This window comes from Camellia sinensis, chromosome 1 (genome assembly GCF_055761805.1).
Source record: "Camellia sinensis isolate YWXY chromosome 1, ASM5576180v1, whole genome shotgun sequence".
Classification (NCBI taxonomy): Eukaryota; Viridiplantae; Streptophyta; class Magnoliopsida; order Ericales; family Theaceae; genus Camellia; species Camellia sinensis.
This window is the reverse complement of record NC_138961.1, coordinates 178891427-179035605: the sequence shown is the minus strand read 5'-3', so window position 1 is coordinate 179035605 and position 144179 is coordinate 178891427. Positions and strand designations below refer to the sequence as shown.

Below are 144179 nucleotides of genomic sequence, written 5' to 3'. Positions count from 1 at the left end.
GTGAGATTTAATTGAGTAGTAAATCAAGTCAAATGAAGTGATATTTTAAAAAGTACCGAGTTAAGTCTAATAAATTATTGAAAATCCATACAAAAATAGGTTCTGCGACTCCCTCGAATAACGTGGGATAGTTTTTTTGTATAGTAAGTCAAGTCAAATGAAGTGGTATTTTTTTCAATACTAAATGAAATCGGATAAACTTTTACATTTTGTTTAGTAATTTAAAATTCATATTTCTAATTTATTATTTGTTAGTCACTGTGACTTTACCTACAATTTGTTTTCATTCTACTTACCAGTCAATAGTAATTGGATCTTATTGAGTAATAATTATGTTTGATTGAATCAAGTTAGATGGAATAGTAAGTAGAGTATGAACGAGTAGTAAGTAGAATCTGATTGAGGAGTAACTAAGGTCTAATTGAGTAATAAGTAAAATATCATTTAGTATTTACCATTTATAAGCACAATACTTACCATTCGTATAACGATCCCAGTTTTGACCGACACTTGTGGTAGTTCAGACTCGGGCTTATGATTTCTGAGTGTCGTTCATTGTCTTATACTCTTTATTCCTCCTAAAATTTGCTTATCTGGACGTGTTGAGTGTGTCAGGAATAGGTTGGTTGCTTAGTTTTCAAACCTTGTGCTGCCCAAAATTTTGGTCCTTCGCTCGAGCGGGGTTTGCAAACCCTCAGTACTTTGCACGTCTGCAAAAAATACTGGAGGGGTGTTTTCCACGTTTGAGCGGCGTTTCCTATGCTCGAGCTGGTGGGCGCTCGAGCATCTCTTCTTGCGCTCAAGCAATTTGTCTGTTGCTGCAAAAGTACTAGAGGTGTGTATTCTATGCTCGAGCGAGCCTCTTCTTGCGCTCGAACGGAACAACTTATTGTGTTTGACACTCGAGCGTCAACTCTTCCGCTCGAGTGGACTGTGCATATATCAGTTCGCGAAAATGACTTTTTACATCATTTTTTCAGATCTTTTCTTCTAAAAACCCTAAAGTGAGACATTCTCTCTCTAAAATACTCTATGTTTCTACTTTTCTCTTTGATCCGTTGATCTCTCCGCTCTAGTGCCTTTGGAAAAAGGGTAGAGCATCTTGGGAGCTTCACTTTGAACTAATTAAAATTTGGTTTCAGCGTCGTTGGAGTTTCGTGCTTGCTCTATAAGTCTTCTAAACTTGAGGTAGGGACTCTCTACACCTTAATATGAGTTTTAACTTGGTTATAGGTTGTTGTATGAAAATAGTGAGATTTTGGGGATGTTTTAAGCAAACCTAGGGTTTGGGTCAAAGTTTGAAAGATGGGTTTCTATGTGAGTGTTGTATAAATGGTTATGGGGTTTGGATATGAGGTTATCCAGTGTCAAAATAATTGATTTTGGCCTTGGGATTAATATTTGAAAAAATTAAAAGCTTTACTCTAAAATATCTTGAATAATTATTTTGTACAATTAATGAAATTGGGATAGGAAATGTGAAATTCAGAGGATGTATACATGAACGGTGTTGTTGAATTTGTTTAATCACTCACCTACTGAAATTTGATGAATTATCTGTTATAAAGATTGTATATTTGTTTAGAGATAACTGTTTTGGGCAATTGGTGGAGGATAGTTATGATTGTTGTAGACATTGTATGTGGATTAGGCGAATTGAAACTAATCTTTTAACCATTATCATTGAATATGATTATGAATGATATACATTGTTTATGTATGATATTTAGGAGAAGAAATGAGATGTACTCCATGTTTAGAGGAGAAGAAAGGAGATGTACTCCATTGAATTAAGTTGGCCCGTGTGTCCAGGGTGAAAGTCTCGAAAACCATTTGTGTACATGGGTGCTGGTTTCCGCAGACGAAATTTTCGTAAAATGGCAAAGAGAAGTGAATGTATTGTGTGATGATTTTAATTTGTTGGAGGCTTGTAAGGTGTATCCTTTGTTGAGCAGATTAAAAGTAGTGGATATATATATATATATATATATCGGACTAAAATGAATAGAATGAAATATAAGTTTAGCACACTATGGTTTTGGATAAAGTTATAAAGATTTTGTTGTAGGACAATGAAAATGTGCATCATGCTTACATCTCGTTAATTCTCATGTATTATGTTAGATTGTTTCTACTAGGTTTTGGCTCACCCTACTTTGGGAAAACATTTTCAGGTACCGGTGATATGCTTCCTCCAAGGACGTAGCTTGGAGGACCTAGGAGCTGAATGCTCTATTTTGTTGTTTTGTACTTAATGTTTATTCAAGCCAAATGCTTTATATGTATAGAGTTTATGGCACTCTCTTTTGTTGTAACCAAGCAATGTCTTGGAAAGGTGTAAGCCCATAGGGCACTTATTTTTGTTGATAATTAACTGGTATTACATGCTATAGATTTAGAATGTACATTTATGAATGTATATGGCATGTGTCATCTTTTGTAATGTAAACTCTAATGAATGAAAGCATAATTATTTCATTAACATTCTGTTATAATAATGGGATTTATTGTAATAATTTGGGGGCGTGACAACTTGGTATCAGAGCGTACCGGGTTTGAATACTTTAGGTACGTGGGGAATGGTTAGTATCATAATAGGTTTGTCTCGCTTGGTTAAGACGTTAGTATGTATTGTATGCTTATATGGTAACATACTTATATGATTATATGGGTATAAGATTTAGTTCCTAAGATATTGATTAGGTCTACGGGTTTCTAGAAGTCTTATTAGTAGAGCACTTGATCACTGCTGTTTCTAATTGAAACTCTAGTAACGTCGTGGGACGGTCATTATCTAGGAAGGAAATTCATAGGTGTTTATGTGATTACGTGCTTATATCGAGTGATTTATTGTTGTCCATTACATTAGGATGCGAGTGAGTTACCTTCGGCACATTTGTAAATGTTCTAATCTCCTTCGTTACCTTTATTATAATGTCAGGATGTGGACGTGGTAGTGGTAGGCGTGATAGGCCAAGACGGCAGGAGATGCCAGTATCGGATGATATTCTGGCACAAGAGGAGGGTGTTGGTCTGGCCAACGTGGCCGAACCAGTTGGTCAGCAGGCCATGGATGCCTTAGCCCGCGAAATTACAAGAGCATTGCAAGAGTCCATGGACATTCTCGGGGTTGAAAATCAAGTCCAGGCCCAAGTAGCTGAGGTAGGGCCATCTTTCTTGAAGAGAGAGTTCTTCCGATCAAATCCGGACAAGTTTTTGGGTAATCCTAATGAGCCGCTAAAGGCAGATGAGTGGCTAGAGCAGATAGTGAAAACGTTCGAGATGCTTGACATTGAGGACGACCAGTTGAGAGTGACCTTGGCGTCTTTCCAGTTGAAGGGAGATGCGAGTCAGTGATGGAAGTATGGGCATGGGTGAATTGAGGTGACTTGGGAGGCTTTTGTCAGTGCCTTCCAAGAGAAATTTATGCCTCACAGTTAGGGAGAAATTGAGAATTTTACTTTTTGAGCAACTTGTGGAAATTGCCTTCCAATCATCCAAAATCCCATCTGTTTGGCTGGGTGATTTTAATGCCATAAGATTCCCTTCTGAAAAAATTGGGGGTTCCAAATCTTGGTCTAGTGCTAAAGATTTGTGTAACTTTTCTTGTCTCCAGGCCTCTTTAGATGATATATCATACAGTGGCTGCCAGTTGACCTGGGCTAACAAACAGTCTGATGGCCACTATATTGCTTCTAAGATTGATAGAGTTTTGAGGAATGACTAATGGTTCAAAACTTTACCTTTTTCTCATGTCAAATTTTCCCCTGTTGGTATTTCTGACCGTTCCCTTGCTATCTTGTTTGTTGTTCCTAAAGGTGTTAGTTATAGGAAGCCGTTTAAATATTTTAAATTATGGGCTGACCACAAGAAGTTCATTCCTATTGTTAGGAGTGTCTGGTGGAAGTATGTGCAAGGTTCTCCCATGTTTAGAACCTGTTGTAAGCTGAGATCCCTAAAACCTCTGTTGAAGGGTTTGAATAAGAGGGACTTTAGTGTGTCCTCTAGGGTTCAGTGTGCCAGATCTAAGCTTGAAAATGCTCAAATCAAGCTTGATCTGAACTTAGAGTTCCAAGTTAATGAGAGAAATTTGTGCAAAAAGTATGTTGATTTGTGCAATGCTGAGGAAAGCCTTGCTCACCAAAAGTCTAGAGTCCAATGGCTTAGTCTAGGTGACAGGAACAATGCTTTCTTCTTCAGGTCCATTGAAAATAACCAGAATAGGAGCAGCATTAGTGGGGTTACCCTAGATAATGGGGTTAGGCTCACTAACCGTCCTGATTTTCACAATGCTTTTGTTGCTAATTTCTCTAACCTGTTTGGGTCTCCTCATGCTGATGATTATAATGGTTTTGAGAGAGTTAACTCCTTAGTTAATAAGAGGTTGACTCATGCCCAAATGGTCTCTATGGCTAAAGATGTGACTGTTGATGAGATCAAAGATGTCTTTAAATCCCTTAATCCCAACAAGGCTCGTGGCCCTGATGGGTTCTCTGCTAGTTTCTTCCATAGTGCTTGAGAGGTTGTGGGCCCTGAAGTCACTCTTGCCATTAAGTCGTTATTTGACTCCGGTGAGTTACTGAAGGGGATTAATAGCATTACTATTGCTTTGGTTCCTAAAGTTCCCAATCCTACTAAGGTAGGAGATTATAGACCTATATCCTACTGTAACACCATTTACAAGTGTATTGCTAAAATTATTGCTAACAGGATTAAGGGTGTGCTCCCTGACATTATTGATCCTGTCCAGTCGGCTTTTGTCCAAGGCAGAAATTGCTGATAACATTTTCCTCTCCCAGGAACTTATAAGAGGGTATCACAAAAAGTCACCCTCTCCTAAGTGTGCTATGAAAGTTGATTTAATGAAAGCCTATGATAATGTCAGGTGGGACTTCTTGTTTGATGTGCTCAAGGCTATGTCTTTTCCCACTAGAATGATACACTGGATCAAAGCTTGTGTCATTTTGGCTACTTTTTCCATTTGTATTAATGGAAGCCTTCATGGGCATTTCCAAGGGGCTAGGGGTTTGAGACAAGGTGATCCTATGTCTCTCTATCTTTTTGTCATTGTCATGGAAATTCTGGCTAGGATCTTTAATAAGATATCCCAAAACCCTCAGTTTAAGTTTCATTGGAGATGTGGGAAAAATAGAATTGTTAACCTCTGTTTTGCTGATGACCTTATGGTCTTTTGCAAACGGCACATCCCCTCTGTTCAACTTATCAAGACTGGCCTTATGGAATTTCAATCCCTCTCTGGCCTTGCTCTTAATCCTCAAAAGAGCCGTGTCTTTTTCTCTAGGTGTGATGACTCCCTTAGAAATGATATCTTAAGGATTACCCAATTTCAGGAGGGTCATCTCCCTGTGAAATATTTAGGGGTTCCTCTCATTCCTACTAGACTTAAAGCTATTGATTGCCAGAGTCTTGTGACTAGGATTACTGTTAGGATCAAGTCTTGGACAAATAACACCTTGTCTTATGCTGGGAGGGCCCAATTAATTAGCACTATCCTTTTCTCCATGCAAGTCTACTGGTCCTCTCTTTTCATTCTTCCTAAGAGAGTTATTAAGGAGGTGGAAGCTTTGTGTAGGTCTTTCCTTTGGTCTGGTCTCAACCTTAAAAATACTGGTACTAAGGTTGCCGGGGATAGAGTTTGTGCCCCTAAAAAGGAAGGTGGTCTAGGTTTTAGGAAGTTAAGGTTCCTTGTGACCCTTCTTGGGTATGGAGGAAACTCTTATCTATGAGGAGTCCCTGTTCCCTTTAATCAAATGCAAGATTGGCAATAGGGTAGATACCTTTCTGTGGCATGATAATTGGCATCCTTTGGGCTAGGTATCGTAATAGATTGGTGTACGACACTGCCTTAAATATTCAGTCTAAAGTGGCTTCTGTTGTGAGAGACGGTGGTTGGTGCTGGCCTAATGCTTCCTCTTAGGTTGTGAAGGAAATCATTGCTCACACTCCTCCTAACCTTACTCCTTCCATGGAAAGCAATGATATATTATTTGGCTCCCTCAAAAGGATGGTAAGTTTAGCATTGGGTCTGCTTGGCATACTTGGAGATCTAATTGGCCTACTATTTACTGGGCCAATCTTGTGTGGAATCCCTATTCTATTTCTAGAGTGGGTTTTATCATTTGGCTAACTGTTCTGAGAAGGTTAAATACGGGTGATAGACTTGTTAATTTTGGCATTAACCCTAGTCATAGTTGCCATCTTTGTGGGTCATTTGAGGAGGACCATGACCACTTGTTTTTCAAATGTATCTATTCATCCAAAGTGTGGTTGGCTGTGCAAGCTAAATGCAACTCTAACCGGCATAGCACTACCTGGCTAGGTCTTGTTGAGGTTGTGGCCAGGGATTGCAAGGGTAAATCCCTTGCCACAATTATCAAAAGACTAGCTTTTTGTAGCACTATGTATCAAATTGGTTAGAAAGAAATAACAAAATTTTCAACAATGAAAGGAAACCTGAGGAGATCATTTTGAAGGCCATTCTCTACATGGTCAGATATAGAGCTCTCTCTCTCTCTCTCAACCATATCAAGCAGTCTCAATCTGATAACTGGTTTTTGCAAGGGTGGAGGTTGCCTCCAACCATCCTTAAAATTGAGGGGAGTGTTATCAATTGAGGGTTGAGTGTTTGAGAGATTCATATTGTGGGTTGAGTTTGGTGAGTTCCTACAGTGAGGCTCATGTTTAATCTATTTTCTAATGTGGTTTTCTGTTTGTAGGTGTAATATGTGGAAGCTTTTCATTGAGGGATGTGAGGTCACTATAAAAGGGTTGAGTGATGTTAGCCATATACAGAGTGCTAACTTATTTATTTACCTGCAAGTTTTGACAACTAGCTGGTACTTGGTAGGGGATGTTATTGTAGGGGGTTGAGATTTGTGAGCTATAAATTGTTGTAGTTTTTTATTTCTCTCTCATAGAGTCCATGGTTATTCCTGAATACTTATCATTGTTATTAGTCTTTGTTAAGTTGTGTGTACAGTGTGAGTTGAGTGACTTAGCCCATATATATTGTGAGCTTTGTGCAATACAGTGTAATAGGTGTTGCTGTTTTCTTTGTTTTATATATGTGCTATTGGTTTTCCTAGGTTACTCTAATCAGTGGTGGAGTAAGCACCGTGTTGTCCCCATTAAGGCTGCAGCTTGTCAGAGGATCACCAAGACCAGGGTACATTGCTGCGCCAGTCTAAGTGGAGTTCCTTCACATGGAAAATACTTTGTCTTTCCTTTTACTTTTTGTAATGGTTGTAACTTTTTATGGGTTTTTTTTTTCTTTTAGTTCTTACAACTGGGATGTTTTATATAAGTGTAATATTTGGGTTTGTAATAGTTTTCCTATGAATTTGTGCGACTGGCACTGAGAAACTGGTTGCTTGATTTTCATTGTTTTGTTGCAGAGTTCGTGTTCCTTAAGTTGGTCTAACGCTTGTGCCAATGGTTACATAGGTGTTTGATATCTAGATTATGTTTCTGTTCATGTTTCTTATCTTTTGATTGGAATATGGATCTTGAACAGTTTTGTCTTCTTGGTTGGTTTTGTATTTAGCTGCTTTAGGTCCTGGGGTATGCCTCTTGTAATCTTGTAAATCTTTTGTTTTTTATTTATGACTTATTTACCAAAAAAAAACTGGTGCAATTGAACACACCTGTTGCAGAGTTCAAAGCCACCTTTACTAGCTTGTCTAGGTTTACACCCGAGCTTGTAACGACTGAGGAACACCATTGCTTAGAGTTTGAGAAGAGGTTGAGGACTAGGCTAATGTTTAAGGTGGCCGGTTCGATGATTAGAGATTACGGACGCCTCGTGGTGGCAATGACTCATCTTGAGACTGTAATGTAGATGAAGGAGGAGAGGATGAGGGGCTTTAAGAAGAGTCATGATGCCCAAGGGGACAGTAAGAGGCAGAGAGGTCCTAATCTTCAGCAGTCCTAGGGAGCACAGTCAAGGTTTACTTTTCCAATACCGAGTTCGGTTTCTGGGAGAGGCGGTCAGGGGGATTTCACTTGTTTCAAGTGTGGCCAGTTGGGCCACAAGTCTCCGACTTGCCCGCAAAAAGGAGGAGGGCAGTGAGCAGCTTTGTCTTCGGCTCGTTCTTAGAGCTAGAGTCAGAGGAGAGGGCAGTCGCTGACTTGTTATCAATGTAGGCAGGTGGGTCACTTGAAGAGATTTTGCCCACAGTTGGGTGGCACACCTGGCGCGTTTGGTTCAAAACAGACACAGAGCCACCAGCCAGCATAGTCAGCGTAGGTCTCGAGGGCTAATTAAGGAGCCTCTTTAGCTCAATTAGTGCATCAGTCCTATGCTCCGAGGGGTGAGCAGGTAGATCAGAGACCTACAGGGTGTGCGTATGCTATTACCGCGCCAGATCTAGTGCCAGCGCCTTTTGTTGTGAGAGGTACTTTCTTGTTTTGCAATTCAGTTACTAATGTGTTGATTGATATGGGTGCATCCCATTCATTTATCTCGTCTGCATTTGCATCGATTTTGGGATTAGAATTGGCCCAGTTAGCATCTCCTATTTGTGTGGTGTCACCTATTGAGGGTGAGATGGTTCTGAAACAAGGGTTTCAAGGTTGTGATATAAAGGTTGCCGATCGTCGCATTCTCTTTTTATTTGTATTGATGGATATGTCTTGTTTTGATGTTATATTGGGTATGGACTGGTTGTCTTCATACCGGGCTGTTATAGATTGCTACCGTCAGAGGGTTACTATACGTACCTTGAACGGGGATTGTTTCCATTTCTTAGGGGACCGGGTTGGTAGAGTCTTATCACCGGTGTATGATCCGCGTGGGCAGAGTGAACTTAGTTGTCTACTTGCTAGTTTCTTGAGTAGTGAGTGTGATGAGGCCCGGGTTGAGTTACCAAGAGTGGTTTGTGAATACTCGGATATCTTTCCCGAGGATCTTACTAATTTACCACCTCACCGGGAGATCGAGTTATCTATTGATTTAGTGTTTGGCACAACACCAATCTCTATGGCTCCGTATAGATTTACACTTGCCAAATTGAGTGAATTGAAGATTCAACTCCAGGAATTGTTAGATAAGGGCTTCATCCGTCCTAGTACTTTGCCTTGGGGAGCACTAGCCTTGTTTACAAAAAAAAAAAGATGGTGCATTGCCGCTTTGTATAGATTGCTGAAAGTTGAACTGGGTAATTGTCAAAAACAAGTACCTAATGCCAGATAATCTGTTTGATCAATTGAAGAGGTCTTGTTACTTCTCAAAGATAGACTTGAGATCGGGTTATCACCAGTTGAGAGTGCGGGAGGAGGACATCCCAAAGACGGTATTCTGTACGCGGTATGGCCATTATGAGTTCCTAGTGATGCCTTTTGGGCTGACTAATGCACCGGCCGTGTTCACGGATTTGATGAATCAGATTTTCTGTGAGTTTCTAGACCATTTTGTAGTCATCTTTGTGGATGACATCCTGATTTATTCACCCTCTGAGAAGCAACAAGAGGAAAACTTGCAAGTAGTACTTGAGTTATTTAGAGCCCACAAGCTGTATACTAAGTTTGGGAAATGTGAGTTCTGGCTAAAATAGGTTAAGTTCTTGGGCTATATGGTATCTGGGAAAGGGGTGACTGTACACTCATCCAAGATAAAGGTAGTTCAAGATTGGGAACAACTTAAGAATGCTTTCGAGATTCGTAGTTTCTTGGGGTTGGTCGGGTATTACCGCTGATTTGTGAAAGATTTTTCTAGACTAGCCTCGCCATTGACAAAGCTGACGAGGAAATGGATCAAATTTGTGTGGAGTGAGACCTGTGAGAAATCATTCCAAGAACTTAAAGTTAGGCTGACCACTCCTCCAATTTTGATAATTTCGGAGAGGGGTTTGGGTTATTCAGTATATTGTGATGCCTCGTGGGAAGGCTTGGGTTGTGTTTTGATGCAAGAGGGAAATATAGTAGCATATGACTCATGGCAGTTGAAGACACATGAGAAGAACTACCCTACTCACAACTTAGAGTTAGCGGCGGTGATCTTTACCTTAAAGATTTGGAGACACTCTCTGTATGGTGAGAGATTTGAGGTATTTTCAGATCACAAGAGTCTAAAATATCTATTTACACAGAAAGACTTGAATTTGAGGCAGATGAGGTGGATGAAGTTCATAGAGGATTATGATTTCGAGCTACATTATCATCTTGGGAAGGCCAATGTTATGGCCGACGCATTGAGTAGAAAATCTATTAGCAACGTAGCTTGTATTGCCATCTGGGAATGGGAGATGTTGGGTACTATTGGGGAGTTTGACTTGTATCTTGGCAAGTCTGTTGAGTCTGCCGCGTTGTTTTCAATAGATGCATAACCTACACTTGCGAATCGAGTGATAAAGCACAGAATGGTAACCTTGAGACGAAATCCCTCTGAGAGAAAATCTCTAATGGGAAGGTAGAGAAGGGCTTGAACATGTATCCCGACCAAAGTGTGAGATACCGTGATCATTTGTTTGTGCCGGAGTCTTGCCGAGAGGAAGTACTCTGAGAGTTTCACCATTCACGCCTTGTGGTGCATCCAGGAGGCACAAAGATGTATCATGACTTTAGTTGCCAGTTTTGGTGGAAGGGTATGAAGAAGGATGTGGTTGCGTTTGTATCGAAATGCCTTACTTGTCAACAAGTGAAGGCCGAACATCAGAGGCCGACAGATTTGTTGCAACCCTTACCTATAGCTGAGTGGAAGTAGGAGCATGTCATGATGGATTTCGTCGTCGGTCTTCCTAGAACTCCACGGGGTAGTCATGCCATTTGGGTAGTAGTTGACCGGTTAACCAAATCAGCGCACTTTATACCTATGCGTATGAGTGACTCAGTAGATTTCCTTGCAGACTTGTATATTTAGGACGTAGTGAGGTTGCACGGGGTCCTAGTAACGATTGTATCATATAGAGATCCGTGTTTTAAGGCCCGGTTGTGGTAGAGTTTGCAGAGTGCTTTGGGCACTAGACTAACCTTTAGTACTGCGTATCACCCTCAGACTGACGGACAGTCAAAGCGTACCATTCAAATTTTGGAGGATATGCTTCGAGATTGTGTCCTCGATTTTAAGGGTTTGTGGGAGAAGCATTTGCCCTTAGTGGAATTCTCCTACAATAATAGTTTCCAATCGAGTATTGGCATAGTACCATTTGAAGCCTTGTATGGCCGACCGTGTAGGTCCCCTGTGTATTGGACTGAGGTGGGTGATACACCTATGTTGGGCCCGGAATTGGTCCGGGAAACGACAGAGAAGGTTACGCTTATTCGTAAGAGGTTGATTACGGCCTAGAGTCGTTAAAAAAGTTACGTCGACCATAGGAGGAGACCCTTGTCTTTTGAGGTAGGAGATTATGTGTTTTTGAAAATATCACCTAGGAGGGGTTTGATAAGGTTTAGAAGGAGTGAGGAGTTGTCCTGTCGATTCATTGGACCTCTTGAGATCCGTGAGTGGGTTGGAGAGGTTGCTTATCTTTTGGCATTACCGCCACAACTTTCCGGAGTCCATGATGTGTTTCATATTAGCATGTTTCGAAAATATGAGCCGGATCTATCGTATGCATTGGATTGGACTGACTTAGAGGTAGACGAAGACGTCTCGTATGAGAAAAGACTGGTGAGAGTCTTGGATACCTGGGATCAAGTCTTGAGATGCAAGACAATTCCCTTAGTAAAAGTATTGTGGAAACATCACGGGGTTGAAGAAGTGACTTGGAAGCGTGAATTAGAAGTCCAAGAGAAATATCCGGATTTGTTTGTGGGTGCCTGAACATGTATTGAGATTTTGATTATGTTAATGGAATGTAATAACATTGTATATGTCTTAAATTATGAGAACATTGTATGTGTTATGGGAGTTTGGAATCATGAGTTCAACATAAACATTGTATATGTTTTAATAATATGAAATATTGTGTATGTGGTATCACTTTTGGGAGCATTGTATATGCGGTATAAATTTTAGAAAAAGAACTTGGATTTTAATTAATCATTGCACATGATTTGGGAAAGTGTGAATTGTATATTCAGTATTGAGATATTGTCTAATTTGTTGTTGAGAATGAATGACCAGTGAATAGGAAATGGTGATGGAATTGAATGATTATCGTGGTCGTAATTAGTTTTAACTGTGTTTTAAAACTTAATTTGAAATTTTGGGGACGAAATTCTTTAAGGGGGAAAGGTTATAATGATCCTAGTTTTGACCCAACACTTGTGGTAGTTTGGACTCGAGCTTATTGTTTTTGAGTGTCGTTCATTGTCTTTTACTCTTTATTCCTCCTAAAATTTGGTTATTTGGACGTGTTGAGTGTGTTGGGAATAGGTTGGTTGCTTAGTTTTCAAACCTTGTGCTGCCTAGAATTTTTATCCTCCGCTTGAGCGGGCCTTCTTGTGCTCGAGCGAGGTTTGCAAACCCTCAGTACTTTGCACGTCTGCAAAAAATACTGGAGGGGTGTTTTCCACGCTCAAGCGGCGTTTCCTACACTCGAGCAGATGGGTGCTCGAGCGTCCCTTCTTACGCTTTAACGGTTTGTCTGTTGTCTGCAAAAGTACTGGAGGTGTGTATTCTGTGCTCGAGTGGGCCTCTTCTTACACTCGAGCGGAATAACTTATTGTGTCTTACGTTCGAGCGTTAACTCTTCCACTTTAGCGGACTGTGCGTATATCAAATCACGAAAATGACTTTTTACATCACTTTTTCAGATCTTTGCTTCTAAAAACCCTAAAGTGAGACCGTCTCTCTCTAATATACTCTCTCTTTACTTTTCTCCTTGATCCGTTGATCTCTTTGCCCTAGTGCCTTTGGAAAAAGGGTAGAGCATCTTGGGAGCTTCACTTTGAATCGATTAAAATTTGGTTTCGGCGTCGTTGGAGTTTCGTGCTTGCTCTATTAGTCTTCTAAACTTGAGGTAGATACTCTCTACACCTTAATATGGGTTTTAACTTGGTTATAGGTTGTTGGATGAAACTGGTGAGATTTTGAGGATGTTTTGAGCAAACCTAAGATTTGGGTCAAAGTTTGAAAGAGGGGTTTGAAAATGGTGAGTGTTGTATAAATGGTTATAGGGTTTGGATATGAGGTTATCCTGTGTCAAAATAATTGATTTTAGTCTTGGGGTTAATATTTGGAAAAATGAGGAGCTTTGTCCTAAAATATCTTGAATAATTATTTTGTACAAATAATGAAATTGGGATAAGAAATGTGAAATTGAGAGGATGTATACATGAATGATGTTGTTGGATTTGTTTAATCACTCACCTATGGAAATTTTGATGAATTATCTGTTATAAAGATTGTATATCTGTTTAGAGATAACTGTTTTGGGCTATCGGTGGAAGATAGTTATGATTGTTGTAGACATTATATGTGGATTAGGCGAATTGAAACTAATCCTTTAACCATTATCATTGAATATGATTATAAATGATATACATTGTTTACGTATGATATTTGGAAGGAGAAATGGGATGTACTCCATATTTAGAAGTGAAAAAAAAGGATGGACTCCATTGAATTAAGTTGGCCCATGTACATGGGTGTCGATTCTCGCGAACAAAATTTTCGTAAAATGGCAAAGAAAAGTGAATGTATTGTGTGATGATTTTAATTTGTTGGAAGCTTGTAAGGTGTATCCTCTATTGAGCAGATTAAAAGTAGTGGATATATATATATATATATATATATATATCAAACTAAAATGAATGGAATGAAATGTAAGTTTGGCACACTATGGTTTTGGAGAAAGTTATAAAGATTTTATTATAGAACAATGAAAATGTACATCATGTTTATATCTCGTTAATTCTCATATATTGTGTTAAATTGTTTTTGCTGGGTTTTGGCTCACCCTATTTTGGGAAAACATTTTCAGGTACCGGTGATATGCTTCCTCCAATGATGTAGCTTGGGAGCAGGGGCAGAGGCACTCAAGGCCCAGGGGGGTCACGTGCCTCCCCTGGGATTTTGGATTTTTTTTTTTTTAACATAAAGAAAATATTTTAAATAAAAAAATTTATAAAAATATTATTTAAAGTGAAATATCAATGATATTTTTAAAATTATGAGAACAATAATGGTTATTTTGATTGAAAGTAAAGAGACTATGATAAGTTATATTATTATTTATAAAAATTTCAATATAATGGTGATGTCTATAATTATTGACATGCAAATATAATTAACCTCAATAAAGATATATGAAATTTATTGGATTGTTACGTACATTTGACATGTAGAGTTTGTCCTCCATATGTTTTTTTCCATTCATAACTAAAATGACCACTATATAAATTATAATCAAGTAACACATCTTCAATTATAAAAAAAGTAAAAAATTACAATAGGTCATAACTAATATCAAAATAACTAACTATTACTTGATATATAGTAATAGCCAAAATAACAACCACAAGAAGTTATAACTAAATTATATATAACACTATAATGTGTCATAACTAAAGCCCACGAAAATCATAATTACGACATATGATAGACAATTTTTTTTATGGTGTGTTTTATAGAATTTCTCTACTAAAATATATTATTTCTATCTCAACTTATCTTTTTTTTTAATTTTTCAATCTACCTATAAATAGTTACTTCCCAATATTTATATAAAATTTAATCTCAAATCCTATAATTTAAAATTCACATTTATCCAAATGGACTCTTAATATTTAAGTTTAGTAATATCTCATTGTTGTTTATTATAAAAATAAAAAATAAAAATTTGCTTGGTTAAAGTTTTCCAAAAATACTTTTCAGAAAATTCTACTTTCTTGTTTTTCGGGTTTTTTTTTTTTACTGATTTTTTTTAATTTTTAGACATATCTAATATAAATATACCTAAAAAATAAAAAATTTGTGAAAAAATCTTTTAAAAATTCACTAAATACCAAAAATACAAAAAAAATATATATGAAAATTTTGTACATTATTTGTATTTTTATGTATTTATTAATTTTTTAAAATATTTTTTCATAAATTTTTTAAATAAATCTAAGTAAAATTCATCTAAAAAAGTAAAAGAAATATTTTTAAAATTTTAAAAATATTCACTAAAAACAAAAAAACACAAAAATCAAAAAACTCAATTTTTAAAAAACTTAATTCAAAAAACTCAAACCAAATACACTGATGTTATCATTAATTTGTGCCCCCTCTCCATCAAATTCTTGGCTACGCCACTGCTTGGAAGGCCCTAGGATTTGGATGCTCTATTTTGTTGTTTTATACTTAATGTTTATTCAAGCCAAGAGCTTTATATGTACAAAGTTTATGGCACTCTCTTTTGTTGTAACCAAGCAATGTCTTGAAAATGTGTAAGCCCGTAGAGTACTTATTTTTGTTGATCACTAACTTGTATTACATGCTATAGATTCAAAATGTACATTTATGAATGTATATGGCATGTGTCATCTTTTGTAATGTAAACTCTAATGAATGAAAGCATAATATTTCCATTAACATTCTGTTATAAAAATGGGATTTATTGTAATAATTTGGGAGTGTGACAATTGGTTTTGATTCTACTTATCGCGCATTGTGACTTTACATACCACTTAATATTTCATTATATTTACAATTTTTGTATATATACTATTTGTTACTAATCTACTTGTCACTTCTTGTAATAAGACACAACTTTATCAGTAAAATAACTTAGTATTGTATAACTTAAAATTAATTTTAAATTTGATTACACAACTTTAAAGTTTGTTTAGTGAATAATAAGTAACGTTCAATCGTAAACTAAACCGCATGGTTTGATTTGTTTTTTTAATACATGATTTGGTCTTAATTTTTAAAATTGGCAAATCATAGTTCACGATTTGGTCCGTAATTTTATAGTTACAACTATGATTTGGAACCGAATTGATCTGTTTATATATGTATGTATATATATATATATATAAGTCATTATTTACTGTAGACACCCACTTGATTAATATTACATTTTTGTACATAAGTTGTTAATCCTATATGTTTAGAAGTGTGATTTTGAATAACAGTTGAATTAGTTCTAAACAATCATCTAAAATACTTTTGTTTGCCATACATAGACATATGTATTCAAATAAATTGTGAGTAATATTTTGTGATTATATTGTGAAAAATGTGATTCCAAACAGGATTGAACTTCATTTTACTGGTTCAGCCTGATTTGTTTATAAGATTTTTATGATTTGATTTCAAAATTTAATGAATCCGTAGGTAGTTTGGTCGTTTGGTCATTGGTTTACTCTTAAATTAACCAAATCGAACTATGCTCACCTTTAATAGGACAACTTAAAACTTAATGTGACTATATTTATCATTTGTTGTGAGTTTATTTACTACTAAATATAATAAATCTCATAAGTTTAATATAATTACACCAATCTCTCATTTAGGAAAGTTAAAACAATTGTAATTAATGCAGATTGTATGAAAACAAAAATGATAAAATAATATTTCAATATTAAAGAAATATCATCAATTTTTTTATTCATACAACTATCAAAATATTATAAATAAATGAACTAAATATTATGTAAATTAAATTTTGAAAGAAGTCTAATACAATTACGTCAAATTTTATAAAACTCAATCTATTTTTCAAATCTAATCAAAAAAAAAAATTCTATTTTTTAAATCCTTAAAAAAATTAGTGTAACTTTTTTTTTTTTTTCTTTCCCATGTTTTGAAACAATTTGATATAAAACCCATTGCTTAAAAGGTGACTCCTTATTTTAGTTTTTTTCAAAAAAAAAAGAAGAAAAAAAAAAAGAAGAAAAGACTTACCCCTGCAAAACCGGTGTTTTCCGGTGGATAAAGTGCGTTGAGAGTGATATTTCACTTTTATGTATTATATAAGAAAACCATTTTTTTTGAACTGTAGTTGGACCCAACTTAAAAAACAAAAAAGAAAGAGAGAGATATACTTGCATCCATGTACTTTTCATGCAGACAATAATGCAGGAGCGATAGATATATACGTCTACCCCCTTCGCCCTCCACGTGGGTTACCAAATGTTCAGAGAGTTGTATACATATCTACCACCCATAGTGGGAAGATTGAATTTGCTTATAATTGGTTTAAATTATAAATTTTGGCCTTGTTTAATTTGTGTTTTAAAATATTATTTTAAAAATAATTTTTTAGAGAGAGTTTAAAAAATTTAAAATTTTATTTAATTGTATATTTTGAAAATAATTTTGGAGTATATGATGATTTGATATTTTTTTTGCAGGTGAATACCTTTTCAAAAATAATGTGTTATAGAGAGAAAAGTAATTTAAAAATTATTTTTTAAAAAAATTTCAATCAAACATGTTTTTAGAATTTTTTTCTAAAAATATAATATTTTGAGAGACAAACTAAACATGCCCTTTATATTTAAAAAGAAAAATGTTTGAAACTCCTAAAAGAGCTTTTTTAATTTGCTACATAATGATGCCATATGATAGGTATCAATTTTTGATTTGTTATATACTCAATATAGGATTTCACTTCCTTACCACATTATTGTAGTTGAATTTAAGGTCTAAATTGTGGGTCTCTAACATTTCTTATACTCGTCCATACGTCCGCATTTGAATTGTATATTTCGTAAGATTCGTAATAAAAGTTGTAAAAAATTAGTTTTATCAAATAATTATAAACATGAGAACATATTGTATTTTATTTTATAAAATTGGTGATTTAAGTTTATAATTATATTTGTCATTCATTTTTTAAAAGTAAAATGTGATTGGTTTTTGTGATTATATATGTCCGATGAAATTAATGACTTTTATTGCGAGATTTATGAGATAGACGGTTCAGATCATTTATGTGAATTTGAATTAGGATCCACAAAAAGAGTATAATGAATATGACGAGATGAATGTATGAAGAGGAGTTCATCATGTTTAACAATGGGCTGACACAAGTATGATTTAATAAAATGGTTATCGATATTTAATTGACTTAATTTTTTATACAAATAATATATTGTACGTATTCTATATATTGAATAGTTTGAATTATCAAATTAGGACTAGAATAGAGTCCCCCACATACTAACAATACTCTCCAAATCTAATTGGAGATGGGACATAAACTTCTTCCATAAAAAAGTCACTTCCCTTTGAACTTTTAAATAATATATATATATATATATATATATATTTTCATCCATGCTATGAGAAATGTAAGAAATCTCTAGAATATTGTGAGGATATATTTTCTGAGTCCCAACACGTGGCCAAGGTGACGCTGACGTGTCAGCCGAGGTGCCACGTGTCCAGGTTATGACGCCGAGGTGATCTCGGTTAGGCCGAGGTTATCTCTGAAAACATCGGAATCCGAGATAAAAGGATAAGGCACAAGAGTCCTAGAATGAGGAAGGACTTTAGCATGGATAAGTATAACACTCTTAGGGAGTTTATCTTTATCTCTTGGAGAGTCCAGGATAAGCACTGAACAGAAGTCTATTGAAGCTAGGCTTCTATTGAGACTAGGTTTGTGTTGGCTATAAAAGAGAGGTACCCTCATGGGTGTAAAGTATGCTTTTTATGCTCTGAATAGTGAGTTAAGTACTTTTGCTATCTTTGAGAGATAACTGACTTGATCGTCGAGTGCCCCCGGGTGGACGAACCACCGCCGGAATCTTCTCTTTCTGTTACAGGTCAACCAGGTGTCATCTATTCTGCCAGTACTCTCCGGCTGAATACTGAGTTTGGCAGTGTGGTCAGAAATTCACTCACACAATTTGGCGCCGTCTGTGGGAAAGAAAAGAGAATAGATGGCCAGTGATAGACAAAATAATAAGGTTAGGGATGAAATCCCTGCTGGGAGTGGTAAACACGTTGACCCAAACGTGGAGGAAGATGGTCGCAATAAGGAGACTCAGAACCAGAATCACGGCAAGAAAGACATCGGTTAGGATGGCGACGTACCAAAAAAACCAGATCGAAGCGGATACTACAACGAGGACGACCTCCAAGTATGGAAGGATAGATGCTTGCGGAGGGACAATGAAGTGAAAGAGATGGCAAACAAGTTGATAGACCTGCAATCAGTCGTCAATTTTATGATGCAAAATAACGTCATCCAGCCACCATTCCCGCTGCAGGACACGCCGATTCCAGCGGCCAATACCCAGAAGGGAGGGCAGAAACCAATCCCAATAGCCCCTCAGCACACCAGAAGCAAAAAACACTCTCACCGGCCTTCCAAGGAGGTCGGGCGAGAAGAATCAAGGAGAGAAGGGTCACGAAGAACACATCGCACTAAAGAAGCAAACCCCCGAGAACATCGGCATGTTCAAAGGCAGGAGCTGTGCTTCGACACAACTCATGGAGAAAGGTCGAAAATGGCCCACAACGAAGTTGAGAGTAGTATGCCGAAAAGACTGAAGTCGGGAGATAGCCGAGCTCTTAGGCGGAGCAAGGAAGACTTGAGAGATTACCTCAAGAGGAAACAACATAATGTCAATGCCGAAGTAACTTCAACTGTTAAGCTGAGAACACCATTCTCGGTGGAATTGGACAAATTTGAGGCTCCAAAGAGATTCAGCATGCCGAGGTTCCAAATATACGATGGTAAGTCAGACCCCAACTTTCACGTTGGGTTATACCTGAACTCAATGGTATTGTACAGTGGGAATGAGCCATTGCTCTGCAAAGTGTTCCCCTCATCCTTCGGGGAGATTGCATCAGATTGGTTCCATAAACTGTCGAAGGGAAATGTGAAGACCTGGGAAGGCCTGGCCGAGATGTTCGTGGCTAGGTTCGTGACAAACAAGCTACAACCATTGAGGGTGGACGCATTGATAGCTCTGAGAATCAGTAAGGATGAAGGCCTTAGGGCCTACGCAAAAAGGTACTACGAGGTGTTCAACCGAATACCCGAGTGTAATCAAGAGGTGACAGTCGTATCTTTCAAGAATGACTTAAAAGACGACTGTCCACTACGAAAATCTTTGGCAAAGACATTGCCAAAAAGCATGGAAGAGCTCATGGCTAGAATCAAGAAGTATGCCAGAGCTGAGGAAGATGCACCGGAGACTAAGAAGACGAAGCAAGAGAAAGGAAATGGCTCACCGAAGCGAGGCCGAGGTAACAACGGATCCAGCAAGCAAGAGGTAGGACTGAGGGCTGCACAAGCAGTCACAACTGTGTTCCGAATTCCAATCCATAAAGTCCTGGAAAAAATCCGAACTCAACCCTACTTCAGAGCACCAGCGAGGGTACCAGGAGAATTTATGGGAAGAAACCTTGGTAAGCATTGTGCTTACCATAACGAAGATGGGCATATAACTCAGGGTTGCCGAGCCCTGAAGGCATACCTAGAAGACCTAGTAAGGCAAGGCCATTTGAGGGACCTTGTAGATGAAGTAGGACAACGGAAGAGCAGGCAAGATTGCCTTAGGCACCAGCAGCTCCGCCTCCTCCAGCACAGCAACCTCAGGCAGGAGGACCTCGGGTAATTAATGTAATTCACTTGAAGGTCAACGAAAATGAAATACGGGAGGAGACCCAGAAGGTAAAGCACTTGCAGCACGTGTACTAGGTCGGAGAGAAACGACATCGGGCCGAGGAGTGTCAGGGACCAGTAGTGTCCTTTACTGAAGCCGACCTTGAGATGGTACAGTATCCACATAACGATGCCTTGGTAGTATCCCTCCAGGTTGGGGAGTGCCAAATGAAGCGCATCCTGATTGACCAAGGTAGCTCTTGTGACATCATGTATGTCAGGTGTTACAAGGTGCTAGGCCTTCACCCAGACGACATGGAGCAATCCAACGGCCCAATGGTCGGGTTCAATGAAACGTCGACGTGGCCATTGGGAACAACGAACTTGGAGGTGCAGGCTAGCACCAGGAGGATACGGACAGAATTCACCATAATCGACACACCCTCCTCATATAATGTACTCCTGGGAAGGCCATGGCTGCACGCCATGAGCGCTGTTCCCTCAACATTACATCAACTGCTGCTGTTCCTAATAGAACATAGGATTGAGGAGGTCAGAGAAAATCAGCTGCAGGTAAAGAATTGCTCTATGGCAGCAATGAAATCCACCTACAGCATATGAGAACCAGAGAAAATAGAGATCGAAGACGAAGACGTGGAGGTCTTAGAGGATGTTGGCAAGGAGCCAGCCGAGAAGAGTGAAGAAGCACTGAAGAAAATCCTCGTCCAGGAGGGGGATGAAGAACGCTTCTTTCTTTTCGGCTCGGGCTTAGCCGAAGAAGAAGAAAAAGAGTTGGAAACTTTCTTGAGAGCAAATATTGAGGTATTTGCTTGGACGCCTTACGAGATGCCTGGCATTGACCCCGAAGTCACTTGCCATAGACTGAACGTTGACAGGTCGGCCAAACCTGTAATCCAACGAGCAAGAAGACCGACGTTGATGCACGTTGAGGCAGTGGAGGAGGAAGTAGACAGACTTCTGGAGGCCAGGGCCATTCGAGAGGTAAACTACCCGACATGGCTGTCAAACACAGTGGTGGTGAAGAAAAAGAATGGTAAATGGAGGTCTGCGTGGACTTTACCAGCCTAACAAGGCTTGTCCCAAAGATAGTTTTCCTCTACCCAAGATTGACCAGCTGGTGGATGCCACTTCAGGGCATGAAAGAATGAGCTTCCTGGATGCCTACAGGGGGTACCACTAGATAGCCATATACCCCCTAAATGAAGAGAAGACTGCGTTTATCATCCCAAAAGGGTTGTATTGCTACAAAGTGATGCCTTTTGGGTTGAAAAACGCTGGAGCAACTTACCAAAGATTGGTAACCAAGATGTTCAGACATCTGATCGGCCGAACGGTGGAAGTTTACATTGACGATATGGTCGTGAAGACCAAGGAACCTGAAGGTCATCTGGCCGACCTAAAAACAGTATTTGAAATCCTTAAAACATATCGGCTCCGACTCAATGCATCGAAGTGTGCATTTGGAGTTAGATCTGGTAAGTTCTTAGGGTACTTGGTGACCAGAAGGGGCATTGAGGCCAGCCCAGATCAGATCAAGGCCATCCTGGAATTGAAGAGCCCGACATCGGCAAAACAGGTGCAAATGCTGACTGGAAGGGCCGCAGCCTTGAACAGGTTCATAAGCAGAAGCTCAAACAAGTGCACACCTTTCTTCAACTTAGTAAAGAAAGCCACATATTTTTTATGGACCGAAGAATACGAAGTTGCCCTGGCCGACTTAAAGAAATATTTGACCACAACTCCAGTTCTTTCAAATCCAGAACCTGGGGAGGAGCTGTTCCTGTACTTGGTAGTTTCAGAACATGCGGTAAGTGCAGTAGTAATCCGAGAAGAAAAAGGGGAACAAAGGGCTGTTTATTATGTAAGCAAAACCCTGGCTGATGCAGAAACCAGGTATTTGCCCCTAGAGAATTTGGCGCTGGCACTAATAATGGCTTCAAAAAAGTTGAACCATTACTTTCAAGCCCACAAGATTGTGGTATTAACTGAACATCCATTGAAGTCCCTATTACAGCAGGGAGACCTAACAGGAAGAATAGCCAGATGGGCAGTGGCCTTGGGACAGTATGACTTGGAGTACAGACGCAGAACAGCAATCAAAGGCCAAGTTTTGGCCGACTTCGTGGCTGAGTTCACACCAGAATCCATCGTACATCGGGCTCCGTTGAGCCGAGGTGAACGATGTCCAAGCAAGCAAGGAGAAGCCCAGCCAAATAAAACAGAACAAAGGAAGAAGAAAAAACTCAGACCCTGCAACATTTACATTAGCGACTCCTTTCGACTGTTTGTCAATGGGAGCTCAAACCGACAAGGAGCGGGGGCAGGAGTAGTTCTGGTATCTCCAGATGGACAGATATTAGAACAATTCATTTGTTTGGGGTTTAAGGCCTCAAACAATGAAGCAGAGTATGAAGCATTGATTGTAGGACTGAAGCTGGCAATAGCAACAAAAGCAGATGAGGTAATAGTCTTCTGTGATTCGCAGCTCATAGTCAACCAGACAACGGGCGAGTTTGCAACCCGAGATGAAAGGATGTCGGCCTACGCAAAGGAAGTCAATAGGTTGGTAGCCCTATTTTAGAATTGCCGACTACATCAGGTAAGCCGAGATGATAACAGTCACGCCGATACACTGGCCAACTTGGCTAGTGCATTACAACCTGGGAAAGCAAGAACAATTATAGTTGACTACTTGTCGGGCCCCAACATCGAGCCACTGACCACAAAGCGTGAAGCAATGTGTGTGGATATGGGACCAAGCTAGATGGATGCATTTGTAGCATTCTTAAAGGAAGGGAAGCTGCCAGATGACCACAAAAAAGCACACAAGATCAGATTGAAGTCAACAAGATTCAGTTTGACAGCGGAAGGACATCTCTACAGAAGATCCTTTACTGGACCCCTTTTGAGGTGTGTACATCCTTCACAAGTTGAATATTTTTTATATGAAATACATAAAGGAATTTATGGAAGCCATGCTGGGGGCAGATCACTAGCTCATAGGGCCATCACCCAGGGATATTGGTGGCCCTACATGCAGAAGGATGCAGAGGCCTACGTCAAGAAGTGTGAAAAGTGCCAAAGGTTTGCGCCACTGATACACCAACCAGCAGTAGACCTGAACCCAGTATCCAGTCCTTGGCCGTTTGCCCAATGGGTCATGGATCTCGTTTGACAACTGCCCCAAGCAACTAGACAAAGGAAGTACCTGCTGGTAACAACAGATTACTTCACCAAGTGGATAGAAGCTGAGCCCCTAGCCAAGATCCGAGATGTGGACGTGAAGAACTTCATATGGAGGAATATCATCACCAGATTTGGAATTCCAAGAGCAATAGTTGCCGATAATGGAACACAATTTGACAGTAAGCTAATCAAGAGCTTCTGTGCAAAATTCAAGATCAAAAATTATTTTTCAATCCTAAGCTTTCCTCAAAGAAATGGACAAGCAGAAGCATCCAACAAAGTTATCCTGGATAGGATAAAAAAGAGGCTGCAGACAACAAAAGAAAAGTGGGTGGATGAACTGCCAAGTGTACTCTGGGCATATCGGACTACGCCAAGAAGATCAACTGGGGAATCCCCATTTGCCATGGCTTATGGAACAGAAGCAGCCATTCCTCTAGAGGTCGGCATCCCAGGGATTAGAACCCAGGGAGTAGAAAACGGGACCAATGATGTACTATTAGCCCGAGATCTGGATCTACTAGAAGAAAGAAGGGAGAGAGCTGTAATTCAACTAGCAGCATACCAGCAGCAGCTTGCCAGGGCTTACAATAACAAGGTTAACCCAAGGGAGTTCCAAGTCAGCGACCTAGTCTTGAGAAAAGTCGTTGGCAACAAGAAGGATCCCAGGAAGGGCAAGCTTGGCCCAAATTGGGAAGGACCCTACAGAATCACTTCGGTATTAGGCAATGGGGCATATCGGCTTGAAGATAACGAGGGCAAAGAGTTGCCAAGACCCTGGAATACTTGTAATCTGAAATTTTTCTATCATTAGATTTTCCTTGTTTTTTTGCCGACGTAACGAATAAAATTTTAGCAGAATTCTTCTACATTTATGACTGATAAGATACTTATCGATGTTTCTAGAATACATGCGTAATGAGAACCCAAGTGGAACTTAAGTTCACATTAGGAGGCAAAGAGTTGGAAAATGGTTCTAACACTTGTTGAAATTTGTGAAAAATTTACAAGTTAAAGTTAGCCGAGATAATGTTTAACACTTGTTGAAATTTGTGAAAAATTTACAAGTTGAAGTTAAACTATGGATACGTCTAACACTTGTTGAAATTTGTGAAATATTTACAAGTTGAAGTTAGCCGAGATAATGTTTAACACTTGTTGAAATTTATGAAAAAATTTACAAGTTGAAGTTAAACTATGGATGCGTCTAACACTTGTTGAAATTTGTGAAAAATTTACAAGTTGAAGTTAGCCGAGATAATATTTAACACTTGTTGAAATTTGAGAAAAATTTACAAGTTGAAGTTAAACTATGGATACGTCTAACACTTATTGAAATTTGTGAAAAATTTATAAGTTGAAGTTAGCCGAGATAATGTTTAACACTTGTTGAAATTTGTGAAAAATTTACAAGTTGAAGTTAAACTATGGATACGTCTAACACTTGTTGAAATTTGTGAAAAATTTACAAGTTGAAGTTAGTCGAGATAATGTTTAACACTTGTTGAAATTTATGAAAACTTTACAAGTTGAAGTTAAACTATGGATACGTCTAACACTTGTTGAAATTTGTGAAAAATTTACAAGTTGAAGTTAATCGAGATAATGTTTAACACTTGTTGAAATTTATGAAAAAATTTACAAGTTGAAATTAAACTATGGATACGTTTAACACTTGTTGAAACTTGAGAAAAGTTTACGAGTTGAAGTTAAACCAAGATCATGTTTAATACTTGTTGAAACTTGAGAAAAGTTTACAAGTTGAAGTTAAACTGAGATTATGTTTAACACTTGTTGAAACTTAAAAAGTTTATAAAGTTGAAGTTAAACCAAGGTTAAACACTTATTGAAATTTTATGAAAAAATTTACAAGTTGAAACCAAGGTTGTGCCAAGAAAGGTACTTGGGTACTTGCTGAGGTAAATCATCAGTTTGTATAACCGAGATGTGTCACTTCGAGAAGGTTGCGCAAGATTAAAGTGTATATTAAAGATATGCAAAATATTCTAAGTATGGAATTATACAAAAGTAGTAAAGAAAAGGCAAACATACAAACGTTCAAAACAAAGAAGTTGTATTTATAAGAAGGCACTTCGGCCATATAAGAGCTTACACTGTTTCAAAAGAAAAACAAAATTACAGAGTACAGAAGAAAGAGAAAAACTCAGAATTAAGATTCTTTAGCATCATTAGCAGGTTGAGTTTGGACTTCGAAGGACTGCTGAAAAGACATCTTGGCGGCCTTCTCAGCCGCAAGCTCGGCGTCAATTTCTTGAAGGGTTAGATCAAGGCTCTTGTCAGCAAGAAGCACATCCGATGACACCTTCTCAAGAGTAGCATCCTTGGGGACTTCCTCACCCTCCTCATCTTGAGTCAAGTCCAGGACTTGCTCATTCAGAGAAGGGGACTTGGTCCCAGCAGCCTCCTTTGATTTCCTCACCAAGGTCTCCTCCTCAGACTCAGATTCGTTATGGGATTGACTTGGAGTTGGAAGGAATGAAAGAGGAATGACGTCGGCGTTTCTGTGGGGCGAGTCCTCGGGGACTTCAATCTTTTTTAGAAGAGACATCCAACCAAGGGTGAAACCCTTGTTACATGCCTGCTTCACTTGCTTTTCGTAATCTGCCGTGACATCGGCCACCCCCTCGTTATAGCCCTTCTCATCGGCGGCCTTGACTTCGGCCTCTTTCGTGGCCAGGGCATCTTGAAGTTCTTTCTATGCCTGGGACATCTTTTCCTCGGCCTCTCTTTTCTGGGCCTCGAGAACCTTCCTGATGGCCTCGGCAGATTCCGCCTTTTCTTCAGTGTCATTTTAAGCTTTGATAGCAGCCCCAGCTTGATCCTCCAAGGTCTTCATCTTTGATTGCAAATTTTTATTAGTCTTTTGCAAACTGGAGACCTCCCTTTTCTTGTCGGCCAGCTCCTTCCGGTTCTCAAAAGATTGTACTGAGAAGGAATGAGCATGTTGGATTGCCTAAGAACAAAGAAAATAGAAAAAGTTATTACAAAATTTTCTAAAGTATAAAAGAGAGAAAGAAAGAAAAATTGCCAAATAAAAACACTTACTTGAACAGAGCGTTGGAGCATCAAAGCATAGTTTTCATATTCGCTCAACTCGGCGTTTCGGTCGAGATCGCCGGGAAGAAGCAGAGCAGTACTAAAGGCAACGCCAACATTAATTTTATTAGCGCTATCGCCAGCCCTAGCTGGTTTATCCTCCAGTACGATTTTGGGGGCCCAAGGGGCACATCATATTTTAGGGACCCCAAGGTGGTTGCAGAGGATGACCTTGGCCTTTTTGATCTGGTGGATTCAGATGGTTGTGTTTCAGCAGACCTCTTCTCGGGGACAGAGGTAGCCTTCTCACTCTCAGCCAATTTGGAAATTGGCAAGGTGTCCTCAGAATCAATCTGAGTCACCGTTGCCTTTAGCTGAGTCTTCTTTATCCTTTTTTACTTTGGCTTTGGAGGCTGGGTTGGAGTTGGTTGAGCATCAATAGAGGATGGAATATTGGCCAAAAGATCCTTAGCAATTGCTTTCTGGCGGCCCATTTCGGCAGAAAAAACAGTTCGTCACCGACGTTGGCGTTGAGATGGTGGGATTAGATATGGAACCGAGGTTGACGGCTACTCTGCTGGATCAGAAGTTGATCCTTGATCTGGCCGAGATGTGGAGGCAGCTTGAGGAGTTGTGGCAGAAGGGAGAGATAGACTCTTTTTCTTCCTTTTTGGAACGTCGGGGAGTACTGATTTGTAGGTTGGAATGAAATTGAGCACCAGAGGAGCTCTACGCTTGTGGACTGGTAGGTCCAGTAGCTTCTTTAGACCCTTGCTGGGGTAAAAAGACTTGCAGAAGCCTTTTTCTGGTTTTGGAAGAGCTGCAAGAAAAACCAGACATTAGAACAAACAAAGTATTGAAGACATTAAAAACAAGTAAGTATGAACACAGGGTTCTTACCATTACCCTCTACAAAACTATTCAAGGAAGAGGATAGAGGTGGAGGTCCTCATCTGGAGCGAACTCTCAGTTCCCCGAGGTAATGAAATAGTCATCCCTAGCTCCCTTGTTGGAGTTAGGGAGGTCGGCGACAATTTTGTACTCTGTGGACCTCGGCTTGAGGTAGTAAACGTAGCTCGTAGCTTTTTTGAGGCCACACATGGTGTAGCAGTATTGGATATCGGATAAGGTAACCCTAGCGTTTTCTTGTTTGGCTAAGACTATTATGCCATTGATGACTCGGTAGGAGTTGATGGCAAGCTGCATCAGGTTTAGCTTATAATAATGAAGTATCTCACAGAAAACGGTATTTAGTGGGAGCCGAAGTCCGCACTCGATAAAAGCTACCACAGGGAAGGGCATAGAATCAGTTGTAGGCATAATGGAGTCATCTTCCCCAGCCAACCTCAGATGAACGTTGACCGGGATGTCAAACTCACACCTAAAGTGATCTAACCTGGTCGGGGTGTCTACCCTATGTTTCCACATACCCATGATATCGGCTTAACTAGGAGGAACTAGGTTTCAGAAAGAAGGTGTTTTGAAAGGGTTATTGGGACCTCGGCAAAAACCTAAAAATTTGTGGGGTAAGAAATTGTGGGGATTGTTTCAGTTTTTCCTAAGAATTTATGGGTTCTACAAACAAATCCCAAACCTAGATCTATGGAAACGAAAATTGAAGGCACGAATCTGGAAAACAGAAAAGCAAGAATGCGCTTCAGAGTCAAGAACAATGATGAACTATCAAGAACATTGTGCCAAAGTAAGTGCAAAGGGTATAAGGCCAAGAACAGTGGCAAGAGTGCAGGAAAATTGTGAGCAGTATGTGTATTCAGGACATGAGCAAGAGCAAAGTCATGAAATGAACACATTCAGATGCATGATTCATAAATCAAATACTTGAGTAAAACAGCAATGGCAAATAATGAAGCAAACCTTCTTGAAGAACAATAAGAACTAAAATTAGGAAGAAACAGTAATTCACCGAAGGAAAAAAGCCGGTGTTGAGTTCGCCGAAGTTAGACGAACGACAGCTGCGGAAAAGATTAGCAAGAACCTCGCCGGAGGAGGTGGACGGAGCAAGTTGTAGAGCTTTGGAAGCTTGGAACAATGGAGGATTTGAAAAAAACTAGAGAGAGAGAGAGAGAGCCTCAGAAACAATGGAGAAAAGTGAAAAGATGGAAGAGGGGGAAAAGTTTTATTAAAACTTGAAACGACGGCAAAATAAAATTAATGAGCCTAGAACGTCGGATTCGTCAGACGGCGCACGCAGGCGCGAGACGGCTTACAGGCGCGTCACAAGCACGATCCAATAAGGAAAAGGTACGTGGCTAAAACGGTTGAATTATTGTGTTTGACAGCTCATACACTTAAGAAGAGCTCTTGGGATCCTTTAAGCCGACGTACTGGAAGGAAGTACTGATATAGGTTCCATCACCTCAGAATGCCGAGGTAATAGAACCTAGGGGGCAGTTGTGGGGATATATTTTCTGAGTCCCAACACGTGGCCAAGGTGACGTCGACGTGTCAGCCGAGGTACCACGTGTCCAGGTTATGACGCCGAGATGATCTCGGTTAGGCAGAGGTTATCTCCGAAGATATCGGAATCCGAGATAAGAGGATAAGACACAAGAGTCCTAGAATGAGGAAGGACTTTAGCATGGATAAGGATAACACTCTTAGGGAGTTTATCTTTATCTCTTGGAGAGTCCAGGATAAGCATTGAACAGAAGTCCATTGAAGCTAGGCTTCTATTGAAACTAGGTTTGTGTTGGCTATAAAAGAGAGACACCATCATGGGTCTAAGGTATGCTTTTTATGCTCTGAATAGTGAGTTAAGCACCTTTGCTATCTTTGAGAGATAACTGACTTGATCGTCGGAGTGCCCCCGGGTGGACGAACCACCACCAGAATCTTCTCTTTCTGTTACAGGTCAACCAGGTGTCATTGATTCTGCCAATGCTCTCCAGCTGAATACTGAGTTTGACAGTGTGGTCGGAATCGATTCTACCAATGCTCTCCAGCTGAATACTGAGTTTGACAGTGTGGTCGGAAATTCACTCACGCAAATATGACTTCTAAACTTTCATCTCTAATGTAGGAGGGATTTAGATAGTAAATGGTTGATTTTGAAACCAATTAATAATTGACACAGAATAGTCTATATTATTATGGGTAAATTTTAGGTTTTAAATATTTTTCTTAAACTATTTTTTCCTCACAAATTATAAACGGAAGACCAAACATTCTGCACAAACAAATTCAATATATATATATATATATATAAACAATTTCAATAAACTGCATCAAACAAATTTGTTACTTCTGGGCATTCGGTAATTAAGGAATTAATGTGAGAGCTCAATTATAGAGTAATTTATAGAGATATCATGATCTTTGTCATATGACACAAAAATATTTTAACTTAATTAATACATGTGATTTGTATATAATAATGTGTAATTAAAATTGATTAATGTATTTATAATATTTTAAATTGTATGACAGAGTAGACCGATAAGGAGTTCTCTATCATAAAAAATAGGGTAAATTATAACTTAACCTCCTGTGGTTTACCCAAAAAACACGGAGTCACCTTATAGTTTCATTTGTAACACTTAAACCTCCTATACTTCATACCAAAGTGCAATTTTGGACGGACGTAACAGAAATTGTAAAAAGTCTAAATTACCCTTATTTATTTCTCTAATTTTCTTTTTAATGCCATTATAAACCACCATTATAAACCACCAGTCAACAAACTGAATCTATCATTGATAAGTTAACATGTAGACACATGAAGAGAAGGATAAATGGTGAACCCAAGCTTTGACTTCTCTTTCTTTCTCTTTCTCTCTCTATATATATATATATATATATATATATCTTCTCTTTCACCGTGACCACCATCATCACCACCATTGCCTAGCTCGGTCAAAACCAAGAACCACCCTTTACAAAATGCTATAGATGAAGCAACAGAAGAGAATGGATGATGAAAAAGAAAGAAATAGATTTGGAGATGTTTCTTTGAAATGTGTGACGTTAGTTTTCGGACAACTTTTGGTATGCTGAAACCACCCATTTCAGGAAGAAGTGAGAAAATGAGATAGCGTAGGATGAAGTATAAAGCAAGGTGAGGAGATTGGTAAAAGAACGGGATAAAACCGTTAAGAATCACGAAAGTTATGGAGTCCGAAAGATGGGCCGAAGAAATGTCGGAAACGGGAAGAAGTATAGGGAGTTTAAGTGTTACAAATGAAACTATATGGGGGCTCCGTGTTTTTTAGGCAAACCACAAGGGGTTAAATTATAATTTATCCTAAAAAATAAAAGGAGAAATTTAACCAAAATCTCTCTGTTGGACTCTTGTTTGGTGAAAATAATAGCTCATAAATTTATTTCGCTTCATAAATCCCTTAAGTAAGAGACGCATAATTGAGTAAGGACAACGTAAATTTTTTTTTTCTTAGACAATATTGCCGGTGAACCTGTTACTGCGAGACAGAGTAATATGTTACTATCAAATAAAGTAACATGTTATTGTGCCTGTTTAGTGCAGCTTAAAAGCTGCTTATTTCAGCTTTCAGCTTAATTTAATCTATTTTGATGTGTTTAGTTTAGCTTAACAATGCAGCTTATAGCTTTTTGTAAGTCAGAAATCAGTTTATTCTTTAAGTGGGGCAGGAGATGTTTAATTTATAAGTCAGAAATCAGTTTATGTTCATAGTTATAAGCTATAAGCTGTTAAGGCATAAGTTATAAGTACTTTCCCACAGCTCTACCAAACAAGGCCATTGTTTACATTAATTTTGACGATAATAATAATAATAATAATTTCATAGTCAATATAAATTTTATTTGATAGATCTTGATGAGAGGATTTTAAAAATAATAATTTTATTAAAAACTGACATGTAAATCAAAAGTTATATTATTTTAAAATTTAATATTTTAATAATAGTGATAGTTATTAGATTTTTCAATTTTTTTTATTTTGTGTTTGTTCTTAATATATTAAAATTTTATTACAAAAAGGTTTTGACTAAATTCCCAAATAAAAGTTCCGGAATCATTTGTTAGAGTTCTCAGTTCCTTATTTTTTGTAATAGCAAACAAGTTTTTTTTGTTTTTTTGGTAAAAAAGAAGAGCAAAAATAGAAAGGTTGTTTGGTGTATAAAAATGTTTTGAAAAGAAAAAAATTAAACATATTAGTGAGTTGCCAAGGCCGACTGTGGAAGATAGCTGGATGCGGTGATCGACAGTGAGAGGTCACTGAAGGTAGTTCTCAAAGTTGATAATCGAAGTATCGCCAAAAGGCGGTGTCCGCAGTTTAGATTTAGACGGTTTGCGAATTGGTTTAGATCTGTCTGTATTTATACGATTTGAAGAAAAGTTAACCCGTAACCGTTAACAGTGCGATTTGTAATTTGTGCGAATAGGATTTATGGGTGTGCAAGCGGTTGCAGGCAGTTTGCGGATTAAACTTTTTTTTCAAAAATTTATTTTTGAACCTTTATTTTCTTTCCCCATTTTGTAAATATTTATTCTGGGCCATTTTTTCTTCATTTTCTAAAATGCTCCAACATTAATAATTAATGAATTAAAACTTATAAAATTAAAAACACAACAAAATCAATTCGTAATACAAATAAATCATTCAAAATCCTAAATCAAATCATAAATTAACACAAGTACATATTTCAAAATCTTAAACTAAATTATCAATCTCATTCACTATCTACTACCAAACAATACAATTAACGTAAAATCATTCAAAATCTTAAGTATTTTGTTTTGGGCAAAAATATCTAGATAGGATATAGGAATGAAATTAATGGTTAAAATTAAAATATTTTTTAAAATAAAAAAAAAGTGCGGGTGATTTTCTACGAGTACGGGTTAAAGCCGCAATTCGCCCACAATCCGCAAACATGTCATATTCCAAACCGCATTCGCCCACATTGTATCTGCAAAATCGCCTATTTATATGTAGGTTGGGCGGGTTTCGCAGGTCGGATAAACCGTTGTCCACCCTTATCAATTGCCAACGAGTCATCGGAAAGTGGTGGGAGATAGAGTAGAGGGTGAAATTTATTTCGAAATAAGTAAAAATCTTTTTCATTTTCAAAAATTTTAATTATTTTAAAAATTAATTCTCTTTTTTTTTAAAAAAAAAAATGAAACAATATACAAAATTCTCATTTTCTTAAAAAATAAGTAAAATGAAAACAAGATCTGAGCCTCCGTTTGGGAAGTGGGTTGGCTTTTTAGCTTTTTGGTTTTTTTGGCTATTTTAGCCTGGGCTTAAAAGCTTGGTTTGGGAAGGGCTTTTTGGCTTTTTGGCTTTTTTGAGTTTTTTTGTGAGAGAAGAATGTAATGATTATGGGTTGGATGTGATGTTTTGTTTGTTATGGCTAAAATAGCCTATTTTGTTTTTTGTGGCTAAAATAGCCAAAAAAGCCTGCAAACCCACTTGCCAAACACAGAAAGCGTTAACATTTCTATTAATTTTTAAATAAAAAATTAGATATGAACATCTCTTATTTATTTAGGTGTCCTTTAATTATCTACCTAATCTGCTTATTTGTCTATATCACATGTCATCTCTAACAAATTTTTAGTGACTTTTTGATTATTTTGTTTAACGACTTTTTTAACGATCGACTGGCGGTATTACGTCGACAATAGGGCAAAAAAAAAATAATAATTCAAATTAATAATTTATCATTCTTATTAAATAATTTTATTAATTATCTTTTTTATTATAAAAACAGATCAATTATTAGACCTAATGTCATATCCCTACAAAAATTAACCTATCACCAATAAATTTTTTTCCCCCTAAGATCCGAACTAACTATTCTAATTAGAGCATGGTTTCGTTCGAGAACTTAAAAGGATCGTGAGCAAGGGCGACAATATATGACAACAGATGGAGTCGCATTCCCTCCATCAACTTGCCAAAGGCATTTGAATTTTTTTTTTTTTTTTTTTTTTAATGGTAAAAGTTTTACTAGTTATTAACCAATTAATCCCCAAAATATATATAAGAATCCACCCATATCAAGGTTTTTTGGGCGGCTTCGTTTGGGAATATATAAGAATCCACCCATATCAAGGATTAAAAGTTAAAAAATTATTAAAAAAAGTAAAAAATATAACATATTATACAAAAGAAAATCAAAGATTCTTTTTCTTTTTATTTTTTACAAATTTTTTCATAAAAAATTAAAAAATCATCATAAATATACTACTTTTTTTACCTCATATTTTAGTCAAAAAATCAAAAAGTTATTAAAATAATCGCTTCTCAAACAAAACCGAATGAAATATCAATAGTTGAATGATTACTTGATCACATATATAGAAAAAATATATATTTAATACTATTGATAATGAGGTTATTATGCAAGGATTCTAAAAAATGGCACCTCGTCAAATGTAATTGTAGAAATTTATATATTTTATTTTATTAAGATAATATTATTTTATTAAAAATTTATCTATTTAAAGTTGGAGAAATTCAAATGTTAATTAGTTTAATATTTTTTTCCTCATAATTTTTTTTGGAACTTAAGTTTATGCAGTGACTCTATCCATATAAATCCCTGAGGTTGCCATTGTCCGTAGCTCATTACGAGTCTCGTTTTGATAATTTAAATAATTTATTTTGTAATATTTTTTGTGTATGTTATCCATGACAAAAATTATATCAATTCAATAATCATAATATTTTCACTTTATTACGTTTGTCTCAAAAAAATAGATGGTGTATTTTTAAAAGCATATCTGTTCTCCATATTTACGGAAAAAATGTGATAAAATGATAATGTTACAATTATCAATCAATCTAATTTTTTTTTTTATGAATTATATGTACTAATAATCTAACAAAATCAATAATTCAAATCATTAAAACCAAATTCATTGAGATACATACTCAAATTGAAATCACATAGAATAACCAATAAAAATTTATTTGATTGTTTATTTTAGAGTCACAAGATCTGAATACCCCCATTATCAAATAATAATTAAAAAAATTGTCCATAACCGACAGTAGAATGTCCTAAAATGCCTTTAGGTATACCATTTCTTTCTCCCAGCCCCACAAATTGCCAAGGCTTGTCATTCAGTAGTTTAGGAATCTAATTGCGTGAGACAATGTGTTGGTGATATTTACAAATAAAATATTAAAAAATACAAATAATAGAAATCACAATAATTATTGAAAGGGCTGAGGCGCAGGAAATTCGCTCTCTTTAAGGAGATTTAAGCCCTCTGCGGTTAGGCAAAGTCTCACACCGGTGCAGCAGAAAAACCTTGACTTGTCTCCCCCATGATACAACAGCCCGACTAAGTTTTATGGTTCACCAATACTGCACAATTGGTTGAACCCAAAACTTTATCACACACACCCTTTTTATTTGCCTGATAATCTCACTTAAGACATAACAACATAACCAAAACTTCTTCTCTCGTATGTTCTAAGATATGACATAAGTTCAATATATATAGAAATGAAAAACTTCTTAGGCAAGGTTCTTGATGAATAAAAATTGGTGGACTTGACCAAGACCTTGGATGGCTTACTTTGGAAGTCTTGGAATGGATAGGAATGAGAAGACTAGGAAGACTTATTTAGGAAATCTTGGAGACTAGAATAGGAAGCAAACTAGGTAGAAAAGAAAAGAGAAACAACCTATGACACATTATAATATTAAAATATCTGCTAACATTCCCCCACCTATTTTAATATTACAGGTAACAAAAACTGAGATTATTAGGCAAATAAGGATATTATGCATCATGGTAGGTGTGCTCTGCATTGAACCTCCATTAGTGAAACAATAATATCTACTCCAGAGCCAATAGTATGCTCAGCATTGAACTATGACTACTTAAGGAAAATAAATAATTATTGCACATACATAATATTCCAGGTGTTTACAAAAGCTTTAAAAGCTAGCACATTACGGCCTTGTGCGATCTCAAGATTCATGAGTGTGTTTGAGAATTAGCCCAAATCTCATAAGTAGCAGTCCCACTACCACACTCACATAGGTGAATTCTATCAAGGGTGCTCCTGTAACTATGACACCCCACTCAATAAGAGGTACAAAAATTCATTAAGAGTTTTTTTAATAACTCAGCCTCTACAACGTTACAGGATAAATGCACTTACATCATAGGGACAGGAAAAAACTAATTTAGTGTATTTCTCACGGCCATCATATGATCGTTTTTCTCATTGAACCCAATTACAGGATCTCTGGTCCCTGGGTTGAGTATCCTAATACATGGCTCCTGCTATATTCAATGGATTTCAACCCCATCCCCCTCGATGTATTCCAGACTCTATCTCTTGCTAAGGCTTTAGTTAATGGATCTGCAAGATTATCACCAGATTTAATATAATCCACATTTATGATGCCATTATTCATATAAGATCTCACAGTACTGTGTTTTCTTCTGATAGGTTTGGATTTACCGTTATAATAACGGTTATTAACTGGACCAATTGCTGCAGTGCTATCACAATGAATTAATATAGGTGGAATCGATTTTTCCCAACAAGAGATTTCATTTAACAAATCTCTTAACCAATTTGCTTCTTCACTAGCTGTAGCTAAAGCAATAAGCTCAGCCTCCATTGTTGAATTAGCAATAATGGTTTATTTTTTTGATTTCCAACATATAGCACCACCTCCCAATGTAAATAAGTAACCAGTGGTTGATAATGAATCACTTGACAAGGTATTCCAATCGGCATCACTGTAACCTTCAAGTACTACAGGATACTTATTATAAAACAAGCCATATTTTATGGTACCAGATAAATATTTCATAATACGCTCAATGGCTAGCTAATGATCATTGCCAGGCTTGCTAGTAAACTTGCTAAGTACTCCAACTGCATAGGCAATGTCAGGTCTATTACAGTCAGTCGCATAACGCAAGCTACCAATCATACTAGCATATTTCTTTTGATTAATTACATCCTCATCACTTTCAATAGGAAATAAACGCACATGAGGATCAAAAGGAGTAAGAACATGCTTGCAGTTATAAAAATTATATTTTCTCAAAATTTTCTCAACATAATGCGACTGATCAAGAAATATACCATCACAGGTTTTGGTAATTTTCATTCCCAAAATATAATTAGTCTCACCAAGATCTTTCATATCAAAATGGCTACTAAGCATATTTTTAGTTTCCACGATGATATCCAAATTAGAGCCAAATATAAGTAGATCATCCACATCTTCAGATTTATAGTAAATGCATTTATCACATTCATTCGTTTTATAGCCATTCTCAATCATGCATGAATCAAATTTCTCATGCCACTATTTAGGGGGCTGTTTTAAGCCATATAGGGATTTAACTAGCTTGCACACTTTGCTTTCTTGACTGGGTTCTACAAACCCTCAGGTTGATCCATATAGATTTCTTCACCCAGGTCCCCATTAAAAAAAGCTGTTTTAACATCCATTTGATGAATTTTTAGATCATGAATTGCAGCCACTGCAATTAATAATCTAATCGATGTAACTCTAGTAACTGGAAAAAAATGTATCAAAAAAGTCAAGATCTGCTTATTCTTTAAAACCTTTTGTAACAAGCCTTGCTTTATATTTATCAATAGTTCCATCCGTTTTAAGTTTTTTTTCTCAAAACTCATTTACAGTCAATAGTTTTACAACCTGGTGGTAAATCTACTAATACCCAAGTTTTATTGGATAATAATGATTTCATCTCATCATTTACAGCCTCGTTCCAAAAAACAGAGTCAGGAGATGCCAAAGCTTCTTGTAAAGTTAATGGAGTTTCCTCCACATTAAAAACATGATAATCAGGGCCAAAATCTTTTTCTAATCTGACTCTTTTACTCCTTTTTGGTTCAAAAACTACAGTATCTTGGTTTTGTAAAAGAGAAGTAGAGAAACCGATTTCAGATAAAATATTTTCTTGATAATTTTGACCCCCATCATTTTTAGATTTAAAAAGAAATTTTTCTTCATGAAAAATTGCATCACCTGATTCAAAAATTATTTTGTTTTCAATATAAAAAAATCTATAGGTTGTACTATTTGTTGCATATCCAAGAAAAGCACAAGTGGCAGCTTTCACACCTAATTTAGGTCTTTTAGGGTCCACCAGTCTAACAAAAGCTAGACACCCCAAACCCTCAAATATCTCAAATTTGGCTTATGCCCTTTCCACAACTCAAAAGGTGTAACTTTTGTTTTTTTATATGGCACTCTATTCATAACATAACATGCAGTTAAAATTGCTTCTCCCCATAAATTTGAAGAAGCACTTGCTTCAATTAGCATAGCATTTGTTAAATCAGTTAAAGTTCTATTTTTCCTTTCTGCTACACCATTGGATGCAGGTGAATATGGTGGAGTAGTTTCATGGATTATTCCCAAAGACTGAGCAAACGAGTTGAATCCAAAAGATTCATACTCCTGGCCTCTTTCACTCCTATACCTTTTAATCTTTTTACCGAATTGATTTTCAACTTCAAGAACGAATTCTTTAAATTTTTCAAAAGTATCACTTTTATTTTTCAACAAGTATACATAAGTGTATTTTGAAAAATCATCAATAAAAGTGATAAAATATCTATTTTCACCATGTGTTAAAATTCCTTCAAATTCATATAAATCAGTGTGAATTAATTCTAACAATTCAGTATTTCTCACCACACTTTTATAAGGCCTTTTAGTTATTTTTGCTTGACTGCAAATTTCACATTTCTCAAACTTATTTGTTAGTCTGGGAATTAATCCTAAACTACTCATGACTCCCACATATCGGCTATTAATATGACCTAGACGAGCATGCCAAAAATTCATAAAAGACAACATGTAAACAGAAACATGTGCTTTCTTATTCTCAACATTTAATTTAAACATTCCATCACAGACATACCATTTTCCCACAAATATGCCTTTTTTAGTGATTACATATTGGTCAGATTCAATAGTTTGTTTGAAACCAGCTTTGTTGAGCAAATAACTTGACATCAAATTTTTTCTCATGGACGGTGTGTACAACACATCTTTTAAAACAAGCACACGTCCAGAGGTAAAATTCAGCTCAACATCTCCACACCCGAGCACCTTGGTTAAATTGGAATCACTAAGCATAACAGTCCTCTCCTCATTAAAAGAAGTGAAATCTTTGAACCAATCTTTATCATAGCAGACATGCCTATTGGCACTAGAGTCTACCCAATACCCTTCTACAGATTGAACCATAAAAATATCTGTGATCATAGCCACAAATGGTTCCTCGGTAACATTAGCCTGTGGTCGAGACTATTGTTTCCGAAATTTGCAAGTTCGAGCAATATGTCCACTTTTGCCACACACAAAACATGTCACATTTGTCAGATCTTGTGAAGGGGGTTCTTGGTTCCATTTCTTTTGGCTCGGGTAATTTTTATTTTGTGGCGTTCTAGTATTTTTCCAAATTTTCTTAACTGGCTTCAAATGACTATTTTTATGAAATCGACCTTTAGGTAACGTATTTTCAGAAGTTAAATTTACCTTTGCAGTGGAATGCTCTTGTGTCATAAGCGCATCTTGTCCTCGTGCTTCTTCCTCCACTCGAATCCATGTGATTAGAGTCTCTAAGGATGTCTCTTTTTGCTTGTGACGCATTGACTTCTGGAACTCCCTCCAAGATGATGGAAGTTTGTCAACAATACCTACTACAACAAGATTGTCTCCAATTTTGATGTCTTCAGATCTAATTTCAGCTACTAATAACTGAAAATCTTGAACTTGCTCTACCACTGATTTTCCATCTATCATCTGATAGCGGAAAAAACGGCTTGCAACATATTTTTTAGCGCCTGCCTCTTCAATGTCATATTTGTTCTGCAAGGCTTTCCAAATTTTCTTGGCAGTGGTGTAAGTAGTATCATAATAATCATAAAATTGATCTGAAAGACAATTCAGAAGATAGTATCGACATTTATACTCATCTGTGTTGTATTTTTTGAGTTTTTCAAGATGAGCAGCATACTCCTCATCAGTCATCTCTTCAGTGGGGACTTTGTTCGGATTTTTCTCGGTCAGGATATAAGCCACCTCGAGGAGACTGAGGTAGAAAAGCACCTTGCCTTTCCATCTCTTGAAATAAGCTCCCTTGAATCATAAGGGCATGTTGAGATCGCTGATATTCTCGTTGGGCTTCTCCAGTACTGGTTCCATGAACTTTTGCTATTTGAATCTCCTTAAAATTGTTGGTGATACTTACAAATAAAACACTAGAAAATACAATAATTATTGAAAGGGCTGAGGCGCGGGAAATTCTCTCTCTTTAAGGAGATTCAAGCCCTCTGCGGTTAGGCAAAGCCTCACACCGGTGCAGCAGAAAAACCTTGACTTGTCCCCCCTAGGATACAACAGCCCGACTAAGTCGTATGGTTCACCAATACTGCACAATTGGTTGAACCCAAAGCTTTATCACACACACCCTTTTTATTTGCCTGATAATCTCACTCAAGACATAACAACACAACCAAAACTTCTTCTCTCGTATGTTCTAAGATATGACATAAGTTCAATATATATAGAAATGAAAGCTTCTTAGGCAAGGTTCTTGATGGATAAGAATTGGTAGACTTGACCAAGACCTTGGATGGCTTACCTTGGAAGTCTTGGAATGGATAGGAATGGAAAGACTTGGAGAAGACTAGGAAGACATATTTAGGAAGTCTTGCAAACTAGAATGGGAAGCAAACTAGGTAGAAAAGAAAAGAGAAACAACCTCGCATTATAATATTAAAATATCTGCTAACATAATGTGATAATATAATTAATAAAATAAATAAATAAAATATTAATTATTTATATCAAATAATTAAAAATATAAAAAATAATAATTAGTGAAAGAATATAATCACGTAATATTTTAAGAAGACCTAATAATCTTCCTTTACGCTGTATTTAGTTGAATGATTTAAGAAAAGATTTTAAAAAATTATATATATATACATAAAACTAAGTAAAATATAAATATATTTTATTTATATATTATATATATTTTTCATTTTCCTTTCCAAATCTCTTTTTAAATTTTCTTATAAAACCTAACATTACGAAAGGGGCTTTGGTGGAAGGCTATGGGTGTGCTGGCAAGATTTTCAGCCTTATCCTTTGAAAAAAATTGCTGCAAGAAGATCCTTTTGATTTTTAATTTTAATGGATAAAGTTGGATTTTCCATTTATTTTTTGAGAAATTTATCAATAAATCCTAAAATTTGCTTTTATGATCCAATTAATCCCATTTTTTTTCTAACAAACCATGTAGTCCTGGGGTTTTTTGAAAGACGTTGATGCCCTCATTTACATGTTAGTAGATCAATTACAGCTGGGTTAATGGGCTTTGGGTTAGGTGCGTGTGTCACACACAGGTAAATAAGAAAGGGATGTGTGGTGTGTGTGGCACGTGATACATGGAGGGGGTGTCACAAAAGGTCTGAGAAAGAAATCATTGTTTACCACTATACGTGATCCCAACCATCACTGTCCAATTCACACAATTTCTTTTGTTGCTTATCCCCATATACACAACCAACCAATGTATCACACAGCTGACACAAAAAACACCATATTCAAATTCACAAAACCCTAATTGTCAATGATTGAAATGTATTTGAATGTATCATTCAAATTAGCCAAACCAAAACTGCAATGTTTCCAAACAAGAAATGGTCCTGCAAAATACTTCCCAATTACCACAAGGGCACAACCGTCTACATAGTGAAACCAAAAATGGAAAATAAAATCAAAAAGGACCAAATCTTTCCACCAGCAGGACTAAACCAAACAAAAGAATAAAAGCGTGACTAAGGCCTCGTTTGGGAAGGCTCTGTTTTAGCCAAAAAGTAAAAAAATTAAATTAGCCAAAAAGTTAATAACCCATACAAAAAAGTCAAAGATTCTCTTTTCTCTCTACTTTTTGCACATCTTTTCGTAATTAGCCAAAAAGTCATCCAAAACATACTAATTTTTTTTAACTCATATTTTAGCCAAATAACTAAAAAATTATTAAATTAGCCTTCTCAAACGAGGCCTAATTGGTATAACAATTTGTAAAGTGGAATTTATTTTTTTAAAAAAAATTCCACATAATCACAAATCTCTCACCACCACAAGGTGCACCAAACTCCCTATACCATCCACCTACCCTCTCCGCGTTCCCATTCCTCTTCCCTTGTATATAAATGAAATAGTCAATTGAAACACGCACCACCACCAACTCCCAAATAGCTCACTTCTAGAGAGAGAAAGTAACAGAAACACACAGAGAGAGAGAGAGAGAGAGAGAGAGAGAGAGAAAGCTCTGCTCTTGGTTCTGCTCACCGTTTGGCGCCGTCTCAGCTGCGTCGTTTGATTTTGTGGTAAGCACGTGAGAGTCCTTTGCGTGGATTTCTATTTATGTGAATCTTCCTAATTCTGTGAAGATTCATTTGATCAGACTTTTGTTTACCTGAAAAGATCATTTGCATTATACACACTTATGTAAATGTATGTATTTCCGATTCATGTATGTAGTTGTATTCGAAATGTGATTTATTCTGCTATTTTTTTCATGGATTGAAGATTTGAATCTATGGGGAAAGCCTTATGGTTTGATTTTTTTTGGATTTTCGTCTACTTTGCTTTGTTTGGCAGCTGAGAAAAGGTAGGAAATTGATCAAATGTTTGGTAATTCTTCATAAACATTTATGAATCTTAGATTCGAACACAAAATATAAATTTAATGACAACTTATAGTGTACGAACATCCTGACAATTGTTAACAGTGATAAGACTACAAATAAATATATAATTTGATATATATACATGAAAATAATTTTAAAAAATTCATTTTTTTCGTTACAAATACGTTGATATTTTATTATTTCAATATCAATATCAAAATAGGAAAAAAAAAATCATTTTTTATATTCTATATTGGAAAAGTAGTGCGTACAAAATCTCGTGATATATAATTTAAATAGCTCTGGTCACAATAAAATTAGAAGTTTTATGCTTGAGAGTTCCTGAAATTCAATTATAAGGGCTGGGTTTCTCTCCAGTTGACTGGACAGTCCAGTCCATTGGAGTGAAGCCAAATTCAATTGAAAACTCTAGAGGAGGGATTAATAGATATAAATTTACATTAGTTTGATTTTAATCATTGTAAGTTATCTTTCAAACTTATAATGTGTTTCATTTATTTACGAGCGAGGGACACGTGTGTGTCACCTGTTCGAAGGGTATCTAGTTCTAAAATATTAGAACACATTTGGATGCATGTTCGATATGGATACATGGACACGACACACCTTAATGTTTGTATTTCTTAGGATTTGACTATAGTTTGCTTCTATGTTTTGGCAGATTGAACATCGACTCTAAACACTGAAATTTATGAGAGACTTTTTGTGGGTTTTTTATTTATTTATTTATTTATTTATTTATTTTTTTTATTTTTTTAAATCTTGTGATCTGCTTGTTTGTTGAAAGAAGGTGGGAATTGAAAATAAACTGATTTTTCTGTAGTAAATTAACTTTTTCTGGTACAGTTTTGTTTTCATTTAAAAAAAGAAGAAAGAAAAATCTGGGAGCTTCTCCAGTAAAAAAAAGGTTAGTCGAGTCTAACATAATAAAGGGATTAAATTGTCTGAATTGTTTTTCTTTTGGAAATCAACACAGTAAGCAGCAAAACCTTCGTTTTTCCCCTTAATCTTTTGACAATCAAACTGATTTCAATGCAATTATGCAATTTATGGTTTTAGCGGAGGAGTTTGATGAAATTTAAGCTTTAAGTTCTACATTTGCAGGGAAGGTTGACCAAATTTCCGCCACACTCAAGTTCTTTCCAGTTTTAAGGTAGTGGAGCAATGGAGGTTAAACTTGCACAGAGCATGCAATTCTCAACATGGATTGATTTGGAGAAGATGGTGATGAAACCAAGTGGTTCGTTGCAGTTTTCTCGAAGATCTAGGGAGCAAAAGAGGTTTCAGATTCTTATTTCTAGTCATTTGCAACCTACAAGAACTGCCACTGCCACTGCCACTGCCACTGCCACTGCCACTGCAACTTCACATAAACCTGTAGCATTGAAGGTCTCATGTTCGTATAAGAACTTACAAGGTAATTACAAATTTGTAATACAATCATTCTGTAAAGGATGAGGGCATGCCTTTCATACTGTTTGATAATATTATAGAATCTTATAATTTTACGGTTGTGGAACCCATAGAACCTGGGAAGGTAATTATCAATTAACTTTTGGGGACTTCGTACCACCTAATTCTGTCCAGGGAAGTTAATTATCACTTATTACCATTACTATGAGAATGAGTCATTTATGAGCAAGGGAAACTCCAAAATATACATTGTGATACGGGTATAATTTTTGAAACTTATTTTTATTTTCTCTTGTAGTTAAACGTATTGAACCTCTAAAAAATGCCTTTGCAGCTAAATAAAGTATGTTACCCAGTGTTGGTCTTCATCTCTCCTCTAATCAATGGGATATTTGTGGAAAGTGATTGTTATGTTCTCAAGCTTGGTAGCTTGAGCTTTTATCATCGCACCATGCAGTGCCCCCAAAAATAAAAATAAAACCAATTTTAGAATTTTAGTTTACTAAAAGTTTACTTAGTAATGGTATAGGTAAAATGTCAAGCGCAAAGAGATCATGACCTGCACCGTAGGTTTTCTTGCGATGGAGATCAATGGCAAGTGACAGCCTTGCAACAAGAGAACAAGGGAACTCGCATCTCAAGTAGTTTCTATATTACAATAATGTACTCATTCATTTACCTCCTTTTTTTCATTTTTCTTCTTCTCTCTTACAAACCAATGAATGATTTTGTTTACCCAACTAGGAGAGTGTTGCCACTTACCTTCCATCTCATGAGAAACCTTTAGGCCAAATGCCATCAGATTTAGATTCTTGCCTAGAATTTCTTGAACACAGCTAACCTTCAGCAACTATGGATTTATTTTTTATTTTTGCTATGAAATTATAATGAACTTTGGTGGTTTTATGTTTTCTCATGAAAATCATTGAAGGAAGTGTGGTGTGATGTTATTGAGTAAGGGATGTTATTTTCTTGTTCTCATTGGAGTGCTGAAGTTAGGGGTTGAATTTCCTCTATTTTTCACACACCCAACAAACCAAATTACCAAATTGTTAAAATCCACCTACTCTCCACCTACTTCACCCACTTAAACCTACTCCACTAAACCTAACCCACTACACCACTACCACCTCACCTACTCCACTAAACCTAACCCACTACACCACTACCACCTCCACTTCACCTACTCCTTACCTACTACACACTCACCCTCTTCTATATATAGAAATCATGAATCATTGTAATATATATCAATACATGAATCAATAATACAATTCTTTATTTCTCTTTATACATTAAATTTCTACATGGTATCAGAGCCATAAGATTTAGGCCCGTATTTTGTTTTCTCACCGGCGGGCAGCCGGCCGGCAACCTTGCCTTCACTGCCCGCTGGAATTTTGTACACATACCTTCACTTTCCTGCCTCTTCCAACTTTCTTACAACTGTTGTCCCATAGATGGGCTTCATATCTACCGGTCCATCTATGCCTTGTGACACCTCTATACTGTGAAGTCCTCTGTCCAAATGCATCAATGGACTTCCTATGGACAACCTGCTTCTGATCAAGCTTCTCAGACCCTCTTTTCTTCCCCTCCTTGAATGGTGTTTGGTACACCTCATGGCCTCTAAATGCATAGTAATCTGAGTATTGCTGGGCTAATAACGAAGGCCTCTCGAGCAACTGAGATGGGGCTTCATATTCCCTTGCTCATCCAGCATCCATAACCATCACTTTGTCACAGTCCATAACTGTGGGTATTCTGTGAGCTATGCTGATTATTGTAAACGACACAAAGTCCTCGCGAATGGTTTTCTGAATGACAGCATCGGTCTGGGAGTCGACAGAAGCCGTTGCTTCGTCCATAAACAGAATCTTGCTGTGTTTTAGCATGACTCTCCCCAAGCACAGAAGCTGTCTTTGTCCCACACTCCAATTGTCTCCGGAATCAACCACTGATGCATTGAGTTTTTCAGGCTTTGCAGCCACAACATCTTTTAGTGGTACTGTTTTTGTGCGAAGGGACAGAAATCATCACATTTCTCACCTTTTTTTCTTTTATTTTGTCCTCCACTTTACACCTCACATGCCTTCTCTCTGTCTAAACAATAATTTTCCACCATCTCCCTCTTTTTCTACACAATATTTTTGTACCACCGCCCACTCCATGATACCAATATCAAAAAAAAAAAAAACAAAAAAAAAAAATTTCATTCCAGTTAATTTTTCTGCATTACCACACCTACCATTCGAGTTTGCCAAACACACTTGCTTTATTCATATCGGGACTCACCCCGATCACCATTTTACATCCAAAAAAAAAAAAAAAAAAAAAAAAAAAAAAAAAACAACCGCACCCACAGTGGGATTTTTCTTCTCTACTCTACTGCGGGTCTCTTCTTCTTGCTTTTCTCTTGATTGTCCCGTGACTGCCCAGCCTCCATGCTTCCTAGACCACCAAGCAAGTTGCCTCCTCCCTGCTCCTCCACTACAGCATATGGCGGCCCTCCAAATCGGAACATAACGGTGGCCTTCCGCTTCAGCTCCTTGTTTTCTGCCTTTAGCACACTTATCTCTGCTCGCGCATCCTTATACATGCGTTGGAGCAGAGCCAGTTGGGCGTTTAGTTGCTGCACCTCATTTGTCCTGCTCTGCAGCCGGTGCGACAAGTTTGTGACGGCAGTCATGGTTTCCACACATGACTTCAGAGTATACTGATTGGCCTCAATATCAGTTTGCACCGCCATTTTTTGCTCCACCGACCGCATCGGAAAGTTCAACGGAGCAAACACAGAGGTGTTTGGTTGAGGTTCACTGGCCACCGCACCAGTTACTTCTCTTGTGGGCTCGTTCAGTTCTGGAAAGAGCGTGAGCAGACCACGGGAAGAGGAGGCCATGTTTTGGGTAGCTGGACGGGAAGAAGAGGCCATGTTGCTGAGTGTTTCAGAGACGGGTTGGTTACAGAGTATTACAGAGTTTCTCTCTCAGGCAAGGTTAAGCGTTTTTCAGAAGATTTTAGCAGGTTTTCTGCCTCAGCCTCCGCATTGATTTATATAGAACATGACGACGAGGCCGACACGCGCACTGTCGATCACGTGCATCACCGCGTGTCTGGCGTGCCTTTTGATGGCACGTCTTTTGATGGCACGCCTTTTGATGGCACGCCTTTTGATAGATTGGGCACACCTTTTGAGGGTGCGACTCTTTAAGGGTCCGACAAGACTCTGTAAACTGTCCCGACATTGATTCCGGTTAGCTCCTTTATGGGTCCGACAAGACTCTGTAAACTGTCCCGACATTAATTTCGGTTAGCTCCTTTATGGGTCCGACAAGACTCTGTAAACTGTCCCGACATTGATTCCGGTTAGCTCCTTTATGGGTCCGACAAGACTCTGTAAACTGTCCCGACATTAATTTCGGTTAGCTCCTTTATGGGTCCGACAAGACTCTGTAAACTGTCCCGACATTGATTCCGGTTAGTTTCTACAAGGGTCCAGCAAGACTCCGTAAACTGTCCCCACAACTGTCACAACATTGTCTTCTATAACGGTCCGACATGACCCCGTAAACTGTCTTCTACAATGGTCCGACATGACCCCATAAACTGTCTTCTACATCGGTCTGACACCACCGTACAGTGTCCTCTACCACGTTATGACACCCCCATACAGTGTCCTCTACAACGTTATGACACCACCATCCAGTGTCTTCACCAACGGTCTGACACGACCATACAGTGTCTCCTATCCTCTTTTATTTTTATGTATTTTCTTGTTTTGTTACTCTCTCCAAACTCAAGTTGGTTAGTTCCTATCCCCCTTGAGTTTGCAGGGGGCTGTTAAAATCCACCTACTCTCCACCTACTTCACCCACTTAAACCTACTCAACTAAACCTAACCCACTACACCACTATCACCTCACCTACTCCACTAAACCTAACCCACTACACCACTACCACCTCCACTTCACCTACTCCTTACCTACTACACACTCACCCTCTTCTATATATAGAAATCATGAATCATTGTAATATATATCAATACATGAATCAATAATACAATTCTTTATTTCTCTTTATACATTAAATTTCTACACAAATAATCAACTCTGCTGTAGTGATTTAAGTAATAATCTCCTATGTTCTAAGAGTTTAATCTGAGTTGCACTTTTGTAGGTTCAGTATTGCAATCTGGAAGTTTTCCTGCGTCTTTCGATGAAGCTTTAATTTTAAAGGTATGAGATGATGTTCTTCTGGTCTCTTGTATGTTTAATTCATGACAAGCTATGATTTTGAGGGTGCACAACCTGTTTCTAATGCTTAGACATTGTGGCATTATGCGTCTGTTAAATTGTTCAGCATGACATAGCTATGAAATTGTGAAGGGCATTTAGCTGATTAGTTCATCTTAGTTAGTTTCAGCATTCATCTTATTGGAAGTTATTAAAATTGCAGAATAAGTCGGAAGAGATTGAACCATATTTAAATGGACGGTGTATATATCTTGTTGGTCAGTTCCTTATCGAGATCCTCTGAAATTAGTTGATCAAATACTTGAATTGATTTTTATTTAACTATATGATGTGCAAAATGCAGGGATGATGGGCTCTGGGAAAACAACTATTGGCAGAATTTTGTCAGATGTACTTGGTTATTCATTTTTTGACTGGTTTGTAATGATATTTTGCTTGTTAATTGAATTGTCTTTGCAAAATAATAGTAGCGTTAAGAAGACATCATTCGAGTCATATGGAGGACTATGAAATGCGCCATTTCATAAGACAATCCTCCATATGAGTCAAATGATCTCTTCCTCAAAGAAACCCTGGACTCACTTCTTGCACATTCAAGATTTACCATCCCAAGAAGCTTCCTTGACACGTACTTCCTGCTAAATAATCATTGGAGTGTATCATGTTTGTGGATGTCAGTGATGCAATGATAGAGCAGACAGTTGGGGGAACTTCTGTGGCTGAAATCTTTAAGCTATATGGTGAGAGCTTCTTCAGAGATAATGAGGTTTGTGAGTTTTGATACGTCTGCTGCAGTTTCTTCACAATTGGAGCAATATGTTGGCATCGATTTCTCCATTTTTCTTTATTTTTTCCTGAATCTTAGGGTTTCATTTTTAGCTGTTTCCTTTCATAGAGCCCTTCTAAACCATATGAAATGGAAGCAAGTACATTTGTTTCCCATTATATTCGAGTTATTTTTTAATTTCATCTCTTTCTTTTTTTAAATAGCATGTCATTGTCAATTGTTTTATATTTTTTCTCTGCTTTTTGGTCTTTTTATTAACTTCAAACCCTTGGTTTTATGCTACTATTTTTATGGTGCTTTTGGTAATATGTCTTCTACATGATAAATTTCCATGAGGAAGCTACTTTAATTGGATATGACAAGGTGTTGTGCTTTAAAATGGGTGGGCTAGACATGGCCACTACCCAATGTCTAGGGGTATAACAAAATTTTGCTTTTGGCTAATATCTTTATGAAAGATATACAAGTTAATGGTGTTTGTATTGAAAATCATTAGATCTTGTCATTCATCACCAGTCGATCAAGTTTTTGGCCTGGGGCCCCTGAAATGCATTAAGTGTTACTGATGAAGACAAATTTTAATTATGGATAACTGTGTAAACCAGTATGCCTAACAAGGGCAGGCGAGAGACTGAGACCACAAGTTTTAGGGCCATGTAGAATTCCTACATCTATGTGTATTGGTTGTCACATTTTTTTTTTTAATCTGAAGAATCTATTCACCTTTGTCCTCTCCAGCATTTCTTTAAAAAACTGGTATTAATGAATGACCAACATGTTGTCATAATTGGGGCAGCAGTAAGTGCTTTGATTTGCTTATTTGTAACTTTTATCACAAAATTCTAGCAGTCCAAAAATATGTGGAAAGGTGGAGAAAGAGAGGATGACTCATTTTGAAAATATGGAATTACGTTTTTTTTCCCTTGACAGCTTACTCGCTTTAAATAAAACGAGGGTGAAACATTAAATTAACATAAATCCACCTCTTTCGTTTCTCTTCTCATTTTCTCTTACCAAATAACTTTAAGGAAAGCTGTAATCCCACCTCTTTTCCTCCCTCTCTTCACTTCGCACATCTTTCCTTTGTACCAAACATGCTCTTTCATAATGAATTGATACTCTTTTTTTAGAAACAATCTAAAGATTGACAATACCTACCCCTCCAAATAAATAAATAAATAAAATAAACACCCTTTTGATTGTGAAGATTTAGCCACTTTTGGGGGATTAGGACACTTGGCTGGTGTCTTACAATCATGTCCTCTTATGTGGGTAAATTTATATACTTGGTTATCATGTGCGCATTGAGATTTACTTTGTAACTTTAAGAAACAAATATTTCCCTGAGATCTGCTACATATTACCAGACGTGCTTCAGCAGATATGTCTTTCTCTCAGCTCTAGAATTAATAGTTGGAGAATTTAAAGTCTAAAAGCAAATTCTACTAATTCCATTACCACTGACCTTCAGATAGTATAAGCAAATATGTTGATTATCTCTGGTAGATATGCGTGCAATATCCCTCAGCTCTAGTCTCTAAGATTAGTTAGTGCTTGGACAATTTGAAGATTAGAAGCAAATCCTACCAATTCTGCTTCCACTAATTTTCAATGATGCAATTGTATTCTTGTGGTTTACTATTTATTTATGCTCTCTTTCAATTATTGGAGCCGAAAGGTCATTAATTAACTTCTGCCCTACAGACGGAGGTATTGCGGAAATTGACTATGATGCAGCGGCTAGTTGTTTCCACAGGTGGAGGTGCAGTTATTCGGCCCATCAACTGGTACAAAACTGGACATAGTAATAAAATCCTTGATAATTGGATTCTCAGTTTGCTGCTTAGTTGCTTAGGTGGTGTTATTTGTTTTATTTTTATTTTCAGGAAACACATGCAAAAGGGGATTAGTGTCTGGTTAGATGTACCATTAGAAGCCTTGGCAAGGAGAATCGCAGCTGTAGGAACGGGTTCTCGCCCCCTTTTGCATCAAGAAGCAGGTGATGCTTATTCAAAGGTAGGTCATTTCATCCATCATATTCCATGAAGCACGGATTCTTCTAAAAGAGAGTCTAATACCGATACTCCTTGGATACTTATGAATATGAATTTGATACTTCCTAAATGTAACCGATACTTTATGTTAATTTTAAGAAGTATCGGATACTTTTGGATCACTTTAGGTCATGTATCCAAACTATTATGAATTTGAATTTGTAATGATTATTGCATATTATTTCAGTATGTGTTAAAATAATAAATTTTCAATGTTTTTTTATTTTTTATTTTTATTTTTTTAAAAATCTTATTAAAGAAGAAAATAGTGAAATTAAAGTATTACTTTGCTCTTTCAAAATTTATCAAATTATCATATCCACAAGAGAAAAAAAAGTGAATTGACTATTGGCAGTTAAATTAATATTTAATTCCTAAAGAATGGTTTCTCACTATTCTTTGAGCTCATGTATAATATAATACTAAAAATTATAATTTTTTCTTTTCAATGTATCCTAGCTGTAGCTCTGCCCGTATCCCATTTCTTTAGATTTTATCGTATTGTTGTGTTCATATCCGTATCCATGCTTCCTAGATCATATTAGATATACCAAGATGACATTTTCAACTTTCCTATTTAGAAGAGATACTATGAATGTCAATATTTAATTTTAGCTGCTGCTGGTTTCTCTTGACAATCTCTTGCACTTTGACCTGTAGGCATTCATGCGTTTATCTACACTTCTGGAAGAGAGGAGTGAAGCTTATGCAAATGCCAATGCTAGGGTTTCCTTGGAAAGTATGATTTGCTCAAACTCGTGTATCATTTTTATTTTTGGCTGTGTTCTTGTTTTGATTAACGCCTAATTGTTTTTGGAAGCTTCATGGCCCGGGCTGAAAGATTTTATATTTGAATTTTTAGTAATTTGAATGATAATGCACACCCTTGCTATTTTTTGGTTGTTTTTAGTAATTTCTATCCGTGCTACCTCATATTGATTTTGCACTTGTGCTAATTTCTGATTGGAGTAAATATTTTCATCATGCAGATATTGCTTCCAAGCTAGGTTGTATAGATGTATGCAATCTCACACCAACAGTTATTGTGATTGAGGTTTTCTCTCTCTCTCTCTCTAAATGCATTTCTGGAAACACCCTCTAGAATGACTGTTCTTCCAGCTAACTGGATTTCACATTTTGCAGGCACTAGAACAAATTGAGAGCTTTCTGAAGAAATAGGGCTATTCCGGGGACCTAGGTCACCGGGCTTTCTTGATCTCTTCAATGCCTAGACTGGAAATTTATGTTTTGTTTCAACCCATTGGGCTTTTGTTTCAACAAGTTGGGCTTTACAACCCCACCTGTGCCGGAACGAAAAAATTTATTGAAAAAAAAAAAAAATTTATTTTAGGCAAGAGCAATTTTTCTATTTTGTAAAGAGGCGTGGCATGTATTTTGTGAGATAATATTTGTAAAGTTTCTATTAATGAGATGCAGTAATTTTAAAATATATGGCTGATAAATTTCTACTTGCCAATCCTATTGTCACTTGAAACATTGATAATATTTTTAATAGCAAAAGCTGGTAATTTGCCTTCCAATTATGGAAATGGCTTCCTTCCGGACCATTATTCTTCATACCATATTATATTTTATTTCGTGAGCTCCATTCAGAGCTTATAATGATTATTTGAATCGTTCATTTTGTAAGTTTAATGTGTAAAAAAATAATTTCATTAGACATTATTAGACATGAACAAATTATATATTGTTTTTTAAAACGGACGGCAATTGTGAATTTAAATTTAAATTTAAATTGTCTATTTTATAAAATAAAATATGATTAGTTTATTTATTCATCAATAGTTGATAAAACTAATTTTGTGCATAGATAGTCTTTATTGCAAGGTTTATGAGAGGAACGGTTTGAATCTATCATTGTGGGTTTAGAGTAGGTTTCACAAAATGAAGTATAAAAAATAATGGTATAGAAAAGAGTCTTGACATTTATAAGAATTTTCAAATAGATGGGGTTCTTAGAAGGTCTTCTCTCTATTTTTCTGTCATTTTGTCCAAAGCCTCTTTCATCCCATCATGGTCAGGGACGTTTTGTTTCCAAATCTTTATGTTCTAGTCTTAGAACAATCATACCCGTTACCATGGGATAAGGATTCTTTATTTTGATATTTATTTTGTTTGAAATTGTATAAAAATCTGGAGATATAATATAATGATTGTGATTATAAAAATTTTGAGATATTTAGAGATGGAGAATTTTGTGTTCATATGATGTGTCAAAATAAAAATAAGGCCATAATATCAATCCACTTAATCATTCATCTAATTTGATGGTTCAATAAAATGTAACACAATTTTCTATCCAAAATCTTGACAATGACTATTTAAACACATGTCAAGAAATTGATCTCAATAAAATGTAACTACAATATTTTTCACAAAATGATAAACTACAAGAGCAGAGATTCCTCTGCAAAAGCAAAAGATTCCAAAGATTTTCCATTAACAAAAGCCAAATAGCCCATGTGATAACCAGACAGCCTATGTGATCTTCTCTCAAACTTTATCTCTTCAGCATGTGACCAGATAGCACATGTGATCTTATCTCAAATATTATCTCATCAGATTTCAAGCAATTTCAAATTCTACTTCAACCCTCTATATAAGCACAACTCTGAATGAAAGAGGCATCGAAAAAATTCTACTACTTCAACCCTCTATATAAGCAGCAACTCTGAATGAAAGAGGCATCGAAAAAATTCTAGTTAATATTATATTTTCTTTTGTGAGCTGAGTGTGGAGTGCTTGTACATACTTTGCTTAGTTTGTTTAGACGAGTGTAACCCTTTGTAAGTATTTCTAATGTTGTACTTTTGTCTTATTTTAATAATACGAGTGTGTTTGCATTATCTTTCATGCATGGTCTCACTAAATTTTATTGATTATATAGATTAAGGTATTATAAAAAAAAAAATTATTAAAAGAATTAGAAACACTTTTTTCTTAATTTCGTTTTATGCCAAATGAACACTGGGATAAACATCAAAGAATTCAATATCAAATTTACAAGTATTAAGAATTATTAGACGGGATGTGTATCATATGTACTTTATAATTTAAAAAAAAAATTATAAAATTTTATACTTTCTGAGTCATAACTAAAAAAAAAATAAAATGTCATAACTAAACACAATATGAGATATAACTAAAGATCTCACGTGCTATGATTAAAATAATATTATAACTAAAAAAAAAATTTAATTATAACTAAATAAGAAAATGACATAATTCAGAAGCATACAACACACCCTTTTCAAGAGTGAGAAAATTTCCCTTACTTCCATTTAATCTAATCAATCACTAAGATTACATATTGAGTCTCTATTTGGTATTAGAGCATCAGCTAAAAAGTAATGTATGCAAGGTTGATCTTTATTTTGACGTCTTGTGTGACTTTGTTAATGTGCATTCAACGTGACTGAGACAACATCTTACGAAATCAATTCAGTGACGCCCATTTGATAAAACTAGATTTGAGACTCTTTTTTTCTTTCTTATTTGTAAAAAAAATAAAACCGCCAAAACACTTGCTTTTTAAGTCTTGCCAGATGGGTATATGTGGAGGGAATCAAGGGTTTCAGAATTTTGGCACTAGAGAACCATCAGTTTTATGACACCTTTGGTGGACAAATGAACCACATTGAGAATGGGATTGCTCTTCATGTTAACTGGGTGTTGTCATTCTTGCAATTGTTCAACATCATAATCACACAACTAATCACCAGAAATACCACATAACATATAGTGTCTTTTACATTAATTTGATATGAACTGAACAATATCTATCAGCTGCCAATGCTAAACTTTTACTAAACTGCAGCCTAATAATATCATTTTCCTGTGACCATGATTCAATTCCAGTGGTCGAAAAACCACATGGTGTATGTAATTGCCCAAGAAAGTGAAACAACTGGAATCTAATATACTATCAACAACACAATGTTATGTATGAAAAACAATGCAAATCATTTGATCAATCAGGTGATTGTAATGTTAGATGGTCCACAAGCTTTGGCTATCGTGTTCATTTTTAGGCATTTATTGCAAAATTATAGTGAAAAAAGAACCAAGAGTATCATCATCAATAAACCCCCCATGCATTTTGAAATATGTAATTGATCCGAAACAATTGCAGAAACAACAGAAATTGTACCTACAGAATGCATAAACTTAGCAGGGTAATTGATAAATTGAACACATGGAAAGTTGAAGACACATTTACAAGTCATGATAATAATTCAAAAAAAAAAAACAATAAAACGATGAGCAACTTTACACGCTTTCATAGTCATTGGAGCAAATCACCAAACACTGTTTGTTGAGCAAGTTTCTCACCTTTTAACAGAAAGAAAACCTATCTACAACCTCCCTTACTGTTGATGGAAAAGGCGTCCACTGAATCAAAAGCATAGCAATAGATGTTCACAACAGCTTGTGCTGGTCTCAATGCTCAGCTTGATCAGTTTTGAGCTGCTACCTCCTGCTTCCTCACTGTTTCTGGATTTCCACATTCGAGGGAAAGGAGGACTTGTATTTCCTTCCTTTTTCCGAAACTAAATGTTTTCTGAATATTTAAAAACAGTACAGATATAGAAATAAGGTAATATCAAACATGTTATCAGAAAACTAAGAATTTTTTGTTCTTTTTTAAAATGTAAAAGAAAAAATAGCATAGTATACGCAATATAATTAACCAGCTTGTACGAACATAAATAATAATGGAAGTGCATATGATTGTATCCTACATACAGAAAATTGCCAAACCCCAAGACCTATCCTCACCACCGCTCCTGCACTCTAAAAATCTCTCTGATATTGAGATGCCATGAAAATATGCAAAATTTAATCTGAATGATGTGTGCACAAGTCTACCAAATAATGTGATTCTTGTTTCATCAAGATACACCAAAATTCTGCAAACTTGACACCCATCTATTTGTACAGGTTTACTTCCATGGAAAGCCATACAATGCAATTTAAATAGATTAAAACCAGTTATTCTCTACTGTATACTGCATTTAGTGCAATTTACAAGTTCATGACCATCTAAAAGGAAGCCATCAAATGGATGGTCAACCCTTCAATTTTGTCCACAACCAAGGTTTTAACATGGCTAATATCATTTTAAAAGGCTTAAAAAAAAGTAAACAAGAAATATAATATAGTATTAGAATTTCAATATAGGGTTTTGTCCTCATTACAGTTAATCATTCCTTTTTCTTTTGTTTTCTTTCTTCTTTTTTCTTTTTTAATAAAAATTTTGAGAAAATGAGATGGAGAGATTGTGGATTCAGTTCACCTAGTAGCAAAAGAGAAGTAGTGACACTAAAACAAAGCCAAAGGCCACCAGAACCTATGCAGGCAAAATAAAGCAGTTACAAATAAGGCTTTATTGAATCAACTAACTAAAAAGCAGAAGAACAAAGGCAGGAGATAACCTTACAGTAGTTGCGTGCTTATAGTGTTAGCTAGACTTTTAATGGACCAGGTCAGCATGGTTCGAATCTGATCCAACTAAGAAACCTGTCATAGCTAATCCAATCGGAATCCAGTAGATTCATCAAGAATCAATCTGAAGCCCACATATTTCAGATATCTGATCCAAAAATCCGACCCGATCTGTTTTTTTGAAATGCCAAAAGATCATATTATCCTTAGGGAAGTTCTTGTTTTCTCTTCTTGATATATGATTATAAGTCAGAAAATCTTTGACTTTAACCGCCACATATATTTATATAACAAGACATTCATGTTAAAAGCTGTTTTTTTTTTCTTTCTTGGACATTGTCAATAAATTATAACAAGCTTTCCCTTTGATTTCGATCCTAAATTAGTACAAATCTCAATCAATTTACCCCTTATCTCCTTCTTAAACCCTATACCTTATAAGATCAATATTCACAACCTTGCTCTACAATTTCATCTAACATTACATTGAATCTTAACAGAATTGAGTCCAATATCACACAAGCCACTTGTTAAACCTTGAGAAATTTTCTTTGAATTAATCTTGTAAAGGTTGCAACAAGAAGGTAATTCTATGACAAATCACCATGGTCAATTTTACAAAGTTGATAGTCCTAATAGTTGATTCTTAACAATGCTTCAGGTATCGGACCAACACCTGCTTTTGACACAAGTAATCAAAACAATCACATTGACATTCTGTGAAAAGTAAACACCTAAAACACAAAACTCTAAATGGTTCAAGTGAGTCATAATTTTATAGCTCCCAAATTTGTTAAGGGCCCTTAACAAGTGTACAACTTTATCAAAGTATACATATGTACAAGCAAAAAGTAGAAATGTAGAAGTACACAGACAAAATAGATCTCTCCCTTTATGTTTTTTTCCTTTTTTCTTCTCCAGTGGTGGCTACAGAAATTGCAATTTTTACAGCGAAGTCACATAGTGACCAATATGCATGTTATGGCTCCACAATTTGTAAACTCTACTAAGCTATTTTAAAAATACAATTACATGGTTTACAACTTATTCTATGCATATTGTCTTAAATAATATTCTTCATATAAATAATCAACCTTAAACCTATTCCAATTAATATGTAAAAATAAATTTGTTATTTAACTTCCTTCTTTTCCACACAATGCCTATTGTGCATAACTTGAATATTTATAGATCATAAAAGTCATGTCCCATTGTAAAATTCATATTTTCTCTTGCTAAAGTCCAACCAAATCCCAGAAAATTGAAGAATGGTAAATTTGTCATTGACAAGTTTTATATGATTTTTTTTCCCAAAGTAAAACTTTTTACATTGACATACACAAATTTTATGCAAATTACTTTTTCTACTCCTACACTCATAACATCGACAATAAACAGAGCATTTATGCACATAAGTTTTCCTACTCCTACACTCATAACATGCACAATCACCCAAATGGTGTAGCATAATACGGCTTGAGACTTGAGAGGTACCAAGATAGATAGCTTATGCACAAATGAACTAGACATGCATAAGAAAGCTTGGGGATTGACATACCCAGTGAATCACCAAACTCACAATCCAACCACCACGCAATGAACAATGGAAGACCTATTTGGAACCACGAGAATCACATCCGACCACAAAATCGACCCACTTAACCCCCCGCAACTGTCCTTCTGAACCTCAATCTCCGCACACATAATCTCCATCTCTTTACCACTCCCCTTCCCTTCCCAAACCACACACAACTTCCCTCCCACATTTGCCATCGTCGCACCACACAAAAACTTAGGCAAACCCTTGTCTACTCCTTTCAACTCTTTCCACTCATCCTCATCAATATCATAGCCCCTAATCCTCCCCAAATAATCATAACAATACAACACCCCATCCACCACCGCAGCCCGTCCCCTCCACCCCATATCGAGCCGTCTGGACACATCACCCCACTCCCCCGCCACCACATCATAAACCACCCCACCCCGATCCGCCATTGCATATATTTTATCATGTATGACAGCACTAGCATGCATCCACTTGTCTTTAACATCAATTGGGCTGGGCACAGCCGCCCACGACCCAGAAACCGGATCGAAAACCTCCGCCCAATTCATTGATCGTGCCCAATTATCCACGAGACACCCACCCATGACATAAATCTTCCCATTCACAGCCGCGGCGGCAGCAAATTCCCTGCAAACCCTCATTTTGGGGCCAATTTCCCATTTGTTGAAGCGGCAATCGAAAACCCAGATGTTATTGGATGGAATATCGTTGATAGCTCCACCGATAACATAGATTTTGGAGCCTAAGACGGCGAAGGAAGAGCCGATTGGGTGAGAGGGAATAGGAGGAAGAGGAGAGAGAATTTTTGTAGTAGTAGTAGTAGGGTTATTAGGGTTAGGACGGAGTAGGTAGTACCAGGAGAAGGAGGAGTTGATGCGGAGGCTGAGGTAGAGGATGTGTTGGGTGGAGTTGAGAAGTGATCGGGTGGTGAAGAGGAGAGGGGATTTGATGGTGGAGAGCCATGATTTGGAGACGAGAGAGAGGGAGTGGTGGTGGGAGAGTGGGACTCTGGCGATGCATTGGACTGCGATGTCGTCTGGGAGGTTAGGGAGTAGGAGGGGCGGCGGTGGTGCCTCGGTGGTGGTGGTGGTGGTGGTGGTGGTGGTGGAGTTTTCGTCGGCCATTGGGTTGGGGTTCAGACGGTGAGGTCGCCGGATCGGAGAATACAGAGATGAATTTGTATTGTAGGTGTCCAAACAGTTTGGTAGTCGCAACACGTGTCTTGTTACAATTATTTAAAATACGGATGGTCCTGTTAGTTAAATATTTTATTATTTTATTTTATAAAATTACTGTAATTAAAAAAATAAAGAAAAAATTACTCATAAATTCTATTTAGAGAAATGTCAGTTCATTTAATTTTATATATTTTTTTATAAACCAAACAATCTTTTTTATTTGTAATATGTATTATTGATTTGATTTAGTAATATTTGTGTTTACTTGTTTGCACCTTTTTATGATTATGTTTTTGATTTTTTTTGGGGATTGAGTGTATGTGGATAAGGTATGATTTTAACATTTACATTTTTTTTTAGGAATTTCATGGAGTGATTGTGAGGATTATTAATGATACCTACTTGATGTTACATTATTGATGTTAAATCATTTGCGTTTTTCTAGGGAGGTGTCTGGGTTGACGTTCACATTTACCTATCTAACATCAATCCATCGCCAGATTGTCATATCATTAAGCCTCCCACTAATAACCTATAACATTAGCACCAAACACCAACCACATAACATAACATCGATACAGTCCGACAATCTCCGACAATTAACAGCCACTAACCCCTACTACCTCTCAACCCTACCAATACTTTCAGGCATACATCCTTCCACTAGCCACCAACATTACAAAATACACACCCAATCATACAAACATTAGCTACAATACCATGTGTCTGTTACATTACATACATGCACAATATCGCATTTGCAATCACTAGTAACTCCCAAACCCGTGAAAATATTACAACATTAACCAACAAAACCATCTGTCTGTCACATTACAAACATGCACAACATCACATTTGCAATTAATGATAAACCCTAAACCTGTAACGTGAACAAGATCACCTAAAACTCCACATGACGCACCAATTAAACAAAAACTCATTTCGAGTATCGACCTTAATGTCGTATTGTTCCACAAACAACCAAACTAACATTAAAGACACCCATACTTGTTGTCATCGCACTAACACACGATCAACGATGCCATCGATGAATTAATTTTAAATTGCTAGCGTTACATCCTCAATGTTAATCGCACTAGATGTCCCAATGTCCACGCCACTTCGCCTCTATAAATTTGATAGAAGGGGTGTTTCCATGATTTTCTATGGTTTTTTTGGGGGTTTTGTAATGTCATTTGGAGAATAACGAATTCTGGGTGTAACGTTTCCAAATCCATTGTTCAACTCACACAAACTGAGGATCAACACTGCAATATCGTCAAGGAAACGTTGACGTTCCCATTTTTGAGCTTTCATTTTGTTCGCAATGGAGGGAAAATGAAAAAAAAAAATGCTATAGTATACTTTTGGGCTTTTTGGTAACTACAACATCACCTAAACACCAAATGTACCTCTCCAAACAACCAACCCATGCGTTGCATTCATGGGCTCAAGTGTAATTAACATTGACATGGGACCAATCAGTCTACAAAATAAATTGCAGGACTAAATGGTTCATACTATTTAAACTTGGAATTTATTGGTGTTTTTCCCAAAAATAAAATTATTAATTGCAATCTTTTTTTAATTATTAATTAAAATAAATTTTTGATATGATTAAAAATTATTAATTGACTTGTTAATTTATCAACAAAAATAGTCACTAGTGTAGACACTCCATTTTTGACCGTCCTTAAGATTTGGGTGCCACCGATAGATCGCTCAATGATGAAAGTTAAGCTATGCAAAAGTTCGATTTCTTCGGCAAGAAGAGCTTCAAATCCTAACCTTACACCCCATTTTTGGACCAAAACTTTTTTTTTGACCAAAACATTTTAGACCTTAAAACCCTCTCTTTCAAAATATTTTTGAAAATGTTTCTACGATGTTCCGAGGCTCGTATTTCATTAAATGTTGCACTTTTCGGTAAACCGAGAAAGGACAAAGTGGAAATAAATGAAAGAGAGGTGAACTCTTTGAAAAATCTTTCAAAACACCTTATTTAGAGGTTTGGAGTTGAAGAAAATAGGAGGGGAGGGAAGAAAACTAGTTGAGGAGAAGTTAGGCATCAATCCGGTTAGGACCAAAACTGAGCAGTCTTCACTAAAATAGAAATATCTTTTTTCTCACTTGGAATTTTGATGTGAGGCTTCCACCATTGGAAAGTAGACTTTTGGGGCTTCAATTTAGACTCAAGAATGACCTGAAATGGAGTCCGGACGAGGGAGATATGCCTGTTTGAAGTCGGGGCCAAAAACCTGTTTTTTGCTTGCCGGCCACTAGTGTAAAAAAGTTCAGATTTTGCAAATATTTTGTGCCAGCTGTCTCCCAAAAGCTCCAGCTGTTTATTTTTTTGATATTTCGACTGAGGTTCTTATTTTCCTATATATAGAGGACCTCTTCTATTGTTTTAAAGGTGGGGGAAACATTTTATAAGGTTAGAAATTTTGGAACAAATTCTCTCTCTCTCTCTTGAACTTTTGTGCATATAAGTGTAGAAACACTTCAAGTTTGCATACACTTCCTTGACCAAAGTTGCTTCTCTTTGGGTTGAGGTTACTTGAGACCCTCTTTGAGCTTCGGAAGGTGGTTGTGGCTTGCTTTGTTGCCTAATTTGTGCCTTGGCTTCAAGAGATATAACTCTTGCTTTGTTAGCTTGTTTTACATACTTGCTTTGCCATCTTCTTCTATTGTTTTTGGGCTGTTTTGGAGTTGGTTTTGAACTGTAAAAAACTCTATTTTTATGGCCTAAAGGTGGTGGTTTGAGGCCATTTTCAGTTAGGGGGTGATTCACCATTTTTACTTCTTTGTTTGTAAAGCTTTTGTACCTTTGTTCACCACTTTCAAACCAACTTTTTTGGCCCTTTTAACGACTAAATTTCAGAGGTTTTTCAGTAGCAAAAAACTCATTTTGAAGTCCAAATTTGGAGGGGTTAGCCTCCTCTTCTTGTGTCTTGTTTGAATGTTTAGTTAGCTTTATATGTTAGTATGTTTTTCTAGCTTAACTTAGCTCAAGTCCAACATGTTTTAGCCTCTGAAATAGCCTGTTTTAGCTTTGTTTTGGGCTGTTTAGTTCATTTGAGTCTTGTTTTGCATAGTTGTAGTGCAATAGTCCTCACAAGTTTGTGTTTTAGGGTCTTAGACACCTCTTGTTTGAGTTGATAACATCTTTTGGTGTTGTTTTTTCACTCCATTTTAGCACTATAAACTCTGCAACCTCCCTCTTTGCTTCACTTTTTCATTTTCTTTTGAGGGTTGTTTCAAGCTTGGGATCCTTTAAGTTTGAGATCCTTTAAGCTTGAGATTGAGGTCATGCTTAATGGTTTAATCCTCTTTAAGGGTTCATTATCAATGGCATGATCTCTCTCTTGCCTTATATTATCCCTTGGTTGACGCTTCTTTCATCTTAGAGAACACTCACCAATGGACAAATTGATTAAAGAATGATTTGGTAACTAAAATGTATAAACAAAATTGGCAAGTAAAAATGGCAAAATAAGTATTCTATTGTGTTGCATTGCATGTGTTCAAATCGGACGTTAATTTGAACACAAGGAAAATGGGGCATTTCATACTCAAAAGTGATGAAATGTGCCACTTTTCTAAGTCTCCATTGCCCTTGATCATGCATGATAGGGTGATGGCATTTGAGTCTTGTTTCGTATTCATTGAACTTGTACAAATTGGTCTCTTAGCCATCATGCATGGAAATTGCTTGATTGATGGTTTGAGGGCCAAATGTATCACTCCTTTAAGCATGTGTTGATGATAAGGGGTGATACATGGTACAAACAACCTGTTAGACCACCCCTTTCTTGCTCTGTTTTGTCCTCTGTTGCAGTAAGAAAAAACTTGGCTTTAGTGGTCGGCAAACCTTGGCCACCTCCGATGGCCGGCAACCCCTTAGTGTTGGTCAGCAAACCCTCATTTGTGGCTGGCCGGCCGGCCACCAGTGAAAATTTCAGTATTGTGCTTTTGAAGCAAAGCAGTGTTGATCTGGAAGAGGAAAACAATGTAAGTATTGTGCAACAGAGGCAATTAGTGGCAGACAGTGGATGTTCTTCGGGTGAAAAAACCGAGCATGTATGCATTCCTCGTTTCCCGAGGCCATTTAGTTAACTTGCTTAGTTAATTAGTTGTAGCTAATTCCTGCAAATGTTGTAACTATTTAAGTAGATTAGTTGATTAATTCATGTTGTAATTAATTAGCTTAGTTTCGTTGTAATTAATTAGCTTAGAATAGTTAGCTAATTCATTTCAAGTGTTGTAATAATTAGTTAAGTAGTGCAGCTTAGCTAGTTTCATTCGGACCCTCCTTCGTGAGGGCGTAATGTTGTAATAAGTGTGCGTGCGTGCATGTAAGTCTTCCAACCCCACGTCATTCTCCCTTTTACTTAAACCGCTTTTGATGGTTAGTTTAGGAGCATCATGTTTCAATTAGCATACATTATGCTTGTATACATTCATCTTGTCTTGCATGCACCAAGGCTCGGCGCATCATTCAAATCGCATTATCATTTCAATAATTCTTTGAAAACGGTTTAATCGCATGTTGTTTAAATTGCTTCGTATGCCATATTAGTAGCCGAGCCTATTAATTACATTAGGCATCTTGTAGAGTTAGGAATCATGCATATTTTTCTAACTCATATCTTTTTGGCTTGGAGTACTAGGTGAGTTTTGTGCTTTAGCATACTCGTATGAATGTGAATGTTGCTATGATTAGCATGCTTGCCATGAAGCTAAATGCTTACTTGATAAACTGCATGAATGCCTATGGATGAAGGCTTGTTGTTTGAATTGGAACGATTCAATGAATGTAAGTTTTAAGCCCACTTTATTGAGTGGCAAATCATGTTTTACCCCCACTATGTTTGGTGGCAAATCCGCAAACTTTAAGCCTATTTAAGGTGGCAAATTCAAACCATTTTCGCAAACAAACATGTGTTGAATTGTTCCAAATTAAGTAAACTAATCTATACTTGATTGTGCGCATCACATAGTAGAGCTAGTTTAATAACCGGAATAAGAGCACATCATGTTTATAAAAAATCATATCATGATTAGTAGAGGGCCATCTTTGATCGGGCAAGCGGGGGTGCTCAATTCATGACCTTTCCCTCTCGTACCTTAGTTCCCGAGCCGAGACAACTTTGGTGATGACGGACATGTGGCCTTTGGCACGAGTCATGGGTTTCCTAAATTTTTCAAAAAAGAAAATATTTAGGTGGCGATTCTGTATCTGGCAAAACAGTCCAATTTTGGCACTTTTTGATTCAAAATTAATTTTCCAAAACGATTTGTCAGATTTGAATTCTTTGGTGTTTATCAATTTCACATTACACTTGTGAGATTAGATTCAGAATCGCGGGAGTCCGAACTGTAATGCTTATTTTCGAACTTCCAAAAGGGGGGGCAAAAAAGCTAAGCTACAATTAGTTATGAAATTAAAAATTTTAAAAGATGAGATGTAATTTATAAAACCACCACACTATCACCATCACGACCACTATATTATCATCGTTGTTTTGCTGCCATCGCCGCCCCAACACCTCTACATCTACCTTGTTGTTGCCACTACTACCATCATTATTGCAATTATTAATACATTAGTTTCAAAAATGCAACCAAACATAAGATGGCATTTTCCTTGAAAAACATTGTTTTGAAATTTTTTTTTGTAGCAAATATTTTTCATTAAAAAAATATTTTCCGAATGAGAGGATAAATGTAACAAGCAACAGAAGTCTCTCTCTCTCTTTCTAACCACTTCACCCCAAGTCTCACTGCTGGTCGACCACCGCCAATGGCCGTGGCGGTCAGTTGGTTTTTTGTTTTCTCTAACGTTGTATTTGATTAAGGGATTTGAAAAGGAATTTGAAAAAGGGAAACAAAAAATGTATGTGAAATGTGAATAAAATATACTTATATTTTATCTAATTTCACACACCTTTTCCTTTTCTTTTTTCAAATGCCTTCCCAAATCTCCCAACCAAACACAACGTAAGTGTTGTGTGTTTTTCTTTCAAATAAACTTAGGTTTTCCACAAGTTTCCCGACTCTATTCCAATAAGATCTGGTCTTTATAGATTTGCCTACGGTGTTCTTTGGTGTTGAGTGCTTGCTTTTGGGCATTTTCTTGGGTTATTTCGATTTGGGGAGTTCCATGGCTGTTCATTATAGTAGCGGTTTATTTTTTTGACGGCTTCAGTTCTATAATTTCGAGCAGTTTCAGAGCCTACTGGGTTATCATTTTTAGTGGTTCATTTATAGGCTTTTTCCTTGGGAGTGTTCCTTGGTGTATTTCAGGCATTTTTCAACTTAGGTGTTTCGATTGATCGGTCTAGTAGCAGCATTGAAGGCCATTTTCAGCAAAAGATGGGTCTTAGCAGGTTGGTACAAGCGGGGGTGTTTTGATCTAATAACAGTAATAGAAGGAAGGGAAAAGTGGTACGTCTTTGTGGTATGGTGTGGTGTGGTGTGGGTCACCCATTTTGGCTATTTAAAGATGGGCAATGATAGGGAGATGATTAGCAACAGCTGACGGAAGAAGATGGAACAGTTTGGTGCAAACAAAGGAAGATGACCGGTCATTGGTTTGATGGGAGCCAGAGGGACATAGATGAAGTCTCAAAAGTGGAAAAGGGTGCGTGTGGTATTCTTGCAATGGATGTATGTGGCATAGCTCGGGATGTTTTGGGGAGTGTTTTCCGGGAATAATAGTGTTTTGGCGTGGGAAGGAGTTTAGTGTGGTGGGTCAATTTGTTTTGGGAGATTCAACTGGTTTTTTTTTTTATGTTTTTCGAGTTAAGATCTACTTAATTATTTCTACTTTATTTTATTTTATTTTATTTTCACTTTGTTGTTGTTTTTTGTTTTTTCAAATTAAAAAAACTCGTGAGGCCGATGGATTAGTTGTAAGGTTGTGAACAACACTAGTAAGGGAGTTTACACTCTCTAAATTTCTCTCAATGCATTTCTTTTCCTTGTACCTCTAATTTTATGTTTTTAATGAACTTTTTACTTTGCATATCAAAAAATAAAAATAAAACATATTTTCTATCTAAGCAAATAACGCATATTGACTTGAGAGCATTTAGACTTGGTCAGTTGATTCTGGAATCGATTTTGGTTATCCAAACCATTCACTTTTTTTGAGTCATTAAGTTAAATATTCATACAAAAAATTGAGATGAATGGATATTAATAGATATATATTTTAATCAAATTTGTTTTTTTTTAAAATAGACGATAAATATAATTTCAAGAATAACCATCTATTTTTTATAATACAGTTTTGATTCAAACATATATTTACTGATATCCAATTGTAACACTTTGTACTTCTTGAACTAGCACTACAGGAAATGATAGTTTTGGCGACCAAAATAATGGTCACCAAGAGTCCCATTTTTGGTCGCCGAATCTAATTAGCGACTAAATTTTTTTGCCACCAAGTTAGTCGCCTATACCCCTGTCGGCGATAGTATTGGTGACTAAACCATTTTTGGTTGCCGAAAGTTAAACATTTGGCTACTAAACTTTGGTTAGTCGGGAAAGGTGATCTTTTGGTGACTAAATTATTGGTCGCCGAAATTGAACTTTTGGCTACTAAACTTTGGTTAATCGGCAAAAGTATCTTTTGGCGACTAATATTTTAGTCGCCGAAAGTTCTCACATAAAACTAAATTAAACTATTAGAGACTAAAATTTTAGTCGCCAATAGAATACGTACATTTAGCGACCAAACAGTTTAGTCGCCAAAGGATGCTATGTTTTTAGTGACTAAAATATTTAGTCGGCAATTAAACTTCCCTCATTCTAATTTGTTTTAGTTAGTATGTCTTTGGTCGCAAAAAGCCATTGGTTATTTTTTGCTACTAAATTTTTGGTCACCAAAACATTTACTTACATTTTTTGCTACGAACATATTTAGTCACCAAATACTATATTAATTTTTTTTTTAAAATTTCTGAACCACCTGTATCCATTATTAGTGCAACCTGTACCCTGTACAAACAATATAATCCATCAATACTGAATATATTATCAACCATTCAACAACGTGCACACATTTTACGTCCAACCATCCAAAAAATTTATATTCAACGTCCAATTCTAAATGTAATACAAATTCCATCAATACCAAGCATAATCCAACCCCCAATAATTTAATTCCATACATAATAGAGGATTAACCAAATTTAATATCCAAAAGGAAATCTATACCACACCCAAAATTTATTCTGTACCGCCCCAAAAACTAATTTGTACCACATCCAATGCTAATTTCTATCAGGCCAAATTTTAGATATTTACCACGCAAAAAAACTAATTTGTATATAAAAATAATGCCCTTCCGTAGTTGTCAAAAAAAATCATATCCACATTTGTACGTCAAAAACCATCTGCAAAAAAAAAAAAAATAAAATAATAATAATAATAATAATAATAATAATAATAATAATAATCATTAGTATTGACTAAATATTGGCCAATTTAAAATTATAAAAAAAAAAACATATAAAACTCGAAATTAAGTAATCTTTTCAAATTAATCATTAGTTTTGCATACTCGAATATATGTGAAATAAAATTTTTGATGTTCAATCTGAGTACATACAACATATGAATCTAGTTGCTCTATATATCCCAAGTTTATACTTTTGAGGTGGGTGACTAAACTAAAACTAATTTTGAAGTGTAAGGATTAAACTGTTCAATTTAAAACTATAAGGATCAAAATAAAATTTGAGTCAAATTACAAAAATGAAAGACATAATTAACTCCAAAAAGGATGTTTATAAGAGAGGTAAATATTTCATACTGGCTCCCTTGCAAAGGCCATTATCAGTTCTTTCAAAGGCTGCTTTGTCATTAGTCTCAATGTCGATGTGAGAGCACCCGATGCAGCCAAACCAGCTTGGAATGACTGCCAAAATTCATTACAAAAAATATTCATGTAGTAAGCAAATTTATTCTAAGAATTGAAAGAAAAAAATAAAAAGAAAAAGAAAAAGCTGAATAGTTATACTTTTACATTTGTGTGATTTCGCCAAAATCTCACTTTGGATGTTTCATTTTTAATTGTGACGATTAATCACTTACATTTGAAATCAGGTTGTAATGACACCCTTCCATCCAGAGACGAAGGGAAGAAGGGATTAGGTGGGGCACGTGCCCCTCCTCAGATTTTTATAATTACACTAGTACCTATATATTTGCAAAATATTTTTGTTTTAACCCTTAAAAATTATAATTGTGCCCACCTTAGTTTATATAAGATCCTTTAAAAATTAATATTTAAAGGCCCTTCCTAATTGAAAAACATTAAGACTTACAATTTAAGTCTCACAATGACATGTCAAGTAATGTATTAACTTTTGATTTATTACAATCACATAACAACTCTAAATTAAAAAATGACTCTTTCTCTTTTCTCTGTTCTTTGTTTTTTTCTTCTTATTTTTTCTTGTTGGGAAAATTAAACATGTGGTCCTTATAGATTGTTCACTCCAATTTGATTCTATAGTCTCAATTACATCAATTTTATCTTATATTTTTTCATATTATGTCAATTTCATACAATTAGTAATGCCCATTAATAAATTAACACAAATTAAGAATAAAAAAAAATGATCTATTCACTCTCAAAGAGATTGAGGGATTAACATAGAATTTAAAATATGTAAACCATGTGTGTAATTTGCCTGCTAATAATGTTACAATAATCATACTTTTACACCGCATTTGAAGTACCATGTGAATTGTCACCACTAGATTGGTTGAATAAGTTTCATCACTTATACTTGTTCACAATGTAGTGTTAAAAACATAATGATAAACTTGAAAGAAATAATACACTTTGAAAGGCTTACTTATCATATGATCTATTGGATAATAAGGGGTTGTTTGGGATGATCTAAATAAGTGCACTTTTTGACTTTTTATGAAATATGGATTGGGTTTGGGTTGGGTTTGAAGTGATGTGTTAGAGAGGTGATGTGACTTAAATAAGATGATGTGACTTAGGATAGTGACTTTTTGACTTTTTGTCTTTTTCAAGACATGCCAAACTTGGCTTAAGTCTACCTATTAAGATCTACACGTAAGTCTTCCTAAATATAATTAACTTGAAAGAAATAATACACTTTGAAAGGCTTACTTGGATGAACGGAGGGCACATGAAGGATAGGTCTCCAACCATCCCTCCTTGAACATGGCCATCTGCAACTCCCAAAGTAGCTACAATGATGCATATACCAGTATAATTTCCAATGTCTCCTTTCCCTGATGTTGCTGAACCTAACTGTCAAGGAAACCAGATGATGAAATTTAAGAGAGGGTTGGGTTTTGGTGAGTTAGATGATAAAAATCGAGCAGTTGATTGACTTGTGTGTTAAAATTTGTCAAACCAACCCAACCTCCCTATATGAAGATTAAAATTATGTTGGGCAAACTTCACTTTATTCCTTTATAGTTTGGCTCATGTGTGGATTGCCCCCATATTATTTGGAAATAAGCACATAACCCTCACGTAGTTTGTGAACTCAAAAGCACGCTAACTTCTATTATCAGAATATGTAAATTGACCTTTATGCCTTTTTCTTCTTCCTCTTCTGCTCTTTTGGTGTTACAATTATAATAAATGAAACTCTTTGCTCTAAAAACCAAAAAACCAGTGACATTTGATCAACAAACCTGAAGCCTAGTTGGAGATCCACTTGTATCAGCAGCAATAGTCATGACACTTGCTAGCAGACTTGGTAATGCAATGCTAAGAAAAGCAGCTACCAAGTAGATCCATGTAGATTAGATATATATATTGCAGCTACCAAGTAGAATGATATATATATACTTGAAAAGCAATGCAATGCTAAGAAAGAATCACAAGCTGAGACAAATCTTTAATTATGCCTGAAAAAGTAGAAACCCCATTTATTAAATTTTGAGCATCTCAAAGAATAAAAAAAGAGATAAACTAAATCGATGGCTTTGAAAAATATTACACAATTGAAATATATTTTTTCATTCATACATACATCTATTCTATATTATAAACGAAACAGCATATTCAGCGCTGATGAAGTTTGATCACGTTGGTGAATTCCTCTACTCCCATTCTGGAGCCAATTCTTACTCTATATATTCTATTATATAAACTATACAAACCATTTAGCGTGAACCTTTTTTTGAAACTTTGTCATGCTTTTCTCTTTATTTTATTTATTTATTTATTTATTCCTATTGCATCATCAAAATTCACTATAAAACAATCAAAACCCACAATCATTGAAATCACCCATTTGATTCTAGGGTCGAGATGATACAACAAAGTAGATCAGATTTTTGAAAAGCCTAAGAGACATTTTATCAAACAGTTTGAAGGCAAGAAAAAAAAAACAAACAAACAAACAAATGGAAAAGCCATAACAACTTCCCAAACCAACAATTCATGGGGGGCAACGAGCCATTAGATTTTAATGGGTTTTGATTTATATGTATGGATATATATATATATATATATACACACAAAGAAGACTAGAAGAGGAAGAAACAGAGAGTGGTAGAAGAAGATTTCAATGAAGAAACGATTTCAATGAAGAAAAACATTGATGGTTCTATCAATACCCAGAAAAATGGTGTAGTAGAAGACCTAATCACCAACCTAGATTTTGTGTCAAAATGCGAACTGCACAAAGAGACAGAGAGCTTGCAAACGGTGCTCCAGCTGTCGGCGACCGTGAGGAGGAGTGGCGGAGGCACGACTGGTGGAGCGACGGTGAGAGAGGGAGTGGAGAAGAGCAGCGGAGAGGCAGAGGCAGTATAATGGGAGAGGTAGAGAGAAACGCTGAAGAGAGAGAGATAGAGACGCTGGGTCTGTTGTTGTCTGGGAACCAAATATATATATATATGAAAAATATTTGCTCTATATTGGGAGTAGTAAAGAAGATTTAGAGAGTGGTTTCACTGATTGATGCGATGTTTTGGTCTTAATTTTTTTTTTTTTTTTTTTTTTTTGAATTTCCACCTCATTAGTGGTCTCCCAAATTAGTGGAATGTATCATTGTTGTATATATATATATATTACACTATTATCGACTAAATACTTTTAGTCGCTAATAATTTTTTTAATCCGTCTGAAATTTGAAATCTCCCTCCACATATTTTAGGCTTTTGGTGACTAAAATATTATTTTGTCGCTATAAATATACTTTTGGCAACCAAACTTTTGGTCGCCAAAGATAAAAACTATTTTTTTTCTTTTCATTCGGCTACTAAACAATTTTAGTAGCTAAAACTAACTATACAGCGACAAAAATATTCTTTTGTTGTTGAAAATATACTTTTGGCGACCAAATTTTTGGTCGCCAAAGATAAAAAATAATTTTTTTCTTTTCATTCGGCTACTAAAATTTCTTTTAGTCGCCAATTGTAATATTTTTAGCTACTAAAATTTTTTTAGTCGCCGATTGTAATATTTTTAGCTACTAAATTTTTTTTAGTCACCAATAATCAATATTCCCCGACTAAAAAAAATTAGTAGCTAAATATTTGACTTTTGCCGACTAATTTTATTTTTGGTAGCTAATTCCGTAACTTTTGGCAACTAAATGTTTTTTAGTCGCCAAAAATGTATTTTCTTGTAGTGCAGTAGGGTTGTTCTTGACACTCTTATTATTCTACTTGGGAGCCTCTTTGGTTCATTTTGGAATATTGATTGACGTGGTGTCATAATAGTAAAGTAAGATTAAACTAAAAAAATTGATTCGAATAATTGTCCTATGAGTAGTCTTCACTCTTTTATCTTTTTCTCTTTCCACACTTTGAATTTGGATAAGAGGTTAGAACCATTGGAAAGCTTGTTTTGGGGGCTTTGATTTGGACATAAGAATGACCTAAAACGGAGTCTGGACGAGGGAGTTATGCCTGTTTAAAATTTGGGTGCCTGTGTTGGAAACAAGTCCACACTACAAGAAATTTCATTTTTGGCGACTAAAATTTTAGTCGCCAAAAGCGTTATTTTGGTTACCAATTATTTTTGGCGACCAATATATTTGGTCACCAATAGTTTTTCAAGGAAGACAATCGGCGACTAAAATTTTTTGGTAGCCAAAAGTGACCTATAAGCGACTAAAACTTTAGTCGCCATATATTTTTTTTAAATAATTATATATACATATATATATATATATATATATATATTTACATTTATTTAGTAGCCAATTGAGTATGTATGTTTGACTACTAAGAGATTTTCAGGATGAACCTAAATTCTAACCAAATAATTGCAAGGTGTCTCTAAGATGACTAAATTCTAAAACTACTTGAAGCTTATAAACCGAAAGCTTTTTGCAAACAAAAATATATCATAATCAAATTCAATGTTTATATCTAGATGTATGTACTAAAAGATATGTTTCCCAAAAGACTCATATATTTAGAGTTAATATGACAATATGCAAGAAATAGATTAGTTAGCTATTGGGTGGTTCAAATGTGATGCGATCAAATTTGACATATTTATAGTTTCTTACTTTGATAATTGCACATTGTCACTTTTGACATTATAGAAGCCAAACGAGCCATAATTGTATTCTTGAAAGCCTCTTTGCAACCTGGAGAAGAATCTGGCAGCCTACTTCTTGCAATCATTTGGGAGGAAAAAAAAAAGTAGCAATCATCTATCTATTTATTGAGGTTAAATGAGAATTTCTTAAAAATTATGAGAGACCAAGCAAGAATTCATGTATATAAAACAAATTTGTCCATGAGATGATTATATTTCTTAGACTCGAACATTTTCAAGTGTAAAATCACCATTATATATAACCTCTTTTTTTTATTCACTTAGTTGATGAGCAGAACTCATACATTACTTAATTATAATTAATTCTTTATTTTCTTTTTATATTATTTCCTAAATTAATTTACATGCAATTATTTCTAATTAAATTATTTCCATATGGGTTAATGGGGAACTGAATTTATGCAACACTAAGAGATTAGTTATTAAACAAAGCCCATTGCATGTCAATTCTGTTACCAAACCAACTTAAAAACCATAACTCATCATCACAAAGCATTTCTTAAAATCTTCACCTGTGGAGTTACTTCTGTTATTGGCATCTTTTTAGGTTCTCCATATGTCACACATGTACTAGAATTTATGAATGTCTTTACACGCCGCCATTGCCTCTAAAACTACCAAGATATTTGATGTAATGTTGTGATAGTATCTGTATAAACACATGTGGGGATGTGATTTGGAAATACTATTTTGATCTACTGGGACGCTCGAGATCCTCAGCTAACAACCTTAAAAGGAATAAACACTCCGGTCGGGGGTGCTGGAATTAGCACTTCGACGGTTAAGTTAGTGTATGCTCTCTTAGTTACTTGTATCTTAAGTTAAGCGTAATAATTCTCACATACCTCTCATTGGCTGATATTCTCCTATTTATATCTTCTTCTTTTGGGCCTTATGTTTTTTTGGGCCCACCTTTGGTCCATTGCACGTTTATTTATTCGGCCTTTGTTCGGTTGGTTAAAATGCCGATTATAATATTCGACTTTGCGGTTGACCAACTAGATCATAGCCGAATATATTCTCCTTTCTGGGCCGTCTTCATCCAGATCCTCGGCCTTATTGAACGCCGTTATTCGGCTCCCACAACACAATACTGTTAATTGATAAAATAGATAAGGGGAGATCAAATGCTCCAAATGATTTCATATGACAAAAACAGCTTCAACTAACAAAATAATAACTAATTAACAGAGCTCAGCAAGCCAGTCCATATTCTTCAAAAAGTTCAGATTTAGATTCAGATCATAGAGAAAGTGGAAAGACTATCTATATCAATCTGGAGTACACTCGAGTTATGCTTCCACCATATGCAAAACCACAACTGCTACTGGTAGATAAATGTTACAATGGAAAGGCCAACAATGGACAGGGAAAGGCTTCATACTAATCAAAAGTTCTTGAGTAATTGACAAATATGTTTTTGAAGAAAAGATGTGAAATGGATTGAAATTAACAAATATTGGAAGCATGATACAGAGCATTGATTTGGATATGAGTAATAACCCTAGAGAATATATATATGCCCCATAGCAAGATGCTAGGAGCATTGGACATATGAACCAACAAACTAGCCCTCAAAAGCTCTCTATGATATTTTTACATACACTTGGTGAGCATAAATCAAAAAGATTAGTTTGTTTACCAACACAGGAAAACAGACCAACCCATTTTCACAAACACTGGCACATGAGGCATGAATGAATGACAGATCTCTCTTGCAACCCAGTGAAAGTTGCATAAATAGGATGCTAACTTAGATGACTTCAATTCTAAAAAAAAAAAAGAACATCCAAAATCTCAGAAACCCAAATTTCTTTCATTGTTTTTGGGATATTTGAACAAGGGTCCCTCATAATGATAATTGTTTTTGCGAAACTGAGAGAGAGAGGAAGAGAGACAGAGATCATCCAATCCGAGAAAACAGAGTCATGTTTGGTGCGTTTACAGTCTTCCCTCTTCACGATGGCGATGGTGGAGGAGGAGGAGGTGCTCCGGTTGCCGGCAAACGCGAGGAGGAGCGGCAGTGAAAGAGGGAGGGGAGAGGAGCAGCGAAGAGAGAGAGAGAGAGTGAGAGGGAGAGGGATAGAGAGAGAGTTGTTGGTTTGTTAGTTTGGGTTGGAAACAAAATACATAAATAATTAATAACAATTCATTTAGTCGCTAATTACTTTTTTAATCCCTCCAAAATTTGAAATCTCCCTCCAAATATTTTAGTTTTTTGGTGACTAAAATATTCTTTTGTCGCTGAAAATATATTTTTGGCGACCAAACTTTTGGTCACCAAAGATAAAAAAAAAAAAAAAAATTCTTTTCATTTGGCTACTAAACAATTTTAGTAGCTAAAACTAACTATACGACGACTAAAATATTCTTTTGTCGTTGAATATACATGCTTTGGTCGCCAAAGATAAAAAATAATTTTTTTCTTTTCATTCGGCTACTAAACAATTTTAGTAGCTAAAACTAACTTTACGACTACTAAAATATTCTTTTGTCGCTAAAAATAAACTTTTGGCAACCAAACTTTTGATCGCCAAAGATATTTTTTTTTTCTTTTCATTCGGCTACTAAACAATTTAGTAGCTAAAACTAGCTATACGGCTACTAAAATTTTTTTTAGTCACCAATTGTGATATTTTTAGTGACTAGTTTTTTTTTGTCACCAATAATCAATATTCCCCAACTAAAAAAAATTAGTAGCTAAATATTTGACTTTTTCCGACTAATATTATTTTTGGTAACCAATTCCACAACTTTTGGTGACTAAATATTTTTCAGTCGCCAAAAGTACATTTTGTTGTAGTGCCACTTGAGCGAACTTTTGACCGCTTAAGCGGTCTGCGCGAATTCTGACACTTTAAAGTCACTTTTTGTCCCAAAATCTTTATTCTTTCTTCTTCTCCTCTCTCTCTCTCTCTCCTCCATACCCAAAACCCTAGAGTTCCAAACACTTGACTTCTCTAATTTCTCCCTTAAATACACCCTAGATCCTTCAACAAAATTGAAGAACAAGTCTAGTTCGAGATATCTACCGATTGTTTCGCATTTTCGTTGAAATTTCAAGTGGGTTTCCATCTTAAGCTTTCATTCTTGAGGTGGGGGTATCTTTAACTTATTATATCTTTAATTTGAGATCCACATGTGATAATTTTATTAGATATTCACCTTTGTATATGTGTGTGTGTGTGTGTGTGTGTGAATTGTGTTTGCTAATAAATGATTTGGAAGGATGTGGGCAATAATTCATGATTTTGGATGGAATTATGTCTATTATTAATGATTATTGTTGTTGATGATGAAAATTAGTCTCTAATTTATGAAAAAGAGAAAACCCCTAATTTTCTACAAACCTTAGTTTTGAAACTTGTTCAATAAAGAGGGGTTTTGCGCCATTGATTTTTAAAACATGAAATTGGGTGTGTTTATTCAACTTTGAGGATGAAATATGAATTATTGGATTGTTGTGAATTGAAATCATCCTAAGAGAAATTGAAAACTTTAAATTCATGCATTATATGCATGATTTACTATGGAAAGCAATTTGGATGAAGTATGAATGATCACTTGTTTGATGTTTTGTGTTAAAGCTTTGGGGTTATTTTGTATAAATGTAAAGGATTTTATTTTTAAATCTGATTTATCTATTTTGTATAACTTCGTAGCTTTTGAACTATTTCGTTTTGACCATGGATGTAAATTGATTGTATTGAAATTCTTGAGAATAGTTCAATGGGAAAGAAGTGTTTTGAAATTATATTATTATTTCTTTATCTACTTTTTGTCTTTATGTGGATTGAGATGAGAGAACAGGATTTGGGAGGTGTTTTCCCAGGGCGTTACACAAATCATCTTGAATTTTTGCATGAATATTCTACTCAGCGAGTTCTAAAAACTGAACGGTTCGGATTATCAAAACAGGACTTGTGATGAATTTCACGACATCCTCAATTTTTCTCATCTTGAGAAGTGAATATGAGATGCCACTTAATTAAACTACCAAAGATGCATATCATATCTGTTAGATTAAATGTGACCACATCATAATGTGGTGTGCCTTTCCATACTTGATTATGACCCAATGGCAGGTGTATATCTTCCCGCAAGGAAACAAAACGATCTGGTAAGTTAAGTATTTGAATTTGAACACAATGGGTGCATTGTTTCATGATAATTGTGGCTGTTAGTTTTTGTATCCAAAGGTTATGACCTTTGGCAATGGTTGTCATTGTGTTTATCAATACAATGGCAAAATGTGTTCTTAGATACACACACTTTAAACCATTGACAAACCTGCATATCTAGATCCAACTTTATTTCCGAATTATTTCATCTTGCGTGATAAATACCCTCACAGGATCACCGATCACTTAGCCATTGTCAAGTTAATCTTACAGTGGTATCAGAGCCTTGTTTAAAAATAAACGCAGATGTCGAATTATAGTCCGGAAGAACGAAAATTTTTCAAAAAGTTTTTACCAAATATTCAGAGTATAATTGATCGTCAATCTTCGGCATTGGTTAATTCTGTTTGTTTATTTAATTATCACCAACGTGTTGTATTCCCAGAAAAATATCCAAAGAAAATAATAGTTGGTGGTGCTATTGTTCTGAACCTTGCCGAAAGTGAGGCCGAATTATACCGGTAGAAAAATTTTATGAAATAATTTTCGATTTAATTGGCATCACCACATTAGCCCCATCTTGTTCTTTTTAGAATTTTGATCACAACGGTGAAATTCGTTGTGAAAAAGGACAAAAAATTGACCCACAAAGTTCAACTTTCAGTGTTTGGTCTCCGACACCTGTCATCGGAGAAGATAACCGAGGCAATAAAGTTGTTGCAGCTTTTGTTTTGAAAGATCAAACATTTGGGCTAAAGACAAAAGGGCCAAAAATTAAAATCACTGCCAGAAAATCTGTTCCCTTAGGCCTAAAAATTAAAAAGAATTTGATTGGGCCAAAACAGGTGGCCCAACCTAGAGTTACAGAGACCAAGCCAAGCAGCCCAAAACCACGGCCCATCTCCCAACACCCAGATCCGTGCGTTAGCCCAGCGTCCAATGCTTCGCGTTCGGACTCGCGCCCGTCTGACCTAAGCGCTGACCCGTATGTCACGCCAATTCGATCTCAGTCGGTCCAAACTAGCCAAGCACAGTCTTTGGACCGGCAGCAGCTTGGTCCAAGTGATTTTTCAATCCGTTCTTGCTCATTTCAAAACCGTTTTCAATCATTCAAAAGCCAAAATCTCCAGAATTCTTCTAAGAATTTTTTGGTGGGTCATTGCACTAAATTTCTAGAAGAAAGAATTGGAGAAGGAGGCTATCCAAGGGTGTTACCCAAGAGAACATCCAAAGAATTTTTTTTAATAAGCACCATTGTGTTCCTTGGGCTCGTAATTATTTTCACAAGACTCATAAGCAAAGTATTAGCTTTAATAGGCCATTGGGTTTTCATCATTCCCGTTCGACTCCTCCACATCGATATTTTGCTTATCACAGGGGCCGACTTAACAACTATAAGCCTTATCCTTATTAAGACTTATTGTTGTATTTAATTTGCTTATTTGTTTATTTTGTTTTGTAGTATCCACATTTGTATTTTTATTGTAACACATTTGTTTTTAGTATGGCTATTAAAAGTGCTAGTGATTCTTCAAGAATTGAGATGCTTAATTGAAATGATTTCCGAGCATGGAAATGCAACATTTCTTATTTTCTTACACATAAAAAGACATTGCACACTTTATCCACTTACAAACCAGATGATGATTTTAATTGGTTTCAAAAAAAATGGATAGAAAATGATGCTATGACAAAGGCAACAATATTACATAATATGAAAGAAAACATAATTCCGTTATTCGAAGAACATGAAACTGCAAAATAATTAATGGAAGCTCTAGAAAGTAAGTATGGAGTTCGATCTGACGCTCAAATTCAATTGCTCTTGGATAAATATAATAACACTTATATGAGTAATAATGATAGTGTTGGTGATCATGTTAATCAAATAGAATTAATTGCTAAAGAATTATCCAACGATGATCATCCTTTGTCAGACAAGATGCAAGTAACTATCATACTTAATAGTCTTCTATTGTCTTGGGATCATGTTGTCACATCTTTAACTCATAGCCGATGAGAGATTTCAATGGTAACATTTCCTGTTCTCTTGGTTTTGGAAGAAGAAAGAATGAAGCGAAGGCTACTTCTATCAAGAAAAAATGGAAGAAGGGGTTCCAGAAAGGACGCAAAAAAAAAAAAAAATAGCAAGGATGGCAAAAACAACAACATCACAAGAATCAAACTGGCCTATGTTACAATTGCGGTCAAAAAGGTCATATCAAAGCCACTTGTCCTCAAAACAAGCATAAAAAGGATCATAACCCCATTGCCATGACAGTTTTTGAAGCAATTGTACTTGAACCTTCATCAAATTCATGGTGAATTGATTCTGCTGCAACTAGGCATATCATGCAAAATAAAGACATGTTCATGGGGTTTACTGAAAAGAAGATTGGTGAACACAAAATCTACATGGGTAACAACTCCTATAGTGATGTTTTGGGCATCGATAACTGCCAATTCTCTATAAATGAAACTTCCATTGTACTTCATGATGTGCTTTATGCACCCAACATTTGCCAAAATTTAATTTCAGTTCCAGTATTAACCCAAAAGGGTTTTGAGATTAATTTTAGGTTTAACACAGTGTTGATTAAGAAAGAAAATGTATTAGTGAAAGGTACAAGAGTGAATGACATGTACTCTCTTCCTATTGATAATAATAAAGTATATATTTTTGATTATTTGTTTGTTTCTACCAGTAATAGTTCTTATTTATGGCATCTAAGATTAGGTCACATTAATAAAAATAAAATGTCTCAAATGTTTAAAAGTGGCCTATTGGCTAAAGTATATTCCAATGATTTTGATATATGTGAACCATGTATCAAAGGAAAAATGGCTAGCAAGCCATTTTTAAAATATTGGAAATCATTGATATTACTTGAAGTAATTCATTTGGACATTTGTGGTCCTTTAAGAACTAAAACTCATCGAGGCATAGAATACTTTATTACTTTCGCTGATGATTATTCAAGATATGGACATATCTACCTTCTTAAACACAAATCAAAGGCAATTGAAAAGTTTAAGGAATATAAATTAGAGGTAGAAAAGCAACTTGGTCGGTCCATTAAAAACTTGAATAATGATAGAGATGGCGAATATGAACCTATGGATTCTTTTTGCAAGGACAATGGCATAAAGCATTTGTTTACAATGCCATACACACCACAACAAAATGGGATTGCAAAAAGACGAAATCGTACTCTAATGGAAATGACAAGGTCTATGATGGCTCATGCTAATCTACCTATTCATTTTTTGGGCGAAGCCTTATCCACCGCTGCGTACATATTGAATAGAGTCAAAACAAAAGCCAAACCTCTAACTCCTTACGAATGTTGGCATGGTACTAAACCTAATGTTCAAAATCTCAAAGTTTGGGGATGTAAAGCACATGTACTTATTCCAAACCTTTAAGGGATAAATTGGGAAGTAAAACTTGGGAATGCAAGTTTATTGGTTATGTTGAAAATGGGAGCGATTATTGTTTTTACCATCTTGAACGTGGATTAATAGAAAGTAGAGATGCTATTTTTCTTGAATCCATTGATCTTGTTACTCCTATTGAACAAATTGAATTGCTCTTCGAAGTATCTCAGGATTCTTCTCTTCCTTTTTTGTCACCAGCACCACTAGTTCTCCCAGCACCACCTGATAGTGGGAGGAAAAGACAACTACCTGATGTTGTGTTACCTAATTCAAATCCTGCGATAAGTGAGAGTAAGAGAGCAAGATGTCCATCTACATTTTTGAAAGATCATTATGCTTTTCAAGTTGAAGAACTTAATAACTTAGTAGATGATCCTACTAGTTATAATGAAGCAACGAGTAGCGGTGACGCTACTTAATGGCTTAAGGCAATGAATGAAGAACTTGACTCGATCAAGAAAAATGATGTTTGGGAATTAACCCGTCTCCCAAATGGAAGAAAAGCCATTGGTTGCAAATGGGTTCGTAGAAAGAAATTCAAAGTAGATGGAAGTTTGGAGAAATACAAAGCAAGGCTAGTAGCCAAGGGATTCACACAACCACCCGGAGTAGACTTCGTAGATACATATTCTCCTGTTGGAAAATTTGCTTCAATAAGGATTCTAATAGTAGTCGTAGCTAGGATGGATCTAGAATTGCATCAATTAAATGTTAAAATAGCTTTTCTCAATGGAGAATTAAAAGAGGAAATTTATATGATGCAACCTGATGGTTTCCAGATCCAAGGCAACGAGGATGAAGTCTATAAGTTGAAGAAATCCTTGTATGGACTCAAACAATCTTCAAGACAATGGTACTTGAAATTCCACCAAGCCATTTTAGAAATAGGGTATGTTGTGAGTCCAGTAGATCACTGTTTTTATATCTAGAAAAATAATAATAAGTTAGCAATATTATCTTTATATGTGGATGATATATTATTAGCAGAAAATTATCCAGATATGATTATAAAAACCAAAACTTTCTTGGCATCTAGATTTGAAATGAAAGACATGGGTCTTGCAACCTATGTTCTAGGAATTAGAATTTCAAGGGATAGAAATTCAAAATTATTATATCTAGATCAAGAGAAATATCTAGACAAGGTGCTCAAAAGATTTAATATGGATAACTGTAATTCTTTAAGCACACCTATTTGCAAGGAACAAAGTCTTAGTAAAAGTATGAGTCCTTAAACTAAGTATGAAATTGAGGAAATAAGAGATGTCGCATATGCTCAGGTAGTAGGCAGCCTAATGTATGCTATGACAAGCACAAGACTTGACATCTGTCACGCAGTCGGATTGGTAAGTAGATTTCAATCCAATCCAGGTAAGGAATATTGGCAAGCAGTCAAAAGAGTATTTAGATATTTAAAAGACACTAAGAATTTGGAAATTATGTTTTGGTTTGAGTGATTTAGACATAAAAGTATACACTGATGCAGATTTTGTAGGACATGTAGATGATAGAAAATCTACAAGTGGTCATGTGTTCTTGTTTGGTGGAACAACAATTTCTTAGTTAAGTAAGAAACAGAGTTGTGTTGCAAAGTACACTATGGAAGCTGAATACATAGCTTGCAGCACAACCGTGAGTAATGCGGTTTGGATAAAACGATTTATTGACAGTTTACAATTAGATATACCTGTCAGACCAGTCAATATGTTTTGTGACAATCAGTCCGCCATCTCATTAATAAAAAGTGGAGCGAATAACTCTAAGGGAAAACATATTGATGTAAGTTATTACTATATTCAGGATATAGTGGAGAGAGGTGAAATTAAAGTCAATTATATACCCTCAGAAGAGATAGTGGCCGACCCTATGACCAAAGGGTTGTCTTTGGAAAAATTCAGAAAATATGTAGCTAATATGGGATTGAAAAATGCCTAGCTAGGTGGTTTAGCTACTCATATAAGAGCATAGTTGGATGATTCTGGGGACACCTGGATAACTGATGTTATGCAACTCTATCTTGCATAGAAACATGCGTTTGGTCCGGTAATAAGGTAGAGGAACTGACAAAGTACGGACATCATAGTTAGCATGAGATGTAAAGTCCATAATATGCAACATGCTGACTAGATAATGTTGTCTGCTTGATCAGCAAAAAGTCGCTGACAAGGTGTGTTAAGGAAAACCTTCAGGAATGGGCCTTAAAGGAAGTATTTAACAATAATTTCGGCGTAAGTCGACACATGAGAAATGTGTGCGACTAAAGTCGTCAATGGTGATTGGGTATGGACTATGAACCCAGCGCTGAAAATTGATGCCGTTCATTTGAAATATAGTGAATTGAAGTCATCTGGAGTGTGTTGTCAGTGTGAGAACACATTCGTATATATGTGGTCAGATTGGTGGCAGAAACGTGTGCATGCATGACCAAGTCACAATTAGACGTCGATCTATAAGGTAATTTCATAAATGAAAGTTGGCGTGAGGCAAAATTTTGGTACGAAGGTAAACATGCTCAACTCAGGATATGTCACTTCATTATGATGTGATCAAGTGGGAGATGTTAGATTAACTGTGACCACATCATAATGTGGTGTGCCTCTCCATACTTAATTATGACCCAATGGCGGGTGTATATCTTCCCGCAAGGAAACAAAACAATCTGGTAAGTTGAGTATTTGAATTTGAACACAATGGGTGCATTGTTTCATGATAATTGTGGCTGTTAGTTTTTGTATCCAATGGTTATAACCTTTGGCAATGGTTGCCATTGTGTTTACAAATACAATGGCAGAATGTGTTCTTAGATACACACATTTTACACCATTGATGAACCAGCATATCTAGATCCATCTTTGCTTCTAGATTATTTTATCTTGCATGATAAATACCCTCACGGGATCACCGATCACTTAGCCATTGTCAAGTTAATCTTACAATATCATGATGAATTGAATAATACCGGTGCTCTTGAGGTGGGATTCACTTGATAACACAAGTTACAACACAAAGAGTTAATAATAACACATACTGATATAAATCAAACACCAGCAAAAAGCTCAAGTGCTTGGTCACTCAAGTTGGAGGTGTAAAAATTGAGGAAATCAGAGTAAGTAAATGGACGATAGAGGAGAGGATGATGTTGGTCGACAAGCTTTTCAGGGACTTCAATGGTTAAATCCTCTCTTGGTGATAAAAATAACCCACATGAATACCTTTCTTTCTGCCCTTTCATCATCACCCTGTGCTTTGCAGCATGCACTCTTCCATTGCTCCAAGCCTAGAAGCATGCATTGAAAATTTTTTATTTTTATCAATATTAGTTTGAGCTATGTTTGATTAACAGGATTAAAAGTGAAAGAATTAATAATCTATGAGTTTATTGTAGTATTTTTATTGAGCTGGATTAGTAGAATAAATAATCATTTTTTGTCTAGTTTGTTTTGCAATGAATCTGAAAATATATAATCCTAACTATATGTTTGTTCTATATTATTATTTGTACGATTAAAAAAAATTATTAATTTTATTAGATAAAATGTTTATCGAAATGTAATCCGAATAACACTATAATTCACCAAATCAAACAGGGCCTCGGTGCATATTGTGGAAAAAAAAATTTGGAATTAATTACACTAAGCGGCATCCTTGTCATTTTATCAAAATTATACTTTTAGTTTCCTTTATTTTCAATTGTGACAATTAGTTTTTTATATTTTAATTTGAGTTAATGATGCTAATATAAATTGACTGTGTGAAACTAAAATGAGATTGTCATTGAAATTGTATAATTAACTCTCTCTTATAGCATGCTTTTAAAATTATCATTAATTTTTTTCCCTTTTTTTTGATAAAATTTTTAAAGATTTTTAGTCTAAAAAGCACATAAAAATAATAAAAATTAAATGGAAATGGAGAAAAGAGTTGAGTAAAAAAAATCTCTTTAAATTATATTTTTTTAATTAAATCAAATTTTTAGGGGGTTTTAGGTAAATAATTTTTTATTTTTTTTTAAAAAAAAGATAAGAAAAAATTGCTTCCAAATGAGGACGCATACATGAAAAACAATGAACACTCACCTTAAGCGAATCGCCAACGATGACCATGAAGCATTCGTTGGGAATTGACAGTTGGATCCAGTTGCCTTCTTTAGACATAACCTCGAGACCTTGAACCTCATTTTGAGATAGAATGGTGAGGAAATTCTTATCAGTGTGAGGAATAAGACCAATGGTTGGATCATTGCTTATAGGAACTTTATATTTTATTAAACGAAAATTGCTGGTATTGTTCTCTTCTTGCAATCCATAGGAGTAGTTTTCCAAGCCAAAGCTCTCATAAACCATTTTGAGGATGATTAAGTTCAGTTCCATCATCTTTGAGCTCATGGAGTTGAGAACCTCACTGTCAAGATAAAAACCAAGATTAGTATAACAAATACTGGATAATCATGTCTAGAATATTTGAATTTTGAATTTATTAAGGAAAATAAAATAAAATAAAAAAAGTGAAATTCTACTTATACAACCATTCTAACTCATTACACCCCTTCAAAAATATTATTACCATTTTAACCCTAATTAAAATTACTAAAAAACCCTAATCTTTAGCAACTACAAACCCTAATTTCACATTTCACCTACCACCTTTTGAACCCCTTCACCTGATCACCACCTCAGCCACCTATTGCAGGCCATCTATGCTATCGCCGTCCATTGCCGCCGCTCTAACACCAACAACCCTGGCAGCCATTGTCGGCGCCTCTGACCACCAAATCGTAGCCCCTCTTCTACCAAAAACCCTCCTCTCCTTGCGACCTCCTTCTGGTTGCCACGACCAACCGCCGCCACCACTCTTCCCCATGAACCAGCAACATTCCACCCCTAGCATTCTAAAACCCAGCATTTCCAACAATTCTCTCTCTCTCTCTCTCTCTCTCTCTCTCTCTCTCACACACACACACACACACACACACACACATTTCCACCAAGGTCAAGGTTTTGATTTCATCAATGGCAGGTTCAAAGGCCAGCCGATCTGAAAATCCACAGAGCATGAAACCGATCGCGACATGTACAGGGCTGGCCCTGAGTGATTAGGGCCTAAGGCAAATTTTTTAAATTGGACCCTTCATGTATCATTATCTTAAAAAAAAATTGTTTGGATAAAACAAAAAGGATAAAAATTTATTTCTATTGCATTACAATTTAACAAAATTTAGATAACAAATATATATATATATATAGTTGAACTTCAATTAGTTGAATTGAATCTTTATTTTTTAGCTTACCAATGCTATAAGAACTAAAATTAATTGGGGGTAAGAATGAGAATTTTCGACACAACTCAAGCAATATATAAAATTAGTAAGTTAGGGTTGACTATTTTTCAACATGAATCTAAGTATGACACGATTCAATAATATGAATTATTAGTTATATATTTTAATGTTCACTAAGGGATGCGATGACATTTTTTTAATCTTTTATTTAACTCCATCTAACTGAATAAAAAAGTATGTAAAATAATAATTAAGGCTAATATCTTTTTTTCATTTAAGATATGTATTTTTTTGTTACCTATTTTAGAGTCAATCTAATAAAAAATATATAGTAATAAGGTACAATTTTTTTAATTAGAAAAATGCAATTGAATTAAAATCAAACATTCTATGAATAATTTCATTTAGTGGAAATAGTTTTTATAAAATTCAACTTATGGGAAAAATTTTAATTTCTTCATACACTTGTTAAGTTATTTTTAACTAAAAGTAAAAGTTTTCACATTAAATATCAATCGGACACGAATCAAAATAACACCATACAACAGCATGAAAATAAATGAATTGAACTAATTTTAAAGTAATTATGAAATAACACGATATGATACACTTTCCTAATTATGGGCCCTAAATTTTGTTCAAAATTGGGGGCCCAAGGCGACCGCCTTAGTGGCCTCACCTCAGGGCCAGCCCTGGACATGTATTTCAATTTCCCACTAGGAAAATGGACGGTGAAGAAGAAGAACATGCATGTTTGTGTTTATATGGATGATTGTTTCGATATGATGCATTATGATCACTGCAACGCTCTTCGTCAAGCTCGAGCCCTCAGCAACCAGCTTGTCATCGGTGCAGTCGGAGGGTGCAAGGCAGTGGTCGGAGGTGGAGATGGAAGTGAAGCTGGAGATTGAACAGTTAGGGTTTGAAGGTTATGGCTGCCGAAGGTGGTGGTTAGGGTGGGGTAGAGTTAGGGTTTGTTAGGTTGGGGTGTAAGGATGAAGGTTATGATGCGTATTATATTGTTTGTAAAGAGAATTAGATTTTTTGTGTTGTGTAGTGAGAAATTGAGTGTAAGGATAATTTTTGTGTTGTGTAAGTAGAATTTTCCATAATGCAAAAAAAAAAAAAAAAAAAGAAAAAGAAAAAGGACAAGTTACATTCATAGTTCTTGTAGTTTGTCTTGGCTCTCGTGTTAATTTGGCCATGGTCGTTATAAATATATTAATTTTACCTTTGAATTTTTCACATTATACTAATTTAGTCTAATTGATTATACATATTTTTTAAAAATTATACTAAAATTAAGAGACAAAATAGTACATCTACCGAGGGGTTGACATCCAATTGAAAATAGTTCATTCTCTTTTAAATGGACTGTTTTTGCCTTTAAATTTTGTCTAATTTTTTAAGAAAACCTATCAATTAAATTAAATTCATAGAATGTGAAAAATTAAATATCAAAATTAATACCAATGAAACTACATAGGCCAAATTGACATGAGACTAATTATGGAAAGCATGGGTATAATTTACCAGGGCAAGTTATGCTGGTAATTTTGTATTTTATTTTTTGTGTTATTTTGGCATTTGAAGTTAAAATTCATTAGATTGTCTTTAAATTTTTTGGGGGGGAAAATCACATCAGTAATTATTATATTTTGCCCCTTATATCATATTTTTTGATCGGCAAAAAAAAAATTCATTGATGTAAAATAACAATACAAGATGTACAAACAAATTGTATCAAGAAAACACAAAAAGCTAAAACAAAAATATCATAGCTTGAAAGCCAAGTCTCAACTAGATTGAAACATGAAACAAAATCAATCAAATATAGAGTCAATGGCGAATAATGTGTTGGACATTCTTCACCGTAATTAAAATAATTAATTCTATTTGGGTACTAAACGACAAACAGAATATAAAAGAAAAATAGAAAAGGAGAGAGAATGTTTGATTACAAAAATCGAACTAGAAAAAAAATTAAATAAATAAAAACATATTTTATTTTGTTACATAAACAAAATTAAAATCTGATTTAAATAAATAATAAAATAGAAAATAAATAAATAACTTAGTTGATTAACATCTTGAATATTATTCTGATCAAGTCCAGTGTTCAACACCGTGTCCTTAAGACAGATTCGTCCTCTCCACGGTGCTTTCAGAATATGAACGTCTATCTCCCAAGATGAAATTATTAACAACAAATAAATGCAACACTACAATTTATTTATTCAACGAACACACTAAGTGTTTACACTTTTTCTCACAAAAATTAAATGCAACAAAATGAAAAATAAATTTGCAGAGGAGAAGTATGAAATTTCTGAATGAAATATCAAATGAAGGGCTAGCCTATTTATAGATGTAGTGGCATCTATTTATTTTGAATTGAACAGGTAGCATACCTGTTTGAACAAGTACTAAACCTGTTGGGTTTGAATTGGTATTGATTGGGTTCAAATTTGAACAGATAAAACCGGAACAGCACAGATTTGAATCTGTCCGGGTTATTTGAAATCTAAATAGTTTCAATTCTGTTCGGGTGGGAGAAAACAAGACCCAATTTTGAATTTAAATTTCGAAAATCAAAATGAAAAAATTAGAATTTAATTTTAGAAAATAAAATTCAAATGTTTTTTGCACAAAAAGATTAGTATTGGGCCGGACAAGCCCAACCCAACCTCACACCACCCACTCGCGCCAAGGCCTAGCCCACCCGACCAACCAGACGGACGGACGGACGGCGGCCGCACGCGTAGTGATTTTTGGGTCCTATGGGTTTAGCCCATTTTGCCCATAACCTCCCTCTTTACAAAACTTGGGTACTCCTTGGGGAACACCCCAAGTTCCAATCTCATGCCTTATAAACCCATTCAAAACTTTCCACCAAATCAATGTAGAACAAGCCATTTTTCAACCTTAAGGAATTTCCACCAAAACTCCATTTCTATGGAGCTCACTTTGGCTTCAATTTCCCATTCACTCGATAATGGTTTTGAGCAACCAAATATACCACGTGAATCACAATGCGGCATATAACGCGTTACCACTTAGACCCGCCAACTTAGGCGCACGGGTCCCACCTAAAAAATAGACCAAAGTCTGGAGAAAATTCTGTTTTTCCAGAATTTCAAAACCAGTTTCTAACAATCCCCCACATAAATGGAATTTGATTACAACTAAAATGCAACAAAATGCAGAATTTGTCGAAAGAGTATAAATCGAAAATATCTTGGATCAAGATAGGTAGTTTTCGACCTTGAACCTTCCCTAATGATAACCTATCGAACTTACTAGTTAACCAATGGACGCGATACCTTGAATTATTCAGCCGTTTGTGTAAGCCAAGACAATAGATTTCACACAAAATATCTTCCAACACATCGTGGTTCTCACTGTCGTGTTCATTTTTGCCTTGAACGCTCTTGGTTTTCATAAGTATTTCTAGAGAATTTAGCCTCTTCATTCTCATAGAACCGGCCTCAGTTCGACACTCATATAGGTGATTCTTACTATGAGTATCTCCTTATACTCGTCTTGATTTTATGCCTTAATCAAGATACAAGTAATCATTAAAAGCAAAGCTTATCCTTATACCCCTGTAGACAACATATGTTGCAGATATCACTCTCACCATAGGAATGGGTAAGGAATTGTAATCCCTTAGTGATTTCTGGCGAGTCACACATAACTTAGTTGTCCCTTTGAACTTAGTTCTTGGGATCTCTAGTCATATAAGTAGGATTACCATTATGATGACTCTTATGTAATAGGCTTTAATTCAATCCCCTTCGATGAACTATACACTAGCTCTTTTGTCAAACTTTTTGTTAACGGATCCGCAATATCCTCTTTAGATTTTACACAATCTATTGAGATTATTCCATTTGACAACAATTGCCTTACGGTATTATGTCGACGACGAATATGTCGTGACTTACCGTTATATATGTGATTCTGTGCCCTGCCTATTGCAGATTGACTATCACAATGAATGCAAATAGCTGGCACAAGTTTTGGCCACATTGGAATGTCTTCTAAGAAGTGACGAAGCCATTCTGCTTCTTCTCCTACTTTGTCTAAAGCAATGAACTCGGATTCCATTGTGGATCGTGCGATGCATGTTTGTTTCATAGACTTCCAAGAAACAGTAGCGTCTCCCAGAGTAAAGACATATCCACTTGTGGATTTTGAATCTTTAGTATCCGATATCCAATTTGCATCACAATAACCTTTGAGTACTGCTGGATATCGAGTAAAATTCAAACCATGATCACGGGTGAATCTTAGATATCTAAGAACCCGAATGATCGTCTTCCAATGGTCTTCTCCGGGGTTACTAGTGTACCTACTCAATTTACTGATAGCATAAGCTATATCAAGACGAGTACAATTCATTAAGTACATTAGGCTTCTAATGATTTGGGAGTATTTTAACTGAGACACCGCATCACCTTTATTTTTCGATAAATAAAGACTAATGTCTACAGGTGTTCTTGCTACATTCATATCATCATTGATAAATTTACCAAGAATTTTCTCAATATAATGTGATTGAGATAACGCATATCCATCAGATGTTTTAATAATTTTCATTCCTAAGATAACATCTGCGACCCCAATATCTTTCATATCAAATCTTTTGTTAAGCATTTGCTTAGTTGATTTGATCGTGTTTTGACTGCTTCTAATGATAAGCTTGTCATCCACATAAAGACAAACTATGACATATCATTGGTCAGTATTTTTAACATAGACGCATTTGTTACATTCGTTTATCTTAAACCCATTAGTAAGCATTGCATGATCAAATTTTTCATGCCATTGCTTAAGTGCTTGTTTTAATCCATAAAGGAATTTTACAAGCCGATAAACTTTCTTTTCTTGCCTCGGTACTACGAACCCTTTAGGTTGCTCCATATAGATCTCTTCATTTAGATCACCGTTTAAGAAAGCTGTCTTAACATCCATTTGATGTATTTCTAAATTAAACAACGCTACTATAGCAATAAGCATACGAATGGACGTTATTCTTGTCACAGGGGAATATGTGTCAAAATAGTCCAGACTTTCCTTTTGTCTGTAACATTTAACTACAAGTTTTGCTTTATACTTGTCAATTGAACCATCTGCTTTCATTTTTCTCTTGAATATCCATTTATATCCAAGAGGTTTAGAACCTGGTGGCAGATCCACCAATTCCCAAGTATGATTTTGCATAATGGACTCAATTTCATTATTAACAGCCTCTTTCCACAAAGGTGCTTCAGAACTTGTCATTACTGCCTTAAAGCTTTGAGATTCATTTTCTAATAGGTATGTTAGGAAATCTGGACCAAAGGATTTTGATGTTCTCGCTCTCTTACTTCTTCTTAGTTCATCATCAGTTAAATCCTGTTGGTCGAGACCATTACTAGTCTCTTGTGTTTGATTGTCATTAGTCTCTCAACTTTGTGTATAATCATAAGTTCTTTTCTGTGAACTTAATTCTTGTCGTTTCTTGTAAGGAAAGACATGTTCAAAAAACACAGCATTCCTTGACTCTATAATAGTGTTTACATTTATATCAGGTATTTCTGATCTATAAGTCAGAAACCGATATGCACTACTATTCGAAGCATAACCAATAACACACAATTTACTGTTTTTTGTCCAATCTAAATCTTTTTAGGAACAGGAACTTCAACTTTTACTTTTGCCAAACACCTCCACACTTTTAAGTATTTGTAGGAAGGCAATCGACCTTTCCACAATTCATAAAGAGTGTTGTTGGTTTTCTTGTAGGGTATTCTGTTAAGAACATAATTAGCAGACAATATTGCTTCCCCTCCACAAGTTCTATGGTAAGCCTGAACTTAGTAACATAGTATTCATCATTTCTTTTAGGGTTCTATTCTTCCTTTCAGCAATTCCATTTTGCTGTGGAGAATAGGGTGCTGTAGTTTGGTGAATAATGTCATGTTGTGCACAAAATTCATTTAATGGTGCATCATATTCACGACCCTTATCACCTCTAGCCATTTTAATGGTTTTACCAAGTTGATTTTCAACTTCTGTTTTGTAGAGTTTAAACATTTCTAAGGTTTCATCTTTACTTCTAAGTAAATAAACATAACAATATCTTGTGCAATCATCGATAAATGTTATGAAATACTTTTTGCCTCCTCTAGTTTGAACATACTCAAGATCACATACGTCTGTATAAATTAATTCTAGAGGTTCGATTTTCCTATCAACTGATTTAAATAGAGCCTTAGTTAGTTTTGCTTATACACAAATTTCACATTTATGATTAGGATTAATATCAAACTTTGGTGTATAATCTAAACCAATTAATCTACGCAAAGCATCAAAATTCACATGTTTTAATCTACCATGCCATAAATTCGACTCAAGAATATAAGTGTGGGGGCCGAGAAGAGGGAGTCATAGAGATCCCGGATAGTCGAATCTTGGAGAGTTGAGATTCGAAGCACTCGGCAATTGGCTCGCAAGCTCAAATCCAACCTTATTCGGCCAAATAACCGATTAGGCAAGAGGCCGAGTGAAGGTCAATCTATTATAAAATGTGCCGAATATGAGTTGGAAATGGACCTAATCCCGAGGCCCATGGAAGAAAAGATATAAATAGAAGAACATCAGCCAGAAAGAGGTATGTGAGAATTATTGTGCTTAACTAAGAATACAAGCATTCTTAAGTGTAGAGACTGACTTGTCCGTCGGAGTGCTAATTCCGGCACCCCCCGACCGGAGTGTTTATTCCTTTTCAAGTGACTATCAGTGGATCTCGAGCGCTCCCCAGGATCAGAAGAGTATTTCCAAACCACTTCTCCACAATTGGCGCCGTCTGTGGGAATACTCAAGCACATCCATGGCGAACGTGACAGAAGATCCTCCGATAGGCACTGTCGACCCTATACTGCAAGATGAAACCACTCCAACAAACATGCTTGGAACAGAGACTATCGTCGTACGACATGCCTTAAATTTCGCCTCACCCTCGACTTCGGAGCATGAAGCAATGCAAGCGATCCTGCAACAAGCACAACAAAACGAACAAAGATTGGAGAACATAATTGCAGTGAACGAACATCTCCGTCAGGATTTGGCTTTGGAGGTGGCGAAATCCAAACAAGCTGCATATCAAGGCCCGGAACCACCAATATCTATCTATCCATCTATCCATATCTATTGATATGATAGATATAGATATCCTGAATGGTTATCCAAATAAATTTTGAATTAAAATTCAAACTTACATGGATAAGGTTTAGGTTCAAAAGGTTCAAAGGGTCCTGCCACATAGGCGCCTAATTTCTAACAATATTAAAAGTAACACTCTCTCTCACATATTTTCTAATCAACAACCAATTATATTATTTACAAATTATTGAATCTAAAAAATAGGTTTAAAAAGTAGACACGTGTCATTTTCCAAAAACAAAATCATATCCAAGTCGCCGCATAACTCATCCAAAATGCTTGGTTTCACTTTTCAAAAAACATTTTTCAGAAAATTCTATTTTTTTATTTTCCGTATTTTTTTGTTTTTATTGATTTTTTAAAATATTTTAAACAATTTTTAAAATTTTTAGACATACTTAACTTAGATGTATCTAAACAGTAAAAAAATTGTGAAGAAAATCTTTTAAAAATTCACTAAATACCCAAAATACAAAAAAAAATATGATATTTCAGTACATTTTTTGTATTTTTATGTATTTATTAATTTTTTAAAATAATTTTTCACAAATTTTTTACTTTTTAGATACATCTAAGTAAGGTGCATTTAAAAAATAAAAAAAAATGTTTAAAATTTAAAAAATATTCACTAAAAACAAAAAAATACGAAAACCAAAAAACTTAATTTTCAAAAAACTTAATTTAAAAAACTCAAACCAAACACACTGCAATTTTCAATTTAGAATATGAATACCCCCCCTTCATCAGTTAAGATAGAATATTGAAGTTAAGGTAGCCATGTAGCGTAAAACAAATTCGTTATCCAACATCGATCCTTGAACTGTGAGAAAATTTAAAGTCATATCTTAAAATCTTGAGTTCGAGGATAGAGAAGATAATGTGATGATGGCAGAATCAGTGAGATAAATATCAGATTTAGGCCTGGTTTGGCATACTCTGAAAAATCTAAAAAATCAAAAAGTCACTATCCTATTCAAGCCACTATCCTATTTAAGTCACATCACCTCTCTACTATATCACTTCAAACTCAGCCCATATTTCATAAAAAATAAAAAAAATACACTTATTTAGAATATCCCAAATAACCCCTTAAACTAAGAGGATGATCCGGGGGAGGGAGATCGGCTTGGTGGGGAACTACCACTGTCTTCCTCTCCCCTTACAAAAAATAAAAAATAAAAAATCTAGAACGAAAAATAAGAGGACTTTAGGATTTAGGGAGATCGAGTTCACTTTGAAATAAACTTTCATCATCACCAGCATTTTTCAATATAAAATCCAAACATTAATATAGAATTAGATTAGATAAACCTTAAGGTCAAGTCTGGTGGTCAAAGCCTAAAGTTTGGGTTTGTACAAACAATTTTTTGAGGGCAAAGTTCATACAGGATAAAACCCTGACTTTAATCAAGACCCCCCACAAGTGAATGGTGAATTGATTCCTGAATTAATCGGTCCAATAAATCCGATATTGAGTTATAAAACAAAAAGAGAATTAAATTAGATTGGATGAAAATTTACCAGAAGCTAGGGTTGCCATGAGGAGGCCACATGAGATCGGTGAAAGCTCCAGCCAGTTGAAGCTGGTGGGCGTCATTAATGCCGAAGCTCTCATGGATGGAGGAGAATGGGGAGCAAAAGTAACCGTTGAAACGCAAAGTGCTGTTGTGTTTCTTCTTAGTATCTTCTGGTAGATCAAACAATCGTTTCATCTCCATGAACATAGCTTCAGATAGTTGCACAGAGATTTTACTGTACTCTACCAAGAAACACCCATGTGTCTCACATGCCTCTCTAACTTTGCTACTCAGAGCCTTCCATGCTTCACTTTCTTCATCCATGGCCTCTCCTGAAAAATCAAGACATGGGATTTTACCTTCTCCACCCATCTCTCTCTCTCTCTCTCTCTCTCTCTCTCTAAAGACACTCAACAGAAATCTCAGAACCTTGTAAGGCTCCATTTGGTATATCAAATTCGGTTCAAAGAGTATAAAATTGCCTTATTTTAATCTAATAAGATAAAATTTTATATCTAATTCATATTTTTTTTATTTTTTATTTTATAAAAGTCAAAAAAATAAAACGAAAATACTTATTTCAAATGAAATCTTTTAACTCTAAATTAAAATAATAATAAAAACAAAACAAAAAAACCAACTCAACGGAACCTAAGTTTATATACATCATTCAAACTTCGGTAGTGCTACGCAGCTCGAAACCCGTGGCTCGGGTTTGGCTCGACACCAAAACGATGTCGTTTTGGTGTCGTTTTTTTTTTTTTCTTTTTTCCGTGTTTTTGTCGTTTTGGTGTCGTTTTTTTTTTTTTTCTTTTTTCCGTGTTTTTGTTGCAGAATGAAGAAGAAGATGAAGAAGGGAGAAGAAGAGAAGGGAGGAGGAGGAGGAAGGAGGAGAGGGGATGGGGCCATAAAAATCGGCTGGAGAAGGAGGCGGGGTTGCGGTTGCGACTGCGACTGCGACTGCGACTGCGACGATCGGCGAGGCGGTGGCGGTCGTGCGACGATCGGCGAGGCGACTGTCTGAAGCTGCAATGATCGGCGGCGAGGAGACGGCGATGGTGCTGCGCGACGATTTCCTCTCTCCCTTTTCTTTCTCCTCTCCCTCTTTCGAGCCAATTCGAGCCCTTGGTGTCGAGCTACGGCTCATTTCCGTTCAAACTTTTACTATTATTTGCTGCCAAATGGTAAAGAGTGTCTTTCAACATTTAGGTGTCGTTTGGTAACACTTACGTTTTCAGTTTTCTATTTATATTTACAAAAATTTAAAAAACTCAAATAAAAATTTGTTTGGTAAAATTTTTGATTTATAAATCAGTGGTTTCAGTTTATAAATTTGGCCAAAAAATGAAAACACAAAAAATGTGTTTCCATTTTGAGTTTTCAATTTTTTTTTTTTTTTTACCACCCAACACTAACCACCACCTGCCACCCATTCGCCACCACTCACCACCCCTCACCACCACTACCACCACCACCCACCCGCCATCCACCCGCCACCACCATCCACCGCCCGCCACCACCACCCGCCACCTACTTGTCACCACCACTCACCACCCACCTGTCACCACCATCCACCACCTGCCGCCACCAGCCACCCACTACCACCAGCCACCCACCCGCCACCACCACCATCACCCACCACCCATCTGCCACCCACCTGCCACCACCACCCACTCGCTACCACCCGCCACCGTCACCACCACCACCCTCTACCACCCACCACCACCCGTCATCCGCAACCCACCTGCCACCACCGCCCACCACCACCCACTGGCTACCACCCACCACCCGCCACCATCACCCACCCACCCACCACCCACCCGCTACCACCCATCCACCATCCACCACCCACTTGCAACCACCACCCAACACCCGCCGCCACCACCACCACCACCACCACCACCCGCCACCTACCTGCCACCACCATCCACCCGCCACCACCCACCACCACTCTCCATCCGCCACCCACCTGCCACCACCACCCATCACCCGCCACTGCCACCATCACCACCACCACCACCACCAACTCGCTATCACCCACCACCCGCCACCGTCACCCACCCACACACCACCACCACCCACCCGCCATCACCCACCGTCACCACTTTCCACCACCGTCTTCCGCCGCCACTTGCCACCACTTGTCATTTCTCACTTTTTTTTATATTTTTAAATTTTTTTAAACATTTTGTCAATTACCAAACGCGTTTAGTTTATATTTTTTTAAAAATAAACAAAAACCAATTTATAAAATTTTTGTAAATATAAACTGAAAACGTAAACGTTACCAAACACACCCTTAACATTGAGATTAGATTTTTTTTTTCAAAAGAAAAAAAATCTTAATAATATTAAAAATTGTATTGATTTTAATAAAAATTATACTGAATTCTTTTGTGTTTTTGAACTAGAAAATTATACTGGATTCAATCAAACGTGTTGTGTACTTTTAATATTTTGGAGAAATTGCAGGGGAAATTTTTTTTTTCAGTATTTGTCCTTTTGAATAAAATAAATTCTAAACTTTTAATTTTATCAAATTAAAATCTCTAATTCTTTAATTTATTTTCAACCTAAACCATCAGATTAGTTTCGTTAAATAAAATCGACTGAAAATAATATTTTAATTATTAAATTCAATGTAAATGTATAGAAAAATTTGAAAATATTATTTTTTTATTAAATTTAATGACTAAAATATACATTTTCATCAATTTTACTTAATAAAAATAATCAAATAGTTTAAATTAAAAATAAATTAAAATGTACGATTTAAATTAATAAAATTAATATTTTATTTTATTATAAGAATAGACCTTAAGTTTTTTTTTTTCCCTCTATTTTTTTATTTTTTTTGCCATTCTCTTATGTCTTCGTTTGGCATAAGCTAAAATGAGATTTTTTTGACTAAAATAGCCACAAAAAGACAAAATAGATTATTTAGTCCAATAAGACAAAATGTCACATCTAAATCATAGTCATTTTATTTTTTCTCTTACAAAAGTAAAAAAAGTCAAAAAAATCTATCCCAAATGAGACTTTTTAGCCCCAGGCTAAAATAATCAAAAAGTCAAAAATTCAACCCGCATCCCAAACGAACCCATGTGTGTCATAGGCATTGGTTTGCAATACTCTCTTTTTTTTTTTCTTTTTTTTTTAATGGAAATTTACGTGTAAGTCTTAATAAGCGGACTTTATTGTGTATATGGGTCGGTTCGGCTCAGATTCACCCCAAACCATCTACCAAAAAAACACAATCGGTTTTCAAACTCATTCATCGATTTCTGACTGACCTCTTCTTCAAAATCGACCGACCAAAACTATTCGATTTCTTGGTTGGTTCAGTAGATTTCGACGGGTAACAATAAAAATGGGGAAAAAAGATTGAAAGTTTAAAAAACAATTCTCAAACTCATAATCATATAATACATGTTGAGTTTAACAAAATTAAATCACAAATATGTGAGAGAAAATAGAGTGAAAGGAAAAAATAGAGAAAACATGAACAAAATAAACTCATCACCACCACCACCGCTCAACGCCACCGTCTTCGTTCATTGCGATTGTTGCTGCTCATCACTATCACCGCTGCTCATCACTATCGTTACCATAGATTGACATCAATGTACTTCCATAACAACTCCTTGATTGTCCACCACCATAAAGAAGAAGATCGAACAAAAGAGATAAAGTGTTTGTTATTTGATCTCTGAAAAGATAAGAGGAGGCAATGACAAGAGAGAGACGTTTCTTTATGGAAAGACTAGCGGGTAGTACACGTGATGCTTGTGCAATTCAGATAACTAATAATAAAAATAAATAATAAAGAATTTAATATCATAATATGTATGTTACTTAAGTGATAAGTATCTTTTTTATGAAACCTAAGATTTTGGTTTCAAAACTTGTTTATACTATGTGTAATAATTTTTTTTATATTTTAACATATATAAAATTATCACGCGACATGAGGAGAAGAATGTTTTATTAAATCAATTTAAATTTTCACTTAATAATAGTATGGATGAGAGGGAGAAAGTAGGAAAGATGTAGAGATAACAGGTAAGAGAGAGAATGAGTGGAGGTAGAGGTGAGTAGCGGATATTTCGATCCGTACAAACCGACCGAACCGAACCGAACTGATATGCCGCATTTTGCACGGATGTGTGATGATGAGCGAACAGTTGCAAATTAATTTTTTCCAATCCGCTTAGTTTTTGATGGATGTCTGATTTGAGATTCCTCTAACTGCAACCGAACCGCTAAACCACGAGCACCCCTAATAATTTGTAAGACTTTGTTTTTCAATTTGTTTAGATATCTTGTTTGTGTTTTCAATTGAAAAAGATGTCAGATATTCTGTTGTGTTTTTAATTTGAAAATCCTTTTATCAAATGGCAAGTATTGATATTTGGTATTTTTGTGTGAAAAATATAAGGTTTAATTTTTTTCATTTAAAAAAAATCAAATTAAATAGTTTTTGAATAAAAAAAAGTAATAAAATAATTTTGATAATGCATGGTTTTCTTATATATATTTATTATTGATATTTGACAATTTATTTGATAATCTTTTGGTTATGTTGAGTTGAATTATTATTTAAAAAAAATGTTCATAAGTTGTTATATTATGTTCAAAATTTACAAAAATTTAAACCTTCAGACTAATTCGCATCTATCTGTCAATCTACTAATTTGTCAATTTGTTTATCCGCATCTGTTAATTTGACAAATGGATGTGAATTAATTTTTTTCTAACCTACTAATTTAACAAACAAATGACGAATTATAGATTTTTCGATAATAATTGAACTACGAAGACTCCTAAATGGAGGAAGATGGAGAGGGAGAATGGGTGGGACAGGAGGGAGACAGTGACAGAAAAAAGAGAGTGAGTGGAACTATGAGTCCCGTCAATCTCCTATATGAAACTATTTAAATAATTGAAAATATCAATGTAGTTGGAAACGTGAGCGGACTGTGGAGTCTCTCAAAGAAAATAAATAAAGTCGAACAAAATTATCTGAAACAATCCAAGAGTAGTGGGTTGGGTCGGTTTCAACAGATCTAATATTTTCCAAACCGACCATCTCATATTTTGCAAATCATAGCCGACCGTAAGCCTTTTCGAAACCGTCCGTATCTGCCTCGGTTCAGGCGGGCCAAGCGGGTTGATTGGATTAAGCGGATCCATGCAAATTTTTAGTGAATTTATTATTTAATAAGTTCTATAAAATTAATGGTATTTTTTATTAAATATTATTAAAAAGTTATTAATTATTAATTTTTAGTCATAATTTGATAATTATCATAAAAATGTCACAATTTATAAGTTTTAGGGACAGTTTAAAAAAACCGTTCTAAAAAAAATCACTAATTTTTAACTTTCAGCGATAGTTTGAAAAATTCATTACAAAAAAACTTCACTAATTATAAATTTTATTGACAATTCATAAAAATTATGACAAAAAAAAAGGGAGTAGCTTCCCTCCAGTCCTAAATCGGACTGGAGTGTGTTGTTGGGCCCGTAGGGGCTCACCATAGATCCCGTTTCAATAATCTGAACCGTTCAATGTATAGAACTCGTCAAGTACTATATGCATGCAAAACATCACATTGATCAAATATCGATACCTATGTGATCAAATCAATTTTGTATAAAAAAAAATGGATGATAAAAAAATTAACGGTTGACAGAAAACTAATCCGATGAGATAGTTATTGATATCCGATCAACGTGATGTTTTACAGCCATATAGTACTCAACAAGTTCTACATATTGAACAGTTCAAATTATCGAAACGGAACCCGTGGTGGGCTCCCACTGGCCCAACAGCACCTTCCAGTCAGATCTAAGATTCGAGGGAAGCCACTCCAAAAAAAAAAAGTCAATGATTGTCAATTTTTAATGACATATGTAAAAAAAATTATAAAAATTATTTTTAATAACAATTTTATTAAAACTTTTTTAAATAAGACTTGTTACAAATTAAATCTAACTATTAAGATTTATTAATAATTTAATTGTTTATTTATTTTTTAAGATTTGATTAGCGATACTCTCTTATTTGTTAATCAATTTGTATATTTTATTAGTCGCTTATTACAATTTTTTAATCATTAAATATGTAATATTTATCTTGATAATAAATGGCTATGTGCGTGCATTTAAAGCAATGTTTATTCTTGCTATACGATTTTTTATTCTTATTTTTTAAATTAAAAATTTAAATTTATAAATGTTTGACACTTTTTTAAAATAATTTTTTTTTGAGTACATAGTATTATTGTATTGTTAATTAAAGAGATTCTAGTTCTGCATGGATTGCAGCTCTATTTTAATGACTAATCTTGAGATTTACCCAAAACATTTCTTTCACGTGAATCGAGCAGAATCTGCAGGTATGATTCCAAAAAATTGATAACAAATTGAACTTAGAAGTCAGAAAAAGCATAACCCCAAACTCTAAATGACACCCACTAGAGCAACCCACTGCAATTCTCTACTTTTATGAGTTAATTGATCTATTTTTATAAGTTTATGTAGATCATTCATAATGTGGAAAAATTTTAAAAGAATTATTTTGATAACCGTATCCACACAATTTTACTATATTTATGTTTAAAAAATATAATGTTAAAATTAAATTGTCAATTTTTTAAGAGTTAAACACAAATAAATCTTAAATAGTGATCTTATGAACCGTTTAGTTTTTTTTTTTTTTTTTTTTTTTAAGACTCAAAGGCCCCATTCTAGTGTGAATTATATTAAAGTGCTAAGTATAAACGCATGTGTGTTATGTGTTAAGGGACAAATATGAGTTTTCTCATAGTGTTGAAATTACTAAACGTAACACTTAAAAAAAAAAAAAAAACTCCTTAGTATATTTTTCCCAAACATAACTGTGACACCCTGAACGTTTAAGTAAATACCACGTAAATATTTATAGTTATATATAATTAAGATTATACGTAATGATATATTATGAAATAAATAAATAATAATATAAAATCTAATTTTGACATTGGGTTATCAAATATGGAATTAATTATGGACTATTATTTGGGACCAAATTAACACAAATATAGAATTATAATACTAGTTGGGTCAAATTAAAATTAAATATAGTAAATAAATAAATGTAAAAGTTAAAGTAAATAATAATAATAATAATAAACCTGCTGATGCGATAAGGACAATCAATTACTTGCCATTAGTAGATTATAATCTTAGATTATAATCTCTTAAGAGAAATGGTTGGATGCCATCGGTGCCACCTGACTTTAGGGAGAATGAGTCACCCTATGGAGGTATCATGAGTTTGCATGTATATAAGAAGTTGGGAGAGGGGGAGGGGAACTATGACTGAGGTAAAGGAATGAGGGAAACAAAGAGAGACCAAAATGAGGAAGAACAGTTTCGAAAATATAAGAAAAATATGAAGGAAATAGTAAGATTCAATCTTAAGGTAAGTTATATTATACCTTGAGTTATCATAATATATTTTACGTATGTTTTGATTTACCATAATTTATTTTATACAAGATATGTTTTATAAATTATTATAAATTATATTAATATTTCAGTTACGTGAATTAATTTCTAAACTCTATTTGTTTAAATGAAACCCATTGATATGTTTGTTTAAATTTTAAAGAATATTTGACTATGACCTTATAAACAATTATGTTTTGTAAGCATCACCACGGGAGTCTCACGCCATGGGGGACTTAAATAACTATTAATCTCTGTTTGGCCACTTTGTGGTCCTCTGTTTGTTATGGATCCATTGACCTCTGTTCTGATTGTCACTTCTATAACCTCTATTCTGTTTTGTTTTGTATCATTGTTATGGTTATTTATATAATTTTCGTATTTCAGTTTCTGCCACTTAAATTATTTATTTACCAAATTGAGTTATGTAAAAATGTTTTGGCTTAACTAACTATCCATGGTTATTTTGTATTCCCTATACTCTTGGCATAATATTTCTCACTCTGCTACGTGCTTATAGTTGTTACCCTTTCAGGTGACGAGATGTAGGGAAACCCACAACCTCACAAAATTGAACCCACACGTAGATTGATGATAAACCACTATTTTGTCTTTCTTTTTTTTTTGCTCCCTTTTGTTCCACTCGGGGCCAGTCACTGAATAATAAAATAATAAAGCTTTATAAATGTATTTTTCTCTTGTTAAAATAGTAAAATTGAGTAATTTCTTGTTTAATTATTTTTATTTCTACTTGCGCAGTTTAATTTACTACAAATAGAATAAGTTAATAAGTTGCGACTCCAACCCTAAGTCCCTGGGATTGGGTCATGACAATAACACTCGAATATAACACTCAAAAAACGTAATACTCTAATATAACACACTAAAAAACTCTTTAGTATACTTTTTTCAAACATAACAACATAACATTCCACAAAAACTCCATAGTGTACTTTTCTCAAACGTAACACTCCAATCAATATCATGTTAACAATTCATTAGTATATTTTTTCCAAACACAATACTATAATGTAATACACTAAAAAAACTCCTTAGTATACTTTTATCAAATATAACAATGTAACATTTAAAAAAAACTCCGTGGACTTGGCTTGTTTAGAATGAAATTGGTAGCAAGTGAAAGAAAGAGAAAAAATTTAACTTCAACGAGTTTGTTTAGTTTGAAAGTGGTGGAAAGTATAAGAAAACTAAATTTTCTTATACAACCCATATTAGTATTGTAACTAATTTTTTATTTCTTGCAAAAAAATAAGAAAATCCAAGAAAAATTGAATGTGTAAGTTTTCTATAACTAAACTTTTAAATTTTTCTGAATTTTTCTTACATAATTTCATCTTAATCAAATACTTGCAAGAAAATATATTTTCTTTTATTTCACTTCCTACCAAATTTTCTGTCTAATCAAGCGGAGCCTTAGTGTATTTTTTTTTTCAAACGCAACACTCTAATTAATGTAACACACAAAAACTCCTTAGTGTAATTTTTTAAAACGTAACACTCCAATGTAACACACTAAAAAACTTATTAGCGTACTTTTCTCAAGCGTAATACTCCAATCAATGTAACACATAAAAACTCTTTAGTGTAGTTTTTTCTAACATTTTGACAAAAAAAAAATTAAAGATCACATTTTGACAAAAAAAAAAAAAATCTCACTTTTATTGGAAGTGTGATAAAAAAAATTAAATTGATATTTTAATCACACTTAATTTGATTGAGTGTGATAATATTTATTTTTTATGTCACTTTTCAATTACGTATGATTATATATATATATATATATCTATATTTTTAATCACACATTCTAATTAAAGTGTGATTATATATACACTACTACTTTTTAATCATACTTTTTAAATAAGTGTTCTTATATATATATACATATATATATTTTAATCACGCATTTTAATTAAAGTGTGATTATATACATTACTACTTTTTAATCACACTTTTTAAATAAGTGTGATTATATATATATTTTTTAATCACATATTCTAATTAAAGTGTAATTATTTATATATTTTTTAATCACACCTTCTAATTAAAGTGTGATTATATATATGTTACTACTTTTTAATCACACTTTTTAAATAAGTGTAATTATATATATATATATATTTAATCACACTCCCAAATAGGTATGATTGTATAAAATATTTAAATTTGATTTTTATATAAAATATACAATTCTCAAATTCGCGCCTCTATTCTACCCATGAATGACAGAGGACGACTCTTTCCATTCCCAATAAGATTGAATTTCACAAGCACACAGGTCTCTTCTCCTTGCCTTCTGTTCCCGGTCGGGAGGATTGGCTGGTACTTGAAGAAAGGTCGCTATGCTCAGTGGGTCGGAACCAGAGGTCTGGTTTTCATAGCCGTTGTACTTGAATACCTAGTTACTGAAGTAACTCTCTCTCTCTCTCTCTCCACTACAACAAAATTGGGTTTTTACGACTTCACATCAATGGCATACAGTAAATGTAAGCCGTAATTTCCCACTTTTACGATTAACTTTTTTTGCATGTCGTAAATAATTTTTCAATCACGACGTGTCTATTGCGTAGGTTGTAAATGCTAATAACGATTATTTTTTTATGACTTGCAATGTCAGCCGTAAATAATAAAACTTTCTATGATATACATATGATATGGCGTTAATACATCAACTATATACGACACGCGTATACCAACTGTTAAAAATATTGAACATTTCATGGCGCTCAAAAAGTCAATCGTTAAAATTTTTACTTTTCACTACGCACAAAAAATCAACCGTTTAAAATGTTATATTTTCCATGACATGCAATTGGTGTCGCGAAAGGTAATATGGAAAAAAAATGGCGCTAAAATAAAAATTTCGAGACGCCAAACACCCAAAAAAAAATATTTAAAAATAAAAAATCAAAATCAAAAGCCCAGCTCCTAACATCTATCTATACCTAATGGTTCTAATCATAAAGGAAGTATTGAATATTGGCTACAGATTCTGGCCATGTGGTGGAAAGTGGCAGCCAGCTACATGGTGGGGAAGCCATGAGGCCATGTGAGTTGGCCATGAGGCCATGAGAAGCCATGTGAAGCTTCAATCCGTAAAGCCACCGAAAGCACAACAATGGGCTGGCAGCCAGCTCATTTCAAAGGGTTCCTCTTGCATTTGTAATCTCTATATATAGAGAAGTTAAGGAGAGTTGAGATACAGCTGAGATAACAGAGAGCAAAGAGAGAGAGAGAATTACAGAGAGTGTTGTAATTCTTACCATTTTGTTCAATATAGTGAATCCGCTGCCCGTGGACGTAGGCGACTTGCCGAACCACGTTAAATCTTGTGTGCTATTGCTTGTTTGAGTTCCCTGGTGTGCCCCCGATCCTCAACAATTGGTATCAGAGCTCGGGTTGCGAAAAATCAAATTTTTCCCGAAAGTGCCCAGATTTCGAAGTGCTCAAAATCCACTTTTGACCATACCAGGAGGAAGAACTCCCCGAGAGGAGTCCAGAACAGCAAAAACAGAGCCCAGAAGCCTCCACACGCGCCCTCACACGCTCTCTGAACAAAGCGCGTCAGCCACAGTCGCGGCACGCGCCCACACGCGCCGTGCAGTCACCGGTGCGTGATCCCAATCGCACCCACGCGCCACCCGCGCGTCTCCAGGTAGAAGACGAGCCACGTGGCACCGCGTCAGCGCCACGCCAGCACCGCGTCAACGCCACGTCATCTCGCCACGTCAGCGCCCCGTGTCCGACTGACAAGCCACGTGTCAGACACGTGTCAGCCCAGTCAGCCTGAGCCGCTGACCAAGCCACGTTGACCAGCCGTCAAGCCGCCGTTGACCGCGCCGCCTGCGCCGTTGACCGAGCCGTTGACCAGCCGTTGACCGGAGAAATTATCCGGTGCATCTCAGCGCACCAGATTCTGCAGATCTGACCCGTCCAAAGTGTTTTTGCCAGATCGGAGCCATTTGGAGTCCGTTTTTGACGAGCCAATAGTGTTTCCCAACTATTTGGAGTATTCCGGACACATCTGTACGGTCAGTTTTTTGAATTGAAGTTTCTAAAAAATGGCAGAATCTAGATCAACCAAGTCCGTAAGTAATTCAGCCAGTACAAGCACTTCTAGGCATTGGACCCCGGTGTCCCATGCCAAGTTCGAGGTAGAGAAGTTCGATGGAAGCAGCAACTTCGGCATGTGGAGATGCGAAGTTAAGGATATGCTTGTCCAAATGAACCTGCACTTCACTCTGGGAGACAAACCAGATGACCTAGACGAGATAGAATGGGAGAGGGTGAATCTCCTGGCCTGCAGTTCCATCCGACTTTGCCTTGCAAAAGAGGAGAAGTATGCCTTTACAGAATATGATATTGCGAAGAAGCTTTGGAAGGCGCTGGAAGATAAGTTCATGACAAAGAGCATTGAGAACCAGCTCTACTTGAGGAAGAGGTTGTTTCGTTTCGACTACATTAAAGGTATTTCGATGAACGAACACCTAAATAACTTCAACAAAATTATTACGGATTTGAAGAATTTGGATAATCAAGTTGGTGATGAAGACAAAGCACTGTTATTGTTAAATTCCTTGCCTGACTCGTATGATCATCTCACTACTACTTTATTGTACGGTAAAGAGAAGATCAAATATATTGATGTTGCAAACGCCTTGGTGAACAATGAGTTCAGAAGGAAAGATAAGTCTGCAAACAGGGACTCAACATCCGAGGCATTAACAGTCAGAGGCAGAACAAATAACAGAAGAAATACAGGGCGAGGAAAGTCTTGCTCAAAATCCAGGGGGAAACCTTCAGACAAAAGACGTCTTGCAAAAGACGAGTGTGCAGCTTGTCGCCAGAAGGGGCATTGGGCAAAAGATTGTCCAAATAAAGACCCAAATAAAGACAAGACAGAAGAGAAGGTGAATATTGCACGAGATAGAGATAATGATGAAGGAGGAGCCTTCACAGTTTCATCATATGGCCAGTCTGATGAATGGATAATAGATTCCGGATGTTCATTCCATATGTGTCCTAACAAGCAGTGGTTCTCGAGCTTACGAGAGTTCGATGGAGGAGTTGTGCTGATGGGCAACGACCAAGCTTGCCAGACAAAGGGGATTGGAACAATTAAACTGAAGATCCATGATGGAACAATCAGAATTCTTGAAGATGTACAGTATGTACCAGATCTAACCAAGAATCTGATCTCAGTGGGAGTTTTAGACTCCAAAGGTTACAGAGTAACCATGGAAGGTGGAGTCCTTAAAGTTGTTCGAGGAGCATTGGTTGCAATGAAGGGTACACGACAGGGAAATTTATATTTCCTAGATGGCTCTACAGTCACAGGGAGAGTGGCTGTCTCCACCAGTTCCAGCTCAGAAGATGATGCATCAGACACTTCCAAACTTTGGCACATGCGCCTAGGGCATGTCGGTGAGAAGGCTTTACAAGGGTTGGTAAAGCAAGGCCTGTTGAAAGGCGCCAAGACGGGGAAGCTTGAGTTCTGCGAGCATTGTGTATTGGGCAAGCAAACAAGAATCAAGTTTGGTACTACAATTCACCGTACCAAAGGGATTCTAGCCTACGTCCACACCGACGTATGGGGTCCTTCCAAGACTGCTTCGTTGGGAGGTAAACACTACTTTGTGTCGTTCATTGATGATTTCTCTAGAAGAGTTTGGATTTATACAATGAAACACAAAGATGAAGTCTTAGACATCTTTCTTACGTGGAAGAAGATGATTGAGACCCAGACAGGCAGACGGATCAAGAAGCTCAGATCTGACAATGGTGGAGAATATACATCAGATCCCTTCTTTGAGGTTTGCCAGAATGCAGGGATAGTGAGACATTTCACAGTTCTTGGAACACCGCAGCAGAATGGAGTTGCAGAACGCATGAACCGCACTTTGGTGGAGAAAGTCCGGTGTATGCTGTCACAGTCTGGATTGAGCAAGGCATTTTGGGGCGAGGCATTGAACTATGCTCGTCATCTTGTCAACAGACTACCTACTGCAGCATTAGATGGAAAGACTCCCATGGAGGTATGGTCAGGAGTCCCAGTTACTGATTATGATCAGTTACGTATCTTTGGATGTCCAGCATATTTTCATGTTACAGAATCTAAGTTGGATCCAAGAGCTAAGAAAGCCATCTTCTTGGGTTTCGGTGACGGTGTCAAGGGATACAGACTGTGGTGCCCTGAATCAAAGAAAGTTCTCATCAGAAGAGACGTTACCTTTGATGAGTCTGCAATGCTGAAACAACCAGATCCTCAACAGAATGAGGAAGCATTGAAGAAGTTAGTTGTCACGCCCCAAACTCGCCCCTAAAAGTTTGGCAACGAGACCGGCCAGTAATCCTAGATTACCGCAGGCCTTGCTATACAAAACATAAATAAAAGGGGCTTGCGGAAGCGAAAACGAATAACCATGGTCCAAAGAGCTGTGCGTAAATATGAACAAGTATTTACATGCCAAAAAGGTGTTAATTTACCCACTTACTGTACATCACATGCAATAAAAGATCATATACAACACATAGGCAAAAGCCACAGATACAACAAGACAAAGCTCACAAAACGGCCTTCCAGGCCTAGCCCCGGCTCGGAGCACACAAAACACTTGTTAGGCTTCAAAACAGCGGCTCGGCTCGAGAACCCGCCTAGGCTTGACTTCCAGAATGCTCACCTATAATACATAATTACAAACAATGAGCTAGAGCTCAGCAAGTAACATAACAGTAAAGAGGTTAGTGAACGAAGTCCGACATTTTCATAAATCCACAATAAATCAATCATAAACATATATCAGTCATCAGTCATCATAAGAACATACGTAATGGCATATTCCACAGAACCTTTCATAACAGTCTATCAGTCAACAGTCTACGAGATCTCGTAACTAGTCATGGGCTTGTCCTTCCATGCCGTTCCCCATGACTCATGACGCATGGGCCTGCATGTTCCCGCCCCCATGACCCAACTATCTATGGATGCCATACTAGATTCGCAAATCAGGACATTCATTCACGGAAAACATTCTCATTTCAAAGCATAGCATAACGTAATACATTTAAAACATAGTTCATAATAACATATCTTTACAGAAATGTTACTCACAGAGGGTTTCCGAAACCGAATGCACGGTCTTCAAATCTTGACCTGCAAATATCAACATGTCATACATTTCTCAATACACATTATCATTAAATCCTGTAATTCATGCACTTCATTCTTTCTTTTACTTCATTTCATGTTCATTCTAATCTTTCTTTACTTTGATTCATACTCATTTCATGTTCATAAGATGATAAATGATGCAATTAACATGTTAAAATCAAGTCTGCAACTTCCCCAAAATTTTCTTGAAAAAGGCCTTCCCGCTCGAGCGCCACTTTGGCCGCTCGAGCGTACTGTAAAAAGTCCCAAAACTGCTGGGAGGCTGTTTTCACCGCTCGAGCGGGCTTCCCTCCGCTCGAGCGTACAGAGCAAAAATCCGAATTTCTGGTTCTTCTTCCAAGCTTCATTCTCCTCTTTACAAAATCACTTTCCACATTTATGAAATCCAAGACCCAAAACACTTAAAACCTATCTTAAATCAACATCAAAACTTCAAATCAAAACCCATATGGAACAATAGAAGTTCAAATCTTGGAGTAAAATAGAAAATCATAAACTTGAGCATAAAAGCTTCATTCTTAAATCCATGGAGGTTCTTCCTCAAAATATGACAAATATAACCATAAATCATCTATTCATGCCATGCATGCTCAAATTAAACATATTTCCCCTTTCAATCCTCTTATTTAACACGAGATCATTGATGTAACAACCTTATTCTAGGAAATTAGAGGGGAATCCTTACCTTAATCACTTAATTGTAGAAGATTTAGCTTGACTCTCTCTTTCCTCCTCTTCTTCCCCTTTCTCACGAATTCTCTCTCTCTCTTCTTTCCAGATTTTTTTCTTCTCTTTTGTTTTTGAGTCAAAGAGTCAATAAAGGCCCTTATACTTATATATATATATCATTTACAACCAATTGTGCCAAACTTTGAGCCAAACATGGCCTAACGAAGCAGACGAAATTCAGTTCTCAATTTATTTTCCCAAATGGCTCTAAAAATTCCCGGTATCACATAGGCGTGCTCAATTTCGTTTTCTGAACCCATTACGGTTATCAATTTCAGTCCCGAAGTCGTAATCTCAACAGGTATTTTCTAAGTTCAACAGATAATCTTCAATTAAATCATACTAACACATAATTAATAAATGGTAATCATCGTATACGGTTCTGGGTCGTTACACTCTCCCCAACTTAAAAGTTTGGTCCTCCAAACTTAGCTCATGCTGATAATATTCAAATCAGAAATTTCGGTTGTACGTGATAATTCTTCCGTCAGAAATGTTCAATATAAAAGTAGTCATATAGACATAATCATTCCTTAATAAGTAATAACAAAGGTATATTATTCCGTCATGGTCATATGTTCATATTTCCATCGCATAGGTAATAGTGTTAATTTCATAATAGACAATTAAAGTCATACCTGTCTTCGCTTTTCCAGTATTTTGCGTCTTATCTGCCACTAGGGTAAAAACTCTTGCTTGCCTCAACGTATTCCCCTCGGGAGTAGCTATTGCGGTCGTCCTTGGTGTCACTGTTGAGTTAGCTCCACTAGTCACGGGTCTCTCATTCCGTGGATACACTTGTGGACAAGTCTTGGCTATGTGTCCTTATTGTCCACATTTGTAACAAACTCCAGTTCCTCGGCGGCAAATGCCCCCATGCTGCTTCCCACATTCCCTACAAATAGGTTTACCTACACTCCCACTATTTCCCCTTGTTGTATTATCATTAAAGCTTGAGTTCAAATTTTCATTCACGGAGGCCACTGATTCACTAACCGCTTCCATCTTCTGTTTCTTGAATTTCTTACTTTCTGGTTCAGGTGTAGTTATAGACTTGGACATTTTCAAGATAGCAATATTTGTTTCAGCCATCAAGGCTCTGTCAAGTACATCAACATATTTTTCTAATTTCAATACATTTACCCGGTCAAGGACTTCAACATGTAGGCCGCCCTCAAATTTCCTTGCTTTCTTGTATTCTGTATCAACCATATGAGGAGCATAACGAGCTAATTCGGTAAACTTACTCTCATATTCCGCTACTGACATTGTACCTTGCTTCAGCTGCTCAAATTCGGATACTTTTCTATCTCGCATGCATTGTGGAAAATATTTTTCATAAAACATTCCTTTGAATCGATCCCATGTCAAGTCCCTGTTCATATCTCGAATGAGCATCCACCATCTTCTCGCTTCTTCCTTCAAAGTGAATGTGGCTAATAGAACTTTATATGTATCATTACATGGAAACACTTCAAAAATTTTCTCAGTCTCAAGTACCCATGCCTCTGCTTGTAATGGCTCAATATCTCCTGCAAATTCTGGCGGTTTCAATTTCTTGTATTTCTGTGTCATTGTAATGATGTCATCATAATTGATCGGTTCCACTTGAACAGGTGGTGGAGGAGGTGGTGGAAAAGGTTGTCTTTGTTGTGGTTGTTGGTTTTGTTCTAGCTGTTGTCTAACCAATCCAGTCAGAGCTTCAACCATTCTTTCTAACCGAGTCATTCTAGCATCAGAAGCTTCTGTCTCATCTGCATTTCTTGCATTGGCGTCTTCCATTGGTCTATAGAACCCATAGAAAATACAACATCTCATTTTCACATAACAGTTCTTCTGTTGCCTCATCATATAACTCTCGTTTCTTTCTTTTTCAAACACACACACACATGCACACATGTATGCCATGCTTTATTTCTTTTCTATGACACCCTACAGCTCTGATGGACACGTGGGTAAATTAACTCGTGCGCTCTGATACCACTCTGTCACGCCCCAAACTCGCCCCTAGAAGTTTGGCAACGAGACCGGCCAGTAATCCTAGATTACCGCAGGCCTTGCTATACAAAACATAAATAAAAGGGGCTCGCGGAAGCGAAAATGAATAACCATGGTCCAAAGAGCTGTGCGTAAATATGAACAAGTATTTACATGCCAAAAAGGTGTTAATTTACCCACTTACTGTACATCACATGCAATAAAAGATCATATACAACACATAGGCAAAAGCCACAGATACAACAAGACAAAGCTCACAAAACGGCCTTCCAGGCCTAGCCCCGGCTCGGAGCACACAAAACACTTGTTAGGCTTCAAAACAGTGGCTCGGCTCGAGAACCCGCCTAGGCTTGACTTCCAGAATGCTCACCTATAATACATAATTACAAACAATGAGCTAGAGCTCAGCAAGTAACATAACAGTAAAGAGGTTAGTGAACGAAATCCGACATTTTCATAAATCCACAATAAATCAATCATAAACATATATCAGTCATCAGTCATCATAAGAACATACGTAATGGCATACTCCACAGAACCTGTCATAACAGTCTATCAGTCAACAGTCTACGAGATCTCGTAACTAGTCATGGGCTTGTCCTTCCATGCCGTTCCCCATGACTCATGACGCATGGGCCTGCATGATCCTGCCCCCATGACCCAACTATCTATGGATGCCATACTAGATTCGCAAATCAGGACATTCATTCACGGAAAACATTCTCATTTCAAAGCATAGCATAACGTAATACATTTAAAACATAGTTCATAATAACATATCTTTACAGAAATGTTACTCACAGAGGGTTTCCGAAACCGAATGCACGGTCTTCAAATCTTGACCTGCAAATATCAACATGTCATACATTTCTCAATACACATTATCATTAAATCCTGTAATTCATGCACTTCATTCTTTCTTTTACTTCATTTCATGTTCATTCTAATCTTTCTTTACTTTGATTCATACTCATTTCATGTTCATAAGATGATAAATGATGCAATTAACATGTTAAAATCAAGTCTGCAACTTCCCCAAAATTTTCTTGAAAAAGGCCTTCCCGCTCGAGCGCCACTTTGGCCGCTCGAGCGTACTGTAAAAAGTCCCAAAACTGCTGGGAGGCTGTTTTCACCGCTCGAGCGGGCTTCCCTCCGCTCGAGCGTACAGAGCAAAAATCCGAATTTCTGGTTCTTCTTCCAAGCTTCATTCTCCTCTTTACAAAATCACTTTCCACATTTATGAAATCCAAGACCCAAAACACTTAAAACCTATCTTAAATCAACATCAAAACTTCAAATCAAAACCCATATGGAACAATAGAAGTTCAAATCTTGGAGTAAAATAGAAAATCATAAACTTGAGCATAAAAGCTTCATTCTTAAATCCATGGAGGTTCTTCCTCAAAATATGACAAATATAACCATAAATCATCTATTCATGCCATGCATGCTCAAATTAAACATATTTCCCCTTTCAATCCTCTTATTTAACACAAGATCATTGATGTAACAACCTTATTCTAGGAAATTAGAGGGGAATCCTTACCTTAATCACTTAATTGTAGAAGATTTAGCTTGACTCTCTCTTTCCTCCTCTTCTTCCCCTTTCTCACGAATTCTCTCTCTCTCTCCTTTCCAGATTTTTTTCTTCTCTTTTGTTTTTGAGTCAAAGAGTCAATAAAGGCCCTTATACTTATATATATATCATTTACAACCAATTGTGCCAAACTTTGAGCCAAACATGGCCTAACGAAGCAGAAGAAATTCAGTTCTCAATTTATTTTCCCAAATGGCTCTAAAAATTCCCGGTATCACATAGGCGTGCTCAATTTCGTTTTCTGAACCCATTACGGTCATCAATTTCAGTCCCGAAGTCGTAATCTCAACAGGTATTTTCTAAGTTCAACAGATAATCTTCAATTAAATCATACTAATACATAATTAATCACTGGTAATCATCGTATACGGTTCTGGGTCGTTACATTAGTGCAGGTGGAGTTTGAGACTCCAGCAAAGATTAGTCAACCAATCAACCATCCTGAAGAAGTCTTAGAGGATAGCTCTGAAGAGAGTTCAGATGAAAATGAAGATCCAGAGGCTCCGTAACAATCAGAACCCATTGCAATCAGGAAAGGAAAAAGGGTTACTAAGCAACCCAGTTGGATGACCGATATGGTAGCCTATGCACTTCCAATCATTGAAGACAATATTCCTTGCACTTTCAAAGAAGCCGTGCATAATGTAGAAAGTGTCAAATGGAAGGAGGCTATGGATGAAGAGATCGGGTCACTTCACAAGAACCAGACTTGGGAGTTGGTGCAACTTCCAAAAGGCAAGAAAGCAATTGGGTGTAAGTGGGTTTACACCAAGAAGGAAGGCATTCCAGGCAGAGACAACATCAGATTCAAAGCTAGATTGGTAGCTAAAGGCTATGCTCAGAAGGAAGGAATAGACTACAATGAGGTATTCTCACCTGTTGTGAAGCACACGTCTATTCGCATCTTGTTAGCTTTGGTTGCACAGTTTGATCTCGAGCTCGCCCAACTCGACGTCAAAACTGCCTTCTTACATGGAGATCTTGAAGAGGAGATATACATGTCCCAGCCAGATGGTTTCAAAATTGCTGGAAAAGAGAATTGGGCCTGTAAGCTGAACAAATCGTTGTACGGATTGAAGCAATCCCCGAGACAGTGGTACAAGCGATTTGATCGGTTCATGATGGAGACAGAATACACAAGAAGTCAATTTGATCATTGTGTATATTTCCGTAAGCTTCCCGACAGTTCCTTCATCTATTTGCTCTTATATGTAGATGATATGCTGATTGCATCTACGAGCAAGGTGGAGATTGACAAACTCAAGGCACAGTTAGCAAAGGAGTTTGAAATGAAGGATTTGGGAGAAGCAAAGAAAGTTCTTGGCATGGAGATCAAGAGAGACAGGAAGAAAGACACGGTTTGTCTGACACAAACCCAGTATCTGAAAAAGGTGTTAGACAGATTTGGCATCAATGGGAAAACCAAAGCTGTAAGTACACCATTGGCCCCTCATTTCAAGCTTAGTGCTTCGTTGTCTCCACGCACAGAAGAAGAACGGAAGCATATGGCACAGGTTCCATATGCAAATGCAGTTGGTGCATTAATGTATGCTATGGTTTGTACACGGCCTGACATCTCGCATGCTGTGAGTATGGTAAGCAGGTATATGCATGATCCAGGAAAAGATCACTGGCAGGCAGTGAAATGGATCCTAAGGTACATCCATGGCACGGTCAATCTGGGATTGCAGTTCGAGAGAGATAACCGACTTGGGCAGAATTTGGAAGGATATGTGGACTCAGATTATGCTGGTGACTTAGACAAACGCCGGTCAACAACAGGGTATTTATTTACGCTTGCTAAAGGGCCGGTAAGTTGGAGGTCAACGCTTCAGTCAACGGTGGCTTTGTCTACTACAGAGGCAGAGTACATGGCAGTGACGGCAGCCTTTAAAGGAGCTATTTGGCTACATGGGTTGATTGAAGACTTGGGAATTGTTCAGAAGCACGTTGAGGTGTTTTGTGACAGTCAGAGTGCCATTTGTTTGGCAAAGAACCAGGTTCATCATGCCCGCACCAAGCACATTGATGTCAGTTTCCATTTCATCCGAGAAATTGTGAATGAAGGGGATATTCTGCTTCAAAAGATTGGTACTGCAGATAATCCGGCCGATATGCTCACAAAGGTAGTTTCTGGGATCAAGTTCCAACATTGTTTGGACTTGGTCAATATCTCTCGGAACTGAGCACCTTCGGGTGCATGGCAGTGTTGATCGATCACTATGTTGGATAAGAGAATCCTCGCCAAGGTGGAGATTGTTGAATATTGGCTACAGATTCTGGCCATGTGGTGGAAAGTGGCAGCCAGCTACATGGTGGGGAAGCCATGAGGCAATGTGAGTTGGCCCTGAGGCCATGAGAAGCCATGTGAAGCTTCAATCTGTAAAGCTACCGAAAGCACAACAATGGGCTAGCTGCCAGCTCATTTCAAAGGGTTCCTCTTGCATTTGTAATCTCTATATATAGAGAAGCTAAGGAGAGTTGAGATACAGCTGAGATAACAGAGAGCAAAGAGAGAGAATTACAGAGAGTGTTGTAATTTTTACCATTTTGTTCAATATAGTGAATCCGCTGCCCGTGGACGTAGGCGACTTGCTGAACCACGTTAAATCTTGTGTGTTATTGCTTGTTTGAGTTCCCTTGTGTGCCCCGATCCTCAACATGAAGAACAAAGAACACGATTCAAATGGGGAAAACGAGAAGAGAGGGAGAAGATAGAAGGGTTCGAAGGGGAAGGGAAGGGTTTCAATCTCTCTTTCTGGACACTTCGATGGTACGGAAAGACTGGTTTGGAGGCAGTAACAATCGACGGTACGCACTCATCTTATGTCTTTTATTCTCCCTCAAACATTTGCATACCTAAATGATTATCAAGCATAAGCTTATAATCACTCCCTTTGACGAGGCTAAGGCCGCGAATGGCAAGAACGATCTCGCGGTGGAGGTGGTCGGCGTAGATGAGGTAGGGAGGGGCGTGGTTGTGGGTTTGTCGGGGTTGAGACGGTTGAGGGGAACTGGGGGTGCCTCTCTGTCTCTCTCTCTATATATTTGTATGTATATGATTGTTTTCAGATTCTGATGATTCTGATCTCTTCTACTGAAGGGGTTTCATCTAGGGCTAAGGATGTAATTAGGGATTCGAAATCACCAGCGTTATTGGTTTTAGGGCAAACGAAATCGGGTTTGAGCTTAGATCAAGGGGAATCGGTAATTTCCTCAGAGACAGATTGACGATAGGGGGTGAAGGGAGTCTTAGCCCTTGTTCGAGGTCGTTCGCTGCTTTGGTGGTATGTTAGCCATTTGTATAAGTGAAGGTTAAGTGATGCGAGTCCACCCCATTACAAGGAAAATAGATAATTCTTCTTATGACTTTTTGTTGATGCATATTTACTCAGAAGTCTCTTGAAATTAGACGAAATTGTCCTAACTGATGGTTTGTCCTTTGCAGCTCATATTCCTCTTTATCTGTACCCTTTTCTTAATACGACAAGTAAATCAAGGCCATTTGAGTACTTGAGGCTGACTAGCTTAGTCCTCATTGGTGCTTTGGTGAAGGTGCTTCATTATGCTGATATTAATTTTTACATCTTATGAATAATCTTTCTTTTTTTTCATATACTTCTATTTGTGGAGGTGATACATTCCTTGAAATAGAGTGGCAACTATATACGTTAGTAAGGACTCCCTCTGCAGATTGCAACTTGTTTTCAAATGATAAAATTGAAAAACAAAATAATATACATAAAGAATTAAAATCTAATTCATGTCTATAAAAATAAATAATAAAACAAATCCATAGCTAGCATGAGTTTTATGGACATGATCTTATCTCTTGAATGTTCCCTAAAGACAGGGAAATATTTTTGAAGAAGTTAATAAGCTGTTTAAAATGAATTTGCATATTCTCTCAATTCCAACTAATGGTAATTATTATTCTGACAATTTTAATTAATATACATTTCCTTCGAAATTCAAACTGGTTCATAATTTCAAGGTATGCATTATGTTGTCTGGATGTTGGTTTTAGTTTTTATTCTCTTCCTTTTATTTATTTTTGATCAGCAACAAAATGGAACTTTTATTAAAAAGAAGAATAAGAAAGAGATGCAAACAAAGGCGGACAAGGAGTCCTCAAAACAGAAAATAAGGGAACGAAAATCCCAGAAAAAAAACAAAACAAATAAATAACAGTCTGAGTCGCACATTGTATTCTCTTCCTTTTATGCAAACACTTATTAATTTAAATATACCTACGCAAAAAGTTTGAAAAAGAATACTGCAGACTCTGTTTTTGATGGGCAGCTGCATATATTGGAAGCCATTTGCAGCCAACATTATAGATTGCTTCTATGACCTCGAGGAGACCTATGATGAATTTTTTACCAAAACAGAGGTGTTGAATTTCTCTTTGATATTTGTTTCAACTGCTTTCTTTTTCTTCTCCTTTTCCCCAATTTTTGAACCCATAAATTGTGACAATTTTAAGCAGTAAACAGCTGCCTAATCACACACAATATGTAATAGAGAAATTTTTATGTGCAGTATGCCCTTTTCACTTTGCCTGCAATAATCTCCTCCCACTCTCATTGAAGGGGGAAGTTACATTCTTCGGAAGCTCTTGGTGTCCCTAATAACTATGCTCTTGTTCATGAGTGATTAAGTTTTATATATTTATTTGGGTGATTTGAATATCATAAAAATCAGAACTTGTGTTTTTTTCTTTTTTCTATTAGGTTGATGATACAGAAGTTATTAGCTTCCTTCTCTCAACAGAAATAATTCCACTATGCCTGCGGACGATGGAGATGGGCAGTGAACTATCAAAAACAGTTAAGTGCACCTGAATCCATTGAATTAATTTTTTTTCCCCAATGAATACCACCAATAATTTCACTGTTTCTTTTCTCACTATCTATTGTGGATTCATGTCTATTTTCCATCTGAATGTATTGCTAGCTATAGCCTAGGTATGCCTAAAGCTGATATGACGCTAATGATTTAAAATTCCTCTTTCTTTTTGTAAAATACTTTTTCAGATAATAAAAAACAACTTAATTTTTTATAGCTAGCATTTTTTATGGCTAAAAATTAACTTAATTTTTCGTAAAGTATCTTTTGCATTTTTATGGGACTTAAGGCTTGGTTTGGTTTGGTTTGGTATCTTTTGCATTTTCTTTTCCGAAGAAGTTCAATATGTTTTCTAACTCTAAGAATGTTTGATTTGTTTCATTTTGATGGCACATCCTACATAGAAAAATAGTGGCGTACTTTCCTTGAGCATTTTTTAGTTTCTTTGCAAATGCAACTAGTTATAGGATGTGGTTTGTTTCTGAGAAAGTGGTGAGCTCTACAAATTATGTTTGGTTTTAGGATTATATACTATTGCTATCGTTGGTGATACTTTACAAAATGAATTGTAATTGTAGATATTGATGACTCTAGGCCTGGTAGACGCTGCCTTATAGTTCCATGGTACCTTGTTATTGTAACATCAATACTCCCAGTTTATATCCTCTTTAGTTTGATAAAACACATTAAATTTTCCTAGCAGGTTGCAACATTCATTGTTCAAAAAATTCTATTGGATGATGTGGACTTGTAATTAATGATGAAAGATTACGGATATTTTAGAATGGATGTAAATTTCAAATCAAGCAATTTGAGATTATTTGAACCATAGGCATAGGCTATCGTGCAAATCACGGCGCCTCGCAACTAGTACATATATTATAATATATAATAGTATTTCAAACTTTTGTAATATGTTGTTTTGTCTTCATATATAGCTAGATTTTGGATAGAAAGATATTTCACAAAAGTTTTAAAACAAATTAATTACAACTTGTAAAAGCCAAGCAAAGGGACAAATGGCAAGAAACATTCTCATAGAATGCAAGTAAACTTGCACATTTCTCATGCTTGTACTTTTGCTTGCATGCTTTTCTACTCAAGCTTTTGTCCTTATTGCATATGGATCCCATCATCTATTAAAATTTGAGTAAACAAATACTTCATACCATTGTATTCCAATTTTTTTAGGGTAAGGAAAACAGAGCAAGTGGTGAACATAGGGTGCACAGAGGTAGTGCTTGGAAGAATTCCCTTCACCAGAAACCTTAAATCATCGAATTATTATTTCAACCAAACCACCAAAATAATATCTTTGAATCTAAGGGTCCAACAGAGAAGGATTCGTCATCTGAAGCAGTATCGGGAAAAGAGTCACCAGACCTTGCAGTTGAGCTGGATCCTGATGACAAGGTGAGCTTAGAAATAAATTTATTTCATCAGCTTATAATCTAGAAATGAAATTTACTTCATTCTATTATAATTTCTAAGGTTCTCAATTACTTTAACATGTTAAAATGTTGTTATGGTTGACAGGACGACACCGATCAGGATGATGAAGGCAGTGATGACTGTGAGCAGAAATCATGCCAGCTAGGAGCGCGTCAATACAAGCATCTTATTGCAATTCATGCTGGGAAACCAAAGAATGAATTGAAAGAGGCTTTGAGGGCTGGAATTGGAAAAATTAAATGTCTTAGTTTGAGTGAAACAACACTTGAAAAGGCAGCATAATCTTATGGAATTGACCTTGTGAGGTAGTCACTGAAGTTATATGTGCTTAATATCTCTAAGAATTATCTTAAAACATTTATATTTTCACTCCACTGAGTGATTAGATCTCTATTGTTTTTTATTAATCTTTTCTCTCTTGTCCCCCTTAGGTTCACACAAAAGAATATTCTGAGGGTATACCCAAAGTGGGCCCGAGTCACCTCCTCAAATTTCAATCCACTTACTGCATGGATGCATGAAGCTCAGATGGTTGCATTTAATCTACAGGTTAGTTTTGAAGTCTTGTGTCTTCATAAAATCATGTTATTCATGTTTTTTTGGTGAGCTTCGGTAATATTTTCTCTATTTCTTAATCTTGTGTGGTTTGATTAGTTAATGATGTAGAATGAAAGTTCAGTAAAAAAATGGCTTAAATATATGGAGTGGGAAAATATTACTTTTTAGGATTGATTTCTAGTTTTTTATTCTATTTTTGCTGTTGACATCTATGTAAAGCTTCTATTATACACTATGGTCTCTAGATAACCTGGAATTTTTCTAATTCTATCTTTTTCATTTTGTTAGTTCAATTTCATCCTATTGCAATGTAATGTAACAGCATTGAAAATAAAAAATAAAAAATGACTACATTGCAGCTTCTAGTAGTAGCATAATATTACATAGAATGTCAAGCTTGAGTCACATGACGTGATTTGTTTAATGTTAATATTCTTACAGAGGTTAATATTCAACCAATATCTTGGGAATCTGGCAAATTCGTTTGTTTGTTTCTTTTCTCTTTATTTTATACTTTCCCTATATAGATTTGACAGCAAGTCAAATACAAGGTTCAAATTTGATGCTAGAGAATAGATACATATCCTTGTAAATAGATAGATCCAACTAATTCTCTTTATTTATGTTTCAATATTTAGCATGTTGCAGAGATAGCTTATGGGAATCAATTTGTGATGAATACTCAAGTAATTGTGAAATTTCTTGAAAATCAGTTAAAAGCTGCACAGAGTCCTGTTGAACTCATGTTAAAATTGTGAATTTAATAAACACCATTTTTAGACACTAAAAACAAATAAACATAGTACAATGAACTAATCAAATATATGTCTTTAATTTTACATAGTGTAGGCTCATTCTTGGACGCAATACTTTTTTTGTGTGCGTGACTAGGTAGTGAAACTCTTTGAAGAAAAGTGTGAGGTGTTCCCTATTTGTAAATTATTTTCTTAAATAATTAAGTCCAAATTTTACTATAACTAAGTTGTTGGCTATAGTAAAATTTGTGTTGAACTTGCAATTTCTATGGGGAAAGTGACATTTTGTTTTTATATGCTTCATGTCATGCTAGAGGTATTTAATGTTAAGGCATTTGAAGGGGTGTGATCAGTCGGACTTTGTCTCTTGTAAGATAAGAATAGTCTCTACAAAAATAATAAGTTTATTCATATGTTTCTAGCTGTTTCTGAATTAATTTCTGCTTATATTTTTCAAGTCAAAAATTTCTTAGAGAGGTGCAAAATATGGTCAAAGAATTCAAGAATTTAGTTTTTTTTTTTAATTTTTTAATTTTTTATTATATGTAAGCACAGTTTAAAACTTTTTATTTAATTCATTTGTATCTACTTTTAAACATATTTAACTTTCATTTATAAAATATATGACGTTATTCTATTCAATATATGGTTGTGATTCAAAATATAGTATGTAGTGTGTATTGCATTCTTCAAATGCACGTACTAAAATAATATTGATTATTCTTCAAATCAATATTAATCACAGGTTTTATTAGATATTAATCACACATAAAATTTGTGATCTAAATATTTATTATCACACGTTTTATTAGTTATTAATCACAAATTAATCACACTTAAAAGATGTGATCTAAATATTTTTAATCACATTTAAAAGATGTGATCTAAATGTTATTAATCATACTTAAAAGGTGTGATTAAAAATGACCATTTTTAATCACTCTCAAAGATCACACTTCAATAAAACTTAAAATGTGATTAAATAACATACATCACACAAAAAAAGAGTGATCTTAATCACATTTAAAAGTCACTAATTTTTAACTTTCAGCGATAGTTTGAAAAATTTATCACAAAAAAATTTCACTAATTGTAAATTTTATTGACAATTTATAAAAATCATGATAAAAAAAAAGGGAGTAGTTTCCTTTCAATCCAACTAGATGGTGCTGTTGGGCCTGTAGGAGCCCAACATAGATCCCGTTTCAATAATCCGAACCGTTCAATGTATAGAACTCGTCAAGTACTATATGCATGTAAAATATCACATTGATCGGATATCGATAATTATGTGATCAAATCAATTTTGTATAAAAAAAAATGGACGATAAACAAATTAACGGTTGACAGAAAATTGATCCAATGAGATAGCTATGGATATTCAATCAACGTGATGTTTTACAACCATATAGTACTTGACGAGTTCTACATATTGAACGGTTCAGATTATCGAAACGGGATCTGTGGTTGGCCCCCGCCGACCCAACAGCATCCTCCAATCCGATTTAAGACTGGAGGGAAGCTACTCCAAAAAAAAAAAAGTCAATGATTGCCAATTTTTAGCGACATATGTAAAAAAAAAATCACAAAAATTATTTTTAGTAACAATTTTATTAAAACTTATTTTAAATAGGACTTGTTACAAATTAAATCTAACTATTAAGATTTATTGATAGTTTAATTATTTATTTATTTTTTAAGATTTGGTTAGCGATACTCTTATTTGTTAATCAAATTGTGTATTTTATTAGTCGGTGTAGACTCGACTTTCTTCGTGCACCCCCCTTTCGGAGAGGGCACGAATTGGTTTCCTACAGTTCAGACTCCTGTCACGGTTTTGAATCTAATCTCATAAAGTGCAATGTGAGATTGATAAACACCAAATAGTCCAATCCGGCAAATCATTTTAGAAAATCAAATTTTAAATCAAATAATACCAAACTGGATTGCTTTGCCAGATTACAGAATTGTCACTTAAATATTTTATTTTGGGAAAATTTAGGAAATCCTGACTCGTGCCAAAGGCCATGTGTCCGTCATCCCCAAAGTTGCCTCGGTTCGGGAACTTAGGTACGAGAGGGGAAGGTCTTGAAATGAGCACCCCCGCTCGCCCGATCAAAGGATCGGCCTTTACTAAGCATGATATATTGTTTTAAAAAGACATGTGTTCTTATTCCGTTTATTAGCTAACTTTACTATGTGATGCGCACAACATATAAGTATAGACTCAATCACGAGAATTGGAACAAAACAACTCATGTTTGTTTTTGAAAATGGTTTGAAAGTGTTACTCGCAAGTAGGCTAAAGCGCGGATTTGTCAGCCTCAAGTGGGCTTTAAAACATGATTTTGCCACTTTGCAAAGTGGGCTTAAAACTTACAATCATCGAGTTGTTCCAATTCAAGCAGCAAAGCCTTCATCCGCAGGCATTCATATAGTTAATCACTTATAAGTAGCCTCATGGCAAGCATGCGATCATGGCAACACTCATACTCATGCAAGTATGCTAAAGCGTAAATACTTAAAAGTGTACTCCTAGCCAAAACAGAGGCTAGTTAGAAATCATGCATGATCCTAACTATGCTAAAATGCCTAATCCAACACATGCAATAATGCAATTAATAGGCTCGGTTATCTAAGATGGCATATGAATGCAACACTTTGATACATGTATTCAAAGAAGTATTGAAATACAATGTAGTTTGAATGATGCGCCGAGCCCGATGCATGCAAAACAAATAAATGATGCAAACATGCGAGCATAAGGTATGCTAATTGAAAATGTGTCCTAATCTAACTACCGAAAGCAGTTAAATAAAAGGGAGAAAAGCGTGGGGTTGAAAGACATTCACACACACACGCACACTTATTACAACATTGCACCCTCTCGAAGGATGGTCGGAATAAATAAGCTAACTAGTTACTCTAAGTTAAGCTACTTATTACAAACCAACTAATTAACTAATTCAAGCTAATTAATTATTACAACACAATTGAACTTAATAATTAGCTACACTAGCTGATTAAAATATTACAAACCCAATTAATTAATTAAACATTTAACTAATTAAAACAATTAAATGGCCTCGTGTCCGAGGGAGGCATGCATGTTCGGTTGGCGTCGTCTTGGAAATCCATCGCCTTGCCATCGGTTGTCTCTGTTTACACTCGCCTCTGTTTTCTAGACATTGTGCCAATTTCAAACTGCCTCTGCTTGAAAATAGGAACATTTTTGCACCAAAAGTGGCTGCCGGCCACTTAAACTGGCAGGTCAACTAGTGCATGTGGCCGGTCGGCTACCTCATTTCCCAAACTTCTGGTTTTGCTGCAACAGAGAACAACAGAGCCAAGACAATGCATTTTGCAGGTAATGTATGTACTGCCACTCTCCTTATTATTTCTCAAGCTCAGAGTGTGGCGTTTGGTTCTCAAGCTACCAACCAAGCATCTCAATGCATGATGGCCTGGAAACCAAGCTTGTACGAGCTTAGTGAATGCACAAACAATACACAAAGTGCCTACACCCTATCATGCATGATCAAGGGTGTTGACGACTAAGAAATGTGATACGTTTCATCACTTTGAGTATGAAACATCCCATATTTCTTGTGTTTGGATTAACGTTCGATCCAAACACATGCAATGCAACACACATGCTTATCTTATATAAGTTTTACTTGGTTCAATTCTTGTTTACACATTTTACATTACTGATTAATCCTTTAACCAATTAAGTCCAATGTGAAAAGTCCTCTAATTTGAAAGATAGCCTAAGCTTCAAGTGCCTCGAGCATGAAGGAGGTATCATGTTGTTGGTTAGTAGAAACCCTCAAGGGAGGATTAAAACCATTAGGCATGAATGCCTCAAGTTCATGCTCAAGCCAACAAGGGGCTTAAGACCACTTTCAAGGTGAATGAAAGATCAGAACAATGGAGTGCAATGACACATACTTCAGCACTGAAATAATCATGCTAAATGACTTAAAAGCAATGTAAGCAACTCATGTAATGCATGGTTAAAAGCTTAACTCATTAAGCTAATGAAAGGGGTTGTGCCACAACCTTACAACACAAGCCTCAAAGGGCCAAACCAACTCAAAACAGAGTTAAAACATGCCAAAACAAAGGCTAAATCATGCCGAGATTGAAAATTAAAAGGCAAGCAAATCATGCACACAAATTTGCTCACAAGTAAGGCATAAGGCACAATTCTCAAAAGCATTTAAAGAGTGATATATGTGAGGGCTTGATAGGGGAATATGCATTTGAAATCACATGCTAAATGATGCCATATCATGCGAATAACTCAAATAAAGCATGCTAAGAGCCTTGAAACACAAAGCTAGTAAAGGCCAACTACGCTATAGCCATACAAAACAAGTCTCAAGGGACCAAGGCCAGTCAAAATAGAGTCTAAGCATGTCAAAACAAGGCCAAAAACATACTGGAGGGGAGCCAACACATGCTAGAACGATAGGCTCATTCACCAAGCATACTAGGCTAGTGAACAAGATTGCACTACAAGTGTAAGAAGCAAGCAAGAGATGTTCCAACCAGCCAAAAACAGAGTTATGACATGTTAAAATATGACAAAAAACATGCTTGAACTAAGCTAACATAAGCCATAAAAACATACTTTGTAGTGCTAACAAGGCATGGCATAGACAGACAAGGAGAGGAGGCCATCGCCTCCCATTTTGGACCTTAAAACAAACTTTCTACCATTGAAATTTCCCTGGAATTCAGTGGTTTAAAGGCCAAAACAAGATTGTTTGAAAAGCTTTAAAAGGTGATACAACACTTAGCAAACAAGCTATAAAGGATGGTGGATCACCCCTAATTCCAAAAATACTTTAAACCACCATTTTTAAGGCTAAAAAATAGAGGTTTTTTTGCACTTGACAACTTGGCCAAAAACAACATGCAAATGTGGCCAATCCAATGTGCAAGAATAAACTTAAAAGGGGTGAATCATTACCCTTGAAGCATAGCAGCAAAACAACTTTCTTGAGCTAAAACCAAGCTTTTGACTTCAAATAGGACCTCCAAGGATCTCAGTAACAAGGTAGAGGTATTTGATCAAGAGTCCCTTTGTAAAGGTGTAGAAAATTCCCATTTTCAAGCACTTTCAAGTACAAAAATATATAGAGAGAGAATTCTAGAGAGAGAGAGAGGAAATTTTTGCTCTGCAAATCTGAACCCTCCAAATGGGGGAGGGCTCCCCTTATATAGAAATACAAGCATAAAACTTGTTTCCATCCCTCCATACATGTGTATGGAGGGTGGCTTCAGTGACCAACAACTGACACACAAAATATCTGAGAAAGGTGAAAAATGGCTAGGTGGACGACCAACCACCTCCCCTAGCCGACCGGCCACCACATCTAGCCGACCGACCACCCTAGGTGGCTGACAAGATGAAAAAGTGGCCGATAAGGGCCAAAAGTGGCCGACAAGGCCTCCTCTCCCTTCAGGCAAAGGGGCACCTAGGTTTGGCCAAAAAACAAGGCCAAAACACAGAGAGTTTAGAGGCTCAAAGACAAGGCGCTCGACCGAGACCTTTGGGCACTCAAAACGAGCACAAACACGCACAATCATCGGGTGCACAAACGATGACGTCTGAGTCTTAAGATCGGTCAAAAATGGGGTGTCTATAGTTGTCCCTCTTTGACAGAACTCAGAAGTCATGAAATGATGGGAGTGAACGTCAAAGCCTAGAGACGACCCATTTTTAATAAGGCTGAAGACTCAGACAAACAAGCAAGATAACAATATAGAGATGTGCCCGCAGGCCGGGGCAAAATGCAAAGGATATGCATAATGCAAAAGCATAACTTATGATCATGCAATGAGAGCTGCAATGAAACATTTTAGATGCAAATGCTATGCAAAGAAATGCTACAGCAAACTCGTACACAAAAGTAAGCAAACACGTCACGCGTGGGAATCACAGACCAAACTACATTTCATGCAGAAAGGATGTAAGAAAATTATACAATCTTGACTACGGCTCACGTAAAAAAAGATAAAGAACCGCAACCGTCGGGCGCATCTGCGGCAAACAAGATCCCAACGCATGGCACACGCGAGGATAGAAATGGTGTGAACCCAGTGACACACCCCAAGGTTTCGAACTAAAAGAGCACATAATAACAATTGAAACACATCCAAGTATTACGCAATGAAAACAAAGAGCCGTATAAGCATCGGGATCCATCCAAATGCATTTAACAAAAGCGTCCTAACGCGCCGCACGATCCAGTTAGTTCTTTACTTTTTTTAGTAGGGTTAATTACAAAAAAAAATCTAAGGTTTCACGTGTTTTTAATTTTAAACCCCAGTATTTCAATTTTGACAAATTGAACCCTCGAGTTTCATTTCGTGTTTCAATGTGCCCCTTCTGTCTCTTCGTCTATGTAAGGTAACGGAAAATGAAACATTGAAATTTAAAGTGAAAAATGTGTAAAACCTTAGGATTCATTTTGTAATTAACCATTTTAAAAAAAATTAAAATCACTAAAAACAAAAACAAAAAAGGTTAATTACAAATAAATAAATAAATAAATAAATTTCAAGGTTTTACATGTTTTTCACTTTAAACTCCAGTGTTTCATTCTTCGTTACCTTACACAAACAAAGATGAACGGAAGGGACGCATTGAAACATGGATAGAACTCTAGGATTTAATTTATCGAAATTAAAACACTAGAGTTTAAAGTAAAAAATATATGAAACCTTAAAGAAAAAAAAAATTATAATTAGTCGTTTTTGGTATTTTTAGGAGACAAAAAGATAAGTAACATAAAATAAATAGAGTATTGCTTCATGACTACTAAACAATCTCTCCTCCGCATTGAACAATATTAAAATTTTCTTTTATTCTCTGCTATATTTTACAAGTTAAAGGCTTTTTATTTTTTATTTTTTTATTGTTGTTGTTGTTGAAATTAAAACTCATAATCATCATATTTTGTTGTTCTCCAAAATATCTTCGTAACCTTAGAATTTTGAATGCTTATATTCAAACCTTTTGTTAAAATATTTAAAATATTTTATAATTAAATTTATTAATCATCCATATTTAAATAATTATAAAAAAGAGTAAATTCATTTAATAGTCCTCTAAGATGGGCAAAGTTAAGTGGACAGACATAAAATTTAGATTCTTTTTAATGCTAAATTTGAATTGATTAAATTATAATTAATTTAAAGTCAAGCTAATTTAAAATGGGGGGATTGACTTATAAATTCCAAACAGATGGCTTGTGAATTAATCAGTTTTAGTTTTTTTTTTTTACAGTGGTGCTATCAGAACCTATCTTTTTTCTTTGGACCCCTCTATTTTTTTATTTTTTTTATTCCAATTTTGTCCAAATATGAAGTTACATTTTTACCCTCATCCCTAACCTTCTAACCCTAATTTTTCTAACCCTAACCCTAATTTTCTAAACCCACCTCTGCCCCACCGACGAGCTCTTCTACAAGGCCAACTCCTTCCCCTCCACCTCTCTCCCCGCCTCTCCATGGTCCGCACCCTCCTTATCTCCTTCTCCAGCACCTCTTTCTCTCACACTACCACCACCGCCTCCCGCGACTCTACGGCATTGAGGTGTTAGGATTCTCAGCTTGATCTTTAGTGGCTTGGACTTTCTTCTTCTTTCTCCTCTTCAACGATTTGCATGCTCTATCTGAGTTTGTTACAGGATTCGAGATTAGAGTTGGCCATCATCAACTTTACTCGATTCGGAACGATTTTTGAGTACCGATTCGGATCTGATCGAATCACGTATATACGTGAATAGATGATTCCAATCAAAACACAAGAGAGAGAGAGAGAGAGAGAGAGAGAGAGAGAGAGAGAGAGAGAGAGAGAAAAATAGGTAATTTCTGTTGAATTTAATTAGAATGATGAACAACTTGAAATCAGATATAAGAAAACTTTTTAAAAAAAAAATCATAGAAGTTTCGATTTTTTTTTTAATGCTAATCTTCGGATCAAAATCAAGTAATAGAAGAATTGAAATGATCGCAACACACAAAGGAATGATCAGAACAGTTGCAACAGATCGATTGAAGAGATTCAAAACCTTGAATCGATATATATATATATATATATAGAGAGAGAGAGAGAGAGAGAGAGAGAGAGAGAGAGAGAGAGAGAGACTAGATATGGGGGGGGGGAAAAAGAGAGAGGGGGTCGCCAGTTGGGAGGTCACCGGAGGGGTGAGACTGCCGGTGGTGGTAGGAAAATAGCAGAAAAAAAGTTTAGAGTAAAAAAGATGAGGGGTATAATTGGTATTAAAGTGGGGGTTTAAAGAAAAAAAGAGAGGGGTTTCATTTTGTTGGGTGGGCGTTCAACGAAATGAGGAGGCCAAAGAAGAAAGGTAGATGCTAATAGCATCACTCTTTTTTTAATACTCTCAGAAGTCCCATTTACGTTTCTGTCCATCTGGGAAAAAAAAAAATGTACTACAGTCTTTTTTGGTTTTGTAAACTAGTTTGGCCCACCCACTTTTGGATCCGACCCCGACGTATCTAACTTTACCAATATTGGCCCAACCACGTTTAGATTCGACCCAAACTTATCCAATTTCGCAAAAATATTGGTCCACCCACGTTTGGGTCCAACCCAACGTATCCAACTTCAAAAAAATTAGGAAAATAGTCCACACCCCGGATTTTTGTTTGGCGACTGTTAAGGGTTTCATCGGACAACATTTCTCCGACATCGGTGGGTGATCCACACTCGATTTGGTCACTGATGCACCTTCTCCACTAGCGACTCTTCGTCTTAAACTTCTTCCAAATGTGGCAACCCCATCTTGAAGATTCAATCTGATATTTTCTAAAATCAAGTCAACATCCTCATCAACATCTGTTGTCACGTCACCTCCCTCAGTGACTGAGTCCGTCATTACAGTTGTTAACAATGCTCCGACCACATTTGCTCCTAGGTAACTCCCCGGCAACTCCACAATGACATCGACGTGGTCCAACCGAAAAGATCTGGCAAGGCATACCATGTTTTGGAAGTCCACCTCATTTTCCATGTTGAAATTATTGTACCCAAGGATCTTGTAGAACATAGACATCGAACCCGGAGACAAACCCCTAAATCGTTCGCAAACATAATTGGCCAGCCTACTGAACGTGAACACAACATCAACCATGATGGCAATGTCGTTACTACCGTACAAACACAATAACATTATGTTGTCCCCCATTCCTACAACAAAATAGAACAAACATGTGATTAAATCCGGAAAAAATCTAGTCATTGAGTCTTGGATTGAGGAGTCCTCCATTTTTTTCCTCTATTTTTTTGAACACTCTTGGAAGTCCTTTTTTTGTTTTTTTTTGTTTTTTTGGTAATGTTACTTGCAAGATCCCATTTGATTGTTTGGGGGTGGATTTGGTGACTCTTTTACCCTTATTCGTGATATGTAATGTTTTGACATGTAATGTTTTGATATGTAATGTTTTGACAAGGATGAGGTGAATCCCATTGGATTGAAGAGTCCTCTATTTTTTTTTAATACTCTTGGAAGTCTTATTTTTTTTGGTAATATTACCTACAAGATCCCGTTTGATTGTTTGGGGGTGGATTTGGGGACTCTTTTACCCTTGTTCATGATATGTAATGCTTTGATAAGGATGGGATGAATCCTGTTGATTACATTGTGTTGTTGTGTACCTTTTTGGGAAGGACGAACATGGGAGTAATCCTATGTAAGTATTTGAATTCTGGGTTGAGGGGTAATCATAGTTTGGTGGAGTGTTGTTTGCATGGCCTAGGAAGTTGCGAAGGAATGGAGTAGTGTTTGGAGTTTTGCACAGGTAAGGTATTTTGGTATGTGCTCTGTTTTGTTTGGTTTTTGAGTGTCTTGTTTGGGGTTTGGGGGGGTGGGTGGGGTACGATGTCATATGACAACGTCATGCCAAGGGGTCACGTTTAGCACGTACGAAACTAAACACACATCCTACAATGCTTATTTATTTTGGGTTTTCATTTTTTGGGCAGTTAATTACATGTTTATGCACTTGCACCATTTTTTGTTTGCTGCATCACCCGCGCACATATTCATCAACTACATCGCATATTCCATTGTATACATACACCCAATGTGTCTTGATGTTATCCAACGGCAATTGGATTTTGTGGGTTTCATTTTTATCTCACAAATTTCATGTCGCACACTCATAACATATGGTTGGCACATCACGCACACAGTGGTGCAATGTTGCACATTCGACACGGACTCTTTCAAATGGGATTTTACAATAATTTTCACTTTAAATGTCATTCAAATTGGCTTGGCCGCCAATGCCTATCCGTAGACCCACACTTATTTTTTTAATAAAGAACTAGTAAGTGACTAGTGTTTTGGAAAATGACAATTGAAAATTAAAAATTATATTATTAGATAGCTTTGAAGTAACTAAAGAAGCTAAAGATTAGATCATTTCCATTTTTGTCTATAAATAAAAAGGGAGAGGCTTCTACCCAACTAGAGGGTGTTGTTAAGCCTTCATATGCCTACTATGGAACTCATATCAATAATTTAAACCATTCAATATGTAAAACTCGTCGAATACTTCTTCCTTGAAAAAAATCATATTGATCGAATATCAATAGCTATTTGATCAGTTTATATTGGTATAAATAATTTATTTTAAAAATCATACTTACTATTGACACATTTGTGATCTGATCAAGTGATTATCGATACCCGATCAACGTAAATTTTTGCAGAAATGAAATACTTGACGAGCCCTACATAATGAATAATTCAGATTATCGATATGGATTCTGTAATAGGCTTGTGAAAGCTCAACAGCATCCTCTAATCCCATTTAGACTAGAGAGGTAAGCCTTTCCCATATAAAAATGTATCTCATGCATTACGTAAGGTGTCCATTTATTGTTACAGGATCATATGGTGAGTGTCCCATATACTTCAAGAAAAACTTGTTCCCATTTATGAATCTTATTATTCTTAGAATTAGTTGTGTTCAATAATTGAGCACTTATTTTAATATAATAATGGGATATTTTGTCAACTTTCATATAAAAATATGTACAATAAAAAATAGGACAAAATTCATTTTATTAGATTGTGGTTGGAGTCCAGAGCACTTTACTTCTTTATAGTTTAAAAATAGTTAAGAAGTCCTTAGACCATCTCCAACGGTTCATCAAACCCAGTATCAAATTTAAAATTTGGTGAAAAGATTACTGTTTGATGCTCCAACGGTTGCACCAAATCGATATCAAAATGAGATTTCACCAAACATTCCATCAAACTGAGAACAGGCGAAGCATTTTACCAAATCACTGTTACTGACCGTTGGGTTGATACCAACCGGTCGACCAGTAAAAAGATTCAAACAGTTCAAAAACAGTTCCAAAAAAAAAAAAAAAAAAAAAAATTTCCCTAACCGGTCAACCGGCCAGTCGACCACCCGGTCGTCCCGAAAAAAGTTCAGAAAGTTCAACAAAAACGGTTCAGACAATTAAAAAAGAAAAAAAATTCTTCTCACCGGTCGACCACCCGGTTGTCCCGGGACAGATTTGGTGAAAGGTGAACTGTTGGAACATCTGGTACCAGATTTGGTGAAATGAGTCATTTTTGACTCAGATTTGATGAAAAATCTGATTTACCGTTGGAAATGCTCTTATGTGATTTTATATCAAAGTACAACCGTATAGATATAAAATGACTATAGTACCCTTAAATCATATGCCTTTTTTTTTCCCTCACTCATCTCATACACATAATTTATAATTTCTAACATTAATTCAATTAATCATAATTCTTAATTATTTATTGTAATTCCTAACTTTTTAATTTAATTTTAATTTTAATTTAATTATAGTTTATCTCACAATTAATCTTGAATCTTTAATTATTTATTGTAATTCCTAACTTTTTAATTTAATTATATTTTAGATCATAATTAATTTGAAGTACTTAATTATTAATTATAATTCCTAACATCTTAATCCAATTTTAATTTAATTATATTTTAGATCACTTCTTAATTATTATTTTTTTATATTTTAATTTATTTAATTGTATTTTGTATATTAGATTAATCCTTAATTATATTTTATTTTAATTAACATCTTAATGTAATTTTAGGTTTGCAGAAAATGAGAGTAAAATTATCTTTTTGTTGTTTTAATATCACTTTATTCTTTCTAGAAAATTAGTTCACTCTAAAAAATAGTATGTGTAATACATCTTTTATTAGTTTAGATAATAAATAAGTAAATAAATAACTAATTGTGACACTTTAATCCAAAATCAACATAAATTTTCTGACAATATGTCAACCATAAGAGATAAAATCTTCAATTTCAAATCATAATGGGATAAAATAAATGTTGCGTTAAAGAATATATAATTTTTTTTAAAAAAAAAATTTCTTAACATATGTAACGGGACCCTATAATGTTATAATAGTCACATTTATATAGATATATATGTCTACTATCTCATATACATTATTGTATTAATTTAAAGTTGATACCATTCATATCGCTTAAAATATTATGATTATAATATTATTATTATTATTACAATATTATGTGATTAGCTGGAAATTTTGAATTTACTTATGGAACGCCTTTACTTTACAAAATTGACACGAAGGAGAATAGTAGGTGCACCGGTTGAAGTGATTGTCTGTTAACATTTTATTTTAGAAATTATTTAATTTTTTGGCTAAAATATAAAGTAAAAAAATTAGTATATTTGAAATAATTTTTTAATTTTTTTCGAAAAAATATACAAAAAATAGAGAAAAAATGAAATATTTGATTTTTTGATATAGGTTGATTTTTTAGTGACTTTTGATTTTTACGTTAAAATATTGAGTTGCCAAACGTGATGTGGATCAAGTTTGGGATAAGTTCATAGAAATTCGTTCTGGTCTCGTATCATATCGAGGGTAATGTAAATTAGGGAGTGACGTAAGCAGAACAAGTGCGAGTTAATTTTGTAAGTTAAAAAATAAAAATATTAATAAAAACTATAGATAATATAATATATTATGAATAATAATTTATTCTTAGACCAAGTTTGGCATATTGTAAAAAAGTCAAAAAGTTACTCAAAAAGTTAAAAAGTTAACATTATTCACTAAAAGTCAACAATTACGGTTGCACAACTCTCAATTTTAATTTTTCTTTACAAATCAATTTTTACAATTTTTTATTACACATTTTTTCATAAAAAGTCAAAAAGTTAACCTAAACATCCATATTTTCTTTCTCAATTTTTTAGTCCAAAAAGATAAAAATTGCACTTATTTAGAACACCCCAAACAACCCCTAATAAAATTAATATTAAGTATAATATTTTAGTATTTTAATTTTATTATAATGAAAAATAAATAAATTATATATATATATATATATAAATATATTTAATAAATATAATTGAGACAGGATTTGGATAGAATGGGATGGTGGAAGCAAAACTCGTCTGTGTCTCATTTCTTAATCAGGACGTAAAAAATCCATACGGTACAATGCAGGACATGAGATGCAAGTGTAGAGAGGAACGGGAAAAAAAGACCATTGACAATACATATATACTACTAGCTCCACATGATCTCAACTATTTTATTATTATTAAGTTCTCTGTATTTCTAAAAACCTGAAAAACAAGAACAAACATCTGACATAGAATTCACACTCGTTCTTAGTTTGCGGAGACAGATTGAGAGGGGCGTGCGGGTTGGTAGGTGTATTAAGATTGATTTGTCGGTTTGGATTACTTTATTATTTTGAGCATTTTTTTAAACTATTTTTCAATAATTTTTTATTATTTTGCTCCCAAATTTTTTATTATTCATTTTTTGAAAAATTAGTCTAAAATTCCTCTTCCATTTTTAGTAATGGAAGAGGTCCACAATATTATTTTTTGATGTCTAAGGTCCCTCCCATCTATCACGGAGAAATTTGATATATATCTCACGCTCTGTGTGTCTCTCTCGCTGCTCTCTTCCACTCCTCCAAATCCCCAAACTCAACCTTCTTCTTCGATATCACTTTCTCCTCCAATTCAGCCCCGTTCATTGTTGTTTCTCTTCTTAAGCTTATTTGCCTTTGTTCTGGAGCAAAAGACCGTCGCCGTTCAGTTCGTTAAAGAAACCTAGGGTTTTCTCTTCTGATACTACAGAGGCATGAAATCTCCGTTTTTTCGGCGACGAGGAGGTGGATTTTTTCCGGTATCGGAGAGATACGCCGGAGGAGAGTTTAAAGAGAGAAATGGTTGATGCAGAGTAGAAGAAGAAGCAGAGCAGAAACAGAGGATTTTAGATTAGAAGCTGAAACAAAACTACCCAAATGTTGTCTTGCTCACCAGAGAAATCTCCGAGCTGGTCTCAACTCTGGCTCAAGAACAAGAAAGCTCTCAACAATGTAGTCTTCGCTATGAAGCTCCAATCTTTCCCCAAACCACCTCTCACCAATCTCACCCCTGAATCTGAACAAACCCTAGTGTTCGATCACTCAAAGCTCGTCTCAAATCGAACCTTACTTCTCTCCAACGAGCTTTTCCTCCTAATCCTCTCCAAACTCCCCCATTCTCAGAGAAATTCGATTTTTCTAGTCTCCAAATGGTGGTTGAATCTCCAAGGTCGTCTTGTTCGATCCCTGAAGCTTCTTGATTGGAACTTCCTCATATCGGGTCGATTATTTGCTCGATTCCCAAATCTTGTTCATGTTGATTTGGTTCATGGATGTTTTGTTTCGCTTCGAAACTCAGGTGTTCTGTTGAACCATAAACTAGTTTCATCTCTCTCTCTTTCTCTCTCTTGAATTTTGATTTTCTGAACATGTTGGATATTACAATGAATCTGTTTATTCATAATTTTTTAATTTTTTTTGGTGATCATTTGAATAGTCAATCTCATATTCAAAAAGACAATTGCCCTGTTTTTTTTTGTGATCAATTTCTCTGGGTGGAGGGCGATTTTCTCTGAGTTTGAGTAAATTTCTCTAGGATAGACTAAATTTCTCTGGTTTGTATATGTGATTATTGTGTAAATAGGAGGGGGAATTTCTCTGGAGAGAGGGAAGGCCAGAGAAATTTCCAAAATTTATCTAGAGAATGGGAAGGTTAGGGGAAAGTCAGAGAAATTTTCAAAATTTCTCTAAGAAATCCAGAGAAATTCTTCTTAGAATTTCTCTGTTGAGATTTTCTCTATGACAAAATAGGTAGAGTTGAATCTGCTGTTCTATTGATTTGATAAACTGCCCTAGAGAAATTCTCTCAGTCCAGAGAAATTACCTTCCAACCCAGAGAAATTCACAAAAAGTCAGTGAAAATTCCATTATAGCCTAGAGAAATTCACAAAAACTCAGAGAAATTTGGAATTTTCTTTGAAATGTGTCTAGAGAAATTCTCTAGATCGAATTTTCTCTGGATTGATATTGAGGGATCTTAGACATTATGAAAATATTGAGTGTCCTTTATGCTATAAAATCATAATGCCAGAGACCTTAAAGAAAAAATCCCTTCATTTTTTATAATAAAAATAAAAACTCAACTTTTATATTTCATAAATAGCAAATATAATTACTAAATACAAGTTTCTTTTTTTAGTACACAAGCATAACTTTATTTTTTTAGGAGTATTGGCAGATTAGGTTGGGTCATGTAGTCTCCCATCCATCATCTGTCTGAACTTAGGCGAATTAAAAAAAATGCATCCCCATCCGTCTGCTTGGAGCATTGAAACCGTTCATTTTATAGTAAATTAGTTTAGGTCATTTAATTTTGACAGATCGGGGTGGATGCTTGCCAGAACCGGCCCTGAGCTAAAGCTGTTGAGGCCTGTGCCTTAAGCACTCCAAAATTGGCCCAATCTAGGGCCTTTAAATTTAGTAGTGTCTTATAATATATTATAAATTAAAATAGGCCCAATTTATTTTTGTTGCTTTAGGACCAGTCTAAAGGGCCCAAAAAATTCTATTGGACCCATATGAAAAATATATATATTCATAAGTTTGGTTTGGCCCAATTGAAATTAAAACATATACAAACAAGTGTTGTTTTGGTTCAATTTTTAATATTTTTGAGTATTTGTAATGATTTCTTCCTATTTTAATATATGAAAGTAAATTTTAATTTATAATTTTAATGATTATATGTGCCAGTAAACTTAAATAAAAATCTTGTTGATACTTAACATTTTATGCATCATTTTTTTATTACAAATATATATATATATATATATATAAAAAAAAAAGAGGGTCTCATTTCATAATTCGCCTAAACCCTCATAAATTTCAGGGCCAGCCCTGATACTTGCCAATCTTCAATACTTATCATATAATTAAAATAGGTCCTATTTCAGATTTTAAAGTTTCATTATTACACAATAGTTAGTAAAAGGAAAAAAAAATGTAATATTTTATTAATTTGTAGAGCATTTTGTTTATTTTTGTTCATAGTTTTCTTAATCCAAATGAATTTTTTTGGTACTTGTTATTTCCTTTTTTTTGTTTACACAATAGCATTTTGTAAACACAATAGAACTTTTTTTTTTTTTTTTAAGCCAGAGGAATCTGGTCTTCGTCCTTGTTATTTCCTTTCTCCAATGAACAAGTGATATATACATATTCAACTCCACTACGTAGCTCAAATTATCAACGACTCGAATGGCCCGAAATCCCAAAACGACATTTTTTCGAGATTTTTTTTTTCTCGTTTGTCTGAAGAAGAAGAAGAAGAGGAAGAAGAAGAGGAGAGGAGAGGAGGAGAAGAAGAAAACAGATCGTCATGAACATCATCTTCTTCATCACATCATCATCAGCCAATATTTTTTTTTCCCCTTTCACCTTCAGATCTGGACCTACTAGAAAAAAAAAAAAAATCAACATTAAAATCTTCATCAACACATTATCATCAACAACAACATCTTCATCAACATCACCATCATCAACACATCATCTTCATCTTCAAAGCTGAAAAAAAAGAGAAAGAAAACAGAGTCTGAAATTGCACCCTCCATCACCGTCCACCATCGCCCCGCCCTGCCATCACCGTTGCCTCTCTCTTTCTGTTTCTGTCTCTGTTCTTTCCTCCTCTCTCTTTCTCCCTCCCTCTCTCTTGCCCTCCCCCATGTGTGTTCAGATATAAACGAGGAAAAAAAAAAAAAACATTGCCAAAACGACGTCGTTTGGCATTCAGGGCATTCGAGCTCTCACGCATTCGAGCTCTCACTGATTTTCCATACACATTATATTGAAGCAGTAATATTTCTACCATCACATTCGTTTGACAAAAAAATTAAATGAAACTATATGCTAATTTCTAATTAGTGGTTGCAATCGTTTTTCTTAAATATAAGATGTAAGTATATAGTTGTATGTATATCGGTCGCAATAATAATTTAATATGTGGCTTTGCTTTGTTTTATTTTTTGAATTTTTTTTTGAAAAATATAAATTAATTTGACAAAAAAACAAAACAAAAACACCACAAATATATTTTTAAATTTCCAAAATTTATTTCAGCCCAAAAAAAGATAAAAGCATGTGAAAATAATGGTTTTTTTTTTCTATCATTTCTACACCAAATTAGTTTTTAAAAATTAAAAAATAATTTGATATAAAAAGAAATTGAAAATGTAACAGTATCATGCATTGCAAGAAAGCTTAAATTGTTTTTGTACATAAACTTTCTTGTAAACTGAACAAATAACAAAAAAGAAAATTATTTTCTTTTAATCCATTATTTTCTCAAGAAAGTAAACTTTTAATCCATTTTTAACTCAACAATATGTCACACCCAACATTGTTGCAAGATTATTGCTAGATTCTTAAGTTTAAATCTTTGTGCCTAGTGCTAAGCCCAGTTGTGGCCCAAACCACCAACACAATTGGGTTTAGTCATTTGCCTTGGCCTTCTTATTACGGGGGCATTCTATTTACACCTAAAAAAATATTTAAGTGAATTTAAATTTTCAATACACTTTATTAAATTATTTAGAATTATAATTTATTTTCAATACATTCTATTTTTTTTTTAAAAAAATACCTTTTTATGGTACATCCAAATAAAATAAATTTAAAATTTAAAATTATGTTTGAAAAACCATTTAAAAAAATAATTATATTGTTCACATACATATAGGGTGTGTTTGTTTTGAAGGATTATGGTGTGTGATTGGACTATTAGTCTCACCGGACTAATAGTTCATTGTTTATTTCAAAAGTTTTGCTCCGGACTAATAATCCTTCCGGACTATTAGTTTCATATTTGTGGGACTATCCTATCCCATAAGGGGGCGGGATAGAAACCATGGGATAACTCATCCCATGAGATTAGACAATGAAATTACATTTTTGCACTCTAGTATTTAATTATGTATTATATTTAGTAAAATTCAATAAAATTTAAATGTTTCAATTTAAAAATAAAATAATTTTATTTAATTTTTATTTTTGTTTTATTTATTTAATTTTTTAAAATATTTTTTATAGATATTTTATCGATGTTTTATTTTAAAATTTTGTTTATATTTTATTTAATTTAATTATTTAAATTTTAATAGATGTTTTATTTTATTTCATTATTTAATTATTATTATTATTTAAAATAAATTTATTTAAAATTTTAATTAAAAAATAACATATATTTTTATTGATATTTAATTTATTTAATTTTTTAAAAATAAATTTATTTAATTGTGCAAAAAATAAAATAAAATAAATTTTTATTTAATCTAGTTAAAAATAATTAAAATATTAAAGCTATGTTTAATATTATTATTACTTAGTAAATAATAGAAAAGGATAAAATAGTCATTTGAGTATTTATCTTTCTCCATAATATTCCAAACAAATATTAGATAACTAAAAATAGTTCAATCCAGACATTTAATACAAATTCAGTCCAACCAAATAGTCCGAAAATAATATATCATAAGACTAATAGTCCGATAGATTATAATATTCCTTATGAGTCCGTCCAACCAAACGCACTCATACAAAAAACAAGACCAGGGAATCGGCACTAGCGAAGAAGGCACCAGCGCAGGAAAACAGCAAAAGAGGAGGGCAAAGGAGAAGGTAACCATATGAAACACATTCCACCTTGTTTACCGATGCTTTCTACGTTTTATCATCAGCATTACTGTTATTTTTATGAATAACTTGCTCGAGTTCAATCCTCCACATTCATTGTCAAAATAAAACTTGTGAAGCCTCTCTGCTTCTTGCAACCCACTGAATTTCATCATCATAATGCTCTGATTTGCAGGTTTTCCGCGGTACACCTTGATCTTTTCCCCAAAATCCATGTCAACAATAGATAGCAAATTATAGACGAAAATAAGAAACTAGTACAGAATGGCAAACAATCAATCAAACAAAACAGTGATACACCATAAAACACCACAATGCCTTATTTCCACAATTTAACATCGGTGCAAAATTGCAAGTAATAATATAATAAATAAAAATAATAATAATATTGATGATAATGGTAAATTTTGGTGTGATGGATTAGAGTTTTGGAGTGAGGAGGAAGAAAAAGAAGAAAAAAAAATAACTAAAACTTTGGAAAGAATATGAAGAGATTTGAATAGGAAGAATACGTATAATTAATTAAGATGTATTATGAGAAAAAATAATATTTTATTTTAAGATTTAACACATGTTATCGTTATTAGTAAATTTATATTAGAGTATAATAAAAATTAAAATTAAACATAATGAGATAATTTTTGAATTCAAATAAAATGTCATCTTTTTTTTTTGAATTAAAAAAAAGGCTCTGAAGAGTCATCATGACACCTGTGAGCCTAAACTCCAGTACAACCGGTTGACAACTTGATTTCTTATTACCCAAGTTCTAATCATATCGCCCAGACCGGACCGACCCATAAGAGTGTTCATTGTCCAACATTTTTCTAGAGCCAGAAATTTATACATGTTTTTTAAAGAGAAAATTACCCATATATCCCATTTTAAAAAATGTTAGTCCATTTAGTCTTAGAGATTTTCTTTTAAACCATTTAGTCCTTTTTATTTTTGGTATGTTATATTTAATTTGATTTGAGGGCTGTGGTATGATTTGTTTGCCCTTTGTTTTGAATTTGTATTGGTTGTGTATTGATGTTAACAGAGCGTGCATATGGTATGGTTGGGAATTTCTATTTTTTTACGGGGGTTGGGTTTGTGAATGTTCCATATATGGGTTTGTTGATGATGTGGAATGCTGTGTGTTGCTAATAGGGTTTGGTTTATTTATTTATTTTTTTCCATATTGCTGCTTTGAGGGTGTAGGGTTTCGAACTTCTGTGTAGCTGGTTGAAGGTGAGTTTTCTTGGGTGATTTTTTTGTGGGTTATTATGTTGTATGAGGTTTCATTTGGTTTTGGTGGGGGGCGATGGTGTCTCATGGTCGAATGTTGATGTTGTTTATTTTAAGGTTTAAGGTGTTTTTCATGGCGTTTTCTTTGTTGGATGGTGTGGATGGGGTGATTTTTTTTTTTTTGTTTCTGATTGATAGAATGGAGTTCATTGTGCTATTGTTGTGTACATATAGGCAGATGAATGTAGTGCTTCGTCTTAATCAAGATTCCACTTTTGCACAGTTAGTTGATGGTGTGTGTGGGAAGTTTGGCGGTTTGGGGCCGAGATTGGTGTTTTTCTTGTTTAATATACTTGGGTACAACAAGTTTAGGATTGTTTGTGATGATGATGTTCAAAACATGTTGGGGCTTGCAAAATTGTTCGGTATTAGGCATATTGATGTGATTGTTGAAATGAGGTGCGATGGGGCCGACGGCCAACACGGGGAGGATGATTCTGTCAATGCGGAGAGGTGTGAGTCCGTAGGAGGGCGGATGTGTGATATGGATGATAGGTTGGATTTGTTGTCGTTATATTGTCCTCATAAGTCGAATACGTTTTTGTTCACTGGATGGGCGTATGGTATTAAACATGTTAGCCAATCGTTTTGGGGCGGTACACACGAATTTCAGTTTGTACTTTGCAAGTATGCTGTCGAATGTGGGTTTCAGTTCAAGTACATGAAGAATGATTCAATCCTTGTCACGGCTATGTGTCGGTTCGCAACGTTAACAGGGTGTTTGTGGTTGGTTCATGGTAGGGTTGCGGCTTCAAATGGGTTTTTTGTTTGAAGAGGTTTAATAGCGTACATTCGTGCAGTGCTGCTGTACGAACATTCAGGAACCCGCGTACGGGGTCGGAGTTGGTGTCTGATGTCATTGCGGATCGTGTGCGGGAGCAACCGCTTACCTATCCTATTGACATGGTTTTTGATATGAAAAATGCATATGGACTGGACATTATCATGTTGCTTGCTTGGGGGTGGAGAAGGCAAGGGGTGAAGTATATGGTGATCATGCAATGTCGTTTGACCAACTCAGGTGATATAGCAACGTTGTTATGGAGAACAACCCACACAGCTACATCAATTTGGATTTCGATCAAAAAACGGGTAGGTTCATCAGATAGTTTTTTGCTTTTTACGCATGCATAGATGGGTTCAACCATTGCCGCTCACTTTTGTTTCTCAATGGAACATTCTTGAAGGGTAGGTTCAAGGAGAATCTGCTCACCGCGACGACCAAGGATGGAAACCAAGGTATGGGTTTATTTTTTCCATTGTGGTGTTACAATTTTTTCCAATGTCACCACACTGTCATATGTGACACATTAATCAAGTTTGTAAGTTTCTATGTATTTTTGTACATGTGTAAGTTGCTTTGGTTTCAATATGTTTTTAATTGTAATTTCCATAATGTAATGTTTGTGGGTTGCACTTTATTAAATGTCCACTCAATAGGTTTGTTCCCCGTCGCTTTTGCTATAGTTGATTCTGAAAATGCATATAACTGGGAGTGGTTCTTGCGGCATTTGGTGGAAGTTGTGAACAGTGGTAGGACGTTGACGTTTGTGTCCGATCGTAATGTTGGACTGTTACAGTCGATGCCCTCCGTATTCTCGCTAGCACACCATGGATTCTGTTTGTTATATCTCCAAATGAACTTGAGAAACCGTATAAGATATGTGAATGCAGAGCAAAAAATTGGGTTGATGCGCAAGTTACGGGAATGTGCTTACGCGCCTACTGTAACATGCTTTAACCAGAAGATTGAGATTTTAAAACAGTGTGGTCTAGTGGTGGTGGGTAATTTCTTGCAAGATTTGCATTCGGAACATTGGTCGAATGCGTATTGCAGGTAGTGCTATTGGGTTGTCAAATGTATAGTTTGGTTAAATTAAAGTTCGTCCATTCCGTATGCCAATTAATTGCCTTTACTTGCAAGGATCACAGGTATGGCGAAATTTAGTCTAACACTGCCGAATCATTCAACAATTCGATACGGAAAGCTCGTCGTTTGCCCATCACGATGTTGGTTGATGCAATTAGGGGTCAAATCATGGAGCAAATGGTGAAGCGTAAAGCCAAATGTAATGCTTGGTCGGGGGAGCTTTGTCCGAAGATGGAAAAGAGTTTGGACTCGGCATTTAAAACTAGAAGATCATGGATTGTTAGTCCAGCCGATGAGGATGTGTTTGAGGTTCGGTTGAACCTATCTGTATTGGTCAATGTCGGTGCGTGGAAATGTTCTTGTTTTTAGTGGCAGTTAAATGGTTTCCCATGCCCACATACAGTGGTTACATTTCGTAATAGTGGCAGGGATATATACGAATATGTTGATCCATTTTACCATGTGAAGGAGTTCATGGCAATGTATGGCAGGGCTATTCACCCAGTACTTACTGTTGGAAGACCCAAGTTCACACCAGCAGATTACCTTATTGCACCACCTATTGTTAAACGGTCATTCGGTAGGCCCACACAGAAGAGGATTCCATCGAAAGGTGAGGTCGTCTCACGAATTTGTTGTAGCCATTGTGGCAAAATGGAAAACTATAATAGGAAAATGTGCAAGGAACCAATGTAGCATAGTCAGGTCCACACGTTTATCATGTTCGATGACATTGTTTGAGTTCAAAATATGGGAAGCTTATGATATTTGCTCATTTTGGCACTATGTTTTTTATCTGTGTGTGGGTGGTACACATTACTAAATAAATGCTATGGTATTTTTACATGGCAAGTTCATGTCGTTGCATATTATCAATCTGTTTGTTGCTCATTCACATTGCCAAATAAATGCAAAGGGATCTTGGGTTTTTAAACAGATGATTATTGTGTTTGGGATGTCAACATGGTAATCATATTAACAATGTTGTGGCCAGTTAATGGAAAATCA

At 35.6% G+C, this 144179-nt stretch overlaps 5 protein-coding genes across 7 annotated transcripts; 2 read left to right on the top strand and 3 right to left on the bottom strand.

The window, feature by feature from the left end:
* The first annotated feature begins 41855 nt into the window (after positions 1–41855).
* LOC114320250 (shikimate kinase, chloroplastic) lies at positions 41856–52368 on the top strand. 3 transcript variants are annotated; one of them, XM_028267376.2, is made up of 12 exons: positions 41935–42087; positions 42290–42371; positions 43516–43828; positions 48001–48059; positions 48280–48334; positions 48421–48493; positions 48756–48843; positions 50569–50651; positions 50751–50880; positions 51579–51657; positions 51908–51972; positions 52062–52368. In XM_028267376.2, the coding sequence occupies exons 3-12, from the start codon at positions 43576–43578 to the stop codon at positions 52095–52097; spliced, it is 921 nt and encodes a 306-aa protein (XP_028123177.2). In that variant the 5' UTR covers positions 41935–42087; positions 42290–42371; positions 43516–43575; the 3' UTR covers positions 52098–52368. The 3 variants fall into 3 exon arrangements, with proteins under 3 accessions (XP_028123176.2, XP_028123178.2, XP_028123177.2); XM_028267375.2 differs by lacking the exon at positions 42290–42371 and having other exon boundaries at positions 41856–42087; XM_028267377.2 differs by lacking the exon at positions 42290–42371 and having other exon boundaries at positions 41933–42214.
* Positions 52369–55097: 2729 nt separating this feature from the next.
* SKIP6 (SKP1 interacting partner 6) lies at positions 55098–59191 on the bottom strand. Its single transcript, XM_028267374.2, has 2 exons — positions 57943–59191; positions 55098–55500 (listed from the first exon to the last, which is right to left on the bottom strand). The coding sequence occupies exon 1, from the start codon at positions 59076–59078 to the stop codon at positions 57960–57962; it is 1119 nt and encodes a 372-aa protein (XP_028123175.2). The 5' UTR covers positions 59079–59191; the 3' UTR covers positions 55098–55500; positions 57943–57959.
* An 8015-nt stretch (positions 59192–67206) lies between these two features.
* Positions 67207–71011, bottom strand: LOC114320252 (equilibrative nucleotide transporter 2). Its single transcript, XM_028267378.2, has 5 exons — positions 70801–71011; positions 69834–69922; positions 69298–69441; positions 67960–68064; positions 67207–67540 (listed from the first exon to the last, which is right to left on the bottom strand). Exons 2-5 carry the CDS (start codon positions 69876–69878, stop codon positions 67511–67513), a joined length of 324 nt encoding a protein of 107 aa, XP_028123179.1. The 5' UTR covers positions 69879–69922; positions 70801–71011; the 3' UTR covers positions 67207–67510.
* A 12195-nt stretch (positions 71012–83206) lies between these two features.
* On the bottom strand, positions 83207–94760 carry LOC114320253 (putative 2-oxoglutarate-dependent dioxygenase AOP1). Its single transcript, XM_028267379.2, has 3 exons — positions 94291–94760; positions 84359–84683; positions 83207–83559 (listed from the first exon to the last, which is right to left on the bottom strand). Exons 1-3 carry the CDS (start codon positions 94728–94730, stop codon positions 83320–83322), a joined length of 1005 nt encoding a protein of 334 aa, XP_028123180.2. The 5' UTR covers positions 94731–94760; the 3' UTR covers positions 83207–83319.
* Positions 94761–112216: 17456 nt separating this feature from the next.
* LOC145821147 (uncharacterized) lies at positions 112217–120509 on the top strand. Its single transcript, XM_082917704.1, has 7 exons — positions 112217–112275; positions 115929–116104; positions 116742–116848; positions 118027–118122; positions 119333–119554; positions 119678–119898; positions 120025–120509. The coding sequence occupies exons 1-5, from the start codon at positions 112217–112219 to the stop codon at positions 119411–119413; spliced, it is 519 nt and encodes a 172-aa protein (XP_082773830.1). The 3' UTR covers positions 119414–119554; positions 119678–119898; positions 120025–120509.
* The last annotated feature ends 23670 nt before the right edge of the window (positions 120510–144179 follow it).

Bases quoted from the DNA above. Each gene is read 5' to 3' on its own strand.
- LOC114320250 (XM_028267375.2), top strand. From the start codon at position 43,576: ATGGAGGTTAAACTTGCACAGAGCATGCAATTCTCAACATGGATTGAT. The intron at 48,844-50,568 runs GTTTGTGAGTTT...TCTGCCCTACAG, and splicing joins GCTTCTTCAGAGATAATGAG to ACGGAGGTATTGCGGAAATT. The intron at 50,881-51,578 runs GTAGGTCATTTC...TTTGACCTGTAG, and splicing joins CAGGTGATGCTTATTCAAAG to GCATTCATGCGTTTATCTAC.
- SKIP6 (XM_028267374.2), bottom strand. From the start codon at position 59,078: ATGGCCGACGAAAACTCCACCACCACCACCACCACCACCACCACCACC.
- LOC114320252 (XM_028267378.2), bottom strand. From the start codon at position 69,878: ATGACTATTGCTGCTGATACAAGTGGATCTCCAACTAGGCTTCAG. The intron at 69,442-69,833 runs GTTTGTTGATCA...TTTCCTTGACAG, and splicing joins GATCTCCAACTAGGCTTCAG to TTAGGTTCAGCAACATCAGG. The intron at 68,065-69,297 runs GTAAGCCTTTCA...GAATTTTGGCAG, and splicing joins TGTGCCCTCCGTTCATCCAA to TCATTCCAAGCTGGTTTGGC.
- LOC114320253 (XM_028267379.2), bottom strand. From the start codon at position 94,730: ATGGAGCCTTACAAGGTTCTGAGATTTCTGTTGAGTGTCTTTAGAGAG. The intron at 84,684-94,290 runs GTAAATTTTCAT...TTATCTTGACAG, and splicing joins CATGGCAACCCTAGCTTCTG to TGAGGTTCTCAACTCCATGA. The intron at 83,560-84,358 runs GTGAGTGTTCAT...GCATGCTTCTAG, and splicing joins TCGTTGGCGATTCGCTTAAG to GCTTGGAGCAATGGAAGAGT.
- LOC145821147 (XM_082917704.1), top strand. From the start codon at position 112,217: ATGGCATACTCCACAGAACCTGTCATAACAGTCTATCAGTCAACAGTC. The intron at 112,276-115,928 runs GTAACTAGTCAT...TGCTTGTTTGAG, and splicing joins TCAACAGTCTACGAGATCTC to TTCCCTTGTGTGCCCCGATC. The intron at 116,849-118,026 runs GTGCTTCATTAT...TTTTTCTATTAG, and splicing joins TCATTGGTGCTTTGGTGAAG to GTTGATGATACAGAAGTTAT.